The 144,179-nt window shown below is 37.6% G+C and overlaps 1 pseudogene; it reads right to left on the reverse strand.

The window, feature by feature from the left end:
- Positions 1–32,037: 32,037 nt before the first annotated feature.
- On the reverse strand, positions 32,038–108,771 carry LOC101603567 (annotated as a pseudogene).
- Positions 108,772–144,179: the final 35,408 nt, after the last annotated feature.

The following is a 144,179-nucleotide window of genomic DNA, read 5'->3' on the forward strand; positions in this document are numbered from 1 at the left end:
CAACATTAAAGTAAAATTAAAGCACACCCACCAAGGCTAAGTGAATTTTGCAGAAGAGGGGGCAGAAAGAATGTAAGAGCCACAAGGTGGAGGGAATATCCAGAGGCATTGACCCCCAACAATGAGTGACTGCTGCTCTCACAACTCGTGCCCCACATCTCCATGGTGAATACCAGAAATCCCACTAAGGAGGACTATAAGTAAAGTGGGGGCAGGGAGGAGGGAAATAATGGTGCCAACATATAATGTGTCCATACAACCTTTCCAATTATTTTTTAATCTGCTTTAAGTATAAAGATATGTAGCAATTAAAACCAACAATGTAGGACATCTCAGTAAGAATGAACAAATGAAACCATATTAAATTGAAAACCTTCTGCATAACAAAAGAAATGATTACCAGTATGAAGAGACAGCCTAGAGAATGAGGAAAAATATCAGTTATCCACCTGACATGAGATTTATATCTAGCATATATAAAGAATTGAACAAAACACCAAAAAAACAAATAATCCAATCAGACAAACAAACTGAGAGACATTTTTCTGAAGAAGTACTAATATTAATAAGTATATGAAAACCTTTTCAACATCCTTTAGAAAACATAAAACTATACTAAGATTCCATCACATCCCAATCAGCATGGCCCTCATTAAAAAACACACACACAAATGACATCAAATGTTTGAGAGGATGTAGGTTGAGATGAGTCCTTATATACTACTGATGGGAGCATAAGTTAGTGTAATGACTATGAGAATCAATATGTAATTTCTTCAAGAAAAAAAAGAAATCAAATTTTCATATATTCCCTTCATATCACTCCCAAAGGAATCTTACCTAGCACACCACAAGACATACCTACATATCCATATTTACCTAGCAGTACTCCTAAGAACCAAGTTATGGAAGCAGCCTAGGTGCTCATCAGTAGGTCAGTGGACAAATAAATCACAGTATATAAACATAATGTTATATTATTCAGCCATTAAGAAGAACAATATAATATCATTAACAGGAAAATCAATAGGATTACTGACTGCCATATTAAGGAAAATGTCAGGCCTATAAAGCTAAATACTGCATATATCTTCTTATATGTGGCATATATTCTTTTAAAAAGCAAGAGAGTAAATTATTTGAGAAGCACAGAGACCTACCACAGGAAGGAAAGGAAAATGTAACAGGGGTGATGCATGAGAATTTCATAATAACACTAATTTTGTACTATGAACATAATTTTTAAAATATGAAATGCTAGTAAAGATGCATCATAAAATAATCCCTTCTATACTCTTGGTATGAATGTATAACAGTGCAACCACTAACAAATTCAGCATGAACATTCCTCAAGAAACAAAAAAATATCACCACCATATAACCCAGATATATCATTCCTGGGTCTCATTGTAATCGGCATCCATTCCTAAGAAAAAAACATACCTACCTGAAAGAACCAAAATCAGCACACCACAGAGATACCTGCACACTATGTCTATTATAGTACTATTCAGAAAAGTCAAAAATGGAATCACCCTACATGCCCATTGATGGATAAATTGCTAAGGAAAATGCGGTATATACACTCAATGTAATTTTATTCAACCACAAAATAATGTTATTTGCAAGAAAATGGATGGAATTGGACATCATTGTGTTAAGCAGAATTAAATTCACTCAGAAAAATATGTATTGCAATTTTTTCTTGTATAAACTCTAAAAATATTGCATGAAAATAGAATGGGAATTGTTAGGGATTAGGAAGGGGATGAGCAGAAAGGGGATAAATGTCATTAATAGGTTGGTAAGTACAATCAAGTTACTTTATATACATGTATGAAAATCTCATAATGAAACCTCAGATGGGTGGAAGACAAGGACTGACAACCAAAGTTGTCCTCAGACCTCCACACCCTAACTATGGCACACATGTGTCCACATACCCCCCAAAATATAAAAATAAATTGATTAAAATGTTTATCATGTTAATAACAATCAAAAGAAAGGAGGGATGGATGCATTAATGTCTAACATAGAAGACCTTAAACAAAGTTATAAGAGTAATGCAAAATAAAACATCTATGAAAACTGCAACTAAATAGTGATTAGAATAGCCAAATTCCAGAACACTGACAACACCACATACTGGCAAAGATCTGGAGTGGTAGAAACTTTCACTCATTGTTGATGGGAATGCAAACAAAGTCCACTTCGGAGAACAGAGTGGCAGTCTTTTATAAGCATAAATGTCAAAAAAATACAATTTAGATATTGTACTTCCTGATATTAACCCAAATGGATTTCCACAGAAAAACTTGCATGAAAATTGTTGTCAGAACTTGGAATTGTTAAAGATATCATTCTCAAGAGTAGATAATGGAGTATTAATTGGTGCTTAAAGGAAAAGAACTTTCAAACCATGAAAAGACATAGAGGAAAATTTAAGTGCATATTGCTAAGTGAAAAAAAGAGCCAAGCAGAAGAGACTATACACTGTGATTCTTATACTCTGGTAAAGGAAAACTATGGAGATGACAAAAATTTATGGTTGCCAAGAGTATAGAAGATGGTACATAAATAACTTGAATGCAAAAATACATTTATGTTGACAGTGTATATATCATTATAAACTATTTTAAACACACAGGATGTACAACATTAAGTGAGAATCAAAATACAACTATTGACTTTGTGTGATCATGAGGCATAGATGTAGAGTTGTCAATTTTGATAAATGGATAACTCTAGAAGGGTATATTACTAGTGTCAGAGGGCATGATTGTGTGGAGAAATAAGGACTGTTAAAATCTTCTGTGCCTTCCTTTCAATTATTCTGTGACCCTAACAGTGCTATAAAATGTTTTTTTTTAGAAAATAATTACAGTAGCATGATACTAAAATCCTATGCATAGTAAGAGCATAATTAAGGTTATTCACAATAATTTCATACCAATAAATTAAACAATTAGATGAAACAAATCTATCCCTTGAATAATACAAATTATGGAAAATGACAGAAAAATAAATAAAATATCTGAATAACATAATGACTATTAAAGAAATTAAATTTGTAATTGAAAACTTGCATACATAAGAAATAAGTAATGTCAATGTTCTATAAACACTTTCTGAAATAGAGGAATCAACACTTTTCAAGTTATGCTATGAGAGCAACATTACACTTCTATAAAAATTACACTAAAATTCACCACTACCACTTAAGCACATAGAAAAATAAATTAATTAATACTTGTAAATTGAATCCAGTGATAGGTGAAAGAATAATCCATCATGGCTATGTGGGTCTTATCCTAAGATTATAAGGCCAGTTCAATAATTGACAATATGAACAAGCTAAAAGACTCTTCCAGAAAAACAGTATACTTTTACAATAAAATTATGAGTTCATTAGGAAAAGAAAGAAATGTCCTCTGAAGACAGCACATGCTGCCAATGCAGAACATTGAGAGATAAGGATGACTCTGGAATGAAGCCAGTTCCTAGATGGTTAGCTGGTATAGTGCTGAAAAGCACTATATGACTTGGTGAAAATGGCCAACAAGGTTGTGCGCAAGCAGGGATCCCTGCTATCTGAAAGCAACTAGCCTGATAAGGTGTGCACACCTGAGCAATAGTGGGTAGGTGGGTAACCAATGACACTCAGATTGGCTAAAAGATCCCATCAGTGAGAAGGAACCCATAGCTGGAACTAGGAATTAAATCAGAAGCCTATGGCGACCAAGATTATTGACTTCAACAAGAAGCTCCCACTAGTCATGGCCAAAAGTGAGGCTACATCCATTAAAATCTCTCTAAATTAACAATGTTTATGCCCTTTAACCTATCCTGATCTCATTCTCCATTGGAGAATCTGTTTTTCTTTATCAGAAAGTATGGAGAACCGGGGTCAACCAAAATCTATCAATGAGACAAGAATAGATAGCTGACTCCCTGGCAAGAGATGAATCACCCCTAGAACAACAGTTAGGGCCTAGGTGAAACCACAGAGAAATTGCCAAGATGAGCAAGAGTGCTGCTTACAAAGCGAGCCTGATAACCCAGGCCATGGTGATAGAGACAGACACTGAGGATACTCAAAATACATCAAAGTGTAAACAAGCTACTGAGAGCTCAACACTAAAGTAGACTTAAAGCGCACCCTAGAAGACTTAGAAAATTTTGTTGAAGAGGGGGAAGAAAGAATATAAGAGCCACAGGGCAGGAGGGGCATTGCACCCCTCCACACACACACTGACTAACTGATACTCTCACAATTCATAACCTACAACTTCATGGTGAATACCAGCAATCCCACTGAGGAGGGCTCTCAGTGGAGTAGGAAGAGGGAGGAGGGAAATGATGGTACCACCACCACATGATGTAGCCATACAAAGTTTCTACTTACTAAAAAATATAAGCATAATTTAGGAAAGAAGAAAGAATGGAACTAATGAGAATGTAGTAATGAAACGGAAATAGGAAGGAAAAAACCCACAAAAGTGCTTATGTATAAAAAAATCCTACAGTTTACCTATGCTTTAAAGTTTGAATGTGAGGATATCTACTCTTACCACTTCTACTCACTATTCAATATTATATCTGAGATCCTATCAGTTATTATAAGTCAAGAAAATAAATAAAAGTTATGTCCGAAGAGCATGGAAGAGTTTTATCTTTTGTATAATTAATTTTCACATATTGAACTTAAATAATGTGTACTTGCCCAACTCAATTATTCCAACAGCTTTTTATAGATGCTTTTGGGACTTCTCAGATGAAAATTAACTTTATTTCTTTTATTTCATATTTGATGAAGAGTATAGAATTAAACTAGATCTATACTGTTATAACTATATCCACTGATTGGCAAATACTTGGGAAGTGTCAATTTCCATTGTATTTGTAATGTTGATATTTAAGCTGAAAATACTGTCATTATTAAGCCATAGTATGCATATACCTGATAGTAATGACTTCCTGGCCTCTAGAAATATCCATCATGACTTTGAAAATGATCTGCCAGTCTTACTATTAGAGAAATGTTTCTGGGAATAAGTAATTGTGTCAACCTTAGATGATGTACATGATGAGATCATTCAATTAATTCATAAGTCTTAAATATTGTCCTCTAAGTAATTTTTACTCATTTTTTAAATAAATTCATTAATTTTCAAGAGGGGAGAGAGAGGAAAAATGGGCATACCAAGGCCTCCAGCCACTGCAAACAAACTTCAGATACATGCACCACTTTGTGAATCTGCCTTTGTAGGAGTATTGGGGAATCAAACCATGGTTTTTAGGCTTTACAGGCAAGTGCCTTAAATGCTAAGCCATCTCTACAGCCCCAATTTTACTTATTTTATTGAGACTTAATTTACATGTAGTAAAACATGTAACTGTTTACACATACAGTCTAACCAGCTTTAAAAATACATACATATTTATAACTAGCATATGTATCAAAATATAGAATTTTGGGCTGGAGTGATTGCTTAGTGGGTAAACAACTTGCTGCACAAGCATGAAGGCCTGAGGTCACAACCTCAGAACCCATGTAAAATTCTAGATATTGTGGTATAAAAGTGTAATCCCAATGCTGGGGGTGTAGAGAAAAGAGGATCCCTAGGAAATAATGGCTAGCTTGTTCTAGTTAAATCAATGACCTCCAGGTTAAGTGAGAGACCATGTCTCAAAAAATTAGGTGGAGAGCAATTGAGGAAGAAACCTGATGTCAACCTCTGACCTACAAATGCACCAACACTCATGTATTTGCCTACACACAAACGCATATACACATAAGCATACCTACTACACACATACCCCCCCCAAAATAGAACTTTATCATCACTCTACAAAATTCTCTAGTTCATATGCCAACCTGTTACCTCAAAACAACCTATTATCATGGGTTAGTTTTGACTGTTTTAGAAATTCATATAAACTAAATTAGACAGAACATTCCTTTTGATAACAGTTTTCAGTATTTTCCACTTAGCATCGTATAAATCTTTTCCTTTTAGAGTAGAAAATATAAAGAAGGTAATGTAGAATTGAGTAACCTAAGAAAACAAATGAACACACCATAAAATGACTGTCTCAGTGATCAAGGTAAATCTGCCCTTCTTCACCTCTTTCACATAAAATAAAAGAGCACAGACAGCTAAAGGATGATGTTTGAAATTAATTAACCATTGTTCCTTTCTTCTGGTAGTTCAGTACCATAAAATATGCACATGATTTAAGTAGAAAAGCAGTTCTGTGGTCAATGTTTCATGTGACAAGCATGATGAAAAGCAGAAGAAAAAGCTATCTTTAGTTAGTAGAGATCTCAGGGAAAAAAAAGAGACCACACAAGAAATAGACAGGAATTTGCAGAGAAACATCAGAGGGTTGAGAAAATTACCCTCTAAAAGCCAAAAGAAACTCCCCAATCCAGGACATGAGGTGAGACAAGGCTTTGGTAAGATTAATGACACTGTGGCTTGGATGTAGCTGTTCCCCAAAGGCTGGTGAGTTGGGGCTGGGGTTCCTAGGATAGTGGTCCTGAGATGTTTGAAGCAGTGAATCTTAGCAGGTGGTCCTTAGGCAATTAAGGGTGCGTCTGTCAGTGGGGATTAAGCTATTTCTCCAGTGACAGTTTGGTACTTATCAAGAGAAGGTTGTTATAAAATCCCAGCCTAGACTGACCCTGAGCACACTCAAAACTCATCAAAGCAGCAATACAGAAGCTGCACAGAGTGCAACACTAAAGTAGACTTACAACACACCTGCCAAGATTCAGGGATCACGTTGGAAGAGAGGTCAGAAAAAATGCAAGAGCTTCAGGATGGGAAGGAGTATCCTGAGTCATTGTCCCATTCCCCACAGAGACTGACTGATGTATTCATGGTCCCATGTTGTATACCAATAACCCTACTGAGTTGGGCCCTCAGTAAAATTAGGCTGAGGTAGAAGGGATATAAGAGGATAACCCAAGCAGAATATGACAATACAAAATTTGTTCATGGAGTAAAGTGCATAATTAATAATTAAAAAAAAATACACAGCCTATCTCTTCCCAGTTCTCTCTGTCTTCCTGTTTCAAGCTAGGATTCCTTGTTCCCACATACATTGCCTCCATTTGTCATTGGGTCTTCATCATAGCCTGCTGCATGCTATTTAAATGTTTAGCATCCAAACTTTGAAGGAAATAAGCTTCTTTTTTCTTCATAAGTAGTCTGATTCAGTTATTTCACCCTACCAACAAAATTGGGGTAATACAAAAAGAAAGGTCAGAAGAAGAGAAGGCAGAGAAGAAAGCAGAACAGGAATAAGAACTGCAGCACGAGCCTCTTGGTACTATGATGATCACTGTTAGAAAGTCTAAGGCTTCATGACAGCATTGTGCCTAGGGAGGTAAGCTTGAAGCCCTTATACTTCATACATCTTGTAAATGTTCTTGCAGGGCCAGAAAGATTGCTCAGTGATTAAACCTGCAAAATCTAAGGACACAGGTTCTATTTCCCAGTACCCACATAAAGCCAGATGCATAAAGTGGCATATGTGTCTGGAGTTCATTTGCAGTGGCAAGAGGCCCTGCTGGGCACATTCTCTCTCTCTCTCTCATAAATATTTTTTTAAAAAATTTCCTTGCAGCCACTGCCACAACTTTCAGTGAAAATTAAGTATGACATACAGCCAACAGACTACCCAATGTGAAGAACATCAGCCAAGAAGTGACATGTGTGCCTATGACCTGAGAGGAACCATGTGGCCCTTAAGCCAATACCGTAGTTAAATTCTCATACCTTCTAAACTCAAACTCCATTCCCTTGAAAATAGAGAACCATCCAGTCACCCAGAAAAAATCAATGAAAAACGTTTGAGCTTGTTTTTACCCCCCACTTTCTGGGGAAAAAGGCAACATCCTGAAATCTGATGGCATTATGGCCACATTGTGATCATGTCTTTTCAAAGTAAAAACATGCATTTTGAATAGAAGTCAGATAAGATTTATATTACTATACAGCATGAATATATAATCCCCATTTTTTTCTCAAAACTGATATTTAAAAATGACAAAGGAAATATGGTCTAAGGTAAAAATATAGAGATTGGAATAGATCCAGGGACATACACCATATCTATTACTTTCTAAATGGGTAGCATCGGACAGGTTACTTAAACACTATGAAGTTAAGTTTATTCTTCTATGAATGATGTTAATGCCACTTCCCTTGTCAGGTTGTAGACAATATTCTGATACTTGGTACTAAAATAATCTATTACATGCATAGTACATAAAAGACATTTAGTAAATGGAATTATTAATGAAAAATCTTCCTACTGAAGTGCCACCATTAAAAATTCACTCCCTTGGGTTAATGAGCTACTCACTAAAACAGTCATTTCCAGCCAAAGTTGTAAAATACATAATTTTCCTTTAGCACCTATATTTAGACTTCACCTTTTATGCCCTTATGTCCTTAAATCAATATTTGGTTAGAAAGAAATGTCAAAGAATACTTGGAGAAATTAGAACAAAGAAAAACTAACATTTGTAGTTTAGATATGTGACTTTGGCATTGGGTGATAGATATGACACATTTAAGAACATATTTTTCCAGACAGTGTAGCTGGACCAGGCAGACAATATAAATTTCCTCAGTTCTATGATAAAGTTAGTACACTATCATTTAATACTACTCATTAAATATCACTAAAAATATGTGCACACATTCCTCTTGACTTCATGCATTTCTGATTACCTTAATAATTCTTTATGTTCTCAAACATTACTATACAAAAGCCAGGGATGGCTTTTTGTTAAGAAAATTTGCAAGAGGAGGCATAATAATGTGGAACAGCTGTGGCTGTGAATTTTATGAATGCTTTGTGGAAAATAACATGAAATGGCAAAAACAGGTCACAGATAAACTCTGCAGTGTTTCACTTTACATGGAAAATTCATCATACTGATATATTATGAGATGACAATGAAATTACTTTCCTTGATTTTTTTTAAATTTTCATTGAGAACTTTAATACAAGAATGTATTACAAATCGGTCATATTCCCATTAGGTTATCCTCTAGTGTCCCCTCTCTCCACCTCCATTCCTCTGAAGGTTATCAGTAGTGATGGTGGAATCATGAATGCATCAGTCAGTTTCTGTGAGGAGAAAAATGCCTCAGACTACACCTTCATACCTTGTGCCCCTCTTCTGCAAGGTTTCCTGAGCCTTGTGTCAGCAACAGTAGCAAAATTGGTCCCTTTATCAAAGAGCATGTGTGTGGAAGGAACTGTGCAGGAGACTATGGGCACAATGATGAGATATCTAAATTTAGGGAATTTAAAAGCAAATAGGAAAGCACTGTACTGTTTATTGGTAAGCATCCTTCACCATGAGATACTTTCTGGTTCCTGAGTTCTTCATTCCTTCTGTATATGAAGTAGGCAGTTCCAACCTCTCCACTTAGTTTATGACCTTAATAAATATAAATTTAATGATTTTTCAGGCCAAAGTTTTCAAAATCTTGACCAGCAAGACAAATAGGGCTCAAGAAAAGATTTGTTACACCATACATATTTTAAGTTTATCTATGAGTTAATATTTTCCATAGTAAAGCTGACTTGTTTCATTTTATAATTCAGAGTTCCATGTGTTCTTAGAACATCAAATATCTGACAACAATAATTTCCATATTACAATTACTGTGGAAGCTCAGTTTAGATATGACATGAGAACTCAATTTCTTTCTTAGGTACTACCACTACTTTGGACATGTGTGCGTTTGTTGGACTACCTACCACTCACATAAATTTTGACCTTATTCTTCCACCACATATTTTGTCTCAGTACCCATTGTAGTACTGGCTGCATTGTGACCTCTTATCAGCACCCCATCCCAACAATACTCCTTTTTGAAAATTATACCTCAAAGTAGTGACTAGGATCCTATTTCCAGTTCCTGATGATTGGTATCATTATCAGTTGCTATCAGGCTAGGCTAATCAAGAGTGAATAGAAGACATTGTTGATTGATTTGTTAATGGAAAGTGAATCTGCTGCAACAGTTTTATAAGCCTCTGAGTTAAGCAAAAGAATTATTAAAACCATCCTTTCAAACCATCTCTTCAAAATCATTAAATGTCTGTTGAGGTAATTGATTTGAGCAAGAATCATAAAAAGTAATTGAACACTTTTTGGTACTGAAGTAATTGCACTTTTTATGGAGATTCAGAGTCGATTTTACTTAGTGTTGTTGTGTCATCCTCAAGGGTTTTCTCATACTGGTAAAGTAGGAAAAGGGTTAACTTTTCTGGCTATCATCATTGTAACCAAGCCATCACATTGACACAGTGACCTTTTTACTGAGATGAAAATCAGCCACATGCTATGTGTTTATTAGCAGGATGAACTATGCAATGCATAGCCTCATGCATGAATATCCCTATAAGAAAAGCTTAACAAGATATCATCAAGGTTCAGTTCTAATTTCAGGTTTTCAGAAACATAAGGGACAGAATAACAGATACAATAACACCACAAGGAAAACAAGCAAATCTGAAAGCTAAATTATTTTAAAGGACAATATTCACAATCTCTTCAATAGCCAAAATGACAGAAAGAAAACAGCTAGTTGTTCCATATATAAAGGTTAAGAACAAAAAATGCAACATATTATTCTGGATAAAATGTAGGTTGGAAAGACAAGTATAAAATGCATTTTTGGAGCCACTGATAAAATTCAATGTAAATTGATTATGAAATGATACTATTAAACTCTGTAACTAGGTATACAATGCTGCATTTTAATTATGAAAATAAGAAAATGTCATGGCTAAAGAACCTACATATTTAAAATTTCATAATGTCTGAAAGTTTCAAACGGCTCAGAAAAAAATATTATAGGTAGACATGTATATACATATCTATGCGCATATGCAGAAAGAATGATTTTAATCAAAAGCAGAGGACGTAATTTCAATAAAATAAATGTTCAGCACAGCATAAAATTGACCATCTACAGAAACAGAAATGGTTGTCATAAGGTTGGAATAAATAATCTTTGAATACAAATATGAATAATGACTTGGTCAGTGTTCTACCTTGTAGCCATTGCTTTGGAACAGAACCAAGCTAAATCCTCTGACATAGTGGATCCCCCTTATCAGTACCTTCCTTCACTAGTTCCCACTTATCAGGTAACAATTTAGCTATTCCTACCTCAGTTTTGCCTTAGATTCACTTACATGTTTTCCATAGTACTCCGTTCTTCTATCATAGCATTTTTATATTGAATTGTTTCTTTTTCTTTCTCTCTGAGTGGAGAGTTCCTACAGGACAAGGCTAGTGCATTCTATTTTTCACCAAGTATCTGGCACAACATAGATATTCCATAAATGTGGCATCTCTTGGCATTTAAATTGAATTCTTGCTAGTTCCTCCCCTGAGATTTGAAGCTTAACTCTTAATCCTTGCTAAAAATCAGGGCCCAGTTTTCTTACAAGATTTCACTGTCTAGCCGCCAGAAATCTTAATATCGCCTTCCAATAGAATTGCAACAAGCTGCTGTGCTCATCTATAAATACTTCCCTATTACTTAATTTTCTAAAATTTTAAACTCAATGTTAATATTCCTTCTCTGAATTTTCTATGGAAATTTTTAAACATGTGAGATGTGAGTGGGCTGAACAGAAGTTTAGTGATACCTTAACCTTCAGAGTCCATAATCTGAATAGTAGTTAAGTTTGATGGGAAAAACTGATCAAACTGAGTTGTTTCTATAGAATGTGATCTTCATGATCATTCATCCTCATTGTCATTCACCCCTAACTGTCAGCACTCCTACAAAACACCAGTGAGGCTATCAAATTTAAGTCTAGTTTAAACTTTGGCATTAACTGGTCTTGTGGACCTCTCTTGAACACAATAGGTAATTCTATAAGCTTTTTACACCCTCAAAGATAAAGCAGAAGTGTGTTTAAGTAAATCAAAGTGGAATATATATAGTAATAAGGCTACTTTTATAAATATGAATTAAAAGTACTGCTAAAATTAGGGTCCAGTTATCTTCAAATCTACTATTCTTCAGACAGCATCACAACATAAGGGTCTTTATTAGCTAGTTGTTAGTTACAATGTTGTGAAAATGCCATCAGCATGTCTTTTACATAGACTAAATGAGGATGCATTAACTTCAGCACATTCCATGTACTCTCTATGAAGCAATCTAGTGCACATTCTAAAGGCTACTAAAAGGCAATAACTATTTCACGAGGTTTAAAAATCTGAATATTTGGACCAATTTTTTTCTAGGACAGGCAAAATTTTAGGGAGTTCAGTAATCCTTAGACTTCCACAAAATACATTACCATTATTTGCCTCACTGCTCCCTTTGGTTAATTGCTGAGGGGCTTGCTGCCAAATGACTCTGCAGTTTGCCAAACCATACTCAGCAACCTCCAGACTTTTGATTGCCTACCATTCCAGGCTTTAAATGCAGTTAACAGCACAAGTGATCAATCCTGTAATCTGTCAGACTAGTCCGTCTTTGTCTCTTCATCAGCACACTTCAAGGTCATATTCCTTCAAGGTCCTTGGTGGGCACTTATCTGACCATAGTATCTACAGTTTTTTTCTTAGCAATTATCACTACATCTGTAATCTCTACTGGAATGTAAGTACCATGAGGCCAAGTTTATCTTATCTTAGTAATATCTTTCATGACTGTATTTCTAGCACTCACAACATGACTCACAACATGAAAATGGTCAATAAATATTTTGACTGAACAAAGGCCAACACATATTAAAATTTTTCCACAATACATCCTATTATGTACTTTATTCAATCCCCATGTATATTACTATAAAAGAGGCCCTATCATCATCCTCAATTTGGGGATGAAGAAATTCAGGTTCAAAAAACTGAATTGTGGGCTAAGGTGTATGTACTACAATGGTAAAGCAATTGTTAAATACACATGAGACCCTGGATTCAATCCCAGGAAAGGAAGGGAAAGGGAAAAGAAGAGAAGGGAAGGGGAAGGAAGGGAAGGGAAGGGAAAAAGAGAGAGACGAATGAAGGAAAAGTTTATGAAAATGATATCTCTTCACTTCCTGAAGAATTCAAAGAGGGGCTGTTCTTCTAAATCTCCAAAAGTGCTGATAATTTGACTTAGGCAAATAGGTAAGCTAGAAACGAAAAGAGAAACTAACAGAAAGACTAATTTATGGGAAGCCTAGACTGAGAAGAGCCAGACACAAGCATTTGACAAAACCAACAAAAGACTAAGATTTATTTCCACAATGACAGAGAGGGGTTTTGTTTCAAACATATCATTAGGAAGCATGACTTAACATCTAATTGGCATCTTTACTAGATTTGTGAATTTTGGTAAATCACTTTAATCTGAAAGCTTTAGCTTTCCTTTTTGTCATTTTTTTTAAAGAGATAGACACTCTAAGAGGTAGAAAGAGAGAGAGAGAGTACATAAGTATGGGCATGCCAGGTCCTACTGCTACTGAAAATAAACTCCAGATGCATGGCATACTTTGTGCATATGGCTTTATGTGGGTACTGTGAAATCAAACCCGGGCCATCAGGCTTTGTTAGCAAGTACCTTTAATCACTGATCCATCTCCTCAGGTCTTGAAAACTTCAGCTTTCTAATCTATCAATTGAGTATTATTATAGCGTCTTGTTCAGAATGTTGGTGGGAGGACAATCTGTTATAGAGTATATGCTTATTAAATGCTACTGGCTATTATTACTGGAAGTAAAGAAATAAGGGGCAGACAAATACTCAGTTCCTTCCTCTCTCCACCTAATTGTAGTGTGCTTACTGTTTCTCATACAGTAGTATACCCTGTAGAGAGGACAAGTGATTCCAAAATATCCTTTAGACATAATGGCTGGAATGCTTGAATATTGTGAATTTGGATGATTATTTAATTATCTTTACCATGTTTTTGAATAATGTATGACCCTATAAATTTAGCAGGTATCAGAAAGAAGGTCAAAAGTTACAGATAATCACCTGCATTCAGTACTTGACATTTGTGGGATATTTACTGGCCATTTTATACATTCTAAGTAAAAGATAGCTTCTACTATAGTTGCTATACTTATTTTTCCCAGAATATTCACAAATCAATCTAATATAATCATTCCCTCTCTTAGAAGGAATTTGACATCAATATTTCCATTTTTTGGCCAACTTTAATTGTATTTCACTCTTGTTATTAATAGAAGATAGAAATTGGGTAGACAGTCAGTATAACAGAACCTTCTTTAGGTTTTATATTCCTTGACTAAAAGCAAGAATTGTCACTAAACTTGCAGAAACCTGGATGTTACACCCTCCAGGAAAGATTTCTAAATTAAGCTTGCACCTTTCCTAGAGGACAGAAAATCTGATCCTTACCTAAGATTACCGACAAAGCTGTAAAATCTAGTCTTTGTCCATAGCAACCTACCCACCTGGTCTTGCTCATGTAGCCACCCCCCAACAAAAACAAAGCCAGATCTGAGTATGGAGGTGGACTTCTCAAACCTCTCTTGCCTCCTTAGGCAACAGCTCTGACTTCTCTCATGTGGTTTCTCAAACCCCTTCTTGCCTCCTTCTCTTATGTCCTAGGATTCAGCCCTTTTCTCTTCATCCTCCTAAAGTTTTAACTATAATAAAATATCTCTGAACCTTATCCTCTGATCTGTAGATTTCATTCTTTGAAATCATAGAATAAGGACCTGAGAACACCCTGAATTATTGGTGCATTGGTGTACAAGAATCCAAAAATTTCTGTACTAAAGACAAGAACAACAACAACAAAGAAAAAAATACAAGAACACACATGGGCTCTAAAAATGGTGGAATTGCTTTTGACTGCTTGGCTAGAATTTACACAGGTATCATCCCACCAATGCTGGCCGTAGCCCCACACAGCTAGGATCTCTTCCTCTAATCAATGGTTCTCTCAAAACTCCACAGTTTGTTTGGTTGCAAAGGAGAAACACGTAATGGAGACCATCAGACTGTAAATGAAAGTTCTCTTTTTACTCTGTTGTGCTTTAAAATAACCTACATTTCTCCTTAAGCAACTCATTACTCTTTGCAGGGTAGGGTTGAGAGGCAGATTGCATGTTCCTAAAGATTTAGTGAATATGCTCTCTTTTTGCTGAAGAAAAATGACAGTGATAGTAATTTCTGAAGACTAGCTGGCTGAGGGAAAAGAATGAGCTGGTTCATTCTAATGACTCTGCCCAGCACATTCGGCTCCAGCTGATGAGAATACACTCTCCCTTCTTGCTGTTACTTGACAAGCTCCTGTTTGATTGTGACAGGCAGAATAATAGCTCTCCAGAAAGACAACCTCATTTCTAGATCCTGCAAATATTTCCCTACATAACAAAAAGAACTTTTACATGTTAATAAGTTAAAGACATTGAGATGAGAAAAATTTCCTGAATTCCCCAAACAGTAAAATATAATTATAACAGTCCTTACAAATGCAAGGAGACAGGAGAATTGCAGAGATTTGAAGATGTAATTTACACAAGTTGGAAATATGGATAAAGGGGGCATGCACCAAGAAATACAGGCTTCCTTAGAATCTTGGAAAGGCAAGGACAAAATCTCTAAATTCCAGAAGGAATGTATGTATCCAGGTGGACAGAATTATTGTAGACTTCTATCCTTCATAAGATAATAAATTAGTATTTTTAAGGAATTAACTTCACAATATCACTACAAGGCATCCTGTAAGTATCACCTTCTCCAAGGCAGAGGCATATGAGAGGAACCCTGAGGCCTGATGACTGATTATGCCATTTGTCACCAAGAATTTGAGTTCTTTGGGAGCTTGGAAGATGACTCAGGCAGTTAAAAGCATTTTCTTGCAAAGCTGGCTGGCCTAGATTCAATTCCAAAGCCACCCATGTAAGCCAGATTCAAGAATGGTTTGCAGGAACAAAAGGCCTTTTCATAACCACCCCATAACCCCCACACACATGCAACCAAATAAATTAATTAAATTTAAATTAAATTAAAAATTTAAATTGAGTTCCAATCAATCTTGGTGCATCTTTCCTCTCTTCTGATTGTCTATTGGTAAGATGAGGGGAAGGTGGGTCCTTTCTACCCGTTGATAAAAATTGACATTTCTGGGAAACAAACTAAAATCTATGATGAGAAAATATTGACCTTTCAGAAGCTAAACATATATATATATATATTGCCTACTCATTTTTGAAGTCTTCACAAGATAGCAAGATTACGTTCCTGGGTAAGAAACATTCATTTATCCTGGTAGTCCTGACTCATTTCAGCCTTGTCTTCTCCACTTCCTTGTTACTCTTGTCAATAGCTATGACATCACAATGCCAGGTGTAAAGGAAGGATGAGCATTCAGACGTGAGGGATAGAGAGTCTGGGGCAAGAGACAGGAGGAAGAGGGGCACATTTAAGAGGAGCATTTGGGGAAGAGTAAGAACATGAAGGAGTTTAAGTTTGAGAATGTCCCTTGAGGTGGCAGTGTACTTATCCCTGGATGAGATAGGGTAAGTACTAAGGAAGGAGGGGGCCCAAGGAATAGCTCTGATTCTAGCTAAGGCAAGTGGGAGGATCTGGGGTCACGGTAGGTGAAGTTAATCAGGGACGGGCAGAGGCAGAAGGCTTGAGTTAATGTTAGAGTCTAATATTGTAAGTCAGCATCAGACAGCAGAGCCTATTAGTCTGAATCATTGTTTATATTGTAGTTGTATTTTGTAATTATATTTTTCTTACTGGGTGATTAAGACCAGGTAGGCTGCCAGATTTAACTGCATATTTTGGAGTTCAATAATGGTGCTGTAGGAGAGACTTTTAGGGACCTGTGAGTTCAATGATTCTCAGCATTGTCATCTGCTAAGATAAGTCAAGGCCATGCTGACCAAGTGACCCTCCCTCTTTTGGGAATCCTGGAGGACTGATTTTCCTCTGATGTGACTCTCCTCTTGAAGATACACTCACTTGGAATTCATCTCTGGGTCTCCATATCCTCTCTGATCAAGAAGACAGGTAACTTACCAGAAGGTATAAGTTAGTAATTTTCCATCATCTTCTGTGGACTTCTGACCCAGGAGCAGGATCCAAAATATTGGCTATCCTTTTAACTCCAATGTTTCCAATTGATTTTGGCTTCTACATATGGTTATTAATTGCTCAGAGAGACAGTACATATTGGATTAGCAAAACAGATTAGTTAAAAAAGGGTGCAGAACATATCTGGTTAGGAAAGCAGATCTGGTTAGAGAGTGACACCATAGTTTAAAATCATTTCAATTAATACTTAACTTTACTTGTCAAGTGAGAGTGTAAGCTATATCTCGGACATGGAAAGCAAACACATTCTATCTTTTAAGTCTATGTTAGTTATAAGTATAGGAAGAACATCTTAGTAGCCCTGAAAACAATATTTCATCAATAACTTTAAGGGAATTGATTTAATCTAGAAATTGTATGTCAGGAAAAAGACAAGACAGTATAAAAATTTAGCATCTGTCTTTGAAAACATCTTTGGCTAGCCTGTATACCAATGAAAGTACCAATTTCCCCCCTAACTAGAAGGAGAACAGTAATTTAAGATTATTTTCCTAGGGGAGGAAACATGTCATAAGTATCAATATCTCTATAGGCAATGAACTTAAGATACCAGAAATGAGATGATTAATTAAGTGAAATCTTAACTGAGACTGATTATACATAGCTCAAGAATATAATAAAACTTGGGGGCTGGAGAGATTGCTTAGTGGTTAAGGCATTTGCCTGAAAAGCCAAAGGATCCTGGTTCAATTCTCCATGACTCATGTAAGCCAGATGCACAAGGGGCACATGCATCTGGAGTTTGTTTGCAGTGGCTGGAGGCCCTGGCACACCCATTCTCTCCCTCACTCTCTCTTTCTCTCTCTCTTTCAAATAAATAAATAAATATTTTTTTAAAAAAAATTTGGTCATTGTTGAGTTAAGCAAGCCCAGTTTTAACATACATTAAACACAATATGACAGACACAAAGTAATTTCTAAAATAAATACCTTTTACCATTGAACAATTTTAAGGCTTAACTAAAGAAATATATATGACTGCAATATGAAGCTTATACAAAATATATTAACATTGGTTTTATACAGTGGATTTTCTTAAGACATGGGGAGCTTTTTCAGTTATCCTAAGAACAAAATCACAATAATTCACTTTTTATAAGACTTATAATATAACCTCAGTGATAATCACCCAGAAAAAGCAGCATGAACAAGACAAGAACCATCTTAAAATAACATAGTTTTATCCAGGCATATTGATGCATGCTTATTGATAGCAAAACTTCATGGACTTTGTATAAACCAAATTACAATATTCTGATATCTGGAAAAGTATGCTATTAACAAAAATAGAGTTTACATATTTAAGGCACATGAGGCTACAGAGAGTAAACTATGAACAAAAAGTCTGCTGACAAAATTTAAAATAAACAAGAAATCTATATTATGCAGTAACATTTTGGGCGTAAATATGAAGATATGAAAATGTTATAGTTTTTAAAGAGTATCAGAATTGGGCTAATATATATAAGGAAATTTAGCACTTTTAAAAGCTAAATAAGATGTCCATCCAATCTATAAGTCAGTTTCTGAAATTAATTTAGCTATATTTAACATACCCTAAAAATAGAGGAACTGGATTAAAGTGCCATGATCTAATGAACAAAGGACACAAGTCTCATGGAAAGGAGAGGGAATGGGCATGTCAGGGCCACTTGCCACTGCAAGCAATTTCCAAATGTTTGTTTCACTATGTGCATCTGGCTTTGTAAATAAGCATCTTTAACTGCTGAGCCAAAAAGAAATATTTTAATCTCTTCCAAATCAATTTTATAGAACTATATTGAATTCCAAACATACACAAAATTTCATGACACAACCTATAAATATTTAAAACTTCACCAACTCTATAATTCTGCCCGTGGTACTTTTGTATTGTAAACTTGTTCAGTAATGATGTAAATTAAATTTAAAGTATTAAGACTTATTGTTGGAGGAATTGAGGAATTACATCTTAAATCAAAACATACCTTTGTTTAGAACTTTCTATTACTGTTCACCATGAAGTAAATAGTTTTCAAGTGTGTTACAGATAAATACTGTTTAATATTTCAAATGTGGTCTATTTACCTTATAAGATAATGAAAAAAAGTAAATAATTTTTCTGTGAGATTTTTTTGAGGCAGGGTTTTAGATAAAATAACCTTAGGAGAGAAATATTAATGAGTCAATTTTAACCTTAAGATTTAGTTAAAAGATTGACAAATAGAGGAACCTAGTTAACTTGGTTCAATACTCTAAGTTCAGTTTTCATTACCATTATTATGACCAGATTATCATCAATAAATTAAAGTTAACTACCTGAATACCATAACAACTTGCTACCAGCCAGGGCCATACTTTATTAGTCTGATGTAAACCTTAGGCTAATAGTCATTTTATATTTCAAAAAGTCTTTAATCTGATTAAGTACTTTGTCTTTAATCTTCTATTTAAGCTTACTCATATCTTCACCTACATAATTTTACATTACAATCTAAGATTGTAACTACTCTGTAACAATCTTTTTTATCAAATATTTAACATCCAACATTTAAAGATTTCTGTCCAGTATATCTTCTTTTTTATTTATTTATTTTTATTTTTATTAATTAGTTTTGTATTCAGCAAATACAGTCAGTTTGGTACCATTATTAGGCTAACTCCACAATGCAGGACCCATATACCTCAACAAGGAAGGGCCAAGGAGAGGGGTAGTTCATGTGAGTCTTATTTTTTGTTTGTTTGGTTTTGGTTTTATGAGGTAGGGTCTTGTTCTAGCTCAGGCTGACATGGAATTCTCTCCAGTATATCTTCTTTAATCAGTTCCTCTCATAACTACCTACAAAAACTTTTATTGTCTTTATCATAAGACTTTTTTTTAAATTTTTTATTTATTTATTTGAGAGCAACAGACACAGAGAGAAAGACAGATAGAGGGAGAGAGAGAGAATGGGCGCGCCAGGGCTTCCAGCCTCTGCCAACGAACTCCAGACGCGTGTGCCCCCTTGTGCATCTGGCTAACGTGGGACCTGGGAAACCGAGCCTCGAACCGGGGTCCTTAGGCTTCACAGGCAAGCGCTTAACCGCTAAGCCATGTCTCCAGCCCCTATCATAAGACTTTTAATATAACCATTTAAGTTTTTTTTCCTCAAAATGCCTTTTTAAATAATATTTTTATGAAAAAATAGACCAGATTTGACCTACACTGTTTACCCAGAATAAACAAATATGTATTATCATTTATTGATTTTGGAACTTTGTTTCTTATAACTTTCCTGAAACACATTTTTTTTAAATGTGAAAGCAGATTAGAACATTATTAGAAATTTTCTTACAAACTCAGTATTGAATACTTCTAAATTTAAGCATAAATTTTGAGGCTTTTTGTTAGCAGTTTCATAGAGGCATATAAAGATAAAGTAAATGTAAAATAGTTACAAATTTCTTATAAGAAGTCCCCATCTGTTCACAGTGACTTGGCATTCACCCATCATCACACTGGGGCCAGGATCCTGAGATTCCCTGTGCTTGCAACCCCTGGCTCTGCAAGGCAGGGAAACTAAGTGCCATTTTTTTTCTTCCTAACTTCCAGGGAGAGTTTTGCTCTTCCCTCAGGGCTACAAGGCAGCTTTCTGATTCTGCCATTTTACAATTCTGTTTTTTTTTAATTTTTTTTAAATTTTTATTTATTTATTTGAGAGCGACAGACACAGAGAGAAAGACAGATAGAGGGAGAGAGAGAGAATGGGCGCGCCAGGGCTTCCAGCCTCTGCAAACGAACTCCAGACGCGTGCGCCCCCTTGTGCATCTGGCTAACGTGGGACCTGGGGAATTGAGCCTCGAACCAGGGTCCTTAGGCTTCACAGGCAAGTGCTTAACCGCTAAGCCTTCTCTCCAGCCCCATTTTACAATTCTTTAAGAGTAGGAGAATCTTACTTTTTTTCCTATGATCTTAATTACTTTTAGTGTTCCCTCTGGGGGACACTCAACAGTAAAAACTGTCTACGCCATCTAGTACAGTGGGCTTGGTGGAGAACATTCCCAATGAAATGGCAGGGCTCAGAACAGAAATCATTCTGCAGCCTTAGGGCTGTGAGCCCCATACATACTCATACACACACATTCATTTCAACTAAACTTTTCATATAGACTCTAGACAACCATTTCCCCTTCACATATTCATTCATTCATTTATTTATTCAGAAGTTATGCATTTTCATTTGAAATTTCTATTTTATTTACAACTCTGGAGAGTAAAATCAAACCTTGTTACCAAACAGGGGGTGAGGAGAGGCTGAGGGAGCTGGAGGAGCTGGACAACCTGTTGGGGCAAGATGGTTAGAAGGACCTGGTGTGAAGAGCAGGTAAAGCAGAAAGAAAGCCATGCACACAGAGTGAAAAATAGGGTATTTCAGACCACTTGCCTGTAAGTTGGCAGAAGGTGTTTTTTTTTTTAACTTATTTTTATTTTTTAATATTTATTTACCTATTTATTTGAGAGAGAGAAAGACACACACACACACACACACACACACACACACAGAGAGAGAGAGAGAGAGAGAGAGAGAGAGAGAGAGAGAGGGAATGAATGGGAATGCCAGGGCCTCCAGCCACTGCAAATGAACTCCAGATTCAGGCACCACCTTGTGCAACTGACTTATGTGGGTCCTGGTGAATTGAACTGAGGTCCTTTGGCTTTGCAGGTAAATGCCTTAACCACTAAGCCATCTCTTCAGCCAGCAGAAGTTTTTTAAATCAGTGAGAATTTGGAAATCAAAAGTACCATGTTTTGGCCATTTGGGCCCTTTGTCTAGCTTATATTGTGGCCAGGCAGAGTTGCAGAGAAAGATAAGATGTCGTACAGGAGTCCTGGAGGCTTTAAGTTCTCAAGGAGAGAGGGAAAGAGCAAAAACAAGGGTGAGAGAAAGGAACCAGGGCTTAATCTGGGTTTACACAGAACACCAATATGACCCCCTATTAGGGAGAACAGGGCCTGCACCTCCCACATGCCCAGAGGCTGCACGTGTCACAACTGTCAGCTTTTTAGCCTACTAGTGGGCAAGGTTAGTGACTGTGCTTCCAATGGCAAAAATGGTTAACAGTGAAAGATGAGACCTCAGGTGGAAGAGTGAGGGGGAGAATGCCCCAAGATGTTGCAACCGAACCAAAAAGCACCCCTTAGCACCCCTTAGGGTAGGGTAGACCAGGGAATGAGAGACCCGAGGTTTTGAGAGCCTGTCTTCCTTGAGACCTAGGGTTGGGGCCTAAAAGTGGCCAAGGGGTGTAGCCTGGTGGGCTGGCACAGCTTCCATGAGGAGGGATTAAAACCAAGAGCAGGCCAACCCGAGAAGGACACTTACTGAGAAGGGAAGAAAAGCAAGGCTGAATTGTTGTGTATGTGAAAGCCAGTACCAGGCAGAGATGGTTAAAAGCATCAGAGTCAATGGCAGCTCAGTGGTCTGGTCAGGGGAAAGGAAGTATGGCCTCCCAAGGGGGCAACCCGAAGCCTCCTATCTGAGTCATGAGCACCAGATATAAGGTTCAGGAGTGCTCAAGACCACACAAACCACTCTGAGGCAAAGACGAAAGCTTTTATTTAGGAAAAGCACGAGCTGCCAGGGCTAACTCTCAAGAGCAAAGCACAGCCAACTTGAGATTCCAGATAGTGGGCATTATAGGGCCTTTCAGTTGCAGGAAGGTGAGGAAGGAAAAAGTTGAATTACATAAAGGTTACTTTAGGAAGGTCTAAGATAGCCAGGATGTGGCACCAGAACCATAACCAGGTGACTTCCAAGATAAGGGAGCAGGAAATCTAGACGTGGGACATTGTTAGGCAAGGAAGGGATAATGGCTGGGCAGTTTCTTGAGGAATGTGGATAACCTACTTCTATATGTCTCTTTTGCCACATGGTGTCTCCATTTTGGGAGCCTGTCCCAACCTACAGATGTATCAGCCAGGAAGAAAGCACCTATATCAGGTAGCACATTAAAGAGGATTCATAGTGTGAAATAAGTTATCAAGATGTTATAAAAGTGCTAAGAGCAAATGAGAAAAAGATGAATCAACCTAGAGTTTAATAATTGTAAGCAGCTGTTCCCATCCACAAGGCCAAGGGGCAAAAGGAGAGCTGGAACCTGGAACAAACCCCTCAACAAAAGCTGTATCTCAGTAGCTTCTCAGTAAAGAGCTAAAACCACAGAAGAAATGCTACTGTTGATGCAAAAAACACAGATCTCACTTTAAAGAGTGCATAAGAGTGTTTATTCTGGAGCCAAATATAAGTAACCATGGCCAGGAACATAGGCTAAGATTACACCAATTCCATGTTTCAATGTGTTAATAATTTAAAGTTTTTTATAGTTCAAGGACAAAAGAAAGTCATAAATTAAGACACTTTTCAAATACGTTGGCTGACCATCAGGTAGGCAGGTTATATCAAAGAGGAGCCATCCTGACCACAGGCCTCAGATTCTATCTGATGACATTTTTAGTCCATGGATTGGTGGAAGCTGGGGGGACTGTTAGTACGTTCCCAAAAGATGTCACCTGATCAAGTGATAGTCAAGTGGATGTTAGTTCAGACACAGAGATGGGCAATAAATGGCTATTAAGGGGCTAAAGGTAGCCCAAGGTAATTTGGCTTTGATCTCACAACATTCCATCTCTCTGTGATCACAGGAGCTTTATCAGTCCATTTCAGTCTTCTCTTTGAAAGTACATGTAGCAAATGTAGTACTTTTCTTGGAAGTTTAGTTCATACAACCAAAGGCCACAAACCCAACAGAACCAGAGTATTATGGGTAAGAGGTGGAATAACAGAACTTCTCTGCTTTTTTCTGCTTATTACCAACCAATGTTTTCCTATTAGTCAATTCTAACCACAAACCATTCATCAAGGAAGTCTGGGAAAAAATAGATTCAAAGTCATAAACACTTGCAGAGCACAAAGATGAGGAAAAATATGGAAACAAACCTAACCTATTTCTCAAATAAATCATACCCTTTGCTCATTCCTTTACTTGAATTGTATTTTCCTTCTCTTATCTCAAAAACGTTCTCTGTGAGGCCTTCTCTGACGATTCCAGGTTTATGACCTCTAGTTTCTCCTTGGCTACACTATTTATTAGGTAATTAACCTAATACTGAGCAGCAGCACTGTAATCTCTTGTTGCTGGTATGGCAGGACTACTTAACTACCTGATAAATTATTTGCGGGGGGGGGGGAGGGCGCGTAGGGGTGAAGGAAAGACACATATATCCAAATTTCTCATGGATGTCTGGCACCCAGAAGAATTTTTCTTGGTTGCTTGAGGCTTAATTCCAACTCATGCAGTGGTTTCTAGCATCTCAAAATTTCTCTTGACATTGAGCAGGAATATTCTAGTATTTGGTTATCAATATGGCAAAGACACTAACCAATCAGAATATAGCCTGACTTGTAAAGAACAGACCTCACCTATTAGCATTATATTGGTGTTCACAGGCTAAATATCTGGCTGGGCTACTTGAGAAAGAGAACAATAACCTATAACAAAGGAAAATGCCTTAGTTTCAGTATGTGCACTGAGCGAAATTTCTGAATTAAAGTATATAAAATAGTAGAATATAAAACAGCACATTCTCTTAAAAAAGCTATATGTATGTATTTATGTTCTATTATATTCTATCTTGTATTTAATTATGTTAGATATAAATATATTATGAACTATATTTTACATGCATAAATACACATACTTATACAAACAAATTTAGGTTATAACGCAATAACTACTTCTGGGTGTGCATTCATGATCATTATTTTCCTATTAGCTCATTTGAAGTATCTGATTTTTTTGCCAAATCTCAATATCACTTATAAGATTAAAAAGTTTAAAAAAGGTAGGTGAAATTCTTCCCTTCAAATGTTTCCTTAATGTCTACCAGATGGATAATGGATGAAAGACTAGAGAGGGTTTTAATATACATTTTAACAATTATTTTTAAAATACTCCATAACATGGAGAGATTTTATGCTCTATGCATGTTCCCTAGTCCTCAAAAGATCAAAGCGAAAAATTAAATCTTATGCAAAAGGTCTGTCCCTAATCACTGTTCTAAGGAAGAAAGAAAGGTAAAAAGACCAAAAATCTAGCTTATTAAAAGATACAGCTTAAATTTTTGAATGGAGATCATAAAATGTTTCATAAAATGTTCCAGGAATTGGTTCAGAAAAATCAACCTTCTTCCTTTGCACTAAGCCTGTTTGCCACCTCAATTGACACTTCAGATAACAGCTTTTGCATTTCACTCACTGACAAAACAGTAAGCATCCTGTGGCTTGGCTGCTCAGGTCAACCATAATCTTCATCTCCTGCATGACCAGGCCAAACTGGAAGCTCATAGCCAGCATTTGGAATTCATAGCAGGAAAACACAGAAGCCAGCCAGACAGGCCAATCAAAGATGTGGTCACACAATGAATTTCTATTCTGCCCCTTCATGTGAAGAGAGCTGCTGGTTGCGACTACCCAATAATCATAAGCCAGCTTCCCAGGACTAAAACACAACGTTTCCAGTGTGACATATTTGGTGATCTCCATATAACTGTGATTGATTTTCTCTATTGAGACTCTTTATTGCTATTTTAGTTCTATAATTACTTCTCAAAAATCTCCTGTCATGGTGACGCCTCCATTCTCTCATTCTCATCTCAGGCTATTACCAAGACAGCAATAAACCCCATGTTTATTCAACCCTGGTTGCTTTCCATTAACTTTTACTTTGACTTGGACCTCTAAACTAGGTCAGCTCAAAGTCTGAGATATTTTTTTTCTTTTCTAGGAATTAACATCATATTAATAACCCTTGTATTTTTAAAAGGTTTAGCAAAATGTCAACCATATCCCTAGTCTATAAAGATAAGAGCTATATTTAGCTAGTTCTAATTAAAAATAGCTAACATGCTGCTTGCTATGGGAGTGAGAGAATCTGTTCAATTCATGTCTCATTTCAAAAACTTTGACATTTAAGTTTCCTCAGCACTGTTTATGGCCTGAATTGATATTGTTCCATTTAGTTTGAAATACAGCAAGTATCTGAATAGTATTATTGATTCTCATAAAACAAATCAAGTTCACCAGTCTCACATGCAGTAAATCTTAGTCATGTAAAAGGGGGGGATTGTGACTCTCATTGTTAGTTAGTGGAATCTTTACCAGAGAATTGGATCCCAGGAAAATTGCCCTCAGTCATGTAGAATGCTCCCTAAAGTAATGAATATCAAGCTGTCAGTCAACTTGATATGTAATCATTGCCATCTGACCAAACAATAAAGCATAAACTCAGACCCCAAAGCAACCAAAAACTGAGTTCTCTATAGGGCATAAACAGAACAGACATCTTCAGAAAACAGTGTCAACACACATGTTGTTTTTAAAACTTTTGTTACTTTTAAACATTTCTCCTTGACAAAAGAAAATATGCTATGTGAAAAGAACTTACCAGTCCTAAAGAGGTAAAGGGATTATGTTGTTTGTATCTGGATCCCCTGGAAATAAGTGTTCCAACTCCAGGGACAACTCCCCTAATGAGAATTTACATTTCAAAGTCTTTTACAAGAAAGGTACTAGCAGTGTATGAAAGAGGGGTCAGAAAGCAGATCCCTGAATGAACATCATACAATATTCTTGTCACATAACACCATGAAAGACAGAACACATCAGGAGCCAGGGGCTAGATTCCAGCAGACTTTCCAACATGTAAATGTGTGTAGGTGCACATGTATATAATAAGTGTGCTTGGCATTGTATTTATCTGTGTCTATGTGTGTCAGAGTATATGAGTATGGGGTATGAGTGTAAATAAACACGTGTTTCAAGTGAGGTCCTGTGCTCCTAGTCATATATGTGTAGGCCAATGAAAGCTTCCATGACAAGAAATGAAAATAGGCTCCACATGTCATTTTTCTTTCTTGTTTCTGCCATGTATATACCATTCATATTCTTTGAATATTAGCCATAATCTTGACATTTCAGCAGGTGGTAGAGAGAGATACTAAGACATAGCAGGTGAAAAATATGACTTTCCTGCCAAGAAGGCCAATCTGTATTTCTGTATAATAACTCATTGACCCTACCTATGTTGTGTGCCTTTGGAATTATCATAAACAAACAGACACATCAACAGAAATGCAGGAAATAGGGCTTTTAATTATGCCCACTTATATTTCTAGATGGTATCACTATTACTTCTTATTTCCCTTAACCTCACATTCATAGGAAATCTTAAAGACAGGGATTCTATTTTATCCATCTAACTTCAATACCAACATGGTACCTATCATGAAAGACATACTCAAAAGTTTAGTCAAAAGGTTAAGAAACAACAAAGAAAGCAAAGTACAAATTATTAAAAGCATGGGGGAAAAGTTTTAGAAATAAATATATCATCTTGACTTTGACCTTTGAAAAATGTTCCCTAAATCTCCATATATTTTTCTACCCCAAATCAGGTTTCCTCTGGTTTCCCAAAGCAAGATTAACCTTTTATTTCACCTGTGTTTCCTGAAGCTCATTCATGGGGAAACTTAGTACAGAAGCCTCAAGCTGATTAAATCTCTGTAGTTATTACTTTTTCATAAAATCATATATATCTCCTTAAAATGTAGATTCCTTAAATTCCATAATTAAATACAAATGATATATGTACATGTTCAGTTATTATTTTCTGATGGCTTGTTATATGTTGGGCCCTATATAGGTTCTGTGTGCATGTGTAGGGCAGGAATATAAAGATATGCGATACATTCTCTGTCTTTTGGCAATTTATCCAGTAATACAGAAAATAGTATTAGCAAATTACCTGGGTACAACAGTGAATGTGGTGAGTACCATTTGAAGATTGTCAACAATGTGATATTTCTAAGGAACATCTCTTTGTCCTATATAGTCAGTAAATGCTTGCTTGCTGAAGAGAAGAATATCAAAGCTGGGCCTTAAATTGAAATTTTGACAGTGGAATTTGTAGAGGCAAAAGGGAGAGTTTGAAGATTCAAAGTCAAAACTACAGAGTGACAATAGTCATAGAGTTAGAAATTTCTAAGTACTACACCCAGAGTTGCTTCGGCTTCATTATGTTTTTGAACTAGAGTTTGAACTCAGGCCATTGTATATGCCATATAAGTACTTTTCCACAAGCCATTTCCCAGTAATTTTTTTCCTTGGCTTTTTGAGGCAGGGTCTTACTACATTGCTCAGGTGATGACTTTGAACTCCCTCTATTGCCAAGACAGGCCTTGAACTTCCCATCTTCCTGCCTCAGACTACTGAATAGCATTTTGTACTTTTAGTCATAGTTAAAACTTCTTGTAATTATAACAGAGGAAATATGTCAATTTCTTGAGTACACCTTCAAATACTATGCTTTACTAATCAGACAGGAACAAAGGAAACTCCTTCCTAGAGTGGCATAAATTCCCTAGTAACCTGGTCACAGAATGAGTCCTTCTGGATAAGCATGTGTCTTTCCTTTTGAATCATATGTCATTGCTTCTTTAATAGCCAACTATGTTTTAAATACAACAGGATGGAATGAGAAGGAGAAAAAGTGAATTCTCAGCTGCTTCTTAACAATGGTACCTTTCTTTTAGCATTTCAACTCTATGAAAATTTTCACAAGAAAATCACGAAGAGAAAGTTTCCTTATCACAAATAGAATATTTTCCACACCCAGTCAAACATCTAGTTAAAACGTACAAAAGCACCTAGCCAAAATAATTTTTCTGTGAATGTCTGTGAGGGATTTTCTGAATTCTTACACTTGAAGTAGGAAGACTCACCCTAAGTGTGGGTGGTCCCATTCCATGAGGTGGGTTACGGCATTGTATAAATAGGAGAAAGTGAGCTCCTGTTTCCATGCTTCCTCTGCATGGTGAACTGTAAGCCTGAATAAACCCTTTTGTGGTTTGAATGTGATTTTTTTTTCTATATTTAACATTGGAATTATCCAAAACTACCTGGATAGTGATCCAAATTTTTCATTTTTTTTCCAGTGTAAAACAGAGAAATCAGCATAATATAAATACAGCTTTACTTTGTTGTTAGACAGCGATGTCATGGTACAGATTCCCCATCAGAGCACCAAGCATTTCGGCTTGAGCTTCTAATACCTTATGAGTTTTGAAGAGGAAAAGTGTACTGCAGTATGGACAGATTGGATTTTTTTTTTTTTTACAATACTGATTCACCTAATTTGCCCTCAATTTGGTATAAGTCATCCTCATGACAATTTAAAGGCATCATTCCCTCTTAACTGACCCATTTTAAAGGGATTCATGTCTTGTTGGAAAATTTGATGCCCAGTGCACAATGGTCCTAACTTTTTATTAGAATCTTTTACATAGTGTAGCTAATGGCTAAAAATATTTAAAGTAGATTAAGAATAGAACAAAGAAATGAAGTGCAACTGTGACTATGACAGGATATAAATATTAATGAGGCTTTTTCATTCCTTTTTCCATCTATTACCATCCTCTGTACTTTGTGATTCAAGATCTTACTTAACTTATACTGAAATGTTAAATGTCGGCCCATGGTGCTCTGTGATATGATACATATATAAAGATACAATTAATCTTTAGTCTAATATCTGTCTGAGGGATAAGGTGCTAAAACATGGTATTATGGCTCCCCATTGCCTAAGGCATAGAGTCCAATCTCCTTAGCCTGACATATAAGACTCAGCAACCAGCTTTTTAAAAGTCATCTCTTGCCACTTTACACAAATCCTCTACTGTGGCCACCAGAGTCCGTTGTCCCCTGAAGAAGCTGTGTTTAGTCTTCCCTTTGCATATTTACTATGATTCTCACATAAATTTTTATAGTTTCCAACTTCTATCAATTCCTCAAGACTCAGATCAATCTTACAAAGTTTGTACCAGCCACTCAAAATCATAAAAGTATCTCCCTTTCTGAATTGTAACCAGCTTTTAAAATAATATATACCTCTGAATATAATCCTCCGAGGGAAAGGGAATATATTGTGCTTACTTTGCAGTCTTCATATTGTATAATAAATTAGCATAGAGCTAGACTAACCAAGGCACCTATTATGTGAGCAGATGAATAAATAAATAGGCACATGTAGTAACAAGAAATTACCAACATGTAACAACATTATTCCTTTTTTGTTCTTTCCATTGGATAATCCTATAATTTGTGCCCTGTAAAATATAAATATTCTTTATAAAATTAATATTCAAATTTGCAGCAAGACTCAGCAAAATGCAGATGCCTATATCTTTATTCAATGATTTCTACACAGAAGATCCAATTGACTTTAATGGACATTACCTTGATCAGTACTTTGAGAACTTGAGAGAGAGATTTGCCTTTTAATAATAAAATTCTGAATCTTAGAGATTTTGTGCTATTTTTGTTACTAAAGAAAAATAAAGCAGTCAGAAAGAAAAATGTACTTATTTTAACAAAAAATTCAATAAAAAATGGTTAAACTCGGGGCTGGAGAGATGGTTTAGTGGTTAAGTGCTTGCTTGTGAAGCCTAAGGACCCCGGTTTAAGGCTCGATTCCCCAGGACCCACATTAGCCAGATGCACAAGGGGGCACACACATCTGGAGTTCATTTACAGTGCCTGGAAGCCCTGGCATGCCCATTCTCTCTCTCTCTCTCCTTCTCTCTGTTGCTCTCAAAATAAATGAATAAATAATAAACAAAAATATTTTAAAAGATAAAATAAAAAAAATGGTTAAACTAAGCAAGAGCACCAGACCCTCAGTGGACATACCTCCGAAATGTTCCACTAATATGTATTCTATAGGTAGAATATCATCTTGCACAAATTTTTGCCCCTCAGAAAAGAAGAAAATAAAAATCTCACTATGGCTTTAAAGTTAATATAGCAAATTATTAAACATTGATATTTCTCATAAGAATTATTTTCCCTCATTCTTAGAAATCAATCTTAGAGTTCACTTTCCTAGGCAAATCTGTCCTAGCTCCCAGTCTTACTTTCATCAAGCCAATTCTAAGGGAAAATGACCCTCATCATGCACAAGGATACCCCTCTACTTGTGTTCTTAGTATAACTAGTCCTTGTGGTTGTTTGCCCAATTAGTACTCTTCAAGGGCAGACATTCCTTGACCAAGAAAATCCAGAGTAAAGCCGGGCGTGGTGGCGCATGCCTTTAATCCCAGCACTTGGGAGGTAGAGGTAGGAGGATTGCCATGAGTTCGAGGCCACCCTGAGACTGCATAGTGAATTCCAGGTCAGCCTGGGCTAGAGTGAGACCCTACCTTGAAAAAGAAAAAAAAGAAAAAAAGAAAATTCAGAGTCGAAATAGATTATTGTTTTGTAACTAAATAAATGCACACAGCTCAAGTGGTGTTGCTGATCTCATCTTGCACCTTTATGAAAGGTGACATAACCAAGCCACTCTCAGTTTCCTTATCTCACCTTTCAAGAAAATTTATTACACAGCATTTACAACCTATCTTCTGCAATCCTCCTTGAAACTCCACTCTGCTTCAGCCAAGCTGGACTGTGTCCAGCAAATGCCATACCACCCCCTCTTCCTTTTGTGCCTTTCTACATGTCATTCCCCTCTCTCCTCCTCCTCTTCTTACATAAATCATACTTTGACCCATATCAATGACTGTTTCCTCTATGACACCCTCTGTAATCATAATAGTAAGTAATTTCCTTCATATACCCATTGAATTCATTATCACAAACTCTGATACTTGATTTTCTTAACATCTGGATATGCTACCATCATTCTTTATTGGTTTCTTGGTGGGAGTAGACTGAATATACCACCTGATTACATAGCATTTCCGTAGGTCAAAAAAGTTTAGGTGGTGTTGGAGAACCAATAAGCAACATCCAAAATTCTTTTTGCAACTTGATTCCATATGCCTACCTCAATAATGATTTCTCTAAAAACCATAAATGGTTCCTGAAATGGTGGAAGCAAAGGGATTGAAATGACAAAGACTGAGAAACAGATAGTTTGTGACATCACAGTTAAGTTTTCTGGGCTCTTGAAGTTGCTGGCAGCTTGGAGCTACAACTGATAAGCTATAAGATGCTTCACAAAACTGTGTAGCCTGGGTACAAACTGGTTGTCAGGTCACTTGAGCCAGTATTCGGGATGAACCATGAAGAGAATGTGAGAGAAACCAGTTCCAACTAGGCATTGTCTGTGTGATGGTACTTCATTGAGTTGGATGTGTACATATGCACTTGAAACACTAGAGTTTCACCAAGTCCTTGCCTAGATGATTCAAAACGCCAATGGGAACCATTTGCTAGTTATCACAGTACACAAAAGGATAGTAGCAAAATTCTTCCTGCTGGTACTTTCCCAACATTTGAGCAATGCCTGGGGGAGTGAAGATATTGCGGGAATAGATAAGTTCATAAAATGTCTATGAGCTGCCTGTTCAGTCAAGTTACTTTAGATGGGGTTGTCATGCAGCTTTTCTTCAGGTTCCAGTTCTAAGATCAAATCTAGAGAGCTTATAGATAATGAGGTACCTACTGATTGATTCCAGTAAAATTATGTTTGTCCTGGATATAGTCTTCATCCACCTCTCAAAAGAATTTCTTACCATGGAGACCATAGCACTAAGAAATGCAGAACATATCAGAACTGGTCATCTTCATGTCAACAGCTAGACAGGAACTGAGATTGGGATGGTGTAGAGAGGGTTCTGTTTCCACAGTATATTCACCCACAAGAAAAGTTGGGTGGAGGGAGTAGAAATTGGTGAGCCAAAGTCCACAATTCTATTAATTAATTTATTTATTTTATTTGAGAGAGAGAGAGAAAGAGAATGAGAATTAGGGTGCCAGGGCCTTCAGCCACTGCAAACAAACTGCAGATGCATGCATCACTTTGTGCATCTGGCTTTATGTGGATACTGGAGAATAGAATTTAGGTCTTTAGGCTTTGTAGGCAAACACCTGATGGTTCATCTCTCTGGCCCCAAATTAAAATGCTATTTATTTATTTGTTTATTTATTTATTTGAGACACACAGAGAGAAAGAGAGTATGTGTCTTTTTTAAAAGAAAAATTATTTGAGAGAAACAGAAAGAGGTACAGAGAGCATTTGAGTGTGAGAGAATGGGCATGCCAGGGCCTCCATCCACTACAAATGAACTCCAGATGCATGTGCTTCCTTATGTTTCTGGCTTATGTGACTCCTGGGGAATTGAACTGGGGTCCTTTGGCTTTGTAGGTGAGCACATTAACCACTAAGCCATCCCTCCCGCTCCCCCTTTTTATACAATGTATTTTCAAGCAAAGAGAATGAGAGAGGGAATGGCCAGGGCTTCTTTTCACTGAAAACGAACTGGATGCATGTACCTCTTAGTGCATCTGTCTCTATGTGGGTGCTGGGAAATCAAATCCAGGTTGTCAGGCTTTGCAAGCAAGCCCCTTTAACTTCTGAGCCATCTCTGCAGTACGAAAGCCTACAATTCATAACAACATTCAAATCCCTCCACAAAGTACTCTAGCCAGCTTGAATAGTTTCGTCTCTTTCTTAGTGTGCTCATGTTGGCATAACAAAATTCCACAGGCTGAGTAACTGAAATAGAAAGTTATTTTCTTTACAGTTCTGGAGACTAAAATTTAGTTCAAAATTATAGTTTCCAACACAGTCAGTTTCTGGTAAGATCTACTGTACTGGCCTTTTCACTTTGTCCAAACATGGTGGGGTCTCTAATCTCATTTTGAAAGTTTCACATTCAAAATATTACCAAACTATTTATCTCCAAAAGGTCTCAATGGCAAATGCCATCCTTTAGGGATTAAGGTCTCAGCATATAAATAGAAAGGGAGAAATATCCCTTGCACTATACTTTATATAACCACCCTGTTAAACAGGTAATTATGCAGACTATTTATGTGGCCTTCATATTTTTCCACATTAAGCTAGGTAGAGTTGGGCTAAATAATGCATTTTGAGTTTTCATTTCCTTATGTATAAAATGGGCATAATAATAGTACTCACTTATAGGATTAATATGGAGGATAAATGAATAAATTAAACAATTTACATAACTCAGTGCTTGACCCAGAAGTAAGTGCTCAAATATGTAGGCATTGTACTCATGCTGAGTTTTTTGCCTAGACTGCCTTTTCTCTAGGTGAATTTACCCATCACTTACTATCAATTCTTCACATCTCAACTCCAGATGTTATTCTGTCTTCCAAACCCTTTTTGGACCCCTTTAGTCAGAATTGTAGTCTATTGAGTTTATGCCTTTATTATTGTACTTACCATAGTTTGCCTGTAGTCTACTAGAATAAGAGTTTATGACCTGAAAAGTGCCTAAGGGACTTCCCTGCTCAGAGTAGGCACTAGGGCCCAGATACCATGGTTGTATTTCTAATGATCCTGTAAATGTATTAGTCATATCTCAAAAGACTTTCTCTTATAGCTTTTGCCTCAATTTCCTTACCAATACCATGACTAGCTTATAAATATTCCTTATCAATAAAATGTACATTATAGGAACTTTATAGTATCTAATTATAACTCTTTTTCTTCCAGTTACTAATTTTGTGGCCCTAGGAAACTCTCTTAATTTCTTAGCACCTCAGTTTCATTCTATGAAAAGGGAAATAAATTGTTACTTTTATGAGCTAAAAATGCATGCATAAGGCATACTAGACCTTAGTAGAATTTCAGTAAGGGTTAATTTATACCCTTGCACCCCATTCCCACCCTGGTCAAGGAGATGCTTTTTCAAACATGCTGACATATCTGTCTCCATTTTCCCTGGGGAGATTATTATTGGTAACATTACTGGCTACTTCCTTGACTCTATTTTCTTCTTTATCCTGTGTTTTATGATGAAATGTTTATGTTTCACCCTATTCCTTTTACAGTTTCTGTCTATTTTGATGAGATACTGGTAATGTTTGAAACCAAGAAAATCCCAGAACCTGGAAGTATGATAAAACATGCATTTCTTTCAACACTATTAAAGTTTCTGTAGGAAGGAGGATGTTTTTAGAATCCACAGTTGAAACATTGAATTGAAACATTGACTTTAATGGGGTGGTCTGGTATCCTAATTGCCACAAATACCATTATTTTCTATGGGGAAAATGCATACTACCTTCCAAGTGACTAACTCCTCCTCTTTTTGGAAGTAGGGTCTCACACTATCCCAGCCTGGCCTCAACTTCATGCCAGTCCCCCTAACTCAGCCTCCGAGTACTGGGATCACAAAATTTCTTATCTTAACCTTACAGCCAACCAATAAAGGATTACCATTTTATTCATGGTAGAACTCCAAAGTAATGTTTCAACCTTCTATCATCTACTAGAGTCATCCCTGAAACCATCAGGAGCCAATCCAGGCTGCAGAAGCTAAGGAAGAAATAGCATCTCTCAGAAATGGGAAGAATACCCCAAAACAAACACCTCACTTTTCCATGTAACAATAATGTTCTACTATGACAATATCTCCAAGAAGTGTCAACCACCCCCTGCAAAACAATTGTGCTTATGTTACATCTGATTCCCAAGAATTTCTGGTAAAGATATCATTTCCATTGATATTATTATATAAATATACTCACATTGATGTGCATTTTTAGAAGCATAGATTCTAAATAAAGGTCACTATATTTGGCTGCTTGAATAACATAGATGGTGACCTACCATACTGATATACAGGAATACCAGTTTGTAATGAAAAAACAGTCATCTCTTCCACTGGGTTTGTTATTTTTGTTATTGTTATAGTCTTTGTTGTTTTGTACCAAAGCAGTATTTGAAATTTATAATGGCAGTCATAACTGCCAATGAGTATTTTTCAGAGAATATTCAATGAATGTATCAGTTGCTTTACCATTCCATTATTATTATTATTATTAGCATTAGCATTAACATTATTATTTGGGGGGTAAGGTAGAGTCTTGCTGTAGCCCAGGCTGACCTGGAACTAACTATGTAGCCACAGAGTGGTCTTGAACTTACAGCAATAAAAATAGCACTAGAATAGGAGTCAAGTTATGTAGGTTCTAATTTTCAATATGGCAGTGGCCAGCTGTGCTACTCTGGGGAAATCACCCCCACTGTAGGAGCATCAGTTTCCCCATTTATAAAACAAGCAGAATTTGAAAATAGATCACTGTTCCCTGGAGACCTACTTTAATATTAATTTTATATTTAATTGTAGTCTGGGTATGATTTCATCTGTCAAAATGTTTAAGTGCTTTAAAATGTTTCAAAATTTTTAAGAAATACTTTGTAAATGTATTGCTGATAAGTTTCCAATGAAAACTCATTTTCTGTCCACACCAAACTATGATTAATGTAAGATAGGTTATGAGAAGTAGTGTCATAACAAACAGGGATGGGTGAATGTTTGTAGATATTCATGGGAAAGCCGAGATGCTCTGTTCAGAAATGGTGCTCTGATTATGTAAACAAAAACCAGTTCTCTAGAAAGAAATATTTCTGTAGTGGGTAAGAACAATCAGTCAGGTTAACATAAGTCTATATAAATAGCCACAATTAATGTCAGATTCTCTTTAAGATGTCTACATGCTTGTAAGTCAGTATTCTCAGAATTCTGATATATCATTTCATTCCCAGAATTAACTTCCATAGTGATGTATATCTTAAGCAAAAGCCACATTGCTGAATACAATTTTTATCAATCAACAAACTGAATCTGGGGAAAACCAGAGTAGTCTGAATTCTATTATAATTAGCAAACTGATCACATTTGATTTTCTATTCTGAAAAAAATTAATCCTACCCCAGGATCAGGAATAAACTCATCAATAAGGGCTATTTTCTATGCTGCCTCGCCTGAAACTGCCAGTCCCTCAGAAACTCCATTCTGTCTTGTAAAAAAATGCAATATAGGCAGATTTATCTTCAGGTCCAACAACATAGTGTATGTTTTCCAGTTCAGATTACCTAACATAATTATCATTGTTCCATTTAAAGGCCATCGTTTTAGCTAAATGTCCTGGCAAAAGATTCAAAGTCTATGAAGATTTAAATTTTTTTGTTTATTCTTGCTTATTTATTTGAGAGCGACAGAGAAAGAGGCGGAGAGAAAGAGAAAATGGGCACGCCAGGGCCTCCAGCCACTGCAAACGAACTCCAGACGCGTGTGCCCCCTTGTGCATCTGGCTAACGTGGGATCTGGGGAACCGAGCCTCGAACCGGGGTCCTTAGGCTTCACAGGCAAGCGCTTAACCACTAAGCCATCTCCCCAGCCCCAAAGTCTATGAAGATTTAATAAATGCCTTCTGTGTGAAAGGAAGCAGCTATAAGGGAAACTTATATTTGAAAGTGTTACAGGGATATTATCCCTATAAACCAACAAATGAATATTTCTGGGAATTAAATATAAAGTCCTTTCTCCATAATTTTATTCCAAACTCCCAAGAATAGCACACATGATGAAACTTACCCCTTTATACCTTTCTGACTTTTTCTAGCCTCCTGTTCAACACATAATCTCCCACTCAGTGGTAATATACTGGTGTGTGTGTGTGTATGTGTGTGTGTGTAGCATGTTCTCTTACACAGTTCTGACATGCATAGTTTTTTCCCCTCTTACATAGTTTTTTTTTCTTTATGTAGTAGCTTCCTCACTTTATATTCTTCGATACAGCCCATGCTTTCTTTATCCTCCAACTTCCATTGAGAATGAGTCAACATTCTATGTGTATTTTCATCCCTGTTTATACATGTTACTAAAACCCATTACTAGCCAGATATTTATTGCTAACACTTTTAGTTCCAAAGCTCAGGAGGCTGAGATAGGATGGCCACAGTGCATTTAAGGTCAGCCTGGGCTACAGAGTGAGATCCAAGTCATCCTTGCCTTCAGTTGAGACTCTGCCTCAAAAAAATTACTACTGTATCTAATAGAGGATATTCTTGTCTATGCTCCCACTTATAACATCAGCAACTTGAGGGAGGAAGTAAAATCTTTTCTTTTTCTATGTTTCCAGTTACCCATTCACACAGCAGACATTTATTAATACGTGTCTGATGAATAAACAACAAATGCCTGCATAGAAAACAATAGAGTAGAACTCTAGTATCTAATCACGTGATTCATGAGCTCCAGTTATAAATAATTAGTATCTCATAGCCTCACAGTAAACTGTGTTTTTTTCTGTGTCTCAAGCTTCCTTTTTAGCAGCTAGACCATAGCAAACCATCAATCAATAGAGATGTTGTTTTAATCACTGGTAACTTCCTTAATGAAACTCAAAACTAACCATTCTACTGGAAGCAGAGTAAGCTCAATAAGTAGAGCATGAGTTAAAGGAAAGAAGAGAAATTCAGCACCAAAATGATCTATAAAAACATTACAATGTCTTTCCATCCTTTTAAGAGGTCTTTGAATTGTATCCCACATTCATCTTGTCTTCTAAGTATTTGGAATGATGTCACAATAAATAAATTAAAGATGAGCTGGTTAAGAAGACAGAATTTCTTTTTTTTTAAATTTCTGAATCTATGGTTTTTTTGTTTGTTTGTTTTTTAAATTTAATTTATTAGTTTTCTTTTCAGTAAATACAGGCAGTTTGGTTCCATTGTTTAGGCTCATCTGTGATCTACCCCCTCCCATTGGACCCTCCTTGTTGAGGTATATGGGTCGTGCATTGTGGAGTTAGCCCACAGTTATTGGTACCATAACTGTCTCTGCAAATCATGACACAGCCTAAGAAATGCTATTCAACAGTACCAGCATAAATGTGGCTTTCCTGCATACATAGACTTCAGACAATGCTCCAGTTTCTGGAGAGGACAGAGTTTTTCTTTCTTTTTTTCCTCCTCCCATCAGTGATTGTATTGTACTTGTCTTTTAAAAAAAGATAAGTAAACAAGCAAGAAGAAACCAGTCCATAATAGGCACAGAGTTATTTGTCAAATGGCCACATTGGCTAACTTCTAACATGGTCTACAACAAAGTTTAATTCTTTTTGGAACATGGATCCTTTCCTTCCAAACTACTTTTCTCTCTTCTCCTTCATTCCTTTCTTTCCTCCTCTGTCTTTCACTCTCTCTTTATTATCTTTGCTGTTGTTATTTTCAATAACTTTATATGCTTTATAATTTGTATTCCTGTTGGAATTATTGAATTGAATTTTGGCACCATTTTTAATTTTTGACATGTATTGATTTCAGTTTTAGGTGCTTAATTCCAAGCTATTATAGATAAATTCTGGTATTGTACTTCATAGTCAAAGATATATGCTTTGGCTATGGTGTAGATTATTCATTATTTGCTTGATATTTCATTTTTATTAACTTAGAGAACAAACTGTATTGAGAGTAAACTCAAATGACTGATGAATGAATGTATTGGGTTTTCTCATAGCCCTATATAAAGTGGTAAGACTGTCTAACATTTTAAAATCTTTCTGACTTATAAAGCAGTGTAATACAGAATCTTGGATCAAGTAACAAAGGAGTTTCTGGAGAATAAGGCTAGGGAAACTCAGCCAAAATCAGGCCTCAGAATTGTGCCTAGGAATATGTGTCATATGAGCAGGCAGATTCTCATAAACAGAAAAAAAGAACAGTTATTTCACTCACTTATTATTTGAGAGGTAAAAGGACAACAATCTCCTTTGTGTTTTCATTCATTCAAGCAACCTTTTATCTCACTTGTAGTTTTCTGAGAGAAATTAAAATAGAAACATTTATCATTGCAAATTAATGAAACCGCCTTTAAAACATTGCTTTGGTAGAATTAATTTGACTTTTTGGATCTAAATAAACCACATATAAATGTTATCAAGGACAGTCAACAAAACTGAAATCAGAAACAGGGACAAGTATCTCCATCATTTGTGTTATAATAGAATCCATACAAGAGTATTCTGAATGCTTCCTCATTGGGCTTCTACCCAATAGTATTAACATCTGCGCTCCCTTCCACCTTCCTGACTAAACCACCTATGCTTTCTCTCATGCCCCATGTCTATATTGACATCCACTCCCATGGTACCTATTCAATCAAATATCAACTGTTCATAAAGATGTCTCATGTTTAGGCTAAAATGATATTTTCTTGATGTAGTCACAGCTGTTTTATATATATATATATATATATATATATATATATATATGTATGTATATATATATATATATTACTGCCTGCTCATAGCAAGTTTATTTGTGATGGCCCAAAACTGGAAACAACCCAAATGTCCTGAACAAGTAAGGGGTTAAACTGTGCTAAATCCTTAACTTGGATTAGTATGCAGAAATATAATGAATATATTGATATGTGCAACATTGTAGATGGAACTGAAGTGGGAAGGGCAATACTAGAAGGTTTATACATTTTTTGAGACAGAGTCTTGCTTTGAAGTCCAGGCTTATCTTACATTTGCCATATAAAAAAGAAAGACCTCAAGGTCACAGCAATCCTCTTGCCTTAGCTTCCCAAGTTCTAAGATTATAGCCATGTGCCACCATGCCTGACTATACAACTGCCTTGAAATAAGAAGTCTGTAGAGATTATGGACAGACTAGGGGTTGTCAGTGGTGTGTGACTATAAAGGAATTGCCTGAAAGAGACCCATAGAGATGGAATAGTCCTATAGCTTGATTGCTGTGATGGCTATATGACTGTACACATGTAATAAATCTATATAAAACTCTCAGGCAGGTGTGGTGGTGCATGACTTTAATCCCAGCACTTGGGAAGCAGAATTAGGAGGATCACTGTGAGTTTGAGGCCAGCCTAGGACTACAAACTGAGTTCTAGGTAAGCCTGGGCTACAGTGAGGCCCTACCTTGAAAAAAACCAACCAAACAAGCAAACAAACAAACAAACAAAAAACCCAACTACAAAAGAAAAAACAGCTCAAACACAGCAGTTGACTTATATCGTTATTACACCATATAAAGCATTATATTATAGTTATGTGTCTATCACCCTCACTTAATGTGTTTTGTTGAGGACTAAGGACCATACTTTATTTATCTTAAGTCATGATGCCCAGAAACAGATGAATCATATCTTTCTAGGCATTCCCTTTGGCGTACCTGTATTTTCATACATAGTACACAGTATCACAGCCATTCCTTACAAGTCTGATTCTTAGGCTGTGAACACTTGCAGATAAATAGATGGTTTTTATTCAGCCTTGTATCTCTAGCAATTAACAAAGCGAGAAAAGTGTCACAAAGTCAATAAGATAAAGTAGAAAAGAAAACTTAATATTATTTACACTATTTTTTTGCTACCTAAGCTGCCATTAAAATGGATAGGCTGACAGTTGACAGAGGTTTATATTTTTTAATTTTATTTCATTAGATATGGACATACTAAGTATGTAAATAACACATGTTGGTACCATCATTTCCCTCATCCCTGCCCCTTTTCTGAAGAGGCCCTCTTCATTAGGGATGTAGATCAACCCCTTGGTGATTGTGGGTCATTAATTGTGGGGGCAGCTGTCAGTTATAGAGGAAAGGTACTGTCTCTGTGCATAATGTCTCAACTTGTTACTTTAACAATCTTTCTGTCCACTCTTCAGCAAAATTCCCTGAGCCATGTTGGGGGCATATTAAGTCTACTTCAGTGATGGGCTCTTAGGAGCCTCTGGATCTCTGCTTTGGTAGGTGTTGAGTGCCTATCTCCTTCCTCCTTGTGCTGATATCTGATTCCCCCAAAAAGCAGCATTCTTACTCATTTCCCCAATTTCTCTGTGGTTTCAGCTGGGGCCAGGTTGGTATAGGCTGGGTCATTTATCTCCTCAGGTCCCGCTCCCATCTGAAAAAGAGAATCAGAAACTCTAATGCAGACAGAAGTCAGAAACGGTTAAATGGGATAACTAATATTAATTTAGAGAGAATTTAGTATGTGTAGACTCTCTTATAGCCTAAGATTAGTGGGAGCTTGACAATGTAAAGAAGAATCATTATCTGGATATGATTCTGACTTGCTTCCCAGTTCCAATATGGTTTCCTTCCCACTGAGCAGATCTGTTAGCCAATCCAAGAGCAGTTGGTTACCCACCATGACTGTGTGCCACTAATGTACTTGTGTGGGCATCACATCAAGTTGTTTGCTTCTGAGTCGCTTAGACTTTGAGTTGCTCAGCTGTTGGCCACTTTCTCCCAGTAACTCATGTAGCACCTTCCAGCACTAGATGGGCTGTCTGCAGACTGGCATACTTCCAGATTCCAGCCAGGTCTCTCCATGGTGCATGTCAACAGCATATGGTGTCTTCAGCAGTAGGGTTGAACCACTAACCTCTGGTTGGTAATCAAGTGCTCTGACAGAAGTCTGTCTTGTTTGTTTTGGAAGACTTTGTAGGCCTTCTCTGATCAACAGCTCTTTGTGGATGTTAACTACATGCTGATACAGGGAATTACAGGCTAGTAGCAAGGGAAGAGATAAAAGAAAAGGAAAAAAAAAGAGAAATAGGAGAAATTTAAGGTGAGCCTTCATCTCACCCACTCCATTGCCCTTTTATTGAAGTGCTTTCCTTAAGGTACTGTTGAGGGTTCAACCATTTAAGTCTAACTTCCAGGATATGGAATTCTGAGAAGTGCCTGTCCAGTTCTTTGTCCCATTTTGTGAGTGGGTTGTTTGACTTTTTATTGTTTAGGTTTTTGAGTTCTTTGTATATTCTAGAGATTAGGCCTCTGTCAGTCAGATATTCAGCAAAAATTTTCTCCTATTCTGTGGGTAATCTATTGGCTCTGCTTATTGTATGTTTGTCTGTGAAGAAACTTCAGCTTCATGAGATCCCAATGGTTGAGTGATTGTTTAAGTTCTTGAGTTACTGGGGTTTTGTTCATTAAGTCTTTCTCCAGTCCTATTTCATGGAAATTCCTCCTATTTTTTCTTCCAATAGCATCCAAGGTTCTGGTCTTATATTGGGGTCTTTGATTCACTTGGATTTGATTTTTGTGCATGGCAAAATGTGTGGATCAAGTTTCATTTTCCCGCATATGGCCATCCAGTTTGTACCTCATCAGTGGTTGAAGACACTGTCTTTCTTTGAGCCTACATTGTTAGGGCCTTTACCAAATATCATGTAGCTGTAATTACGTGACCCAAATCTGGGTCCTCGATTATATTTCATTGGTCCATGTGGTGGTTTGATTCATGTGTTCCCCCCAAACTTAGGTATTCTGAATGCTCAGTTCCCAGCTGAGGAAGATTTGGGAATTAACACCTCCAGGAGGCAGTGTATTGTTGGGGGTGGGTTTATGGGTGTTATAGCCAGTTTCCCCATGCCAGTGTTTGGCACACTCTCCTGTTGCTATTATCCACATGATGTTGGCCAGGGGTTGATGTCCACACTCTGCTCATGCCATCGCTTTCCCTTGCCATAGTAGAGCTTCCACTTGAACCTGGAAGTCAAAATAAACCTCTTTTTTTCCACAACCTGCTCTTAGTTGGGCGATTTATAAAAGCAATGAGAACATGACTACAACAATAATGTGGTACCTGCTAGACACCTGACTATGTGGCTTTGGCCTTTTGGAGCTGATTTTCAAGAGGAATGTGGAAGGATTTGAAACCTTGGCCTAAGAGACACCTTACAGAGCTATAAGTACCACTTAATGGACTATTCTGGTCAGAGTTGAAAGATCTGAGCACTGTAAGAATGGTGGACTGTAAGGTTTGGCTTATGAAGGTGAGAAAGAGCTTTGCCCAGACTGGGCTAGCAATTTGTGTGGAAAGCTTGCTCTTATGCCCATGCCCTGAGGAGTTGTATAGGGATGCTTTGCATTGAAATTAACTGGTGTGAGCTGAGGTAGATGGCACAAAAAGAAAAATCTTTGGGTGAACTGTTTCCCATTCAAGCTACAATTGAGAGATTACAACCTTTGAGACTGGGCTAGCTGACCTGCACTGGGAAAACAGGATGAATGTAGACTCTTTTGAAGAGGCCTGAGTGCTCAAGAAGTTCCCAGTTCTTCAAAGTCTGCTTTATTCCCCCCCTGGATTAACAAATGGGTACCTTACCTGGTACTGTGTAATATAAGAAATGCAGGAAAGAGAGGGTCATTGAGTTTGCAACACGGTCTTGTGTTTTGTAATTGGCTACAGGCAGTGTGAAGCAGGTTTGCTGGTTGCCTGCATGGAGTCCCTATGGGGCCATGAGGATGAACCATAGATTGCAGTGGAGACCCAGTGGAGATGCCAGGAACACGAGATGGCTGCTGAGGAAAGCTGCCAGCCCCAGTGAAAATTTCCAGGACTGTGAGTAACCTAGCTTGAGGAGCAGAATTGGAATGCCAAAGACTTGTTGCTGGTTAGAATTATTGGACTTGGAGATTGGTCACTGGCTAGAGTTGTTGGATTTGGAGTTACAGTTTGGTGTTTGCTCTGTTTAAATCATGTATTGCTTGAGTATTTCTTTACTATACCCAATGACATCTTTTGCAGTGTAACTGTTTATTTTGTGCCATTATGGGTTTTTTTTTGAGGTTATTTTTTGGTATTATGGCTCAGTTAAAGGTCCTTGGATTATTGGGCTGTATGAACACCATTGGAATTGATAAAATTATGGGGACTTTTAAATTTGGACTGAATGCATTGTATTTTAAATCATGTATGGTTATCAGTTTGTGGGGACCAGGGGCAAAATCTTTTGGTTTGATTCAGGTGTCCCACATAAACTAAGGTGTTCTGAATGCTAGGTTCCAAGATGATGAAGATGTGGGAATTAACACCCCCAGGAGGCATTGTATTGTTGGGGGTGGGTTTATGGGTGTTATAGCCAGTTTCCCCATGCCAGTGTTTGACACACTCTCTTGTTGCTATGATCCACCTGATGTTGGCCAGGGGGTGATGCCCACATTCTGCTCATGCCATTGCTTTCCCCTGCCATCATGGAGCTTCCCCTTGAGCGCGTAAGCCAAAATAAACCTCTTTTTCCCACATCCTGCTCTTAGTTTGGTGATTTCTACAAGCAATGAGAATCTGATTACAGCAGTTCATAATACTGTTTTATGCCAGTACCATTCTGTTATTACTATGACTTTTTAATATAGCTTTTGATCACATAAGGATACAACTCCTGAAGTATTTCTTTTCTTGAAGATATGCTTGGATATAGGAGTTTTCTGCCATTCCATATGAATTTTAAGATCATTTTGTCTATCTCTGTGAAGAACAGTGCTGGGATTTTTATTGGTATTGCATTAAATCTGTATATTGCCTTTGGTAAGATTGGTATTTTGGAAATGTTAATTATGCCTATCCAGGAGCATGGGAGGACTTTCTATTTTCTCAAGTTCTCCTCAATTTCTATTTTGACTGTTTTTATGTTTTCATTGTATAGGTCTTTCACATCCTTGGTTAATGTTATTCCAAGGAATTTTCTTTTTGTTTCTGTGGAAAATGAGACAATATCACTTATTTCTTTCTCTGTATCTTTGTCTTTTGCATATAGAAAAGCTCCTGATTTTTGTACATTGGTTTTGTATCCTGCTACTTTGATGAAGGAGGTAATAACCTTTAAGAGTTTTGAGGGCTGGAGAGATTGCTTAGCAGTTAAGTGTTTGCCTGTGAAGCCTAAGGACCCCGGTTCAAGGCTCGGTTCCCCAGGTCCCACATTAGCCAGATGCACAAGGGGGCGCATGCGTCTGGAGTTCGTTTGCAGAGGCTGGAAGCCCTGGCGCGCCCATTCTCTCTCTCTCCCTCTATCTGTCTTTCTCTCTGTGTCTGTCGCTCTCAAATAAATAAATAAAAATTAAAAAAAAAGAGTTTTGAGATGGAAGGTCTCGGGTGTCTTATGGATAGAATCATGGCATCTGCGAATAGAACTAACTTAAATTCTTCCTTTCCATTTTGTATCCCTTTTATTTCTTTCTCCTTTCTTATTGCTTGACCTAGGACTTCCAATACTATAATGAAGAACAGGTGAGAGAGGACACCTCTGTCTTGTTCCTGATCTCAGTGGGAATTCCTTGAGTCTCTCTCCATAAGTATTACTTGGGCTTTAGGGGCTTTATAAATAGCCTTTATTATGTTGAGATATAAGCTGTCCATGCCTATTCTCTCCAAATTTTTGATGATGAAGTAATTTTGCTGTTAGGAGCCGTGCAGACGCTATTACAAGTTGGCCCCGGTTTCTGGCCTCTTCTTGGTCACAGCTGGTGTAAATCAAGCACAGTGCGCATGCTCCAACCCGTCGTGGGCCGATGCTAATGAGGCATCCAGAAAGTAACCAATCACTGGTGGCCACATATCCGCAGTTGACCAATCATTTGTGGGTAAGCAGCCTAAAACCCTATATAAACAGTTGCCTTTCGTGGTTCTGGGTCTTCGCGTCTTCGCATCTAGCAGTTTGGCAGTCCCCAATAAAGTGTGTTCAGAAGAATCCTGATTGTGGCGTCCTCCTTGCTGGCGAGGCGGGCGTGACATTTTGCATTTTGTCATAGGCCTTTTCTCCATCTACTGAAATGGTCATGTGGTTTCTGTGTTTAAGCTTATTTATGTGGTATATTAAATTGAGAGATTTCTGTATGTTGAACCACCCTTGCATTCCTGGGATGAAGCCTACTTAATCAAGGTGGATAATGCTTTTGATGTGCTGTTGAATTCAGTTCATGAGGATTTTATTCAGGATCTATGCTTCTAAATTCATCAGGGAAATAGGCATATATTTTCCTTTTCTGATGGCATCGCTGCCTAGTTTTGGTATTAGGGTGATAGTAGATTTATAGAAGGAATTGAGAAGCTTTCCATGTTCTCTGATTGAGTGGCACAGTTTGAGAAATATTGGTTTCATAGAATTCATCTGGGAAGCCATCTGATCATGGACTTCTCTTTTGGGGAAGGTTTTGATTATGATTTCTTTTTTAAAATTAATTTATTTTTTATTAATTACCTTTATACTCAGTGAATACAGTTGATATGGTACAATTGTTAGGCTCATCCATATCCTACCCCCTCCACCCTCCACATGGCCCCTCCTTGTTGAGGTATATGGGTCATGCTTTGTGGAATTAGCCCAAAGTTATGAGTATGATAAATGTCTCTGCATATCATGACCCAACATGTGGCTCTAACAGTCTTTCCACCCCCTCTTCTGCAAAATTTCCCTGAGCCATGTTGGGTTCACTTTGGGTCTGCTTCAGTGATGAGGTGTTGGTTGCCTCTGTGTCTCTGGATATATGATTTGGTAGGAGTTTGTTGTTCTCTGTGTTGATCTCTTTCACCCTATTGCTAGTACCTGGTTCACCAAGAAAACAGCACCCTTGCTTGTTTAACCAATTATTCTTATTTTCAGCTGGGGCCTTTTTGAGGTATGATGGGGTGGATCTCTCCTTAGGATCTGAGTCTATCTGAAAAACAGAAACAGATTCGCCATTGGAGAATAAAGTTAGCACCAAACAAATGGGATAACCCTTATTTTTTTATATACAGAATTTAATAGGTGTAGGCTCTCTTGTAGCCCATGATTGGTGGTAGTTTGATAACGGCAAGCAGGTTCTTGTTTGGATACAGTTCTGACTTGTTTCCTAGCTCTAGCTATAGGTCCTTTTCCACTGAGCAGATCAGTTAGCCAAATCAATAGCAGTTGGTTTCCCACCATGGCTGTGCACCACTATGGCACTTCTGTGAGCATCACAACACTCTTTGCTCCTAAGTAGGTTAGACGATGAGTTTCTTGGACAGATATTGGTAATTTTCCCCCAGTTGCCCATGTAGCACCTTCTGGTATTAGAAATGCTGTCTGAGGACTGATTCTCTTCCAGCTTCAGCCATGTCACTTCGTGTTACATGTCAACCACATATGGTGTCTTCAGCAGTAGGGTCACACCACAAAACTTTGGTGTGTCATCAAGTACTCTGACAGAAATCTGACATGCCTTTAGGAAAATCTGTAGGTCTCTCTGATCAAGAGCTCATTGTGGATGATTGCCACATGCTGGTACTGGGAGTTATAGGTCAATGCCCACTAAGAGAAGGAAGAAAAATATAACTAATATAAAAGAGTTAGAGTGAAGAGAGAGAGAGAGAGAGAGAGAGAGAGAGAGAGAGAAGCTGTAAAGATAAGATCAGACTTCATCGTACACTCTCCAGTGCCTTGTGGCTCCGGTGTTCCCTCTAAGGGCCTGGTGAAGGTTCAACCATTTGGTCTGGCTTTTAGGATGTAGAAATTTATGGTACCATTGCCATTTGGGTCTAGATTTGTGTTCCTAATCCCCTCACTTTCCCTCCTCTCCCTCTCCACCCAGCTTATTGACTACTCCTCAAGATTCTGGCTGGGTATATAAGGCATCTTGGTTACATTCAGGTTAGGTACTGTAGATGAGTGAGTCTATGCAGCAATTTTCTTTGTGTGGTTGGGTAAGTTCACTGAGAATGATCTGTTCTAGGTTCAACCATTTTTCTTCAAATTTCATTGTGTCGTTTTTTATTACTGTTGTGTAGAATTCCATTGTGAAGATATCCCACATCTTAATTATCCATTCTTTTAGTGATGGACGTCTGGGTTGATTCCAGCTCTTAGGTATTATGAATCAAGCCGCTATAAACATGGTTGAGCAAATCTCTTTGGACTGAGGTTTAAAGGTTTTAGGTTACATGCCTAGTAACAGAATAACTGGGTCTGTTGGTAACTATATAATCAGCTTTTAAAGGAGTCTCAATATTACTTTCCAAAGAGGTTGTACCATCTTACATTCCCTTCAACAGTGGATGAGGGTTCCCATTTCTCCACGTCCTAGTCAGCATTTATTTTCATTTGCTATTTTGATGTTTGCTATCCTTACTGGGATAAGTGTAATCTCATAGTTGTTTTACTTTTCATTTCCCTGATGATCAAGGCTGATGAACATTTTCTTAAGCATGTGTTTGCCATTTGTATTTCTTCCTCTGTGAACTGCCTGTACAGCTCTTTGCCCCATTTTGTGAGTGGATGGTTTGACTTTTTATTACCCTGAGGAGGTGTCTATCTTTAGTGATGAGGTGGGTTTCTTGAAGACAACAGATTGAGGGGTTTAATTTTATGATTCACCCTCTTATATCTCTTGATGGGTGAATTAAGGCCATTATTATTTATGGTAATGACTGTGAGGTTTGACTATCCCTGCCATTACATGGTAGTTTATGTGTTTTGGTGTCTTCTTGGACTTTGCTGATTTTTGTTCCTTCTCTGAGTTTGGTTATTGTGATCTGCTTCTTGTAGTCACTTGGTGTTGACTATTTGACTCTTCTGTGTGGAGAATTCCCTGAAGTACTCTCTACAGGTTTGGCTTTGCATATATATAGTTGAAAAGGTTAGTTTTATCATAGAAAGTTTTTCTTTCACCATCTATTGAGGGATACTTTTGCTGGGTAAAGTAGTTTGGGTTGGAAGTCTTAGATTCTTACACTTCCATTCCAGGCCCTTCTGGATTTCAGGATTTCCATTGAGATGTCTGAAGTAATCCTGATGGGGTTACCTTTATATGTAATATGATGCTTATCCCTAGCTGTTTTTAGGAATTTCTCATTGTTATCAATGTTTAGAGCCTTAATTATAATGTCTTACAGAAATTCAACTTTGTTCTCATCTATTTGGAGTTCTGCTACATTCTTGTAACTTTATGGGACTTTCCTTTGATAGAGTGGGAACGTTTTCTTTGATAATTTTGTTGAATAAGTTCTCCATTCCTACAGTGTGAATTTCTTCCCCTTCTGGCACTCCCATGATCTGAATGTTGGGACGTTTAAGTGTATCCAACAGTTCCCTCATGTTCTGTTCACAAAAAATTTTCAACTTATTCAAGCTTTTGGATTCACAATCTGTTTCTTCTGTTTTGTCTTCCAGTTCTGAGTTTCTATCCTCCACATGGCTTACTTTATTCTTGAGAGCTTACATAGAGTTTTGGGTTTGTTCAGTTTGGTTTGTATTTTCTACTGCTTTTTTTATGTATAGTTTCCATCCCTCTGTCAAGTTCCCTTTTCACATCATTTTCTGATTTTCATAATGCTTCTTGGAATTAATCCTTGCATTTCTTTATGTCTTCATTGAGCTTTGCCAGCTTGTTATTGAATTCCTCTTTCAATTTCACTCTCCTTCAGAACATTTAACTGTCTTTGGTTCCTTTCCTGATTCTTATCTATTAGGTCAAATCTAGCAAGGACAGCATTCATAAGATTATCGGCCCTTTGTTGCTTTTCTGCAAGTTCTGCTATTTCCTTGATCAGAGTTGCATAGCTTGTATCTTCATTGTGCGGTTCTGATCCTAATGACTCTTCTTATTTTGATTAGAGACATCCATTGAGGGACTGAATGATATTATTGGATTTATTTGCATTTGACTTTTCATATTATTCCTTTTGTGCTGTGGTCTGGCAATCGCAGTGTACGAGTCTTATTTAACTTAGGAGGAAACTATAGTCTACCTTTGAAGTGCCTTTAGTGGTTATTTCCTTTTATTTTTGCTTTCAGTAGGTTTCTGATGCCAATTTGGCTTGTCTGCTCAGAGCAAAGGAGCCCATGAGCTTCTGGTCAGGGCCTGGGAACCAGATGTAGGTGTTTGTTGTTCCATGATTTTGGGTAGGGGACTGCATGGTCAGGTGGCCCAAGGGGACAGGCAATATGGGGGAATGGACAAAGAAGGCTGGTATTGCAACTGGGCTGTGGAGGGTGGGAGGATGGGAATGCATAGTGTTCCATGATGCTGAAGGGTGAAGGGATAGAACAGTAAGTTCCTTGAGAGCCTGTACCAGGGGGTGAATGGACTGCCAGGTCCTGTTACAGGGCAGGGTGAGGATATGGTACTGCTATGGGTCAGGTAACATGTGGGGGCATGGGGAGTTCCCTGTGTTGGGAGAGCCTGGGGGAAAAACCCTATCCTGCTGGCCTGAGTCAACACATTGAGGGGCAATGGCATGTGAAGGTCCCTGGTGGTGGCAAAGGGAGCACTAGCCTATTGATCTAGGTCAGAATAGGGAGGTTGGGGATGGCAGTGAGTGGGAAGGAGTTAAAGTGTGGAGGTCTCCTGGGGAAATGCAGTCCTGCTGGCCTGGGATGGCACACTGGGGTGAGGGAGGTGGCATATGAGATGGTGCTCCTATGTGGAGGTACCATAGGGGAATGCCAGCCTATTGGCCTGTGTCCACACATGGGGGTGGGGGAACAACAGAGTGCTCCTGTGGAATTCTGTGATGTCGAGAACACCTGGACGGATGCTAGCCTGCTTCCCTGGGTCTGCACACGGGGGTGAGATGGCAGTGAGTGTGACAGAATTTGAGGTCCCCTGGGGTATGCTAGCCTGCTGGCCATGTTCCACACACTGGGATGAGGTGCAGTGGCAAGAAGGATGGTGTTTGAGTGTGCGCAGGCACAGGTGGAGCTATGCTGGCCTGATGGCTTGGGTCAATGCAAGGGGATCAGGGGCTGTGGTGCATAGGACAGAATTGGAGAGCTTGGAGACCTGGGTGGAGCTATACTGGCCTGCTTGGGTCCATGTAAGTGGGTGGTGGCAGTGGTGAGTTGGACAGCATACATGACCTTGGAGGCAGAGGACACCAGCTTGCTGGCTTAGGTCTGCACAGTTGGATGTAGGGTGTGGCCAGTGGGGGTGTTCATGAGGCTAGAGGCACAGATGGAGCTATGCTAACCTGACTGGGTCTGCACATGGGGGTGGGGGGTGGCAGCAAGTGGGAAGGCATTCGCAAGCCTAGAGGTGTTGGTCCCCTTGCCTGTGGTTATTGCAGGAGGGGTACCTGTGACTGGGACTATGGCTAGGATGTATGCTTGAGGGGATTGGAGGACTGGCAGCCTACCCGAGAGCATGGGATTCAGCCAATTCCCTTCTTTGCTCCTTTGTGCCCTTCCACTGGAAGTCCATTAGAGTCTTCTCCCTCCTATAAGACCCAATGAATCCTCAATGTCTTGCCTTTCCTTCCCCAGAAAGTGAGGCTCAGTTAGGTGGGTGCCATCTTGACTGGAAGTCAATGATGGTATTGTCATTGGTATTGTATTAAATTTGTATATTGCTTTTGGTAGAACTGCCATTTTAACAATACTAATTATACCTATTCAGGAGCATGGGAGGTCTTTCCATCTTCTCAAGTCCTCCTCAATTTCTTTCTTTGTTGGACTCTGAAAGGCCCAGGTGTGAGGCCTAGTGGAACTTCCTGAGCCTAGCTAAAGTTTGGTGACCTGTCTCTGGCCAGCTAGGACTCAGCAAGACGCCTAATGGTTTCTGACCTGCCACTTCCATGTGGCAATTGTAATTACCATTTCAATAGTTAAAGTTTACTATTGGCCCTTACCTCTTCCCCCATCCTAAAATCCCGCCTTCATCCCCAACATGATATAGGCAACTGCTCAGAGTAATAAAGCGAGTTGTTTCTGTGAGTTCCTGCATCGAAAAGACTCCCGAGTCAGTGTGGTTTTTCTTCGGTGACCAGGAGAGGTCTGGGTCTTCTGACGCTCATCATCATTCTCAACCCCTAGGGAGGAACCAAGAGGACTGGTCCTTCCCTTGGTACTACCTACCTGACCAGGAAGGAGCCCTGCATTTCTTGAGTTTTTTTTTTTTTTTTTTTATGTTTTCATTATATAGGTCTATGACATCCTTGGTTAGTGTTACACCAAGATATTTAATTTTTTGTTGCTATTGAAAATGGGACAGCTTCACTGATTTCTTTCTCTGTATATTTGTCCTTTGCATATAAAAAGCTACTGATTTTTGTGCATTGATTTTGTTGAAGAAGTCTACTATGCCTTTGGAGTGGAATTCTTCTCCTTCTACTATGCCCTGAATTCTTTTTTAATGTTTTCTTTTTTAATTAATTATTTATTTATTTGAGAGCGACAGACACAGAGAGAAAGACAGAGGGAGAGAGAGAGAATGGGCACGCCAGGGTTTCCAGCCTCTGCAAATGAACTTCAGATGTGTGCGCCCCCTTGTGCATCGGGCTAACGTGGGATCTGGGGAACCGAGCCTCGAACTGGGGTCCTTAGGCTTCACAGGCAAGCGCTTAAGCACTAAGCCATCTCTCCAGCCCCTATGCCCTGAATTCTTATATTTGATCTTTTCATAGTGTCCCGAATATCTTGAAATTCCCACTCATACTTTTCTATAAGTTTGTCTTTCTCTTTGTTGGACTGTATTAGATCTGCCACCTGGTCTTCTAGCTTAGATATTCTGTCCTCTCCCTCATCCATCCTACTAGTGAGATTTTCTACAGAGTTTTTAATTTCATTAACTGTGTTCTTCATTGCTAGTAAATCTGACTGGTTTTTCTTTATTATTTCTATTTCCTTATTTATGTCTTGTATTACCTTCTTTATTTAATTAAATTGGTGTCCTGCATCTTCTTTGATTCCTTTGATTTCCTCTTTGGTTTCTTCTTTGATTCTTTTGATTTGTTCTTTGACCTCTTTGAACATATTTACAATCATTCTTTTGAAATCCTTTTCAGGCATTTCCTCTAACTTGTTCTCACTGGAGGACATTTCTGATGCATTAATACTTTTAGGTGGATTTATATCGTCTTGCTTTTTAGTGTTTCTTGTGTTATATTGTATATATTTTTGCATCTTGGATTAAGTTAATGCTTGGATTTTCTAGCTAGCTGGGTATTCTTAGCTGTATCAATTGATTTGATGTTATATATTTTCAGGGTAGGAGCTTAAGGTGTTAGGTGTGGCTCTTAGGACTCTCAGAGTATCTACAAAGGTGTTCCTAGGGGTTGAGTTTCCCTGCTATGGGAGTATTCAAGTGGGCTGAGTGGAATAAAATACGGGTAGATTTTAAAATTTAACTAAACACTGTACACATTCAATCAAAAACAGCCCCAAGTATGTATGCAAGAGTAGTTATTATAACGACCAGATCCTCTATCAACAAAGAGGTTAAGATTTCTGGTCTGTTGAGGGATCCAAGTCAGCTTGTGACCAAGTGAGACCCTTCCCTGGTTCAATCCCAGTTACCTTGTATGATTTTGGTCTCAGTCAAGCTGCTGCCTCGGTCATCGGGATGCAAGAGCCACATAAGTCCACACTGAGTCACTAGCGCCAGCGCAGGTGCCATCCCCTACCTGTACATCGCCACCCATCCCCCACTCCCCTGAGGCGGAAGAGCACAGACTGTTTACAGACCCCAGTGTACCCAGCCAGAATCTAGACACCTTCAAGGCTTGCTACCTCAGTCCCTTTTCAAGCTCAAAGGCAGGCAGCTTTGGTGCATTACTGGGTGAGAATTCAGGCAACTTTGGTGCCCCTGTCAGGCTATAGGTAGGCGGATTTGGCAAGAGTGAGCAAAAACCCAGGCTGCTTACAACTGCCCCAGGCTGCCTTGGATTTGCATTAAGCTAGATCCCAGGCTGCTCCACCCACCTACCTGCCCATACACTGACATGGGTAGACCACATCGCAAAAGAAATAACACGAAAAATAAAATGGAAGAAAATCCAGACAGATCACCCAGTCCAACAAGGATCACAACAAACCAAAACATAGAAGAGTGTTTAGGATCAGAACATCAAGTGGAAGCAATGAACAATGCAACCCTGACCAAACTACTGCTAGATCTGACAGGAAAGCTACAAAGGATAGATAATCGTATGGATGCTACCATCACTAAGCTAGAACAATATGATAAGACACTGGAAGGAATTCAAAGAGAGCTAAGAGAGTTGAGGGAGAATGAAAAAAAAGAGGACCTTAAAAATCAGCTGGCCACACTAAATGAAAACATAAAGAAATGCAAGGATGATTTCCAAGAATCATCAAGAAAATCAGAAAATGAGACAGAAAGGGAGCTGGACAAAGCGATGGAAGTGATACATAGGAAAGTAGTAGAAAATGCAAACTTAATTGAACAAGTCCAAAACTCACTAGAGGCTCTCAAGAATAGAGTCAGCGAAGTGGAAGATAGAAATTCTGATCTGGAAGACAGGATGGAAGAAACAGTTCGAGAGTCCAAAAATTTCAGTAAGTTCAAAAGTTCCTGTGAACAGAACATGAGAGAATTGTGGGATACACTTAAACGTCCTAATATCAGAATCATTGGAATACCAGAAGGAGAAGAATTTCAGACCAAAGGCATGGAGAACTTATTTAACACAATAATTGAAGAAAACTTCCCCCGTCTCTTAAAAGAAAGGCCCATCAAGATTCAAGAAGCAAACAGAACTCCTAACCGACTAGACCAAAGGAGAAACTCCCCAAGGCATATTATCATTAAGACTCTAAACATTGACACCAAGGAAAAAATCCTAAAAGCAGCTAGGGAAAAACAGCACACCACTTTCAAAGGAAACCCCATCAGAATTACTTCAGACTTCTCAATGGAAACCCTGAAAGCTAGAAGGGCCTGGAATGATACTCTCAAAACTCTAAGAAACTATGGCTTTCAACCCAAACTACTCTACCCAGCAAAAGTCTCCCTTATAATAGATGGTGAAAGGAAAACTTTCCATGATAAAACTCAGCTTTACAATTATATGAACACAAAACCAAACCTACAGAAAGTACTCCAGGAAATTCTCCACAGAGAAGAAACAAATAACCAAACACAAATGCCTACAAGAAGAAGATCACAGCAATCAAACCCAGAGTAGATACAAAAAAAAAAAAAAATTCCATGGAAATGCCAACACACCTCTACCACCACAAAATAACAGGGATCAAATCAAATCTCACAGTCATCACCCTAAACATTAATGGCCTTAATTCACCCATCAAGAGACACAGGCTAACAGGGTGGATCAAAAAGTAGACTCCTCAATCTGCTGCCTTCAAGAAACCCACCTTACCACTAAAGACAGAAAACCTCCTCAGGGTGAAAGGGTGGAAAACAATATTCCAAGCAAATGGGAATAAGAAACAAGCAGGTGTAGTTATATTAATATGAGATAAAGTTGACTTCAAACCAAAAACAATCAAAAAAGACAAAGAAGGCTACTTCCTACTTGTAAAGGGAACAATCCATCAAGAGGATATTACACTCATAAATCTGTATGCACCAAACAGAGGGGCACTGCAGTTCATAAAACAAAACCTACTTGACAATAAAACAGAAATAACCACCAACACCATCATAGCTGGGGACTTTAACACACCATTATCAGTAATAGACAGATCATCCAAACAGAAGCTCAACAGGGAAGTAAGAGAGCTCAACAAAACCATAGAGCACTTAGACCTAACAGACATCTATAGAACTTTCCACCCCAAATCCACAGACTGTACATTCTTCTCAGCAGCCCATGGAACATTCTCTAAAATAGACCATATACTGGGTCACAAAGATAGCCTCCACATATTTAGGAAAATCGACATAATTCCCTGCATGATATCAGATCATAATGCTATATTCCTAGAAATCAACAACAAAAAAACCAACAAGAGCCCCAACGGCAACTGGAAACTGAATAGCACACTCTTAAACAATAAATGGATAGTGGATGAAATAAAAAATGAAATTGCAAAATTCCTGGAACTGAATGACAATGAGAACACATCATACCAAAACTTGTGGGACACAATGAAGGCAGTCCTCAGGGGAAAATTCATAGCACTCAATGCCTTCATAAAAAAGACAGAAAAATCCCAAATCAATAGCTTAACCATCCACCTAAAGGCATTGGAAAAACAAGAAAAATCCAACCCAAAGAGCTCCAGAAGGAAGGAAATAATTAAAATCAGAGCAGAAATTAATGAATTGGAAACCAAGGAAACAATTAAGGCAATTGACAAAACAAAGAGCTGGTTCTTTGAAAAAATAAACAAGATTGACAAACCTCTGGCCAATTTGATCAAGCAAAAAAAGGAGAGACTCCAAATTAACAAAATTCAAAATGAAAAAGGAGAGATTACAACAGACATCAGTGAAATCGGCAGAATCATCAGGACTTATTTCAAAAACCTCTACTCCACAAAACTGGAAAATGTGGAGGAGATGGATAAATTCCTGGATGCATATCATCTACCAAAGCTAAACTCAGAGCAGATCAACCACCTCAATGAACCCATCACGCTCATGGAGATTGAAAAAGTAATAAAAAACCTCCCAAAAAAGAAGAGTCAAGGACCAGATGGATTCCCAGCCGAATTTTATCAAACCTTCATGGAAGAACTCAAACCAATCTTCCTAAAACTGTGCCACACAATTGAAGAACAGGGAAAACTACCCAACTCCTTCTATGAAGCTAGTATCACCCTAATCCCAAAACCAGGCAGAGACGCCACAAGAAAAGAAAACTATCGGCCTATTTCCCTAATGAACATAGACGCAAAGACCCTCAACAAAATTCTCGCAAACCGAATCCAACAACACATCAAAAGCATTATCCACCTTGACCAAGTGGGATTTATCCCAGGAACACAAGGGTGGTTCAACATACGAAAATCTGTCAATGTAATACACCACATAAACAAGCTTAAACATAAAAATCACATGATCATTTCGATAGATGCAGAAAAGGCCTTTGACAAGATACAACATCACTTCATGATCAAAACATTGGAGAGAATTGGCATGGCCGGTTCACATCTTAATATAATAAAGGCAACATACAAAGCTCCAAAGGCCCAAATAATTCTTAATGGAGAGAGACTGGAGGAATTCCCATTGAGATCAGGAACAAGACAGGGATGTCCTCTCTCACCTCTGCTTTTCAATATAGTTCTGGAAGTCCTAGCCCAAGCAATAAGGCAGGAGAAGGAAATAAAAGGGATACAATTTGGAAAGGAAGAAGTTAAGTTAGCTCTATTCGCTGATGACATGATTGTATATGTAAGAGACCCGAGAGACTCCATCCCAAGACTCCTGAAGGTGATTAACTCCTATAGCAAAGTAGCAGGATTCAAAATCAATGCACAAAAATCGGAAGCATTTCTGTATGCAAATGACAAAGACACAGAAAAAGAAATAAAGGACATAGTCCCATTTTCAATAGCAAAAAATAAAATAAAATACCTTGGAATAACGTTAACCAAGGAAGTAAAAGATCTATACAACGAAAATATAAAAACTCTCAAAAAAGAAATTGAGGAGGACTTGAAACGATGGAAAGACCTCCCATGCTCCTGGATAGGCAGAATTAACATTGTGAAGATGACAATCCTACCAAAGGCAATATATAGATTTAACGCAATTCCAATTAAAATCCCTACAGTGTTCTTCACAGACATAGAAAAAATGATCTCAAATTTCATATGGAAAAGCAGAAGGCCTCGCATATCCAAACATATCCTCAGCAAAAGAAATACCTCTGGTGGCATCACCATACCCGATATAAAGTTATACTACAAAGCCATAGTAATAAAAACAGCATGGTACTGGCATAAAAACAGGAGTATAGACCAATGGAATAGACTTGAGGACCCGGATTTTGGGCCAAGCAACTATAGCTACTTGATATTCGACAAAGGCCCAAACAATATAGAATGGAAAAAAGATAGCATCTTCAACAAATGGTGCTGGACAAACTGGATAACCACATGCAGGAAACTAAAACTTGATCCACACATTTCACCATGCACAACACTCAAATCCAAATGGATCAAAGACCTCAACATAAGACCAGAAACTCGAAAACTACTGGAAGAAAATTTAGGAAGTACTTTCCATGATATAGGAATGTAAAAAGACTTCCTGAATAAAACCCCAGTGGCTCAAGTTCTTAAACAGTCACTCAACCATTGGGATCATATGAAGCTGAAGAGTTTCTTTACAGATAAGCATATAATAAACAAAGCAATAGAATACCCACAGAGTGGGAGAAAATATTTGCAGGTTATCCAACTGATAGAGGCCTTATCTCCAGAATTTACAAAGAACTCAAAAGTCTAAACAATAAGAAGACAAATACCCCACTCACAAAATGGGGCACAGAGTTAAACAGGCAATTCACAGAGGAAGAGATACAAATGGCAAACACACACCTAAGAAAATGTTCATCATCCCTAATCATCAGAGAAATGCAAATTAAAACAACTATGAGATTCTACCTTACCCCAATAAGGATAGTCAACATCAAAAGGTCAAATGAAAATAAATGCTGGCGAGGATGTGGAGAAGCAGGGACACTCATTCACTGTTGGTGGGAATGCAGGATGGTACAACCACTTTGGAAAGCAATATGGAGACTCCTGAAAAAGCTGACTATAGAAATACCAACAGAGCCAGTTATACCATTACTGGGCATGCACCCTAAAACCTTCAAACCAAAAGCCAGAGAGATTTGCTCAACCATGTTTGTAGCAGCTCAATTCGTAATAGCTAAAAGCTGGAATCAACCCAGATGTCCATCATTAGAAGAATGGATAACAAAGATGTGGTATATCTACACAATGGAATTCTATACAGCAGTAAGAAAAAACAACATAAAGAAATTTGAGGAAAAATGGTTGAACCTGGAACAGATCATTCTCAGCGAACTTACCCAATCACAGAAAAAAAATTGACACATAGTCTCACTCATCTGCAACACCTCCCACATGAGTAACACTGTTGCTGATGGTTTCTAGAGATGTTTTTATAATTTCTATTTTTTTTCTTTTTTGTTCTATTATTTTGGATTGTGTCTATCTCTTTTTTGAGGTACAATTTCAGTTTGAGTTCTGATTTTCTTTATGCTTCCTGGAATTTTCTTGCATTTGATCAAGTCTTCATTAAGCTTAATCAACCAATTGTCAAGATCTTCCACTTCTTGACTCACCTTTAATTCATTCATGTCTCTTTGGAGGGTTCTTAAATTTTCTTCAATCAAGTGAAGCCTACTGTCAAACGTTGAATGCTCTAAAATATTATTCTGCTCATTTTTATTGATACAATTGTTGGTTCTTTGATGGTTTGCTTCCAGTTCAGTGATTCATTTGATCAGTGTCTCATTGGTTGTTGTGTTTTCATTTTGGGGATGAATTTCTGTTTATTTCTCTGATTTCATTGGAGGCTTCCATTGTAGGATGAGGCATCTTTAGTGGAGATCTCTCAGTTTTCTGACTTTCATTGTTTTGCGTGTGTGTGTGTGTGTGTGTGTGTGTGTGTTGTGTACACATTTTAGGGAGACTATTTTATTGAGGTGGAAATAAGTTTTTATCCTTTGACCCATGAAACCTCTGACTTAGGTGAACAGGGATGTTGGTAGACAGTGGCCAGGTTGGATATCAGAGCAACAGACATGATTCTACAGCCCACACAGGGACCAGATCGACCCAAGCAAGGCACAATGGGACATACCAGGACCATTTACCTGGGAGGATCCAGGGAACATTGATATGGCCTAATCATTCTTCGCTGTGCCTGCCCACACATGCTCCTGTTCATGGTACCTGGACCAGGGGCTGAGAGGAGCCAGAAACAGGGATCTGGCCTACTGACTCCATGCAGCTGTGCTTGTCCATACATAGTCCAACACTTGGAAACTGGGCCAGGGAACTGGGAGGAACCAGGGAATAGAGTCTTGCCTGCTTGCACACCCTCTTACACTGAGAACCAGGACCAAGGATCTAAGAGTAGCAAGGAAACAGATGTCTTGCCTATTCAGTCTGTGCCCATGCATCGTATGGTGCAGGAAAACTGGACCAGGGAGCAGGTGTCAGGCCTTCTCACTCCAGGAAGTGCCTGCCTCCACACCGTTGAGTACAGGGAACCAGGATCAGGAAACAAGGAGGAGCAGGGAAAAAGGAGTCTGGCTTACTTACTCCATGCCATGCCCTAAATTTATATTTTGAAAGTGATCACCATATGCCTTTACTGGTAAACTTTTAAAAGAATGGTCCAAGTCCTAAGGAGATAGTGCAGTGGGTAAATTGCTTGCCATGTAAGCAAGAGGACCTTTGTTGGATTTCCAGTATCCATGGAAAATGTCATATGTGGTAGTTCCCACCTATAGTCCTATTATAGTTACTGTCTCATTATTAGGATAAAACACCCAAACAAAAGCAGCTTATGGGAGGAGAGGGTTTATTTCAGGCTTACAGTTTCAAGGGGAGGAGAAGTTTCAACATGGCAGAGGAAGCTGACTCACTTCATCACACATCCACAGCAGAGAGAGAACAGCAATCCCAAGAGGGTTCTGAACTCATAGTAGGGCTGGACTCCTCAACCCCAAAGTCTCCTCCAGCAATATAGCTCCTAGAGTAAGGTTTCACCTTTCAAATGCTCCACCAGCTATTGACCAAGCAGGAAACCATTGAGGCTATGGAGGCACTTACACTCCAAATATGGGTTCCAATTCTGGGGAGGTAGAAACAAGAAATCACTGAGGCCCTCTGACTAGCTAGTGTACCAAAGTGATGCATTTCATGATCAGCAAGAGTGCCTATGTCAAAGAATGATGAAGAGAGAAATAGAGGAAGACATCTGATGATGGCCTATGGCATCCACATGCAAATGTGCACACAAATATCCACCCACACATACACAAATGCATGCACACCATACACACATATACAAAAAATGGGGGGGCTCAATCACAAACATAAATATAATATTACTATTATCCATTAAATATGGAAAATCAAAATGATTCAATAGACAGCCGGGTGTGGTGGTGGACACCTTTAATCCCAGCACTTGGGAGGCAGAGGTAGGAGGATCACAGAGAGTTCAAGGCCACCATGAGACTACATAGTGAATTCCAGGTCATCCTGAGCTAGAGTGAGACCCTACCTTGGAAAACCAAAAAAAAAAAAAAAAAAAAAAAAAAAAGATTCAATAGATATTTATTGAACATTATTGTGCTTTAGGAACTTTCCAAGTGCTGGAAAACCAACAGAGGACTAGGTATATCTCTTGGGCTTGTGGAGCTTACATTTTGGTTGGAAGAAAAATACAAGAAGTCATTTTTGAAGGATGTAGTAAATACCATGAAAATCATAAATCAGGAAACTTATTTTATTAATTTCAATAATTAAAAGAGGAAAAATATTTGTCTTCATTATGTGACTATATCAAGTCTCACATGTTTGTAGTCCAATTTATAGCCTTTTGATTCTGGAGGTTATCTAGTATGGATGAAAATAAAAACCTACTTTCCTAGCATTATCAATGATTGAATGCAACCCATGCAGTTATTACTACTGGTAGCAGCATTATTAAATCTTACTGGGGGTGGGGGGGCTGAGAAAGGGAACATTGGAAGGAAACAAAGGGAAGAAAAGCTTGAAATGCTTTAAATTTGTATTTTTGTCAAATACAATTTTTGCTTTTGAAATACCCAACACAGAACTACTGTATAATAGAGATACACTTTCAATAATATCTACTCGGCACTGTAACCCCTAAATGCAGATGGACCTAGATCATACTGGCACCTACACAAGGGGAAAATATTTCAGCATGATTCCATTTGTACCATTCTTCTGTACCTTCATATCTTATCACTATAGGTGTCTTCCATTTTCTCCCTTATCACAGACTATCTCCTCTCTGGCAGTAGAGATTATGTTTCTTTGAAACACTCACTTCTTAAGAACTAATGCAAATAAATCTTTCCTTAAAGCAGATTCCAAAATGCTAAAACATTGTCATTCTGTAGTCTTTCTGGAAAATGAAATAGTGTACTTCTATCTTTTAATGAAGAAATGTGGCACTGTTATTACTGGCTTAGCCCTAGTCCTTTAATCTCTACAAAGACATCCATGGACTAAATCATTCAGAAGATACAGAATATATATATATATTCTTTGAGTAGGCCATGTTCACATTGTTATGCTGATTGTTCCTACATAAGTATTCTGATATTAAAACCATATTCTCAAGTCTTCAGGGAAAAAAAAGAAGAAAGTGGCATTTACTGCAGAAAAAAGACAATCTGGTTACCTGGGAATATTTTTCTTTTAAAAACTGCTATATATTTTCAAAACTAGAAGAAAATATTTTTAAATTACTTCATGATATATGTACCCAAATTTTGCCAAGATTCCCTGTTATTCTTGTAAAGTTTTATTTATTCAAAATGAAAAACAAGGTTCTATTTCCACATCAGTCTCTTTAAAATGAAAAGCCCAGGATGACCTCTGTCACCCTCTTTAAAATTCATATTCTCATTTGCACTTCAGCGGCTTGGGGCTGAGCCCTCAGGGACAGAATCATCATGAAATTGTTAATAAGTGTTTTGTAATTATTCATTTGTTCAACCATTTCTCTACCTTCCCTGTATTCATTTAGAAACAAATTTAACACAAGTACTGCACATTTGTTTCAGAAATCTTAAGGATAGGAAATAGCAGGACAAAAAAAAAAGAAAGAAAAAACTGCAACACTAGAGACATGCTCTTAGAATTGTACTCTACAGATATTCACCACTCTTTATTATAGAGAGGTATAAATAGATATATAACAATATATGGGCTCACAATAAAAATGGAATTGTACTATTTTGTAAATTATTTCCTTTCTTAAGTCTATAGAGAATACCCTTTTATCTTAATAAATATGGCTCTACATTATTGGTTTTTAATAGTGGCACAATATATCACATTGTGTGGCTATTGCATAGTTTAACTACTCCCTTATCTAATATTTAAGTTGCATAGAGTTTTTTTCTACTGAAATAACCCACAGTAGTTGCATTCTCATAGCTAAATTGTTATTTTTCCAAAGGAAAGATGGTCGAAAGAAACTGTCAAAAAGCATAAAAATATTCATACATGTTGACAGGATGTATTATAGGAAAATGGCTCAATTTACACTCTGCTAACATTAAAAATAATAAGAATAACAATAAGCCCACAGCCATCCTGTTTTCCTGAAGTCTCACCAATACATAGCTTCATCATCTGAATGCCTGTTCATTAAACGGACAAAAACACATAATGCTATCTCATTTTATTTCTCAAATCAATGAGTCAAAAACTATTTCTTTTAAATCTCTAGTACTTATCAAGTACTATTTAATCTCCTAAGTTCACTAAATAGACTTTTACCTCCACATTTAACAATCTAGTGGAGAATTCAGACATGTACACAAATTATTAGTACCTTTGTTATATTAAAAAAAAAAACAAACTACCACTCATTTTCATCCCCTCCTAACACCCATGCCCATGGCCATATAATCCATATCTAGTGCTTTGAAAATTGACTAAGCCCTACCTGTGGGCCCAATTCCCCCAAAGGAGTTCAAAGTTCAATAGGCAGGAGTCATTTTGAGTTATGGGTGGTCAACACTCACTCCAAATCAACACATCCCAGTATAGTAGTTCTCTTCTCTCCTCCCTGAAAACCCTTACAATTCCCTTCTTCCCCTTACTCAGGGTTATGAAGTTTCTTTCCCTTTTCCTTCAGATTTCATCAGTCTCTCTTGGCATCAAATCTTAGGCTCAAGAACCTGCCTGTTGGTCGTCTTTTGTGAACCCTGAATCTAACAGACCTGAGGTATGCAACTATAAGAACTGTAACCAAAGCATGAATTAATTCTTAGGGGAATTCTGTACTGAAGAGGCTGTTTTCCTCAGCCCACATCAGCATACACAGGCATTTGCACTTTTCATAATCCGACAGATTCTGTATTTTTAAAATGCTAGTTAAGAATCCCTATTTTTAAAAAGCCAAATCTTTAAATACAAGTGAACTGAAAAGTGCAGAGACTTGAGAGGAAAGCAAATAAACTTCACCAAATTAGATGCAGTAACACAAAAGAAGGATTAATAAAGGCCAGTTAAACTTGGAGATGCACCTGCATGCCATACAGAGAATATCAAATAAACATTCAAACTGCAAGCTCTAAAATGGAGGAGAATGTAAATGACACAATTTATAGGAAAGCTGCATTGTTTCTAAGTGCTTATCTAGATTTACTTACACTTATATCATTTTAGACCTGAAAGACAAGAAAGCATATAGGGCTAACAATAATAGTGTTCCAAACCTTTCTAATTTATTATTTTATTTTAGTATTTGAGAGAAGAGGCAGGTAGAGAGAGTGAGAATAGTTGCACCAGGGCCTTCAGTGGCTGCAAACAAACTCCAGATGCATTAACCACCTTTGTGCATCTGTCTTATGTGGGTCCTGGGGAATCAAACCTGGGTCATTTGGCTTTGCAGGCAAGTGTCTTAACTACTAATCAATCTCTCCAGTACCAAGGACTCTTAAATTCTCTATATTCCTTCTCCCTACCTACATTAGTGATTTATGAGTAGTATCATTGGTAAGAGGGATTTTCCTACATTTTGTCATGTAATCCTCTATATTCTCTATAACACTATGCCTATGTATAGAGAATAAGAATATTAAACTCAGAGAAATTAAGACACCTTATTGCATCAAGTAGGACTTGAGTGCTTTTTTTTTTCCCCAAAGACAGATATCATTTGAGGTGCATCTTCATTATTCTTCTAGAACAATTTCTAGTACCTTGGAAGCAGCTTAAAGACCATTTCTAACTGAAGATACCTAGTCCTTTCAATTGTCTTATTTTCAACAAATAAAATTAGAACAAGATATACCATTGTATCTTTTCATCTTTTGACTTAGAATTTTGATTGCATAATGATGCAAATCCGATGTTTTATATAAAATGTACAAATGTATATTCTAAGTCCACTAATAGTGCTAGATATGCATTTTGCATGACTCTATGGCTCAGGTTGTTGTATCCAAACATGGTGAAAAGGATAAATGAAATGTTAATATCACTCTAATAAAAACTCTTTTGCTTCAAGTTTTGCAGAGTACGAATGACCCACTTTGGGCAAAAATAACCAGGCATTTTCTCAATGTTTGAAGTGTAGGGAAATACGATGACTATAGATCATTAATTACACACTTAAAAAGATATAGGTTAATGGAAAATTAATGACTTTGCTGTTTATGTGGCAGCGGAAACCACATATGGTCTATAATTGTGTTACAAATACTTTCAAATAAAACTAGGTCATCTTTAGAGCCATTTTTTGCCTTTGCTTATAGTAAGATGATTTTTTTTCTATGTTCTACTTCTTTCTTAAAAAAAATGTCAGTGATTCATTTTATTTACAGTGAAATCCTCTTACATGAGATTTTTCCCTCTATCTGAACTGCACTGTGAGCAAAGTCATTAGGACTATATTTTCCATCTGTATCTTGAGAGGCAGTCAAACTTCAGGACTCTGGTTCCCTGTATAAACAAGAGGATTCCAGGCCATTGTAAGTAGATATTGGTACCACTCTGCATTTTATACTTCTCATACTTAGAAAGCTTTTCAAATCCCATGCTGCCTTGCAGAGTCTTACATTTGCATTTTTAAAATTCAAATGCAAGTGACCACCCCCTTGGCTATTAGGTCCTGTGAATCAGAGCCAACTTGTGTAAATGGCAAGGTTGTTTGTCAAATGCAAGAATTAATTGACCTGACAACCTGGGCAAATGTTACAGGTTACCCCATCAGCTGAGGTGGAGGAGCTAATTGTCTATACCATTGAATAAATCCTATATAATATAATTACCTTAATATTTTCAAAAGGCACTGAATAAGGAAGAGAGAAAATTAAGATTTGGGGTTTAAAAACAAAGGCTCTGTGTGTCCAATGACAATATATTATGTAAAGACAAGTAGTATTTTTAGCATTGCATTAATTATAAATATTAAAAACACAAAGTTAAATGAAGTGGAGATTTTTAAAAAGTCTTCCCTACAGCCACTCATTGTGTTCTTTCAACATTTCTTTGTATGTATTAGGAGAAAGACTCTAGAGATTCATGATTATACTGAAAAACACATTTCATTGCTACTTTTGTTGACAAGAACAGATGAACTAACTTGATCTGCTTGACAATGTAAACACTGAACAGAGAAAGAGAAATGATCAGAAAAGCTTCAAAGCTCACAAAGGAACTTCCAAATAAATACAGGCAAAAAAAGAAGTGTGATTTTCAAAGCAGGGCAGATGATACAGGGTGTATGACCAACTGAGGCAGTGAGGTTCGCAGAGGGGATAGCAAGCACAAAGAGTAAACAGAAAGGCAAGTAATCCTATTCACTGTAGAACACACACCCTCTTTGCAGCCTTGCAGGAGTCAGTGACAAAGAAAAGGCATTCTAGAACAGCAGACCAAAGGCTATTGCCATACAAGCAAAAACTGCATAGGGAGTTTTATAAGGAGGACAATTGGGTGGGAAGAGGGTTAAAAAGCAAAGAGGTTATGCATAAGTCATATGGAAACATACTTCTTTGTTAACTAATCCAAAATATGTGTTAGTTTAAAAAAGCAAGAGCATTTGGGTGGAAGTAACCTGCAGGGGTGTTTATGCTGCTGTGTCCAGAGCTATAGGTTGTCAAAGAAGAATTTTAGTGTCAGGTTTAAGACACCTCCTGGTAAGGGTGTTGGTCATTGAGGGTCACGAGGTCCCCAAAGTAATACAGGCTATTGCCAAAGCTCTTTGTTGCTCATTAGAACTAGATGGTAAAACTCTATTGCTAAAGACACCATATGCTTCAATTTCATGTCATAAAGAAATAAAGCTAGAACTGAGCCAGAATATTCCTTCCTATTGATTTGCAGTCATAGTTCTGAAAAGTGTTATGCAGCCTACTAGAGGAGAGAAGTCATCAGGGTCCTAACTCACAGTGGACCCTGCCAGTTACATAACTGGCAAGATGCGCCCATTAGTGCAAAAATGACATGCCTGTTATTGGAGTAACTAACTGCTCTCTAATTTGATTTGAGGCCTACTCTAAGGAAGGGAATTCATGCTTGATACTGAAAACAAAGTCAAAATCCTGTGGTTGTAAAGGTCATAACCTCTAGAATGGGGTGTTACTACTGAAATTTGCCTACATGGATATATTATGCCCATAAAATTGCCCTCCAAATACTTATGCTTATGCACATTATATTAGTTCTGCTCTCACTTTTTATTGGAAAGGTCTCTTCATATAGTGGTGAGTGTTGGGAAGACTCAAAACTCATTGAAGTGTTGATAAGAGCTGACAGCTGAATGTCTAGCACTTGATGGGACATCTATATCATACCCTTAAATGGCTCAAGGAAAACAGCTGAAGAAGTGGTGAAATAATGTAAGAGCTAAATATTGGGGAGGAGTGCTTTGGAATGCTATCTGCCAGACACAAAGTGGTCATATTCATGGATTTATAGTAGCTATTATTATCTGTACAAATTCCATATAATACTGAGCCTACCAATAGCTCATCATGGATGATGGAGGAAAGCAAAAGGAAGACATCAGTATAGAAGAGGTAACCATAGGGGAAAAGTGAATGTTCGTTGGGAGGAGGGTGAGGACAAAAGAGGTTGGTAGTAGGGTGTTGCAATCTGGTTTGCATTGCTGGCAGGAAACACATGACCAAGAACAGCTTATTGGAAAAGGGGTTTATTTTGTCTTATTTAATTTTTTTTTTCATAAAGGCTTTTCAAAATAATTTTCAGAGCCGGGCGTGGTGGCGCACACCTTTAATCCCAGCACTCAGGAGGCAGAGGTAGGAGGATCGCCATGAGTTCAAGGCCACCCTGAGACTACAGAGTTAATTCCAGGCCAGCCTGAACCAGAGTGAGACCCTACCTCGGAAAAAAAAAAAAAAAAAAACATTTCAGCTACTCAATTGTATAGAGGAGGAAGTAGTGAACACAGAGTCAAGAAATAGTCTGCTGTGGATCCTAGTACAACCAAGCCATTTTTGAGTATGCATTACATGAAAGTTATTTTGATCAACAGTAAAGGATATTGGGATAAATGAAAGCAGAACTCCTTTTAGTTCTGTCTACTACAAATGTTTGCTTCTCTGTAGAATTCTTTGCTCTGAAATTTACTTTGATATAACATTGCTGCTCAGTGATCTATCAATTTGTATGTTATTTTTTTTCAACACGGTACTATTTTGCCTCTTATTTACAACTTATTTATGCTTATATATTTAAATTGTATTCCCTTATTTGTTGGGGCTTTTGTTGTTGTTGAGACAGGGCCTCATTATGTAGCTAAAATGAGGCTGAACTCCTGATCTTCCTGCCTCTACCTACTAAGTGCTTACATCACAGATATATGCCACCATTCCCAGCTGAAGGGTATTTCTTGTATAAAGCATGTAGCTGGGGGTATTTGGGATTTATAATGGTTATCAGGTGGTTATGTCCTAATTTAAATTCTGTTTCTACAATAAAATGTTCAGAACATCTTCACTAAATGTGATTATGCAATATAATTATTTTGAGTCTATCATCTTGCTGTTTGTTCTTTATTCATTCATCTATTCTTTACTCTTTTCCTCTCTCTTTTCGTTTGGGATTCTTTGAATATGTATTTTTAAATATTTTATTTATTTATTAGAGAGAAAGAGAAAGGGGAAGAGAGAGAGAGAGAGAGAGAGAGAGAGAGAGAGAGAGAGAGAGAGAATGTGTATGTCAAGGCCTCTGAGGGTACTGAGGAATTGAACCTGGGTCCTGAGCTTTGCAGTCAAGCACCTTAACCGCTAAGCCATCTTTCCACCTCTCCTTTGTATCTTAGACATATTTTTCTCCTCTCTTCTGGTTCTAGTGGCTACTGGTAATAAATATGATTCAACCTTTATAATTTTCTTGTGTATAGAATATGATTTTCTCTAAGCTGTTTTCAATATGCTCTTTTAAACCCTTTTTATAAAGCATGACAGTTTTCCATAGTTATAGACAATAAAGTATAGTTCCCTCACCTCCCCTACTCTCTCCTTCACAAATCCACTCTCCATCATATCCTCTTCCCCTCTCAATTAGTTTCTTTTATTCTGATGTCATTATCTTTTCCTCCTATTATGTGGGTCTTGTATAGATAAGCAATTTGAAGTCATGGACACAGGATATTGAGAGATCATGTTAGAACTTAGAAGAAAAGCCGGTTATTGGCTGGCTGGTCCTCATAGTCCTGAAAAGTGATATGTGAACTTCTGAGGGATAATGGCCACAAATAGTGTTAACAAACAGGGGATCCTGCAAAGTACAAAAACAAACAGCCCTGTAAGATGTACACACCTGTGCAATAGTGGCAAATAGCTTATACGGGTAGTAAATGTCTCTCTGACTAGATAGGAGTCCTGTTCAGTGGGAGAGAACTCATACCTGATACTAAAAATCAAGTCAGAATTTTATCAATAGGAAGGTCATTGACTCTACAGAGAAGATCCCACAGGACTTTGGCTATAAAGGTTGGATATACACATCAAAAAGTGTCTTAAATAACCGTGCTTGACACTGGAGAGCTTGCTTAGACGTTAAGGTGCTTGCCTGCAAAGCTGAAAGACCTCAGTTCAATTCCCCAGGACCTATGTAAGCCAGATGCACAAGGTGGTGCATGTGTCTTAAGAAGTTCATTTGCAGTGGCTGATGCTCTGGCATGCCCATTCTCTCCTTCTCTGTCTATGTCTCTATCTTTCTCTCAAGTGCATAAATAAAATTTTAAAAATAACAATGCTTATCCCCTTACTCTTTGTTGGAAAATCTGTCATATATATATATGTGTGTGTGTGTGTGTGTGTGTGTGTGTGTGTGTGTGTGTGTGTGTGTATCTAGTTTACGTAGGTCCTAGAGAGTTGAACCAGGATCCTCTGGCTTTGCACCACCTTAACTGATAAGCCATCTCTCTAGCCCTGTTTTAAAAAAAAAATAATTGCATATGGCTGCAAAAACTTGGAAGAACCAAGGTCCATCAATCCCACAAGAAAAGAATAGCCTAGCATAGGATGAGCCACCTCTATAATATCTTCCAGAGCCCAGGAGACACTCTAGAGAAGGTGGCTTTTTAAACATGAGTGCTGTACTTACTGCTAGCCTGACAAACAACTTCCAGAAGATGGTGATAGACACTAAGGACACTCAAAGCTCATCAAAGTAAAGCTCCAGAGGTTGTAGAGACCTCAACATTTTAGTAAACTTACAACACACCCACCAAAGCTGGGGCAACATTGTGGAAGATGAAGCAGAAATGTTATAACAGCCACAGGATGAGAAGGAGTATCCTGAGGCATCCCCCCCAGACTAACTGATGAAGGGGGGAATCCTAGTAACTTCACTAAGGACCACCCTCCGTATTTTACTCCTATTTTAGGAGTAAGGGCAATTAGATATAGGAGTATAAGCTGATGGAAATATGAGCAATATACAATTTGTTCATACAGAAAAAAATCATAATATATATATAGAAATAACAAAAACAATCACTGGTTCCGTTACAAAAAGAGAACAATATTCATTATATATGATTCATTTTCTTCATGATTCTTGTGGTTAAGATTAAGTTTTTTCTAATTCCTTTAGTATTTTATTTTTATTTATTTGGTGGAGAGAGAGCGAGAAGGAGGGAGGAAAGGAGAGAGAGAGGGAGTACACCAGGGCCTCTAGCCACTGCAAACAATCTCCAGACACATGCACCACCATGTTCATCTGGCTTATGTGGGCTTGGGGAGTCAAACCTGGATCCTTAGGCTTCGTAGGCAAGTACCTTATCCACTAAGCCATCTCTCTATCCTAGGATTTGTTAAGTTTTTGTAACCCAAAGACATTTATTTCTCATCAAATTTAAAATATTTTGGCTACTATGTCTTCAAATGTTTTGTCTATCTCCTCTCAAAAAAGTATAAGATTTTACACACACAGACACATACACACACATACATATGAAGCTACCTGATATGGCCTAAGAACTCTCTGATTGCATTAGTTAATTTTGTGTAGCTATGATGAAATTATAAGCCAGCAACAATTTATGACAAAAACTTATTTATTTTGGGTCATGGTTTTTGAGATTTCAGTCTATAGTTCCAGGCGTGTGGTAAGACAGAATATGATAATGGGTGTGTGTGGAGTAAGACTGTTCACCTCATGGCAGACAGAAGGCGGAGCTGAAAAGGAACTAAGCATAACTTTTAAAGAACATCCCGGTGATCTAGTTTTTCCAAGTAGCCCCCTTTTCCTAAAGTTTCCTCTCCCACAAAATAGTAATACCAGTTGAGGACAAAATATTTAACATATGAGGGACATTTTCCATTTAAGCCATAACTTTGATATCCTATTTTTTATACCTTATACTCTATTCTTTATGGATAATTGATATTTCCATGTCAATTTAGACAGTTTTTTTTATCTGCAATGTCTAATCTTCATCAGTACTATCCAGTGCACTTTAAATCTCAGGTGTAGGTTTGATCTCTAGAAATTAAATTTGGGCATTCCTTTTCACTTTCCATGTCACTATATTTTTGAATATTTGAAATATAATTGCTTAGGGCTTCTGTCTCCTAATTCTAATAGCTGTGTCAATTCTGGTTCTGTTATGATTGACTAGCTAATTGGTTGATTGATTATTTCCCATCTTTTGTATGGTTGATAAGTTTTGAATGAATACCAGACAATGTGATTTTTCTTTGGTGATTGAAACTTGGTTTTCTATAAATCTTATTAAAGTATGTTTTGTGATGTAGTTAAGCTACTTGAAATAACTTGCTTCTTTTAGGTCTTTCTTTCAATATTGGTTAAATAGGATCAGAACATTGCCCCATTAAGAAATAATTATGGGCTGGAGAGATGATGGCTTAGCAGTTAAGGTGCTTGCCTGCGAAGCCTAAGGTCCCAGGTTCGATTATTCAGGTCCCACATTAGCCAGATGCACATTGTGGCACATGCATTTGGAGCTCATTTGCAGTAGATGGAGGGCCCGGCATGCCCATTCTCTCTCTCTCTCCATCTGTATCTAATAAATAAATAAATAAAATGATAAAAAAGAAATAATTATTTCCTACCATATGCCAATACCTCATGTTTAACCACTGACTTATAAATATTGAGGTTTTCCAGTGTTGCTACTTTTAACAGGCACTACTCTGAACACTATGTGCCAAGAACTATTAATAGTAGACCCTTCATATTTTCCCCAGTTTAGGATAATTTCTTTATATACAAGAATAAATCAGTATTCATCTGAAAATTCACAGGGGGCCCTCTGAAAATTTCTCTCCAATATTTCTCTATAAACAGTTTTGTTCTCTAGTTCTCTGTCTGCCTGGGTCCTCAGCTCTATCACCAGAACTTACCTGAGTTGCCTCTCCCTTATCTCAAAATTCATATCTTGCAAAGAAGTATTCCAGTCAATTTATCCATTGTTTGTTTCATATGGGAGGGTCAGTGTGGAACTTGTTCTCTATTATCCAGAATCATAAATCCATTCCTGCTTTTTAATATTTTAACACCACAACATTCCTGGGGTAGTGGCATTCATTGAGAAAAGCGACAATCACTCAGTTATCTTTTTTTTTTCTTTTTTTGTTTTGGTTTTACAAGGAAGAGTCTCACTCTGGTCCAGGCTGACCTGGAATTCACTCTGCAGTCTCAGGGTGGCCTCAAACTCATGGTGATCCTCCTACCTCTGCCTCCCGAGTGCTGGGATTAAAGGCATGCGCCACCACGCCTGGCTCAGTTATCTTTTAAAAAGTAAGATTTTGTGCCAGGGTCCAGCCCTGGCTTGAAGGAGGGCCCCCGAAGAGAGGTGTGAAAGGGAGTGGCAAAATAACACTCGAAGTCAAGTTCTGGTACAAGCTGACAGGCTAATGCCGAAGGCAGCTGACTTTTTCCATCTTTCTCTCTGCCTCCTTCTCTGTTTCTATTTTTTTTAATTTTTCTATTTTTTTTCTTTTTTTTCTTTTTTTGGTCTTTTTTTCTCTGTTCTCTGTTTTTCCCTGTTTCTATGCTTCCATGCTTCTATGCTTCTCTGCTTCTCTGCTGCCACAGCTCTTAGCCTCAGTCTTATATTTTCTGATCATGTCATGCAAGAACAAACTTCAAGAAAGGTACAATTTCACAGAATTTATAGAAACATTTTGTTATTCCTTTTTATCAAACAATCCCATACTTATTCACCACAAGTAAAGTCGTCAGGCCCCTATAATGATTAACTGTTTTCACATTTTCCCCATGTATGTGCGGTCAAGCACTTGTGATTTCCTGAACTTCTACTTCCAATTACTGTATTAAAGGTGAGAGGCAAAACAACCACAAAGGGGGCTTTCCATCATTAATCAATGATCCAGTAGATCTATTAATCCTTTAATTATTTATTTTGAATTTTCCTTTTCACGTCCCTCCAATACTTAAACTTTGGTTCCCCCGATTGAACTCTTTCTGACTTCAGTTGTTTTTCTGTAAGGTTTCTTAGTAGTCAATTGCAATTGCCACCATTTAGAAAAATTAGTCATAGAACAATTTTTACATTGTTCCAGGAGGTTCATTGTTTCCTCCTAAGTGTACTGTACTCCATGCCTGACTTTCTTTAAGGCTTTTAAGGAAAAAAAAATATATCTCTGACCCATTTTCTTGTTTTTCCAATTCTATGCCAGATCCTCTTTCAGAAACATTGACCAACACTTCACCAACACCAATTTTTACTTGAAAAGTAAACTTAGAGATTGGGACACCAAGTGAAAGACAGAGAAAGACAAACATTATACAGAAAACCACATATTTCTGTAGCATATAGAGCCAAAGATTTTTCTATAGAGAGGCCACACTGGACTTCAAGGAAGAGACAGCTGGGCTGGAACTGTGTCAAGCAGCTCTTCAGCACTGGATTCCTCGTGATCCTGAAATGGCATGCTTGCCATCTCCAGCAATTTTGATTCTATTTGCATGAGACACCAGAAAACTTGTGAAAGAACAAAGCAATGGAAGTGGGTAGCCACTGTCACTTTGCAAGGTGGAAATTTACAAGTGCTGACAATGTTGTCCTACCTCTGTGCTTCTGTATAGAGTCCATTTATCCACAATATTGCCCACTAATTTGGGATGCCCCCTTTGTCTTGGGACTGAGGTAGACCTGGTTCACATAGGGAGGCCTTGTCAGTAATACCCCTCACACTCTTATGTACTTTAAAAGAGCTTTTACAGCTGTTCACATTTTTTGACCCTTTATGGTTCTGTAAGGCACTAGATTAGATATCTTCAAACCCAGTCACAGAGATTAAATGTTCTGCCTGATCACATCAGTAGCTAGTGTCAGAACAATGGCTCTCAAGCTGCTGAATTCCCAGTCTGGGGCTCAGACCCAATATTTTAAGGCTCACTAATGGCCTGGAAGGATAGAATTGATATATCTGAGATAAATGAGGGAGGGCTCTGCCTATTTAACAGGAAGTTGAACAAAGCAGAGACTAGAAAGCCACTGCCACAGCAATCCCATGGCAGCATAGAGGAGGCATCCTCTCCTAATATATTTTAATATAATGCAAAATTAGGCCCCAGCTGGTTGTGAAATCTTGTTTTCCTCCTTCTAGACATCATGCATTATTCATGTGAAGTGACCTCACTTACATGTCATAGGCACATTGTGATGGCAGAAGTTCCTCCCATGCTGGCACATAGAAGGCCTGCTTTCCTGTTCTTCTAATTTGCTCTGCATTTCCCGCTTTACATGCTGCCACTGGGATTGTCACTTCCCTGTAGTAATGAGCTACAATGAGTGTTTAATCACAGCAGTTATCCCTCATTTCCAGCAAAGCCTTTATATAGCCAGATTTGTCTTTTGCCTTCACAGAAATCTTGTTTAATTTGCTGAATCCAAATGGTCCTATAGTCACTGTGCCTTAAGGTCTGAAAGATGTCACATTAAGAAACTAGAAGTGGTCACAGGCTAACTTGGCTAATTGCTCATACTTGAAGGATCCAAGTCTTGTGCCCTTGGTTTAGTAAGATCCTATTGGATCACCTCAGAATTTTCCTTGACATTTATTTTCACACTTCCTTACCTATTTCTTTATATCTCTTTCATTTAAAAGGAAGCTATGGAATAAAATTTCCTGATTTTTTTTTCCTGTAGTGACATCCAGTTTTATTTTATTCAGAAGAATTTAATACTAATAATCATCCAAAGTTAGAGGATGATGAACTTACTCATATTTATTATATTTTGTAGTAAAATATTATAAAGCAAGACAATGTAATTTATTTTATGCAAAAAATTCAGGGAAAGCTTTTTATATTGTTACTTCCTATGAAAATATTTCTGTAGCTTTAAGTTTATGGTTTAATAGGCATAGCAGGTAGATAACTTGGCTCAAGGAATTCTCTTGAAAATGTCCAAAAAATTAATTGTATGCAATTCCTGCATAAGCAATGAGGGTCTGAGAGTGCCCGAACTGTCCACATTCAAATCTCTACAACCCACATCAGTAGCTAGGTGTGGCCACACATATATGTAACCCTAATATTCTAAGGAACAGAGACCAGAGATCTGCAGTGGATTGCAAATGGCAAACTTATGAATCAGTAAGAGACAATACAAGAAAAAATAAGAGGGTGAGTGATGGAGGAGAACATAAAACATTCTCTGCCTGCCACATGGAAGCCCATAGGGTGACATAGGCAAGTGCAGGAGGCACTGCATCAGCACATACTATAAACAACACACACACACACACGCGCGCGCGCGCGCGTGTGTGTGTGTGTGTGTGTGTGTGTATTCCATACTACGCCCATGCAAAACATGCAGAAAGAAAAAAAGAAAGAAAAAATATACCCCAAACACTAAAATACTAGATAAGAACTTCACTGCCTACCTTTTGCACTCATACTTTACTTCTGTCTCCACAGCTATAGCTGGTTGTCTATTTTTGGACTATTTGTTCTCATCTTGGCAGACATTTAGGACATGATGACAGTTATTTTCAAAAGAAAGAACACATTGACACCAACTTTAAGAAATAATATAGCAGGGGCCTACCTTAAGTCTGTAATATCCAAACTTCTGGGAATAAAGCTCAAAGATTTTTAGAGAAAGCAATTAAGATGCTTATCTCTGTGAAGAAACTGAAATTAAGAAATGTTTGAGGAGCTGTGGAGATGGTTCACTTGTTACAGGCACTTGCTTGAAAAGCCTGCTGACCTGGGTTCAATTCCATAGCCATACATGTAATGCAGGTCATGAGTTTATTGTCAGTGGCAAGAGAACATAGTGTGTGTGTGCATGTGTGTGTGTGCGTGTGTGTGTGTGTGTGTGTGTGTGTGTGTGTGTGTACACATAAAATAGATAGATAGATGTCAGAGAGATAGTGAAATAAATGTATGAAAAGGTTAAGGAATTAAGTTCATACTGGTTTTCTATTACTGCTGCAACAAAATACAACAAGCTTAGCAACTTTAGTAACAATACAATTGTGGCATATCACAGTTCTGAGGATCTGTTATAAAGAGGGTCTTGCTGGGCTAAAATTCAAGTATTGCTAGGGCTGTTTTCCTTTCTGGATACTCTAGTGAATAATCCAATCCTTACTTTCCTCAAAATGTCAAGACTGCCAGCATGCCTTTCCTTGTGGTCTTTTCTATACTCAAAGTCAACAATAAATATTAAAATCTTACCCAGTAATACATTTACCTGCTTCTGCTTCTAATTCCATTTTTTACTCAATTAAAAACTCTGGGGCTAACATTAGAACCATCCAGATGATCCAAGAAAATCTCTTTATGATCATCTAATTAGCAATCCGAAGTTCATCTGCACTTAAATCTTGCCTTGCTATATAATGTATGTAACATGCTTATATGTTCTGGAATTTAAGACAGGAGCATCTATGATAATCTATTGCCCTCCCACCACTGAACTGATCTATTTCAACTATTTCATTTGATAGGTGAGAGACACAAAAAGGACAAAAATTGAAGACTTACGTCAAAGGGACCTTCTCCTTTGTATCACCTGTAAAATCCAATAATAAAATTCTCTCTATTTGGCTCCTCTGAATCTCAATTAACATTCTCCTCAGCTCAGACCCAACTTTTCAAATGTCAACCTGAGCCTGTATCTGATGTCTCATAGCTATATGATGATGTAAAAATGTTAAACTGCTCTTTCTAATGCCAGTTAAAGGCAACTAAAAATGTAGCCACCAATGAAGTCAAGCCACCCTCTCAAGATTCCCACTGAGATTTGAAATGAGCATTATGGGTGCCATACTAAAGGCATAATCTTATAGGTGCCCTATGCTCTCTGAGGGTACAGAACCTGAAAGGAAATTTTGAACATAATATTCAAATCGTTGCCTTGGCTCCTGCTCCATGCATTTCTCTAGAAGATGATATTAATATCCTATCATAAAAATCTTTACTCCCGATCTTGAATTCCAAACTTTCAACATGGTTCAAGACAGAAATATGGAATTTACCCATAGTTTATAGTTTTGTAATATCAGAACTGCATCCCTGTTCTTGAGAGTTCTACCTCTGGTTTTCTCAGCATCCCACTCACATGTTTAGCTTACTCTGCTCACAACTATCTTTCTCCTCTCAGTCACAGAATTGTCTTGCCTGAATCAATGTTCATTTAATGCTTGTTCAATTAGTCAATATGTGAGTGAATTGAAGAGCCACTGATATAGCATTGTATTTTCTCCACCTGACTTTATTATCTCTTCTAAAGTTTATTTATTTGCAAGGATGGAGAAAGAGAGAGAGAGAGAGAGAGAGGGAGGGAGGGAGGGAGGGAGGGAGGGAGGGAACAGGCATGCTAGGGTCTCTTGACACTGCAGACAAGCTCTTGTACACAAATTCCAGATGCATGTACCACATTGGTATCTGGCATTACATGGGTGCTGGGGAATTGAACCTGGACAGGCAGGCTTTGCAAGCAAGTGCCTTTAACCCCTGAGCCATCTACTTAGTCCTCTATTATGTCTTCAAGCATCCTTCATACCCAGGTTAGAATGATCCTTTTAAACCAAGGATCTAGTTGACATTTTGTCTAGCTACCAGTCATCTGCTAAATAAGGGCCACACTTCTTAATTTGGCATTTGAGGCCACCCAAAATGAAATACCTGCTTAACTTTCTATAGTTGTCTCCTACTAGACTAGCTCCCCTCTAGTATTCTCTTCTCCTGTCTCCACATTCTGTAGGTACAATTCTTGAATCCTTGGGTGAAATCTGCTCTGTATTGCTCACCTTGGAACACATCTCCATTCCTTCCATTGTCTGCAACCTATGCATCAAGCATTCTTCAAGTGCCAGCACTCCATCACTTCCTTCATGAATTGCTCCAAGAACACCCAATATGGTTTTGTGCATCTGCACATTTTACTCATTTTGTAACTTCTATAGGGTTTTATGCTAATATCTGATTACTAAATAAATGCCAGTTTTATAATAGACTTGTCTTTCCACTCTCTTATAATTGAGAGGTCTTTATGATTTCTAAATCCTGGTGAGATTCATTTTTCCATTATATTGCATTAGAAAAATAGTATATTCTGCATTTTAGGGATACTATTCTCCAAAGTAAAAGCTTTTCAGTCAACTACTGGTTAATAAGAAAAGTCAATTAACCAGAAGATCCATTCCTTGCTCTCAATTATACACACCAATGGAGGGAGCAGTGAGCCAGATGATCAAAAATCCTGCCCATTGGCTTACAGGCTCTGCTTCACACTCATTCTCCTTTTTATGCCTACTACACTTCCCTTCCTGGCTTCTAGCAGGCTCATTATCCTGATTCAGCTTGGCTTGGCTTATATAAAAAAATCAATTTGGATTCTGTGCACACACATTTCTTCACCTGAACTATACTGGAAATATCCTATTTGTGAGATACTCAGGACATGGAAAGAAGGAAGTAATAGAGAGAGGGAGGAAGGGGGGTGGAAATGAGGGGATGAGGGAAGGAGGGTACATGACTGAAATACTTCTTAACTTTTGAATAATTTTTCTGTTCAATCTAGTCCAACCCTGATTTTTTCAGTCCCAACACCTTAAGGGATTAAATACATCCTCATCAATTTAATTGTCGTGCAGAACCACTGAGACAGGAAATGGCATGATATATTAACCAAGTCATAATTAATTACAAAGTCAAGCTTGATCTGTATTCTGGATAGTTTACCTAGGGGAACTTGGAGATGGAACACATGGTGTAAAAATGAGTTTAAGGGTAGAAAAAAAGAAACTGAAAGGGTGGTTGAATGCAGGTTTGTCGAAGAGCTTAAAGCCAAACCAAAGCATTTGGACTTGATTTTTAAACAACAGTGAACTGGCAAAAAGAATGACATTACTTCATGGTAGATGTGGCTTCAGTCTTGGGAAGGATCTATCTAGTAGTTTAGATTAACCATTTAAACCACAAAATAAATAATCCACAATAAGAAAGCTTTATTTGAATACTTAAAGATGTAGTTCCATAATCAAGAAAAAAAAATTGACATGCTTTCTTCCTAAGGATTTACACTCAAAATCTCTACTAAACAAACAAAAGAGTACCTAGCTCAGTAGCTTTATAAGCTATGGAAGATATTCAACAAATGACTATGGATTTAAGTAGAATGGGAAATGAGACTTGATATTAATAATAAAAAGAATAAGAAGCCATCTATCATGGCTGATAAAATGCTCACTGAGGGACTGTGTCTCCCAGGTGCTCATCATAAGTAAAATCCTGTATTTAGGGAGGTGAAAAAAAAAATACAAGTTTAAAAGCCTTCTTTCAAACCCTCAGGTGGCTGTCTGTTGCAATATGGATTAAATCCCAGCTCACTAATTAAGGCTAAAAGGCTTCCCATGATTTTGCCAAATCCTACTTTGCCACCCTGCTAAAAATCTCTGATATGAACCATGTACTATTGCTATATGATCACCCAAATATCACTGGAATAATATTAGCCCTACTGTAATCTTAGATTCCTTCTATAATCTTTTTTTTTCTGGGATTGCTATGTGGTTTCCTATGATAATCACTTATTACATTAGTCTTTTAAATTTTCAGCTCTACGAATCCTAGTATCTAATATGGTAATAGTTAACTTGCATGACTAAGCCAATGCTTGGAACCATCCTTATACAAACAACCTGGTTTGCCCAATCTTAAAGAATATGAGTAATGTCTCAATGCCAAAGACAAATCTCCTATCACTCATTAAGTACAGAATTACAAATCAGTAGAGCCTTGGTGCACCTGCTACATCATGCATATATGACCACAGTCAATTTCCCTGATTTTGCATGCATGCTTTTATTCTTTGAATCAAACTAATACAAAAATATGCTTGCACTGGAAGTAGTCTGCAGTTATTTTGATGACATGAAATTTATCTATTAATTTGAAATGTTCCATGTAATAGTTATATGTATAGCCTTTCAAAGTAATCCATAATAACAAGTCAACTTAATTAACTATCCACTCTTTAAGTCAAAATGAAGAGAGATATTACACTTTATAATTGAACAAGTAGTATGTTCCAAGCACTTCTATATAGGTTCTTTGTTTAAACATAATCACCTCTAGTTTTTTATTAGCAGCTAAACATTTTGTATACCTAGTTGCTTAAGTAATGTTTCCTCACATCTGAGCACTAGTATTGATTTGAGCATTAGAAATAGAATTTTATCAAGTCAAGGAGCCAAATTGAAATAGCTCTGTCTATTTACTTCTACATATACCTACTATTACTATATTATTAGTCATGAATCACCATCATGTTTTCTCTACCATATTGTAAAAATTTGCTTTATGCTCTCTTATCTTCTACTATTGTCCTCTTCCATCTAGCATATACAAAATTTTGAAAATCAGTACATTTAAGTGTAAATTAGATTACTTCTGCTTTAAACCTTCTAGTGTCTTCCAATGACATTTAAAATTAAAAACAAACTACTTACCTTGCTTTTGAGGCCTTACATGATCTTCTTCAAGTTCTAAGAATACTGTATTCAAAGCCTGGAGAGTTGGTTGCAAGTGACTGCAAAATGGGCTATGACATGGACCTCAGACAAGAAAGCACACTGTTTGCTCATCTGTGAAAGTGCCAAGAAGTGTGGAAAGGGGCATTCATGAGTATTTCTCCACACAATGAGGATTACTAAGAAGTATCAAAACTCAAGCTGATCAGAAATGAAAAAAAAAATACTATTTTGCCTTGACTCCATTTTTGGAAGTGAGACATATAGGTGAAACCTCTAACATGTGCTTTTGATCTCATTTCATGTTTCATTCTCACGTTTGATCCTGTAATTATGCTGTTTTATGTAACCTCTGTTTTTCCATCTCTACTCCATTATTCTCATTTATATGGAAAGAGCATATTACTCCTATCTTTAAAAAAAGCTCCTTAGCAGATGATTGAAATCTCAGCTAGTAGCAAAATCATAAATTGTTTTCCTTCGTCATCTTAAGTAAATACTTACACATTATGACCATAAGTTTTGCAGTTTACAATGTAACAACAGAACTACCATGAATTTCTTTTTTCCTTTACAATTTCATTGACAGGAGAGTCATTCTTACCATAGATCTTAATAGCTTTGCTATATTCTTTTTTCTATTAAGTTGCGAACTTTTACCTTTTGACTTAAAGGAAACATTTCAAAGATTCTCTTTGGCACATCCAAAATTATTATATAATTATTTTGTGTTTATTTATGAAGTCAATTTATCATGTAATCTTTTTTTGTGTTTGTGTGTGAAGTAATTTATCACATAATTATTTTACATATGTTCATGAAGTAACACAATGTTGTTTGAATTCAGGTACTGCACTGGAGTTGTGATGATAACTGAGATAGTCACTATAAGTGGCTTACAGGCAGGTAAACTATACAATGTGGACACACTGAACGAAGAGGTGATTTAGAGCTAGTGATCTCCCCACTCCTCAGAATGACAATCGTTTTTTTAAAATATGAATTTATTATTTCTAGAACTTTCAAGTTAATATTTTATGACCATTTTCGACCTCAAGTGTCTGAAACTATGGACATTAAAATCATGGTTAGGAGTGGCTACTAAATGATTTATTTAATGATTCCTTTCCCAGTAACATTTCCAAAGAGTTTTTGTCTTCCTACCTCTGTCCTTCCATATCTCCTTCTTTCTTTACCCATTTCAGTCTGGCTTCTTTCCACACAATGCCACTGAAAACACCACAGTCTGTTACCAACAACATTCATGTAGTGAACTACAATGACTGTGTTTGCTCTTGTTTTACTTGATATCTCAGTAGTATGTGACATAGTTGGCCACATGGTCCTGTTTAAACACTTTCTTGATACCATGCTCCCTTTCCTCTTACTGATTAGGCAGTCCTCTCATCCTTGGTCCCTGAGTTCTCCTCTGCTAGACTTCCCAATGTAACAATGTCTCAAGGATCAGAAAGGAGATTACTTTCTATACTCTTGACACTACCAGTAAACAATCCAATATAATCTAATGTTTTTACATATAATGAATGTATTGAGAATTCTAAAATCTGTATATCTAGTTTTAAATCCATCCCTGACTTCTACATTTCTACATGTAATTCACATCTCAAATTTAACATGCCCATAAAGAGCACTATTACACACACATATACCTTCCAAGATCTCCACTAGTCTACCCAATTCAAAAGGAACTATGACCACACATACACAGGTATCAAAACTAAATCAAAGCCAGGCATGGTAGTGCACACCTTCAATCCCAGCATGTGGGAGGCAGAGGTAGGAGGATCATCAATGTCAGTTTGATGCCACCCTGAGACTACATAGTGAATTTAATGTCAGGCTGGGCACTATAGAGCATGACCCTACCTCAAAAAAATAAAATAAAATAAAAATAAAAACTAAATCTAGTCATCTCTGATCGACTCTTTCTTCTCCATAAGAATCCAGAACACAATGAAGTTACCTGATCTTACTCATAGCATTCCGTACCCATTCTTCCAGTATACTTCAACCAAGCTGCCCTTTTTTCTATACTAAGACATACTGACTTGTCATTGGCTTGCAGCCTTTGTACCACTTGCTCACTTCCTCCTGATTTTTATAATCTTACTCATTTATTTCATTGAAATTCAAATTTAAAAGGCACTTCTAACAAATGCTGTCTTTGAATGTCCTATTAAAAACAGGCTTCCAGTTACTCTAATTAATTTTAATTCATTGCATATCACTATTTGCTGATATTTTCTCATATATGCACTTATTTATATGACTATTGCTCAACTTCCTGAGTAGAGCTTAACAATCCAGGAAAAGAGTAGCAGAGTTTTTCTTATTCAACACCATATCCCCGGTGTCTATAATATGCATGGCACGTAATAGGCACTCAAAAATTGGTGATTGCATGAATTAACATCAGAGATTCAGGACTTACTTGTCTGGTACCTATTAGTAGGGAGTAACATGGTGGGCTAATGTCACAGAGCTCCAATTTCTAAGAGGGATAGCGGGAAAAAAAGAATAAGGTTAAGACCAAAAATGTACTCCAAGCAGCAACCCAGACATAAAAAAATGAGGACACAAGAAAAAGAAAAAAATAAATAAATAAATTGTTCAAATGCATTTCTTGACATGTTTAAGTCCAATGTCTAAGATGCCAACCTAATGCCCTATGGCACCACAAATTCATTATCTCAGACAGTACTGGCTCCAAAGTCTAGAGACAGTCTTAACTTGTTGATGATTAAAAATGTTCTCAGTTCTGCGAGTAATGGAAAGTTCTGGGAACAGAAAGTGAGTCTAACAGGCTATTTTTGAATAAACTGAAAATGATATAAGACACATCTTTGTGGCCAGTGCTTTCTAGGATGATATAAATTGCCCTACACAAATGTGAGATTCATTAATGGTTGAAGGCACATAATTATGTTGGTGAGAGGCACTAGGAATCAAACTTTAATTACTCCTAACCACCTGCTCTCCCATAATTCCAGCCAAAATTCAAGATTCTCCTTGGATTTTCTTGATTGTCCTACTGCTTTTCAGAACTCAGTAGCCAATTTTTGACATCAACAGATGAACTGCCTCCAGAGTACGTAGAGTGTTAATCTCCAAAGATTTGGGAGTGTATGATAAGGTCCCCTGCCCTTATAACTGAGCTCCAAAATTTTGCCTTCTTAGCAAGCCTTCTAAATATGTATTTGTTATAGGTTGAACACTTTCTCTACACATTATTAACATACACAGTATATTGAAATGTGTACAGCTAAGAAGTAAGTGAAGAAATTAATAATGTTCCAATCTTCGAGCTTGGAAGTGGCATGTGGTATCTTCCTAAGCCAATTTAATTTACCTTATTTTATATAGTCAATAGTTACATTTATTCTTAGGCAAAGAAGTAATAATGATTACTTAGCACTAGAAATATTTGAGAAGGGTAATGTAGTTTAGCAAGGCTAAAGGAGTGTTAGATGTTGCATAGAACATAGTCAATCTGCTACGTTGTTTTTGTACTTCATAGATGTCAAACAGATATCAGGTGAAACTGATACCTAATCCAAAAGTTCATGTTTAGCCAAGAAATGCCCGTTTTCTCAAATTTTGAATATACAAAACCTCTTTTTGGCAACTGAGCAATAATTTCCTACATGAAAAGCAGTATCAATCCTAAGAGTTGTCCCAAAAGACAATAATATACAGACCCACAGGAAAGCAGATTCCTACCACTACTTTGGAGCTCCTAAGTTATCAATATTTAGGTGGATCTGAAATCTCACATGTAGTTGTGGTACATTTCCAATGAATCTGGTGTGACTGATATGATATGCTTCCTTCAAATGTCTCAAACCTGATTTCCTCTGCAAATTCTTTTCAGCCTCCATACTGATAACTTGTGAACAGCTTTCCTGTATCATCACAGGATCTCCATGACACACCTCTGTCATAGTGATTATCACAAAGTCCTGTATTTATTGACTGACTTTTGTGTTGTCTAGCCTCATTATGAGGCTCTTCAGAATAGTGAGGCAAAGATTATTCATTTATGAATCCCCAGAATCTAACATATAGATGTGTCTCATAAATAGACATTGGACACTGAGCAAAATATTTTTTTAGAAAAACAAATGTATAACCTAGTTTGTTTAATTCAAGAATCTCCCACACATTTTTTTCTTCTCACAAAATGACATCAAAACGATGGTGCTCTGGGCTGGAGAGATTGCTTAGTGGTTAAGCACTTGCCTGTGAAGCCTAAGGACCCCAGTTTGAGGCTAGATTCCCCAGGACCCACATAAGTCAGATACAAAAGTGGGCGCATGCATCTGGAGTTCATTTGCAGTGGCTGGAAGCCCTGACATGACCATTCTCTCTCTCTCTGCCTCTGTATGCCACTCTCAAATAAATAAAAATAAACAAATATAAATTTATATTAAAAAATTTAAATGATGTTGCTCCAAATTGGTAACATTTTCAATTGATATGCTTTTTTCCTTCACAGAATAGGGGATAAAAGACACAGAATCAGCCATCATAGGTGTGGTAGTTTGAATGAATGCTCTCCAATAGATTTAAGAGTTTTAATAAAGTTTGTATCTTGGTGTCACTGTGGGCATATCCTTGGGTGCAGCCCTAAAGTGAGGGGTAGACTTAGAATTCCAGTGTAAAGCTATGCAAAGTGCCTGAGTTCTGCATAGGGTTCCTGGAGTGTGTTTGGTTATGTTGGTGGTGTTTTCTTTTCTCTGTCTGTCTGGACCTGTGAAAGGAGACCAGCTTCTTCTGCCATTATGGAACTTCCCCTGGACCTTTAAGCTTCAAATAAATTCGCATCCTCCCATAACTGAGCCTGGACTGGAGTTTCATCCCGCCAACATGAAGCAAACTAAAATAGGGCTTTCAGTATTATTGGAGACAGAACACCAACAACTCTCAATCCTAAAACATATGATCTGCATTTAGTCATAAATTGAATTCATAGATGGATGAGAGTGGAGGGTCAGAGAATCATTGAGGAAGTGGGACTAGAGCTGAACTTTGAAAACTCAGTTTTGCAAGAATTAACAAAAGGCATGCTGAAGGCATAGCACAAGCATAGTAAGGCCACACATGGAGTTGGTGATGTCAGACAATGAAGAGCTAATTTTGATAGGCAATAGGACATTGAATGCCTGAATGAGGCATGGAAATAATAAAGGATACAAAAGAAAAAGGACAAATGAAAATGAAAATGAAAAAGGAAAATGAAAATGGTGTGGGCTTTTTGTGGGAGGAAAATGTGAGTTTGGATGTACTGTAGGAATGCATTCTATATCACTATGTATGATCATAGTTCATAAGACAGTGACTTTTCTTTTGCAGAGGTCAATATAAATGTGTTCATCACTGCCCTTTCATTAGGTAGTCTACTTTCAAGACCTAACAGTGAAGTCTGTGTTCAGGTGGAGAGTAATTTAAAGGTTCTACTTTTCTAGTGAGACAGAAAGAAGAGTATCACCATTGCTCCTTACAAAACTCACTGTTGTGAGAATGCTAGACTGAAATAATCCTAATAACAGGACACTGTCCATCTTGTCCTTTATTCTACCAAGAGCCGTTAGCAGAGTGTTTAATTCACAATAAATGTCACCAGTTGAAAAAAAATAATACTAGAGAACTTAGCAGTCAGTCATGCAAAATCAATCTTGAAAATGCCTATTTAACTGGTATTACTGTATACAGTGCATTGATTCAGTGACCATACAGCTGCACATGGGTGCTATGCATAGGAGATGGAGACAGAATATATACAATATATATAATATATAATATTAATAATATAATATAAATAATATATATTATTTATAAACAATCTATAATAATATATATAATAAATAAATAATATAAATTATATATATATAAAATTATATTATATATATATATTATATATATATATAATATATATATTATATATATATAATATATATAATATATTATATTATATATATATAAATAATATATATAATATAATATAAATAAATTATAAATTATAAATTATAAATTATATAATAATATAATATAAATAAATATATATATAAAATCATAGAAAGACTGACAAAGAAACTCAAAAGGAGGCTAGGTAGAGGAAACAGAAGTAGAGGTAAAGAAATTATAATCTATGGATGGTTGAGATTTCAAAAACATGGCAGTGTCACTTCTCTCCCAAGGAACAGATGAAGAGAAACATTGCCTCAGGCTCAACATTCAGAGAGCTCTTGCCTAACGACCACTTTGGTAGGCAGTTTAAGGCTAATCTAAGAAAGAGATGCAAGGAAACCTTTGGCAGTGACGGAAATGTCTTTCTTTCAATGAGAAGAGACATATATATTCACTTAGAAAATGTTTATTATGTATATATTTTATATCAGGCTAGGTCTAGGTTTAATACACAAAAAGCATAAGACTTATTTATGACAGGCTAGACTCTGCCATGTTCTAAGAATATATAAACATAACCCAGTTCTTAAGGAGCTTGTGAGCTAGTGAAAAAGACAAACAAGGAAATGAATAATATTCATTCTGGGAATGAATTATCAGTCCTATTGGAATACTATATATTGATATCTCTGATAATTCAAAATTTCCTATGCTCACACTATGACATTTGTACAGTGATAACTTCATAATAATTCTAAAAAAATCATGAAATAACTTAATGTATTTCAATACTGAAATATATACATAAATCTGTAGTAAGGCTATACCATGTAATAGTGACCATCAATTTAAAAAAATAAGGCAGGGCTGGAGGAATGGATTAGTGGCTAAGGAGTTTGCCTGCAAAGCCAAGGACCCAGGTTCGATTCCCCAGCACCTACATTACCAGATACACAAGGGGGCACACACTTCTGGAGTTCATTTTCAGTGGCTGGAGGCTCTGGTGTGCCCATTCTCTCTCTCTTTCTCTCTCTCTCTCTCTTTCTCTCTCTGTCTCCCTCTGTCCCTCTCTCTTTCTACCTCTCTTTCTCTGTCAAATAGATAAACAAACAAAAATAAAATATCAAAAAAATAATAAAGCAATGGTCTGTCTTCACGTATAGTTTGGGTGACGTGTGGAAGACATAATAATATACTCCATGGATAGTCACATACTAAGTCCTGGGATTGTGAATCTGTTAGATTACATGTCAAAGGTAAGTATGAAAATATGATAAAATTTAGGATGAAGAGAATTTCATGGATTTTATGAGTATGCTCAATATAATCACATGAGGCCTCATAAGTGAGGAATTTTTCTGGCTCTAGTTGGAGGGAGGCATGACTACAGAATATAGAAAAAGAGACAAACAACCAGCATAGCAGGCTTAGAAAATGGAGGAAAAGGGATGGCTATGAACCAAAGACTGTAGGAAGTCTCTAGAATCAAGGAAACTGATTTCTCCCCTATAACATACAGAAGGGAATACCTGCTCCCACAAAATTTTAGGTGGTGAGGTAAAATTAGACATCAAAGGACTGGAGAGATGGCATAGCAGTTAGGCACTTGCCTGCAAAGCCTAAGGATCCAGGTTCAATTCTCCACTACCCATTTAAAGCCAGATGTACAAGGTGGCACATGCATCTGGAGTTCATTTACAGCAACTGGAGTCCCAGGTATATGCATTCTCCCCTCCACTGCTCCCATGTCTTTCTGCTTGCAAATAAATAAATACATAATTTAAAATAAGCATTTAAACTGTGGAAGTATATGGTGATAAATAAGCACTTCCTAAAGTCACTGCATTTATGGTAACTTGTTATAGCACCTATAAGAATCTTATATGGGGAAGTTCAGGTAGAAATCAGATCACTGTGGAATAAATGGTGACTGGGAGGTAAGAAAAAAGTAATATTAAGGGAAATCAATTTACTCAATTTTTTCATTGACATTGAAAAAAATTCATAATAACACAGAGATCTGAAGAAGTTTGTCATGGTTTATATGATTGATAATGTATGAGCATATTGAAATGCTGACAGAATAAAGGAAAGGTAGAAGACATACATATACAATAGAGATTATAATGATGGAAAGAGGGTCTTTGGAAGGCAGCAGAGAGAGAACAGGATAAACAGAAACATAAGAACAGTAAGTAATTCCAGATAGTAGTCTAAGAAGGTAATATAGAAGGGAACTTGGGGACTTATTGTCCTGATGGCAGAAACTCATTATTATTATAAATACTCCAAGATTATCCTTTTCTGACAGGCTCGAACTTTCTTCAAAACCTGGAAAAAAGAGGAGTCAATTGAGGGTAAGAAAAGTGAAGCAACTTACTGATAAACACAGAAATTTCCTTAAGTTTCCATTTCCTCAGCTGTATATAGTAAATTGGATACTGAATGAAGTATCATATAGCAAATGTCCAATATAAAGTGACAACTATCATTATTGAATAAGGTAAGATATCTTTCAGAGTCTATCTAGCTAGAATTTAGAAGCACAGGTACACAGTCAGACAAACTTAGTTTGCTTCTGTGGTGGTTTAAATGTGAATGTATGTCCCCCATAACCTGAGGTACTTTTGGTTAAGCTTGAAATTTAAGTCTCCAGCAGCTGATGAAGGAAGGATCACTGGGGGTAGATCTTAAATCCAAACATACGGTGTGTTCAGAGAAGTTTGATCTCTGGATGTTGTGTTTTCTGGCTGTTGGTGGTGTCTCTCTGTTTGGAACTATGGAAGTGCCACAGCTTCTTCCACCATTGATCATGTTTCCCCTGGATTTTATAAGTCTGAAATAAATGTCTTCCTCCAATAAGCTACTTCTGGTTGGGTGCTTGTCTTAGTAATTAAAAGCAACTGCAACAACAACAACAACAACAAAAATGGTATAAGAAGTGGGACCATTCCTTCAATAAATGTGGCCATATGGGCTTATATCTTTTGGAACTTGTTTGTAGGAAGAATATGGAAGGGTTTGTTATGTTGGACTGCAGAAGTCTAGCTTGATGGGCTATTCTGGTGAATAACAAATGCAAAAAGAATTTTGGACTACTTGGCTCATGAACTATTCATGGAGAAAGGAAAAACTTTGCTGGAACTGTGCTCATTCTCTAAGAGTTCATTCAAAGTTGAATTTAAAAGTAATGGACTGGCTTGGCTGAAGGTATAGAACAGAAAGGTATAAAAAATGTAGCGTAGGGCTGGAGAGATGGCTTAGCGGTTAAGCGCTTGCCTGTGAAGCCTAAGGACCCCGGTTCGAGGCTCGGTTCCCCAGGTCCCACGTTAGCCAGATGCACAAGGGGGCGCAGGCGTCTAGAGTTCGTTTGCAGTGGCTGGAAGCCCTGGCGTGCCCATTCTCTCTCTCTCGCTCTATCTTTCTTTCTCTCTGTGTCTGTTGCTCTCAAATAAATAAATAAATAAATAAATAAATAAATAAATAAATAAACCTTTAAAAAATGTAGCGTATATCAAATGAAAAATTCAAACAGGTTTAAAGTTACTGGCATGGAGATTGGTTTTAGGTTATTGAAGCTGTTAAGTTGATTACTCCCATTAAGGGTCAGCCAACTGTTCTGCATTGGAACAACGGAAATGATGCACTAAGGGTAAGCCATGGAGAGCTCAAGCTGGCAAGAATACAAATCATTTTGCAAGGAGGAACCTTAAAGGAATAATCCTAAAGAAGTAACCTGCTCTTCAAGTTCAATGTTTATTCTCCACCTGGGTCTACAAACTTGGCTATGCTACTACTTATCTGGCATTGGTTTTAGAAGCAGGAAAAAAATGCAAGGAAGCAGATCATGAAGTGTAACAGATTTGTGCTCTGGAAATGACCCTTTTGCCATGTGAAGCAGGGTTGAAATCCCTGTGTGGAGTTCTAGTAAGGCCATTGCATGAGGTGAACCAGAACCGCTGACATATGACATGAGAAATAGGGTTGAACTCCCTGTAATGGAGTCCAAGAAAGGCCATGGTATGGAAATATAAAGATGAACCATGGTTTTTAGTGCAGACTAGAATATGTTTTAGAGATACCAGGACTGGGGAAAAACTTCCATGAGAACTGGCTCGGGATGGAATTTTCACTGGTCTGCTCAGGCCAGTTAGAGGAACAGAATTGGAATCCAGAGACTTTCATCACTACTTATGGATATTGAATTGACCTACAGATATGTGGTGTTTGCCTATTGGATATTGATTTTGCATTGGTCTACTCTCTCCTTATGAATTTTTGCAATGGAATGTTTATACTCATAGTTACTCTGGGCTCATAGTTATGGCACAGTTTAAAATCTCAGATGAGACTTGAAAGTTTGGAACAGTGTTAAGGTTGATAAAGGCTACAGAGGCTAGGGGAACAATGTGGGTTTTTGAATGTGAATATATGCCCTCTTATAACTGAGGTATTTTTGATTAAGCATGCAACTTAAATCTCCAGCAGTATGCTGGATGAGGTGTCACTAGAGGTGGCTCTTTAAGTCCAGACCTACTAAGTGTGTCAAGGGAAGTACGTTGGAGCTCTGGTTGTTCATGTTTGCTGGCTGTTTGGTGGTTTCTTTCTGCTATGCATCTATGAAAATAAGCCAGCTTCTTCCACCATTGATAGTGTTTTCCCTGGATTCTGTAAGCTTGAAATAAACCCCTTTCTTCAATAAGCTGCTTCTGTTTGGATGTTTGTCTCAGCAATGAAAACTAACTGCAAAAGTATCTCAATTTTACCACTTCCTAGCAATAGGTGTATATTAATTAATTTAATTAATATATAATATATAGGCATTCTGAATTCAACTATTTTATCTTACTATTATTTCACAAAACTGCCTTTATGTAATATCTATTCTCGAGCTAAGAATTTAACTACATGTTTATCCAAGTCATGGTACTGTTAGAAGCTTAGGGTTGGAAGATTTCACAGAACTTACAGTATTTGTGCTATATATCATGAAAAAAAATCATTCTCTTTGCCTGTAGCCACATTGTGTGTGCAAGTTGGAAAGAACAGAACAGTCAACAGCTCTGCTTCAGTGATCAAATGACTCATAAAATCCAACAGAAAAATCTGGAAAGCTTCTTTTTACCTTGATGACTATGTAAATATTCATGATAACATTTGATGATGGTACTGTATTTGAATAGAAAACATTAAATATTTTAATCAAGTCAACCATCATGTGCAACAGAAGTAATCTTTCCTTTCAGCAGTCCCTGAGTGGATGATGGGATGTTGTCTGATGTATCAGTGATTGGCTATTTACTAGTATAGTTAAAATTCATCTCCTCTTTTCATCATGTTGAAGGGACATTGATTTCAATAAAAACCCCTAAATGAGAAGAACAAGACATTTAAATCTAAAAAGTGAAAATGAATGTAAGAAGGCATATAAAGTTCAAGGGGAAGTCAAGAGGGGAAATGTGAAAGAGTTTAGTTGTAATAATTGCCTGCAGACACAGTATGGCTTGTAGAGATTTTTGCCTAATTCTGAGAGCCCACATGAGTACATGGTTTATGGGTGACAGTAGGGCTAACTGACATTGTTCAAAGAAGCCTAGTAATAGAACCTCACAAGGTTATCTACCAACTTTCCCTCCAACAACCCCCAATTTCCAGCCCATTTCCCAATAAACACACTGTGACACAGGAAGTGACAGAGAGACAACAGGCTTCTTCCAAATCACACCATTCGGTCTGTGCAGAATCCCATAACCCTTCCTTAATGCTTTTTCTGCCTGGTCTGTGGGGATAGCAAAAGATTGTCTGAGAGTATGTAGTCCTTTTAGGCTTCATTTTACCTTCCAATGTCATGTTCAGACACATGGGCTAGTTAATTACTTTTTACTGTTTTTTAAAAATTCAATAGAGACTAGTTTTGAATGCCACTCTATGGAAAATTTAAAATGAGAAAGGAAGGAAGGAAGAAAGAAGAAAGAAGGAAGGAAAGAAGAAAGAAAGAGGTATGGTTGTCTTGTCAGATTATCAAGACTCTACTTTCCATGTGATATCTTTTAAAACTCATTTGTGACTTGCAATCACAGTTTGTGTGCTCTCCCCCCAATTCCATGACTCTCTTAAGATTACATTGTAAAGTAATATGCACCAATAATAAATTCTTTTAATGATTCTGCTTATAGACTGATCCCATATTTTACTAAAAATAATATAATCATATTCCTAACACATTCCTAATAGAATTGAAGAGATCCATCATAGCCCCCCAAAATCTATACAAACACTAAAAATCACCGTGTGTAAACTTCAACTGAGATGATTATATATTCTTAAGAGTCATCCTTTCTCAGTATTAGTGCCTTGAAATAATGAACTGCTGCTACCTTAAGGGCCCAAAGAATCCCACAGCAGAAAACATTCATCTTCCTTCTTCCTACTGGCAAGAAAAGTACAAGAATAATTAGCCCCATTTCACAGTTGGAAAAATGAGGAACTAGGATATAAGTGATATGCTACATAGAAGGATGGGGATATAAGTGTAAGACTTAAAATAGTAGGCTGAAGAAAAACATCAGAAAACTAATGATCTTGGGCTGGAGAGATGGCTTAGCAGTTAAGCGCTTGCCTGTGAAGCCTAAGGACCCCGGTTCGAGGCTCAGTTCCCCAGGTCCCACGTTAGCCAGATGCACAAGGGGGCGCACGTGTCTGGAGTTCGTTTGCAGTGGCTGGAAGCCCTGGCCCGCCCATTCTCTCTCTCTCTCCCTCTATCTGTCTTTCTCCCTGTGTCTGTCACTCTCAAATAAATAAATAAATAAAAATTCCTTAAAAAAAAAAAAAAAAACTAATGATCTTGACATAACTGTACTCTGGGGTTCATTTTGCATCACTATTAGATAAAAGCAGTCATGAATCTTGTGTTTGTAACTATGGAGTCTATTGTCATAAAATGTTAACTATAAGAACTGAAAATGTTTGTAGACATGGGCACAAAGGAAATAACAAGTATCTTATTCTTTCTTACATTAATGAGTTTTGTACTGAGTGAATACAGTCAAGTTGGTACCATTGATAGCCTCCTCCTTGTCCTCCCTCCTCCCCTGCCCCCTTGTTGTTGGGATATATGGGTCATGCATTGTGGGGTTAGCCCTCAGTTATAGGTAGGAGGTAATGTCTCTGTGTATCATGACCCAACGTGTGGCTCTGACATCCTTTCCTCCCATTCTTCCACAAATTTGCCTGAGCCATGTTGAGTTCCTTTTAGGTCTGCTTCAGTGATGAGGTCTTGGAAGCCTTTGTATCTCTGAATATCTGATGGTAGGACTTGATTGTTCTCTGTGTCGATCTCCTTTACCCTTGTGTTGGTACCAGGTAAACCAAGAAAACAGCATCCTTGCTTATTTCACCAATAATTCTTAGTTTCAGCTGGGTCCCTTTTGAGGTATGATGGGGTGGTTCTCTCATTAGGATCTGCATCTATCTGAAAAAGAGAGGCAGATACTCCAATAGAGAGTAAAGTTCACACCAGATAAATGGGATAACCATTATTTTTAGAGAGATTTTAATAGGAGTAGGCCCTCTTTCAGCCCATGATTGGTGGTAGCTTGATAATGAAGAGTGAGTTCATGTTTGGATATGGTTCTGACTTGTTTCCCAGCTCCAGCTATGGGTTCCATTCCACTGAGTGGATCAGTTAGCCAAATCAAGAGCAGTTGGTTTCCCACCATGGCTGTGTACCACTATTGTACTTGTGTGAGCATCTTGACAGGCTATTTGCTGCTAAGTAGGTTAGACCATGAGTTGCTTGAAAAGATATTGGTCATTTTCCACCAGTTGCCCATGTAGCACCTTCTGGCACTAGATCCACTATCTGGGGACTGACACTTTTCCAGTTTCCAGCCATGTCACTCCATGTTACATGTCAGCCACATATGGTGTCTTCAGCAGTAGGGTCTTACCATTAACCTTTGGTGGGTCATCAAGTACTCTGACAGAAATCTGTCATTCTTTTAGGAAACCATGTTGGTATCTCTGATCAAAAGCTCATTGTGGATGATAGCCACCTGCTGGTACTGGGAGTTGCAGGTCAGTGCCCACAAAGAGAAAGAAGAAAAACAAAACTAATATAAAAGAGTTAGAGAGAAGAGGAGGAGAGAGAGAATGAGAAAGAAGCAGTAGAAGATTAAGGTCAGACTTCATCGTACCCTCTCCAGGGCCTTATGACTCAGGTGTTCCCTCTAAGGGCCTGGTGAAGGTTAAAACATTTGGTCTTTTAGGATGTAGAATTATATGGTACCATTGCTGTTTGGGTCCAAATTTGTGTTCCCCACCCCTTCCCTTGCCCTCCCTGACCACCCCACCCACTCTATTGTGCAGTTCTCAAGGTGCTTATTGGGTATGTTGGCATCTTGGGTAGATTCAGGTTACATGCTTATTCATGGTTACATGGGAGTGAGACTATGCAGCAATTATCTTTCTGTGATTGGGTGAGTTCACTGAGAATGATCTGTTCTAGGTTTGACCATTTTTCTTCAAATTTCATTGTGTCATCTTTTCTTACTGCTGAGTAGTATTCCATCATATAGATATACCACTTCTTAGTTATCCATTCATCTAGTGATGGACATCTTTATTGATTCCAGACCTTAGCTATTATGAATTGAGCAGCTATAAACATGGTTGAGCAAATATCTCTGAGCTGAGGCCTGGAGGTTTTAGGGTACATACCCAATAAGAGGATAACTGGGTCTGATGGAATCTCTATAGTCAGCTTTTGTAGGAGTCTCCATATTGCTTTCCAAAGTGGTTGCACCATCTTACATTCCCACCCACAGTGGATGAGTGCTCCTATTTCTCCACATCCTTGCCAGCATTCATTTTCATTTGATTCTTTAATGTTTGCTATCCTCACTGGGCTAAGGTGGAATATCATAGTTGTTTTCATTTGCATTTTCCTGATGATTAGGGATGACGAATATTTTCTTTAGTGTATGTTTGCCAGTTGTATTTCTTCCTCTGAGAATTGCCTGTCCAGTTCCTTGCCCCATTTTGTGAGTGGGAAGTTTGACTTTTTATTGTTTAGGTTTTTGAGTTCTTTGTAGATTCTAGAGATTAGGCCTCTGTCAGTTGGATATTCAGCAAATTTTTTCTCTCATTCTGTGGGTAATCTATTGGCTTTGCTTATTGTATGCTTGTCTGTAATGAAGCTCTTTAGCTTCATTTGATCCCATTGGTTGAATGATTTTTTTTTAAGATCCTGTGCTACTGGGGTTTTGTTCAGGAAGTCATTTTCCATTCCTATATGATGGAAAGTTCTTCCTGTATTTTTTCATGGAGTGGCCAAGTTTCCAGTCTTATATTAAGGTCTTTAATGCACTTGGACTTGAGTGTTGTGCATGGACAGATGTGTGGAACAAGTTTCAATTTCCTGTATATGGTTATCCAGTTTGTCCAGCACTATTTGTGGAAGATGCTGTCTTTTTTTCCAGCCTATATTGTTAAGGCCTTTGTCAAATATCAAGTAGCTGTAGTTGCTTGACCCAAATTCCACATCCCAATTCTATTCCATTGGTCTATACTCCTGTTTTTATGCCAGTACCATGCCATTTTTTATTACTATGACTTTGTAATATAGCTTTATATAAGGTATGGTGATGCCCCCAGAGGTATTTCTTTTGCTGAGGATATTCTTGGATATCCGATGCCTTCTGCCTTTCCATGTGAAATTTGAGATCATTTTTCCTATCTTTGTGAAGAACAGTGATGGGATTTTAATTGGATTTGCATTAAATCTGTATATTGCCTTTGGTAGTATTGCCATCTTCACAATGTTAATTCTGCCTATCCAGGAGCATGGGAGGTCTTTCCATTTTCTCAAGTCCTCTTCAATTGCTTTTTTGAGTGTCTTTGTTTTCATTGTATAGATCTTTCACTTCCTTGGTTAATGTTCCTCCAAGGTATTTTGTTATAGTTGTTGCTATTGAAAATGGGACAATGTCCCTTATTTAATTCTAAGTATCTTTGTCATTTGCATACAGAAAAGCTACTGAGTTCAGTGTACTGATTTTGTATCCTGCTATTTGCTAAAAGAGCTAATCACCTTCAAGAGTAGAGCAGGCCTGAGTTTGTGTGGGGGCAGGTGGAACGAGTCTGAGCTCTTGTGTGCATGGACAGCCTGAGCAGTGCCGGGCAGATGTGCAGGCAGCTTGCAAGGCCTGAGCTCACACATGTGCCTGTCAGACAGGGTTTGGACCTGAGCTGCCATGGGCAGACAAGCAGAGCATGCCTGAGCTCATGTGTGGGAGGTGGAATGAGCCTGAGCTTGTGCGTGGATGGGTGGCCTGAGCAGCAAGTGGGCACATGGGTGGAGGTAGCTGGGTGATTGCCCCTGCACAGTGATGCAAGTGGAACTATGATGTCCTAGGTCCCCTTTCCTGCAATAAGTGTGGGAATATCCTGAGGCTGGGACTATGGCTAGGGCAGCTGGTTGGGGGGATTGGGGAACTGATGGGCTACCCGAGAGTGAGGGAATCACTTGATTCCCTTTTTCCCCCTCTGGGCACTCCCAATGGTGATCTATTAGAGATTTCTCTCCCCTAAAAGACCCAGTGAACCCTTAATGCCTTGCATTTCCTTCCCAAGGAGGTGTGGCATGGTTAGGAAACACCATCTTGGCCAGAAGTCCTCTCCAAGTATCTTATTGTTGAGTTGAAATAGAATGTCTTAGTTATCTTCTCATTGATGAGACAAAATGCCTGACAGAAATCAGTGTAAAAGAAGAAGGATTCATTTCAGCATACAGGTCTAAGTAACAGTCCATCATGGCATGAAAGCAGGAGCTTGAAGCAGCTGCTCACATTTAGTCCACAGTGAGGAAACGGAGAGCAAGTAATCCTGCTGCTCATCTTTCTCTCTCCTTTTTACTAATTCTAAGAGCCAACCCATGGAATGGTGCCACCCACAGTTATGATAGGTCTTTTCAAGTTAATTACTGTAAACATGATAATCCCTCACACACAGCTCTAGGTCCTGCCAAATTGACAATATAAATCATAACATAGAAGTTACTTTATTTTTATTTATTTTTTTAATTTAATTTATTAGTTTTCTTTTCAGCAAATACAGGCAGTTTGGTACCATTGTTTAGGCTCATCTATGATCTACCCCCTCCCATTGGACCCTCCTTGTTGATGTAAATGGGTCGTGCATTGTGGAGTTAGCCCACAGTTATTGGTATGATAAATGTCTCTGCAAATCATGACCCAACATGTGACTCTGACATTCTTTCGGCCCCCTCTTCTGCAAGATTTCCCTGAGCCATGTTGGGTTCATTTTTGGTCTGCTTCAGTGCTGAGGTGTTGGGGGCCTCTGAGGCTCTGGCTCTCTGATTTGGTAGGAGTTGATTTTTCTCTGCGTTGGTCTCCTTCCCCTTTGTGCTGGTATCTGGTGCACAAGAAAACATCACCCTTGCTTGTTTCGCCAATCGTCCTTAGTTTCAGTTGGGCCCCTTTTGAGGTATGTTGGAGCAGCTCTCTTCTTGGGATCTGCATCTATCTGAAAAAGAGAAGCAGATTCTCCAATGGAGAGTAAGTTAGCACCCAGAAAATTGAGATAACACTTACTTTTTTGATAGACAGTTTGATAGGTGTAGGCCCTCTTGTACCCCATGATTGATGGTAGCTTGATATTGTAGAGTGGGCTTGTGTTTGGGTATGATTCTGACTTGTTTCCCAGCTCCAGCTATGGGTCTAGTACCACTGAGTGGATCACTTAGCCAAATCAAGAGCAGTTGGTTCCTCACCATGGCTGTGTGCCACTATTGCACTTGTGTGGGCATCACATCAGGTTATTTGTTGCTAATTAGGTTAGACAATGAGTTGCTTGGACAGATATTGGTCATTTCCCCCAGTCGCCCATGTAATACCTTCTGGCACTAGACACGCTGACTGTACTTTAGAAAACAAGTTAGGGTTAAGTGTTCCTGTAAACCTAAAGAATTAGGCAGCAAGCCTTCAGGATTCCTGAAAAGCAGCATCTGGACAAAGAGGGCTTATCTGAAACAAGGACATTAACCTTTCTTCCTAGAATAGTGAACCTTTAGAAGGCAACACCACTAGAGTATTGTTCTTAATTATGCCTCCAATTAGCCAAGTACAGAATTAAAAAAAGAATAGCTCAATAAGGGATGAATTAATTATATTAGTCAAACAGGTCACAGAGTTAAGCATAATCTATAAAGTTAAATATTAGTATGCTTATCTGTCTTCTTCTTAATAAAAACATGTGGGAAGGATAACTCTGATGACCCAATGTGATACTGAACAGAAAGTAAGGCCACAGAAAATTCCTGCCAAGTTAAGCAATAGTCAATTGAGAGTATGTCTGTAGACAACTATCAAGACAAATAACAAGAGGGACAGCATAATTAGCTAGTTTGGTCATGTTACTATGTTAACTATTCTCCTTTCTCTCCATGGAGGTCTGCACCTCCTTTGTGGGCAGTTAGTTCTATGAAGGTGACATTAATCTATCTAGTTTAGTGAAAAAACATTGTGATATTTCTTAAGGCAAAGAAGGAATCTTTTATTCAAGAACAACACAAGCTGCCAGGACTGACTCTCAAGAGCAAGCATAGCCAAGTTGAGATTCCAGAGAATGCGCTTTTTAGGGCTCTTCAGCTGTGGGATGGTGAGGAAGGGAAAAACTGAAAGAAAAAAAAAAAGTAAGATTTCTTTAGGGAGATCTAAGATAGCCAGGGTGTAACACTAGAACAGTGACCAGGCAACTTACAGGAAATCATGACCTGGAGCAGGGCCTGGGGGAGGGGGGCATTGTTAGGCAAGGAGGGGATAATGGCTGGGTGGTTTCTTGAGGAATGTGGATGATCCACTTCCTTATGTCTCTGTTGCCACATGGTGACTCCCTTTTGGGAGCCTCTCCCAACCGAGCATTCCAACCTTTTCTTAATGATAAGTAATGAAGGTTAGTTTCTTCATGCTGACCATAAGGGTGATAAGTTCTTATGGGAGAGGCTGGATAATGAGGTTGATGGGTCTCCCTTCAGGGAAAGTGATAAGGAAGCAGTTTCATGGTGGCTAGAGGTGGCAGAGTGGTGAGATGGATAGCACCAGTGTAGCATGTTGTTACAACTTGGTCCTCAGCAAAACAGAGACTTCTCTGATACTACCCCTGTACTGAGCTGGCTTCAGGGCAGTCACTGGCTAGACATATGTTATAGAGAAGGTGAGGGATTTGGACTCTGTGCACCCATTGAGAAGACAGAAGGGAGAATAAAGGAGCTTGTTACTCTTGTCAACAGCTATGACATCACAATGCCAGGTGTAAAGGGAGGATGAGCATTCAGAGGTGAGAGACAGAGGGTTTGGGGCAAGAGAGAGGAGGCAGGAGAGCATATTTAAGAGGAGCATTTGGGGAAGAGTAGGAACAAGAGAGTTTAAGTTTGAGAATGTCCCTTGGGGTGGCAGTGTACTTATCCCTGGATGAGATAGGGTAAGGGCTAAGGAAGGAGGGAGCCCGAGGAATAGCTCTGATTCTAGCTAAGGCAAGTGGGAGGATCTGGGTTCATGGTAGGTGAAGTTAATCAGGGACAGACATAGGCTTGAGTTAATGTTAGAGTTTAGTATTGTAAATCAGCATCAGACAGCAGAGCCTATTAGTCTGAATCATTGTTTATATTGTTTACATTATATTTTGTAGTTATACTTTTCTTACTGGGTGATTAAGACCAGGTAGGCTGTCAGAATTAACTGTATATTTTAGAGGTCAATAATGGTGCTGTAGGAGAGACTTTTATTGACCTGTGAGTTCAATGACTCTCAGCATTGTCATCTGCTAGGTAAGTCAAGGCCTTGCTGATCAAGTGACCCTCCCTCTTTTGGGAAGCCTGGAGGACTGATTTTCCTCTGATGTGACTCAATTTTTGAAGATACATACCATAAAGTTTATCAATAAGAGGTAGGATAGAGAGACAGGGAATATTAAGGGGTCATGGGAAGGGCAAGAAACCCTCACTCTGGAATCTGGCTGGGAATCAGAAATGTCAACACAACTGATCAAATCAAAATTGCCTGCAGACATCTAAGTCAATGATGTTAAAAACAATAAATAAACCATGCTTACTTAGGACAAGTATGTTTTTGAATTTGAATTTAGTGAAATTGTAAGAACTCTTCTCTCATGCCTATATCTTATAAAGCCACCTGTGGTCATTTAAATGGATGTCCCCCAATAGATACAGGAGTTTAATTAAAGTTTGCAACTTAGATCTCCAGTCTCCTGACAGGAGGAGGTGTCACTCTGGGCAGATCCTTGGGTTCATCCCTAAAGTGTTACTGGGGGAAGATTTGGAATTCCAGCCTAACATAAGCAGAGAGGAGAGTGAGGAGTTCTGCCCAGGTTCTTTGCTGTTTAGCTGCTGGTTTTTGTTCTTGCTTTTGGTGGTGGTTTTTCCTCTTTTTTGCCATTATGGAACTTCTCCTGGATCTGTAGGCTAGAAATAAATCCTGCTCCTCCCATCAACTGTATATGGCTTGGAGGTTCATCCCAGTAGCATAAATATGACTATAACACCACTTGATAAATTCATTTATAAAAATTTATAAAAGGAAATAGCTTAAGAAGAGAAATAAGTAAACAAGCTCAGATAATTTTACTTAATTTTTAAATGCAAATTTTTGACCTTTCTTAAACTTTAAACCCTATAAATTACCTTTTTTAATTATTTAATAAAATAGAATTTTTATTTTATATTTTTACATTTTCCACATCCTCATGTTAACAAAATGCTACATTTCCTAATAACACATCATATTTTTTATAATATAACATGGAATTTTGTCTTAGGTGATGCTTCAAGCTTTCTAATTGGCAGTTGTTAGAATTGGAAAGATGACAGAAGATTCTAAATGCTGAAGCTACTTTTTGAACAAGGTAACTTCAAAACCTGCAGAATCAAATATATAATCATTGCAGAGATACCTAAGGAGGTTGGTCTCTCTCTCTCTCTCTCTCTCTCTCTCTCTCTCTCTCATTCTTCCTGCCTTCTCTCAGCCACTATCTCTCTTTCTTTCTCTGTTCCTCTGCCTCTCCCTATCTCTCTGTGCATCACAGTATTACTCTCTCCCCCACCAAGCTAAATCAGAAGTGTATACTATCCTTTTTCTCTACTAAATAAACTCACTAATTTCACTTCATTTTGACCTATCTTGAAATTATTTCCTGTGGTCTAGTAAAGGACTTGGCTTTCAGTGGAGGTCACTAAGGGAGAAACTCCTCAGGCTAGTGGCAGTAGTGTTAGGCTCTGTCTCCCCATTACTGCTGGCAAATATTTATTAAGATGTGGTATATTTATACAATGGAGTTCTACTCAGCCATAAAGAAAAATGATATTAGGAAATTTGCAAGAACATGGATGGATCTGGAAAGGATTATACTTAGTGTGGTATCTGAGGCCCAGAATGCCAAACATGACATGATCTCTCACATATGTGGTTCCTAGCTCCAAATTATTGGACTTCTATGTGATTTGGAATAAAACTCAGTAGCAGAGGCCAGTAATCTAGAAATGGGATATAAAGGGAATAGAAAGGGAGGGAAGGGGGACTTAAGAGGTGGGTTTGTATACATGTAAGTAGAGAATAAGATTAATGGGGGTTTAAAGGCCAAAATGAGGTCCAGGGAAAAGGTTGCATAAAAGAAAGGTGAGGTGAGGGCTAATCAAAATCTAAGAGGGTATGAATAAGTCATATAGGAAACCTATTTTTTGGACAATGGCACACCCTGAAGCCATTGATTGTTACTAGATGGTTCAGAAGGCACCATAGTGCTGAGATAAAGTGACAGAGGAGTGCTCAACACTGAAATATTTCTATGACACCATCCAAGGCTCAGGGTCCTTTACAGAAGAGACGGAAGACAGAATATAAAAGCCAAATGAAGGGTAGGATTACTTACAATGTATTCTTCAAGACACAAAATGGCCTGGATATCCGTGACCATGCACTGCCTGACACTACTTACACAGGGCCATCATAATAGGAGGAAAAGATGATGACATAAAAATAAAATGAGACTGATTGGGAGGGGGAGGGGATATGATGGAGAGTGGATTTGCAAAGGCAAAATGGGGGGGAGGAATTTCCATAGTTTATTGTCTATAATTATGGAAGCTATTAATGATATAAAAATAAATGTAATTTTATTATTATAGAATATGAACTATATTTTACACATATCATTCTACTTTCCCAATTTTATATGTCTCCACACTACCAAAGAGAAGACATAAGTGAGAAAACTCAAACAGGGAACAGAGAACTATGTTCCCTATAATATGCAGGTGAATCTATTCCCAAGCTGCTATCCTGAGAAGCCGGCTGACAATGAGTACCCAGGTAATTCTAGGATAGGTTTTAAGATGTATCAGAAAATAAACTGCAGTAATACTATTCAAACTATCTGTAGTGTTTTATTTGCCTTAATACCCAAGAATTCAAGATTTATTACCTGGAGTTTTCCTCTCATAAAAGCCATGATAAGCCATATGCGGTGGCTCACATCTATAATCTCAGAACTTGGGAAGTTAAGGTAGGAGGATCCAACCTCTCATAGACCTAAGGTAAGATGATACACTTGAGGGCAGCCAGGGCTAGTGAGACCCTGATTCAAAAAACTAAAGTAGGTTAAATTTAATCATAATTATAATTACTTGTTCAATGATGATTTCTCCTACCAGACTGCAAACACCATGAGAGAAACCACTCCTTTCAAGCCAAAATCTACTGAATTGCACTGGCTTAAGACACAATTAAAAATAAAATTCTCAATAGATGACTCATCCTAACTTTTTGCCAATTATTCTCACCACAATGTGATCATATTTCTACTGAAAGTAAGTTGTGATCTGAAGGCAGGGATTGTATGGAGCAAGATGTAACAGAATGATGCTAGGTAGGTAAAGCAATCAACTGACGCTATAAAAGGGAAGTAAAAGGACATGAAAGAAAACCATAAGTTTTCTGAGATAACTATGACTTCAACAGAATTTATTTTGGGAGCATAAAATATGGCCTCCCTGACAGTCTGCTTTACCTCAGTGAATACTTCAGTGTTCTTGTAAAGAGAGCTCTCTTCCCACTCCATTGCCAAATACTGTCCTTGCTGTCATACTTGCTTCATTTTCTGGAAGCTTTACAATGGCAGCCAGATCAAAATTCACATTTTCATGAAAGTAATTAGTCATCTAATATTCCCTTCAATCTAGGTTGAGGATTTGTTCCATGCTTCTTCCCTTAATGGTCTCCCTACAGATTAACTGTCTCCCAATGAATTGACTTATATTTATCAGAAATGCATTAAAAATCACAGCATCCCAGAGAAGAAAGCTGGAGTGAAATGAAGTTTGCTTCATCTGTAACTAGGGGCTGTTTTATTCAAGTCCTATATAAACTCTCTGTGTGAGTGTGAATTCATTTACCACGTGTGTGTCTGTGTGTGTGTGTTTTCTCTCACCAATGCAGAAAATATGCCAGTGGTTCTGAAATGATTGGAGGAGGAATGCCCACAGCACAATTCTCAGGGGTCTTTTTCAAACTATTCATATTCCCTGAGTGATTCTATAACTTTCCTCATTCTGCTCTTCCCCTACAAGTTTAAAAATCACTGCAGGATAATGAGTGATATTAGTGAAGTATGTCAGTTTCACAGTGTGGAGGCAGAAAACAAGTTTAGAATCAGTATATTAAGCTCAAGATTAATAACTGTATGCTTCCCACTCCAGTCCCACCAGTTTTACATATCTATTCCATTAGAAATCCTAGTAGAAACCATATTATCTGACATATTAAAGCACTGACTATGAAAGACAATTAGTAAAAATCCATATCTTTTATAAATTGTGCATGGTTTAGATTTTTCTAAATCGTTCCCAAAATGACACCACTCTCTTTCCCTGCCCAAATTCAGGGCCTCAACACTTTACAGCCACCGGCTTCACTGACCTAGGAGGATTACCTGACTAAACTTGAGGTTAATGAGTTGTTTGTTTGTTTGTTTGTTTGTTTGTTTATGAGGTAGGGTCTCACTCTAGCCCAGTCTGACCTGGAACTTACTCTGTAGTACCAGGCTGGAACTCTTAGCAGTCATCCTATCTCTGCTTCCTGAATACTGTGATTAAAGGTGTGAGCCACCATGAGTTTCTTTCTGTTTAAAAATTGTTCAGTAGGTTTCAAGCTCAAAGATACTGGAGAATTTCCAAAGGTCCTCTCTAAGCTAGCCATTACTTGCTACTTCAGCCTCATCTCCTATTATTTCTCTTGACAGCTTCCGATTGCTATTAACACTCTTGGGGCTCAAAAAACACACCACTGTTTTCGAGACTTCTGTGCCTTTATAAAATTGTTAACATTCCCAAAACATTCTTCACCTCTTTTTAACTGGGCAAATATGTGCCTATCTGGCCTCTCATGTATTGCCCTCTGTGATACCCTACTACCCTCCTTGAACCACTCTTTTACTCCTTTTGTATCTTGTGCATACTTTCATTGTTGCACTTGACATAGTGAAAGATGACATTTGTCTCACAAGTCTGTCTGTCTTCCCACTAGAATTTGACGTTGGAGTCCATGCATGTCTTTATATCTTCAGCTCCACACATGGGGAATACCATATAGCAGCTCATGGTAAATATTTGCTGAATTGAACTAAGGAAGACATAAAATGCCCTTATCTTTCAAATCAAAGGACAACATCCACTTCATTTATTGGAATTACATTCAAGTTCAGAATAACCAGTAACTTTATTGTAACATATACAGGCCACAAGATCTTCTCAAAGGTTCCTCAGCAATGAGACTTCTGCCAGCATGGTTAACTATTGCAATCACTTCCTAATTAATCTTCCAGATTTTGATCTTATTCTCTTTCAGGAGCTACTCTCCCATATTGCCAAACCCATCTTCTTGAAAATCTTTTCACTCCTCATCTCCAGTTGGTGATCTTCACTGTGAGCATGATGCAGCCAAATGCCTTAGAAAAGTTTTTTATTCAAACATCTGTGATATTCCAACTCACATTTCCTTCATATGAACAGTCTATTCAAAGTCATGCCCAAAAGGTAGGAATAGTTATTAAAATATAAGATTCAAAGACTGGATACATACAAATTTATTACTTCTAAATTAATGAAAAGTCAACAAGGTAAAAGACAAGAAACAAATAGGAAGACATATCTTGCACATATATAGCAGAAAACAGAAGTTCATTAATGTACAAAGAACTCAAAAAAACAAGTTTCAATAGGAAAATGCATAGTAGAAGGAAAAAATATCCTGATAAAAGGACAAATGGCTCATAAACATATAAGACACTGACTAATTCAAAATAAATACAAATTAAAACACTGAAATATTTTGTGTAGCAGAATGGTAGCAAGAAAAATTTGTTTTTCAGGTTTGGTAACAGATGTGGATGAAAAGCAATCTTTTATAAAAACTGAAATTTCACATTATTTTAAACCTATAAATTTCACTTCTATAAGAAAACCAATAATAATGTAGAAAAATAAGTATATAAATATGTTTAAGCAGGATTTTTAGTAATAATGGTGAACTCTCCAAAATATCTAATTATCCATTCATGAAATGTTTGTTCAATAAATCATCATATAGCCAAACATATAATGGGATTCTATCAAGCTTGTAATATGGAATATGTATATATATTTTTTTACATGATATATGTTCAACATATACAAAAATGGAAGTTGCAAACATTGCCTATCATATAAATTAACATCTATAAAATTTTGTACTTACTACACAGTTAATATATATAAAGTGTGCAATGTTGTTCATTTTTATTTTTTATTTTTATTTATTATTTTTTTTTGGTATTTCAATGTAGGCCCTCTATCTAGTCCAGGCTGACCTTGAATTCACTATGTAGTCTCAGGGTGGCCTCAAACTCACAGCGATCCACCTACCTCTGCCTCCCAAGTGCTGGGATTAAAGGTGTGTGCCACCACACCTGACTTGTGCAATTTATTTTTAACATTTATTATTTTATGACTAAAATAACAAAATTCATTTATCAAAGCTTGCTTTCTGAAAACTAGTTTTACAATGCTTTTGTTATCACTTCAACAGCAAATCATCTCATCCTTTGCATGCTTTCTAATAGTATTTATAATCTACATTGCTTATATAATACTTAAAATACTTTTTCTAATGAAGTGGTTTTATTCATATAAACTTGCACTAGAGTGCAAGTTTGAAAGCACAGTCGTTGTACACATCCAAGGAAATAGCTTCATGTTGCTCAATGAGCTTAATTTTTCACATTCTTAGCAACATTGGTGTTTTTTTATATACCATCTGCTTTAATCTTTGAGAAGGTCAGAGAAAGGTCATCTCCTCCCATATCCTAATATTATCATCATGCTTTCCAATTGATTTGTACCTTTCTACTCCTAATTCAATAGTGAACAGGTTTTTTGTTTGTTTTCTCAGCTCTTTTTGTTACTAAAGAAAATTCTGTCCTTTGGATTCAGTCTTCAGTTTCAGCTTCTATAAAGCCTATACATCTTGGTTCTAAGCATCATTTTTAAAATAAAAGTATGTGGATTATTAGGCGGTGCATTATCTGGTGCTTTAGGGAGATTTCTCATCTGACATTGTAGGCAAAAGTTTGTGAGATGATATACATATTATTGCCATAGGATAAGTATCTTTAGCTTTCAAAAGTTAACCATAGGAATGTAGGAAAAAATAAAAAAGAGATTGGAAATCCCAGTCATAAACTGTACTCTGAACATTACCCTACCCTTCCTCTGTTGTGAAAACTTTTAGTATTTCTTATGTGAGCCACTTCAATCACTCTTGACAATTGTTGCTTTGATGGTTTTCTAAAAGACTAACTACACTGGTCAATTTATCTGCATCAACTCATGATGGATTCTTCTTAAATTATTCTTTTATTTTGTATCCACATTTCATAACATTTAATAAGGCCTATTCCTTGCTTTCCTATTGGTCTGTCAACTTCTCCTATATTGATTTGCCAACTTACCATTCCATTTAACATATCGGAATTGTGGCTCCCTGGTTCCTCAGGGGGCCATTGTGCAGCGGCTCCCGGGAGCCATCCTGGGAACTGTGGAGCAGAGTCGTGAGTGACCATGAATGTGGGAAGAAACACCCAGGAGACAGCTTCAGAGAACAGCTTGTAAATTTGACAGGGTCTGAGATTTTATAAGCAGTTGAGAGAGAGAGAGCAGGAAGAGGGTCCTAAAGGGATTGGTGGGTTCAAAGGTTGCTAGCTGATGCCTAGTTGGCATATAGGGAAGTTCATTCTAGCATGTAGGGAGAGAGTCAGGTTATCTACTTAGTGTTGGGAAGAGGTATAGGGTACATGTCACAGGGCTATTTGAACGCTGCTGGCTGATACCATATAAAGAGTTTCAAAGCAACTGGCCAAGGGTCATAGGGCTATGAGTGAAGCCTAAGTCTTATCAGGACATCCAGACACCCTGGGCTGAGAGGGGGGAAGTGGCCCTCTTCCTGCTGGTCTTGCCAGAGATTGCCAGGGGTCAAGGCTCACTGCAACCCGGAGAGTGGGGAGGAGTCTTACTCCTGCCAGTCCCAGATATAGATTTGTCTGGGTTTCAGGCTACTGCAACCTCTCCATAGCCTGAGGCCCTAGTCATGTCTGATAGCTTAGGCCTGCTTTAACCCCAGGCCCTGCTTATGTCCAGCAAGAATCAAAGTCATGAATTAAAATTTTTGTAAGACAATATTGTTACATTTATAATTCAATAATAATATCAGCAATAAAAAACACTAACATTTTCCATGTAGCATATCCTATGGAAGTTGTTTTATTTGCATTATATTTATTTCTCAAAATATTTCCATGAAATAACTATTATTATATCTATTGTATAGATAAGGAATTTGAAACAAAGACATCTAATAGCTATTCCAAAGCCACATAGCTATTAAGTGGCAGAGTCAGTATTTGTATACAAGTCCATTGATCTCCTAGAGCCAGGGTCTAACTATGATACTGAACTCATAAGCCTCCTACCTCAGTCTCCCTACTGTTTAATTAAAGGTATGCATCACCATGCTCACTTGGATCTAAGCCCATATTCTTAATCACTGTTACATATTTCCTATTTCTATAAAATTTTCCAGATTTTCATCTTTGGACAGGAAAGTAATATTTTCATCACCTAAATCATTTAGAGACAGAGTATGACACAGGAATTCTACTCCTACACATACATTAAAAAAATAAGTGGATGACATATAGATTAATTTATATATAAACACAAATACTCAAGTAAAATAAGTTTCTATGACCACAAAGACTTTTACATAAATGTTCAGAGATGTTCCATATATAGTAATAAAACCCATAGATATCTGATGTCCACCAACACATGAATGAAAAATATTATTATATTATATATTAGAACTTAGCAATAAAAAGAATTACTGATTTATGAAACAACACTAATGGATCTCAGAAACATGCTGAAAGAAAGAAGGCACACAAAAATGCTTACACACTATTGTATTGTCACATAAAATTCTAGAAATGACAAAACTCATCTGTAGTGACTCATGACAGATGAGTGGTTAGCTCTGCAAAAAGGCACAAGGGAACTAAATGATGTAAGAGCCACATTATCAATCTTAATGTTGGTGATTACATAAAAATATGTGTTTGGTATAATTCACTTAGCTACATGCTTAAAGTGATACCCCAGTAACATATTAAACAAGATCAAATAGATAAGTAGACTTAGTCACCCCAACTTTATGCACAGTATATGAATTAAAAGCCAACTAAGTTGATCACTAAAAATTTCAAAATACACATCTTCAAAATATGTAAAGACATTATGTCTTCCCACTAACAATCTGCAGCAGCAGAAATGATCAAAATAGCATAATTCCTTTAGTATAAATACTTGCTCTCAATGGTGGTTATTGGGATAACCATGTCACTTTTAGCAATGTGTGAAGACCTTTTGGGTATCACATTAGGGAATTTGCCAGTAGCACCTAGTGGTAGAGACAAGGATGTTGTCAAGTACCCTACACTGTATAACACAACCCCCATAACAAAGAAGCCATCATCTGCTCTAAAGTATCAATAGTGCTAAGGTTAAGAAATTCAAAGATAGAGTTTTGTAATGACAAAATAAAGTCATATATAAGGATTCAGCTAAGAAGAAAATCAATATCTAGGAAAGCCAATGACTTCAGCCAGCTACTCTTTTATAAAACAATGAACTATGACTGAAAGGATGAGCATAGGATAATGAAATCATGAATGGGTGGGGTGTGTGGGTGGTATTGAGGTGCACAGTTAAAGGGGATGTTGGTAGGATATTATAGAGAGTGGCCTTAAGGCAGCCAAAGGCACTGAGATGGGAGTCTAAAACAACAACTAGGACAGAGGCTTAAGAAGCCAATACTTGGCTGCTTTACCATTTTGTTTAATACTATATTAAAAAGTTTCTCTTCATAAACTGAGCTTTCTCTTCATAAACTGAGCTTTATTCAACAAAAATTAGTTGGAATGAGTGGGCTTATTCTTTACATAAACTTGGAATTTTGTTTATTTAAAAATAATAAATATCTGCTTTCAAGAAGTCAAGCCACAGAGGGAGAAGTCACATTAAATAGAGACAAAAGAAGATGTTGCCTTAGCAACCAAAGTACTTACAAGATTTCATCAAAATCATTGTACACTGTTTCATTTTTTATTCCATCACTTTAAAAAAAAAAACATGGAAAGGCTTGAAATAGACTGATAAAAATAATGGCATGAGTAAGCCTAACACCTAATATCCCATTGTCAAATTTCTTTCAGCACCACCAAGGACATAATTCTGAATTATAACTGCAAAATAGCATAATAGCTTCTTTCCCATTCCTTCCATTAGAAAGGTCTACAGTGTAAAGAAACAAAGAAGCTCTCATACAGTACAAAAGAGGTTTCTCTCACACACCAGAGGTGTACACTCTATTAAGCTTGTAAAAAGAATTTCCCAAATCATTCCTTTTGAAAAGTAGCACGGCTAACTTAAGAACCAAGCATGCTACACACTAAACCCCTTAGCTGTTACAGCTGAGGTGCAACCAAGGAGGTTGAAAGAATATTAATTATTTTTAAAAAGTAACTTCTTGCTTAATTGTAGTAGTTTGACTATGTTAAAATATTTAGAGTAAAAGCATACAGAAAATAAAAACAAAGAAAAATAGCACTGGCCTACAAGGTACCCAAATGGCCCAGGCTCTATTAGTAGTTCCATGTAAATCATACCCAAGCCCCAGTCACAATTTTGGTTGCAGTTACTTCATGTATAAATTGAGACGGAAGACCTCTCTCTTTCTAAGTACTTCTCATAAGTTAGTCCCTCATGTTAGTATAACAGCAGAAAGAAAAGATTCTACTTTCTAGTCTTTTGGATTTATTATTATTATTAACAATATATTTTGTATGGATACATCATGTGTTGGTACTCTCTTTTCCCTGGTCCCTGACCCCATTCGCTGGGGGCCCTCCTCAGTGGGGTTGCAGGTATTCCCTGTGCAGTTGTGAGCTATTCGTTGTGGAAACAGCAGTCAGTTATTGGGGATAGGCAATGCCTCTGGGCATGATGTCCCAACTTGTGGCTCTTACAATCTTTCTACCCCCTTTTCTACAAAATTCCCAGATCTATGATTGGTGTGTTTTAAATCTACTTCAGTGATGAACTCTTGGGATCCTCTGGATCTCTGCTTTGGTAGGTGGTGAGTATTCTCAGGGTCTGTCTCCTTCACCCTAGTACTGATTATCAGGTTCAGCATGGAAAGAGTATTCATGTTCATCTCCCTAGTTCCTGTGTGGTTTCAGTTGTAGCACAGCTGAGGTGTGAGCGGTAGTTTATATCCTTGGGCCTCACTATATTCTGAAACAGAAAAACAGATTCTCTGATAGAGTGAACTCAGCATAGTTTAGATTGGATAAGCATTATTATTTTAGGGATAATTTGATATATGTAACACTCTTTTAGCCTAGGCTATGTGGCTCTTTTTCTCTTTGGGGGACAGTGCTCAATCTGCATCTGAGCCTTATTTACATTCATTTTCTAATCAGTATTCTCAATCCACAGTACTAGTGAGCAGTCCTTGAGTTTCAAAGAAGTGCTGTTCGCCAGGCTATGTATAATCGCCCCCACCCATGTCAACAGGACATTTCCGACCTATGGATGAATTGTCACTTGGGGAATTTAGTACAGGCAGACTGTGAGCTGTTAGAAGCTGAAAAAGTATCTGGGCTCACCAAAGACCCCGGAGCAGTTAACTGTGGAAGCTTCTTGTACATATATACAAAGAAAGAATTACTCCTCAGGAAGGAAAACATTCTAAAATAAGAATGTCTTTGGGAATTAACAGACCAAGAGAAAGCCCATCATTCATTCCTGAAATATGAATAATTGAGTTATCTATAGAACCCAATACCTGAAATTTAATTTGTATGTAATAAAACTACATCTTATAACAGAGATATATAAACCACACTCTCTAACATGTAAAAGAAGTTACAGCTATATATTTGTTACGAAGTCCATGTTCAGACTACATAAACATTTTATACAAGTAAAATAAACAAGTTAAATGCATTCAACTTGGGGCTATGACATTTTTATCACACTGTATTAAGGGACATTCAGGATCTCAAATAACTAGAGTTAATATACTTAGTTAGTGGGAGTAAAATTCTCCCCAGTTTCTCATCTACAGCCTTCAGTTTGTCTCCTGGTTTCTATCAATACTATACTGTCCATTTGAAGGTGAAGATTTATTTCTAAACTGCAAAGAAGCTAATGGAGTCAGCTCTTCCCTAAGCTATCTTCAATTAGTTTTAGGTATAAAATAAATGCAAAGACATAATTGTGACATGATAAAGAAAATTAGAGCAAAAAAAAATAGTTACTGAAACAAATGGATTAGTATGCATAAAAAGCAGAAGCAACAAAACCAAGGAGAATAAAAATCAAATTCTTATTGATTGTTTCCACAGAAGGTAGTCAGTTTCTGTGTTACTGTATGCAATTTAATTTACCAGATTGTAGAATGGTTATCAATTTAAATTTTTAAAATATTTTGTATTTGTTTATTTGAGAGAGAAAGAAGCAGAGAGAAAGAGAGAGAATGGGTGGAACAGGGCCTCCAGCCACTGCAAACGAATTCCAGATGCATGTGTCACCTTGTGCATCTGGTGCATGTGGGTCCTGGGGAATTGGACCTGGGTCCTTTGGCTTTGCAGACAAGTGCCTTACCCAATAGGCCATCTGTCCAACCCTTTTTGTTTGTTTTGTTTGCTTATATGTATGCGTGTGTGTAATGTGGTGGGTGTATGTTTGTGTATTTGGTGTAGTGTGTATGGTGTATGCATGTATGTGTGCCCTTCCACACACAGTATACTCACCTGTGGCAGGGTGCACTTTCTTGCAGTGGCCACAGAAGAACTTGGGGTATCCCACTGTATCACTCTACCATCTCTTTGTATTTAGAGCTGGACTCTCTTACTGATATCAAAACTTTCTCTTTTTCACAAGCCAGTGAAGTTCCCTGATCTCTGTTCCCCTGTGCAGGACTTGGATTATAAGCCCATGTGGCTATACTTCCTTGTGTAAGTGGAATCTAGAGATTTGAACTTGTGTGTTTCAGGTCCACCTCAGGACCTAATACTGGTGCATAAAATACACTTAAGCACTGATACATCTCTCCAGCCCTAGTTAAATTTTTATTTATTTATTATGAAGACAAAGGAATATAACAGAAGCATATGTCAGGCATTTTTTACATGCTTGCTATCTTTCATAAATGTATTGACCAATCTAGGAATAGATAAACAGGATGAATGTAATCTTCATGAAAGCAGCTTCCACATTATTAAGAATCTCAGTAGCTTTTCCTCATAACTATAACCAGATCATTAGCTGAACTCAGTCTTGATGGCTTGTTCAACAGATTTATAATTTCAAATAAGTTTGCTTTTATCATCTGATCTAGCATAAATTCAATTATTCAAGCACATACTGAGTGCCTACTATATGCCAACATCCAATTACAAGTTAAGAGAAACAGAAGCAAAAGAATAGTTAAGTCCCCTTGAACCAAGGGCTCACAATCATAAACTCAATATGATTCAAAGAGAGGTAAGGAATTTTCTGTGCAAAGATGGATAGCAAGGCTGGGGAGATGGCTCAATGGATAAAGCAATTACCTCACACTGTGTATACTTGAGTTTAGATACCCAGAGCCCACATAAAGCCAGATGCTATAGCAAACAGCTGTATTCCAAATACTATGGCAAGAAAGGATACAGAGACAGAAGATTCTCCAAGAAGCTCAAGAGTCAGTTAGTCAGATAAATACAGCAATGAACAGCTTGACAGCCTGCCTCAAATAAGGTGTAAGATGAGGACTGACACCCAATGTTGTCCTCTGACCACTGAACATATATGTTCACACTCACACATGTGAATGCATGCACAAACATACACACACTAAAAATAAAAAAATATAATAATTTTAAAAGGAAAGGATAGATAACATGGCTGAGCCAAAGAAATGGATCAGAGATATCTTCACAGGGTGATTTTCACCTTGAAGGATGAATAGAAGACAAAATATAAAAATGGGTAGGTATAACGTAAAAATAAATTAGCTGCAGATGCATAAAACTGGGAAGCATTAAAAACTATGGTATATGGCTAGAGAGATGGCTTAGCAGTTAATGCACTGGCCTGTGAAGCTTCAGGACCCAGGTTTGATTCTTCAAGTCACATGTAAGTCAGATGCACAAGGTAGTGCCTGCATCTGGTGTTTGTTTGCAGTGGCTAGAGGCCCTGGTGCACCCATTCTCCCCCCCCCCCCCTCTCTCTCTCTCTCTCACGCGCGCTCTAGCTCTCTCTTTTTCTTTCTCCCTCTCTCTGTCTCAAATAAAAAATATATTTAAAACTTTTTAAGCTATAGTATAAATAACAATCAATAGTTTGAGCTGGGCGGGGGTTCTGTAGAGGTACAGTGAGAGATAACATTTGATAAATGATCCAAAGTCACCCAAGATCATCCCTATATGACAAAGTGCCAATAATTTGTTCTGAAATAAATAGGTAACTATCCCATGATTTCAAATGCAGACTAACATGATCAGAGTTGCAGTTTAGAAAAAAAAAAAAAACATCCTCTCACAGTATCGAAAGAGTTGGGCTGAAGGGTATTGGTTCAGTGATGGAGAACGACTGCAATATTCCAAGCAAAAAGTGACAAAGTGAGTAAGTTGTAATTTATACATTTGCATGAGCTTTCTGATTTTGTCAGCACTCTAAGGTTAAGAATAAATATTAAATGACTAGGATGAGTCAGTTGAATAAGAATGGTATAAGAAAATTTAAAACAACTGCAAAACATGTTTGAAACGATGAACATCTATGCTGGTGATGAAGCAAAGTTCAGCAATATGAATAGAAGATGTGGTAGGCAAGATTTTGATTCCTATTATCATCCCCTACTCCCATTATTACACTACTTTACAAGGTAAAAGGTAGATCCTCTGTGTGACATGAATCATGTAAGCCCTTTCAAAGCAGAGAGCTATGTCACACTGGTGGCAGAACTGGGAGGAAGCAGTATAATTACAAGTACAAAGGAGATTTGTTTCTGGCTTTAAAGATGGAAGAGGTCACATGGTAAGAAACTACAGGCAGTCTTTAGGAGTTGACAGAAGGCCTGGATGATATCAAGACAATTTGATTTGATCCTGATGGCTGCCAAAAAAGAAAAAAAATGATTGAGTTCTATGAATGATACAGAATGAGCCTGAAAGCCATCCTTTCTCAGAATCTTCTACAGGGGCCCATCCAATACAACACATAGATTGTAGCCTTGTGAAGCCCAGATAAGAGAACCTACTCAAGTCTTCTGATGTACAAAACTATGAGTAATAGTTTATATGAGTATTAGTAATAGTATTATAGTAATAGTAATAGTATTCAGTATTCCCAGTAACTACTAGATGTTTGGCTAAATTCACTGAATAACAACAGGCAATTAATATACAAGATCAGAAGTATGGCACAGACAACAAAAGACTAGCTGTACTTGGACTAATATAAACACTGATAAGCATAGGAGATGACAGTCCAGGAAATTTTGGAATTGAACATTTTGGAGGTGTAGAAATTTGGGGTGTCTGAATTAGAAAAACTGGTAAAATTATGCACCACCATACACAATTGTGATGCACAGTTCAAAATGACATCATCATTATGGCAGACATCATATGCTCATATGTTTATTACAACAATTTTCAAGCAGAGGGAAATGAGAAAGTAGTATGCTCTCTAAATCACACACAAAATGTACCTTATTAGCTATCTAACAATATGAAGCCAAAAAGACACTAGAAATTGTTGGCATGAGTCACAATTACAAGTTAATAAGGATATCAGAGTAATGTTCTGAAACTTGTTCCATAAAACCAAAAGGATTACAAAAAGGAAATAGATATCCTAAGAACAGCATCACATGGGAGGGTATGAAGCGATAGGTTCTTTATTCTGCTCCCACAAGATTATATATCATCAACATCTGATCATTCCCATGTACAATGAAAAGGAAGTTAAAAGTAACTCAAGGCAATGAGATAACACTGATACAGTTATAATTTATTGAATAATTCCAATAAACATATATATGCAACTTTCTTTTACAATAACCTGAAGCTTTACACAATAGTTACTTATTTCCTTTATTTACTTATTTCATTTTTTTTCAAAGTAGGGTCTCTAGTTCAGGCTGACCTGGAATTCACTATGTAGTCTTCAGGGTGGCCTTGAACTCTCTGCAATCCTCCAATTTCTGCCTCCAATTTCTGCCTCCCAATTGCTGGGATTAAAGACATGCACCACCATGCCTGGCCCTACTAATTTCCTTTATTTTATGTTAGAGAAAGCTGAGGCTTAAATAACTTAAGCTTGCAAAGTTAATATGTGATAAGGCTAGCATTTAAAGCCAGGCCTCTTTCTAAGTCTTTTTACTCTGCTAACATTGCTTCCAAGTACACAAAGTACATGCTGGTGCTTGATAACTCACTCTGTGTTCTAATTATCCAGTGCCTTCAATCAGAAAGCCTAGAGCCAACCTTGTGTTTTCCCAGTATAGCATATCAGTTTCAATGCTCCCATCCTAGTTCCTTTTCTGTGTCTGAACCTATGAAGCCTTGGCTCCAGACAGGCAGTATCTCAGTACATGATTCTCTTTGCCAAAGAAAAAGAATGACCCTGTTCAAGTGCCTCCTCGGGAGCAACACTAAGTTGAGTAGATTTCTAATAAGCAATTGGAGGCATCTTTTGATTTACACAATGAAGATGGGTGTGTGCATGTGTGGGTGTATGTATGTATCTTTGGATACTGGATACCCTGGCTTGGAGACAGCTCCAGAAAACAATCTGGGAGCTGCTGAACAAGACACCACAGTTAACTCCAGGCTTCTGGCATAAAAAGACTAAGGAAGGATGGAAGCAAAGCATTCTCAATTTTGGCATTAGAGATTTCTGCTCCTACATGCAACACATGTGGATAGACATAGTAGAGAATAGCACCAGCCTTCCTAAAGTGCCAAGTTCTAAGTAGCCAGCTCACCTTAAGAAAGTTTGAATTGGGGTATTGTTGTAGAATCTAGGCTATACATACACACTTTGTTAATATAAATTATAGCCTATGGGTCTGGAGTTGTGGGTTAGCAGTTAAAGACACTTGTCTGCAAAGCCTGATATCCCAGATGTGATTCCCTAGTACCCACATAAAGTCAGATGCACAAAGATGAAACATGCATCTGGAGTTTGTTTTCAATGACAAAAAGCTCTGTTGTGCCCATTTCTCTCTCTCTCTCTCTCTCTCTCTCTCTCTCTCTCTTTCCCCTCTCTCTTTCCCTCCTCTCTCCTAGCAAAGAAATATAAAGTAATAATAAACTTTGTATTCTATATTATCTCATTTATTTCTTCCTTATAAAACTTGGAATTCCCCATTTATAGTTGATTGCATTACATCTAGGCAGGATAGTTTAATTAAATACAATGAATATAGTAGGGTAGTACCCTCACTACAGATATCTATTTATACTTATTGAGGAAAAGAAGGACACTTAACACAATGTCTCTGACATGGTCCTATCCATTTCCAAGGCTCTTGTCAATTTAAGGGGTCAAGGAAAGCAGATCAAGACTAGAGGATTAAAATAATGGTTATCAGGAGAGCCACTGTTTTTTTTTTTTTTTTTCACACTTAGGAGAACCTAAGAAAATTATTGTTATCTAGAAAATCTGCTCTCCGGCACATGGACCTAGTCAGCTATGCTTAGAAGTGCTGTTTATACAAGGATAAAGCGAACCAAGTAAGTGATGTTATTGATGATATAGGGTTGCCTTTAAAACCTCTTTTTGTAGTAACTGAACTGGTGAAATAATGAAACATCATGCACAGAGTAAGTTCCAGCTGCCATGGGACCTTGGCTGTACTGTGGAGATGTATGTGAGAGAGAAGTGCTACTGCCTAAGTTATTCTGATGAAACACTGTGTGAGAGAGAGGTGCTGTTGCTACTGGATTTTTTTTTTTTTCTGTTAGTAAATACCTCTCTTCTTTCCCTATTTGCTTTCCTGTTAATAAGCTTAGCACTGCTGTTAGCTCCTCTGTTAGTAACTTTGCATACCACTTTCAGGTGGGTTTCTAACAGGGTTTATGAGGTTCAGGGAAAATCCTTATACTCCAAATCCCAGGGTTTTTTTTTTTTATCTGTTTTTAACAAAGAATTGGAATAAATAGACTGAGAAAGATAGTTTATAAATGGTTATATTTATTCTTAGACTTCAAGGGTGTGCAGGGGGTCCAAGAACCAAGGAAAGGGACTGGATACATCCATGTGGTCTGAAGGCCTATGTGGGAGATGAGCATGGCCCTGGGGAACGAACAAGAAAGAGGATTTCTTGGGGAGATTTAAATAAGGTTCAAGCTTTAAAAAAAAAAACTAAAAGACCATTAAAAATAGAGAATATCCTTTCCCATTCCAGCAACCAGAGTGGCTTGGTCTTATTAGTGCTAACAACACCAAGATTTGGGCATGGAGAAATGAACAGCCAAGAAGCAGGAAATAGAGAAGGGTGGTAAATCTGGTTTTTTTTTTTTTTTTTTTTTTGGATGGGTGGGCTCAAGGGACTTTCTCAGGACTGGGTAGCACACCTGAGTAGAGAGAAACAGCAGATTGGTCTGGGCTCATTAAGGGGCATTAAGGGGTCCACACACTTGGGCAGGATGAGAGAGAACTGAGTGGATGAGACTGGGATCAGAAACTGAATTCTAGTTCTTCTACGGCAGGCCATGTGACATGTGACATCTTTTGAATTTCCTTAGGTTGTTCGTTTATTTGTTTTTAAGCCTTTCCCCAACTGGCTACTTAATAGTTTCCTCTTAGGTTTTGTTTTCTTCCTTTTCTCTTCTCTTCTCTTCTCTTCTCTTCTCTTCTCTTCTCTTCTCTTCTCTTCTCTTCTCTTCTCACCTTCCTTCCTTCCTTCCTTCCTTCCTTCCTTCCTTCCTTCCTTCCTTCCTTCCTTCTTCCTTCCTTTCTTTCTCCCTTTCTTTCTTTCTTTGTCTCCCAGTACCCTGGTGGATCTCAGTTGTGGATACTGTTCTAGTTTTGAAAAAAAAATCCTTATCAACTATGACAGACGCTTGAAGAGATTAAAATTTCACAAATATCAGCTACTAATACCACCATATTTTAGATCTTTGTTTTTGTTCTATTTCTATAGATGCTTACTTTTCTCCACCTACTTTAGAAAGTCTGAATATTATAATTGTTAATAAAGTGCTTCAATGTTATATGTAATTACACATTGGTGATCAGTAAGTATCCATGTGGCTTCCAGGATAAAGATATTTGGGTATTTCACTGGATTTTTACCCAAATAGTTTTAATCCACATAACCACCAGCTTTCAATTTCTAGATATACTGAAAAAATCAGCATCCATGGTAACAAACCTTTTTCTAAGTGCTACAACCCATCATTTTAGTTTTGGTTAAAAGACAGGGTCAGGCTGGAGAGATGACATAGCCGGTAAGGTGCCTACAAAGCCTAAAGACCCATATTCAACTTTCCAGGTCCCATGTAAGCCAGGTGCACATGGTGGCACAAGCACACAAGGTCACACATGTGTCTGAAGTTTGATGGTAGAGGCTGAATGCCTGGCACACCAATTCTCTCTCTTTCTCTCTCTTTCTCTCTTACATACACACATTAAAAAAATACAAAAAGTTAGTTTTTTAAAAAGCGTCATTTTATTCCTTTTTACTCAATCAAGGAATCAAAAATGTGTCTCGACCAGATAATTACATCTATCTATCAGAAAGGTGATTTTATCCATAAAACCAATGGCTGAATTAGGGACATGTATATGAGCCTATTCCCATTTTATTTCTTCAAAGAAAAGGCTCTCTCAACCAGTGGATAAGCATTATTCTTACCTGATAAATTCAGTAATCATAAAAGCTGGATTTATCTGTATATAAATATGGTTCTATATGAAAGAATCCCTGGGAACCTTAATGATGTTGAATAGAAAATAAAAAGTCTATAAGCAAACAATGAATCACATTTTGTGTCAGTTGTATATCTGTTCAAAGTTCCAGGTACATTACTTCTCAACCCATCACCACCTGTTCCCATCAAGCTATATGTGCAGACACAGTAGGGGGTATAGAGAAGTAGACAATTATAAAGAGGCTATGTTACTGACAACTACCCACATACATCATGTTATATTCATTTCATGTCTTTTTCTGGCACCAGCATCATGCTTCTCCTCAACCCAATGAGTACCAGCAAGTAAAGACTTGTAAGGATAGACCATCAACCATTTTGCTACATACTACTGATGATTCTAGTTGCATTTAAGCCTCAGTCATTTCTTTGTTAAGAATTGAAGGAAATGAGTATGTATATATTAACCATTCTTGGTCATAAAGAAACTTATATTAATAAATGAACCAATTTATAGTTTAACAAAAATGACTTCTCCTTAGCAAAAGGGATATATCTTACCCAACAAAGAGGTTGATTCAAGAAAGCTCCACTCCCAACTACAACCTGGTTTAGAAGTCAAATAAGAAACATACTCCTGGATTGAGAGAAAAAAGATAGAATGAATGATGCTTAATGTCTTTGCTACTTATTTTTCTTCTCCCCTTCTCTCTCATTAATCATAAAACTCACTCATCCTTGCTCACTTGCAAACACCAGATGCTCACATTCAAATATATGCACAGATAACTCACTTACACTTGCACATACACATTTACGCACAAAAATACAAACTATCCCACATGATAAAGGAAAATCCAGTTACTCATACTCATTTTTCATTTTGGTTTTTCAAGGTAGGGTCTCACTGTAGCCCAGGCTGACCTGGAACTCACTATGTAGTCTCAGGGTGGCCTCAAACTCACGGCGATCCTCCTACCTCTGCCTCCAAAGTACTGGGATTAAAGGCATGTGCCACCATGCCTGGCACTCACACTCATTTTTGTCCATACACACTAATACACAAAAGTCACTAACATGTACATTTACATACACAGTTCATATATTAAGTTCTTTGCAAGTTTTGCAACTGTTTTTTACTCTCTGATTGATACTTTCTCTGCATCTTCTTTGATTTGCTTATGAACTGCAGATGATCCTCATCATCCCTGCCTCTGGTGCCAACTTATGAAGCCACAGGCTGAAAGCCAGGGAGGGCTTCAGTGGGACAAGAAAGAGGAATACAGAAGAAATCCAGAAGCTACAGAGAACTCAACACTAAATAAGACTGCTAACAGGGCTGCTAAAGCTCAGATATCATTGTGGAACAGGGGGCAAAAAGACTGTAAGAGTCACAGGGTGGGAAGTAATATACTGAGACACACACTCCACCACACACACACACACACACACACACACACACACACACACAGAGAGAGAGAGAGAGAGAGAGAGAGAGAGAGAGAGAGAGAGAGAGAGAGAGAGACTGAGGTCCTAATTATTCCACATTAAATTCCAACAACCCCACTGATGAGTGCTCCCAGGGAAATTGGAATTGGGGGAGAAGATATAAAAATATAACAATTATAAAAATATATAAATGAAATTTTAAAAAGTAGTGGCAATGAATTTTGGTCACATCACTTTTAAATAAAAACTATTTTTTAAAACTGGATAGATGGCTTAGCAGTTAAGGTGCTTGCCTGTGAAGCCTAAGAACACGTTTGAATCTCCAGGTCTCACCTAGCCAGAGACAGTGACATAAGTGTGCAGTGTCACACATGTGCACAAGGGGTCACAAGCATCTGGAGTTCATTCACAGCGGTCTAAAGGCCCTGGTGTGCCCATTCTCTCCCTCTCTATCTTACTCTCCCTCTTTCTCTCTCTGTCTCTCAAAAATAAAAAACTAATAATAACTTTTTAAATATGTGTTGCACTGAACATGTGCTTTCCCTAGTTTCCAGAGAGGAATGAAACCCTAAAATCATTCCAAAGAAGATGATTTGGTCAAGTGCTTCCATAGTTTTAAACTTTAATCCTTGCTATCAAAGAAGACTACTTTGGTGACAGACAATATAAATGGGTGTACATGGTTTATCAGAATTCATGCCCACAGTATTTATTTGACACAGGTACTGCAAGTGACCTTTTCATACAGTAAGGAAACTGAGTAGATTAAGTAACATAAGGGAAAGTATGCTTTAGCTTTTCTTTTAGTTCTGTCAAAACCTTTCTTGCTCATCAGCCTTTCAAAACAGTCGCTATTATGATTGGTTAGTATCCACAATATGAGAGCAAACTTCCTTATAGGTAGAGTATCTTGTACGAAAAGGTCACATGTATGCTATGACATACAGACCTTGTCAATGCTACTATCCAAAAGCCTCTCAAAACCTGACCAAGTTGTTCTCCTCTGCCTTCCTCATGTGCATCATCAACCCAAGTGGTCATGACTTGTCACAGGTTTAGGATCTCCAGAATTAGATAGGATTTTTCTGAGACATCTAGATATTCTTAACCTTCATCACGAATTTCAAGGTTGTCAACTTTGGTGCAAGTTACACATTACCACAACTTCATATAACCTTATACACTGTTTCTTACGGGGGGGGGGATAACTAGGTTAAGACAACTTTCAGGCATGGCTATCTCCCTAGAGTCAATACCAACATAACATTGTCTTAATTGCTTCATACCCACTGAGCTCTAACCACATTGGCCCTCCTCTGGTCGCAAAGCCTTTGCTTGCTTCAGGACCACTGCATACTACACTTTTTCAGCCTACCATGCTCCTTATCATGCCCATTTTTACTTTAGAAACTATTTCTTCTCCTTGGAATAAATTAAATTGGCTATGTACATATTTATTTCCTATACCACCTGTGTCAATTGTTTTCTTTCTCTTTCCCTTATTTTTTGTTTTTATAGTGTCTTTAATCCAAGTCTTAAATCTGTATTGACATTTTTACTTAGTTTTCTTTGTGTGACCCCTCCATTGGAATGTGTGCCCCATGAGAACATAAACTTTTGTCTTTGTCACTGCATCCTAAGCACTTGACAAAGTCAAGACTTAATAAATATCAAAGGTCACTGATGGATGAATTCAGTGAAAGAATGGACATGTAACTTGCTAGGGTTACAGACACAAAGTTGTAGAGATAAAATTTAAAACATAAAATTTATGAGCAGGATAGAAAATCAGATACTTCTGACTGTGAAGCATTTGGAAAGGGTAATACTGTAGTAATTGATAGATGCTGAACACATATCACTTCCCAAGTCTCCTGAAAAGTCCCTGATACAATGATATAATAAAAACAACAGCACTGCCATTAAAAAGCTTCAGTTTTAAGAAAGGAAAATGAATAAGTCATTCACATTTCAAGAAAGAAATATTTATTCATTACTTACACACCATCAGGCACAATAGACTACAACAAAAAAGTGAAAGAAAGAAGGAAGAAAGAAATGAAGGAAGAAAGGATGGATGGATTCTAGTCCATAGCTAGGTCATTTTATATTATGACTGCTCTTTTTGGAACTGCACAAAAAATTATTTAGGGAATTGTTTCAAATGTATATGCTTAAGTTGTATGAACCCACCCCCCCGAAGGTTATGATTCCATAAGTCTTGGCTAGCTATCTCTATATATTTAAAGGTGGATTAAAATTCATAGCCAGGTTTGCAAATCACTGATCCATTTGAATGCAATGTGATACACTATTCCAGATGGATAAATAGAATCTTGTAGAAATCAAGAAAAAAAAGTGTTGGCAAAGTAAATACATTTGAGCTAGTTATATTGAAATGGAGAGAGAAGTAACATTGAAAACCTAAGTCATTTCAAGTAATTATTTTAAAAAGAATAATAAGAGTAAGCATATTTAAAAGTTTAATTAGAATCCTAAATATTAGACATAATTTGGCTTTAGATCACCATTTGTCAAATTTTAGCATGCTTAGGAACCACTTGAGGATGTTGATAAAATGCAAATTCTGATTCAGTACATATTGGTAGAACTCAAGTTTCTTTCTTTCTGACAAGCACTCAAAAGATTCTTATGCCCATATGGAGACCACACATGAAGTTGTAAGATTTTAGTGCACATGGAAGAGTATTTTCCTACCAATGGAATGACCTAAAATGAGTTTATTAACTACTTGACTACACTGTGACCACAACACTTGACAGAAACAACTTAGGTAAGATTTATTTTGGTCACAATTTCAGAGGATTCAATCCATCATGGTTGGGAAGGCATGGAAGTGGAAGCATGTAGCAAGAGTCTATTTACATTACAAGAGATAGGAAGCTGAGAAAGTTCAGGAACCAGGGGCTAGGCAATAACCTTACAAGGGAAAGCTCTACTTATCTACATCTATCATCTAGGTGCCACATCCTATAAGTTCCATGACCTTCAAAAATATTTGAGGAACAAGCACTCAAAGTGTGAGCCTGTGGAGGCATTTCAGATCAAAAGGATTACAGAAAGATGTGCCAACAGACAATTAGAGCCCCAAGGTTGATTAAAGAATACACCCATCCAGAGACCAAGACCCAAGTTATTTCTCCAGAGATGATAGGCTCACAGGAACAATTTTTAACCGTCCCTCTTTCTTTCTCCTCAAAGAGTCAAACAGACCAATAAAATTAAGACTTGCCCTTCAGATACTCAATGATAGAAACTTTGTTTTACTTAAGAATTATTCCAACTTGAAGATACCTAAGCCTAAGAAAAAGAATTTTAGAAACTAGCACAAAGGGGCACCATGTAGGACAACTAATAAATACCAACACTTAAGGAATTAAAGCATGAGTGAAGCCACGTGATTCCACTTATGCCTTCTAATACTGCTTAAGCACTGTTTTCCTCAATAATGTAGCATTTGCCAAATATCAAGTGTGGCAAATCAGACATGTAGGTTTAATCCAGATCACTGACTTTAATGTTCTCTGTAATTCTATTATAAATATATACTATTAAATCTATTTTAGAGGTCAAGAGTCAGAAGCTTGGAAATGTTAAGTAGTTTACAAAACTATGCATCTAATAGAAAACAGAGCCAGGACTGAAATACACATGGTCTGACTCCAAAGCCTTGTATACTTTTATAAATCTGTTTATCTCCTTATTTCTAGTCCTTACATATAAATTGGCAGAACATGTGACAATTCTATCAAAGCACCTACTAACATCTCCCTTAAACTGGCTAAAGATATAGTTGCTGGTTTCACTTAATTGATTTTGAAATGGAGATTGTGGGAAATCATCCAAGGCATGACTTGACAGCATGCTAGGAATGTAATTTATCAGAACCCGGGCCAGACCTACTGAAGCAAAAAATTCAGAGGGTAGGTAAGGACTACTGATTTTTTAAACAAAAATTGAGGTGATTCTGATATGTGTTCAAATTTGAGAACTACTGTTCTCTGGACTACCTCCAACTTAAAGCCTAGCTGTAAACTAACTAATTATGCTACCAAGAGGGATAGTTCAGCATAATCTTATTCACTTGTTTCTCTTGATTAAAATCCAATAATAGAACACAATTAGAGATCTATTTTCTCAAAAATAAGATGAGCTTTTGGGAGATCTCCAGTCAAGTGGTGGCAATTTGTTTTACAAAATCATAGCAAAATTATCTAACCCTATCCCACCCCTCAAAAAATATCCCTAAAAGGCCATGTATCAACTTCCTAAGCAGTTAATTAGGTAGAAAAACTCAATGTTTCATGCCATTTCTCTGGCTAATAAAGACTTGTAATTTTCTTCACAGTGTCCTAGGCCACTTTGATGTCCACTATGGCTTCTCTCCACTATGGCTTCTCTCATCAAATTTAAACTTTAAAGTTGAATTTCTAAGCCCTATTTTTCAACCTTTTGTTCCTATATGTAACCCTGATTCTCAATAAAAACTATAAACTATTTGCTCTTATGACTAGTCAGCAGAGATATTTTCATTCCCACATCTGCTTTCTTCCTTAATTTCCTTTTTAAAATATTTTCACACACACACACACACACACACACACACACACACACACACACACACGTACATGAGAGAGAGACAGACGGAAAGAATGGACGCACCAGGGCCTTCAGCCACTGCAAATAAACTCCAGATGCAGGTGCCACTTTGTGCACCTGGTTTTACATGGGTACTGGGGAATTGAATTCAGGTCATTAGATTTTGGATGCAAGCGCCTAAACTGCTGAGCCATCTATCCAGCCCTATCTTGTGTATTTTATTCCCCTTCTTCCTCTTACTATTAAAGCCACATCTGTGTATTAATATCCATCACAAACTGTAGTGCTCCCTTTCAGGGAAATAGCTTCCCATGGTCAAAAATAGGCTCTGGCTTTGCAAAAATAATATTTACCATCTTTGTGACCAATGCCAAGTTTATTAAACCTGATGAGTCTCACTTTCCTCTTCTGTAACATGGAATTATACATATCTCCTTGACAAGGTTTCTCTGTACTTTCAATAAGAAAATGTAACTGGATCATCAATAAACTTATTAAAAACACTCAGGCCACATGGATCTCTCACATTGTCAAACCTCCTTGGCAGCAGTAGACTGTATCACAAAGTTTAACACTTAATAAAACTGCAGGATACAAGTTGAGCAACTCTCTTGCCAAAATCTTAAATCATTCAGCATTAAAATTCAAAAGTTTTGAGGCATTGTGGGGATAGCATAATAGAAAGACCCACATATGGTTTGATATAAGTCACAGTCAAAATGTGGCTGCATTAAATATACTGTACAATATGTATGAGGTGTATATGTATGAGGCTTCAGGCTCATATGTATGAGGTGTATATGAAAGATAAGTGAGCTTTATGTTGATACTTAGGTCCTGTCCTCAAGATTTCTAATTGCATATATGAAAATATTCCCAAGTTTGAATCATTCAAATTCTGCAACCCTTCTGGCCCCAAGTATTTCTGATAAGAGATGTCTGGCTTGTATTTTGTAACATAGCAATTGTGCAAACTAAAGCATGTAACAGTTATACTTATAGCCTTCTCCAAAGAAAGGCTGAGGGAAGATCATGATTAGATTTGAATATTGAAGAAAAAGAAATTTAACACAAAAACATAGGAGCTAGGATCTGTAAAAAAAAGAAGTCTAGTTAGATGTTTAGAGCAAATAAGGTATTATATCAAAAAGTATATTAGTGCCGGGCATAGTGGTGCACATCTTTAATCCTAGCACTAGGGAGGCAGAGGTAGGAGGATCACTATGAGTTCAAGGCCACTCTGAGACTACATAGTGAATTCCAGGGCAGCCTGAGCTAGAGTGAGACCCTACCTCAAGAAATTAAAAAAAAAAGTGCATTAGCATAAGGTGACAAATATGTTATTAAGAAATACTGACATGTGGAAATTTTTGTTTTAATACAAATATAAGAGAATTCTTGATGCTATCACAGCAAGACTTTCATTAAATGTATACTTTTGATTGAGAAAGTGTAAAGATCTAGTATGTCCTCAGGTTACACATGACCTCCACCTGTCAAAATGTGAGAAACACTGACATGAGTTCCTCATATAAGAGTAGTGTTTGAGATAAGTAGGTTTAAGATGACACAATCCACTGTTACTTGTATACTACCCCCATTAACCTAGGGGACAAAGAATTAGAATCAGAAATGAAGACCTCTAATAGCTACTAAGCTGGTTCTTCCCAAACACGCCCTCACAGAGAACTTGGACTGTATTTTGCATAAAGCCTAGTTTGCACAAATGTATTCTATAGAGGAAAGAGGGTCTGAGAATGCTAGGGTGATGCTAACATTCTTTACAATTGATACTCTGAGCAAACCACTAAAATTAGACTCCTGTCTCTTACCAAGGAAGAGATAGAATGGAGTTTCTTTTAAAAGGAGTCCATCTAGTTCTTCAAATTAAATATAAAAAATCCCTCTAGAATACTAATACAGACTTTAGAAGTCATGGTTAGAGTGATAGATAAGGTCTAGGCATTTGCAAACAGAAGTTTGGAGTTGGGACCAACAAAATAAACTCCTCGAAGGGTAATGGACTGATTGAGAATACAAATACTTCATAAACAGTTGTGTAGTCTTATTCTATTAGTGTGGTTTGAACTTCCCCCACTTTCATCCATAAGAGTCTGCTTCCTGGTTTGAGACCTGGTGCATATTAGTTGCAAAAATATGGTCTATGTTTTTTCTTCAACTGGAGATCTGATAGGTAATAATAAGTGATAAGAGCCACATTAAAAGCCGGGTATGATGGCACATGCCTTTAATCTCAGCACTCGGGAGGCAGAGGTAGGAGGATTGCCGTGAGTTCAAGGCCACCCTGAGACTCCATAGTGAATTCCAGGTCGGCCTGGGCTAGAGTGAGACCCTACCTCAAAAAACCAAAAGAAAAAAAAAAAAGAGCCACATTAGTTGCCAGTTAGAAACTGGCTTTGTATTGGCTTCTCTGTCTCAGTCTCCATTCATTTCTCACCCAATAATATCAAGCTTTCCTGTCTAAATATCTTCCAGACCCTTCCCCACTTCAGTAGTCTATGGCTATTGGAAGTGGTCTGGATTGTACACTATGATCTCCTTCCTAAAGTTTTGCAAGAGCTCCCCAAATGTTTACATTCTAGACCACCAGTCTCACTCATACAGATAAAGACAAAATCACCTTGGAATTGTTTTAAACCTTAAAACACCTATTACATGGTGTTTTAGCTTTTATTTTCAAGTTTTTGTCACAACAATCTTCAAGTGATCTCAGGGATGGAAAGGCTATTCGGAAATTGCAAAGTGCTGTACAAAATTATATATCTTTTTTTTTTAAGTTTGCAGGTTAAACTGTGCTGAGCAGGTAATGATAGAGCAACCATTTAATCCACAAATAATCTGCTTTCATAAGTATTATTTCAGATTAGTCTATTACATTTGTGTAAGAACTGAAAAGTTCTGTACAGTTTGCCTAAAACACCAATAGAATTTATACACAAATTGGGAGGCTCTTTTGCATGAACTTTTCCTGCGGAGACATAAGCAAATAATTACTCACACTAAATACAGCACCACCACCAATGAACCAATGTAACAATTCCACCCAAATTTATCTTAGTTAATCAATGGATTTACTGAGCTTACATACAGGAATATGTTTGAAAGATTACTTAGAGAAGCACAAGTGACCTCAAAGCGATCATGTCACCAAAAAAATCTCACCCTGTTATCAATGATGACTTCCTCATAGCTGTAGAGATGGAGTTGCCACTTTAGTTAATTTTCCACACTTTAGTTAATCTTCCACACTCTGTCTACGCTGGCACCAAGATGAGACTGTGTGCAATTGGGTCAGAATTATATACACCTGGGAGAAAGGTGCAGGAAAGAGTGTCTGAAATCTTAGGTGACAGTCTAATGAGCTTCCCTATCTGTCCTTTCATAAGAAAATGTCAGCAGGCTTGAATCCTGACTTTTTATTTCAATTTTCAAGGTTATCAAATTTACCAACTGTGACCCATTAATGCAACATTTAAATTTTGATATTGGCAAGATACCTCCCCTACAACAAACGTGCATCTGCATTTGCATAGCTGAAAAGAAACAAGTCAGAACCATACCCAAAATTAAGCCCACTCTCCAATATCAGGCTACCATCAATCATGGGGGACAAGAGGGCCTAGACCTATCAAACTCTCTATTAAAAATGTAATTGTTATCCCAATTTTCCGGGTGCTAACTTACTCTCCGTTGGAGAATCTGCTTCTCTTTTTCAGATAGATGCAGATCCTAAGGAGAGAGCTGCCCCAACATACCTCAAAAGGGGCCCCACTGAAACTAAGGACAATTGGCGAAACAAGCAAGGGTGATGTTTTCCTGATGAACCAGATACCAGGGCAAAGGGGAAGGAGACCAACACAGAGAAAAATCAACTCCTACCAAATCAGAGAGCCAGAGCCAAAGAGGCCCCCAACACCTCAGCACTGAAGCAGACCAAAAATGAATCCAAAATGGCTCAGGGAAATTTTGCAGAAGAGGGGGCGGAAAGAATGTCAGAGTCACATGTTGGGTCATGATATGCAGAGACATTTTATGGTATCAATAACTGTGGGCTAACTCCACAATACACGACCCATTTACATCAAAAAGGAGGGTCCAATGGGAGGGGGTAGATCATAGATGAGCCTACACAATGGTACCAAACTGCCGGTATTTGCTGAAAAGAAAGCTAATAAATTAAATTTAAAAAAAAGAAAATCACTACATATAAATTCTCATAAAATATGCAATATTCTAAAACAAAATAACACAACTGTGTAACAAGTAATGGAAAATGAAACACCTGAATCCTAGAAAAGCAGTCATTTGAAAGTTAATGAAAAAGACAGCATCTACTACCTTCCCTATTCCATACTGTTCTGTATCCTGTTAATGATTTTCTACTATATAAATATATTTAAACTCTTTATTGAGGTTTATTGTTATTAAATATTTAAATAAAATAGAAGTTATATTGAGTATTAGTACTAGAATTGGCAACATTTTAAGACGCTAGTTTACTGATCACAGTTGACATACATCGTTTTACTTTTTATTCTCAGTAAATAAAATTCATTGACTTTAACACTGGTGAGGACAAAAGGAGACAACTGAGTGAAATAGTAACAGCACTAGTATTGAAAGCAGTGGCCAAGTCCTTACCTCTAAAATGAAAGAATTCAATATTACTACTGGTCCTTAAATTTTATGATCTTGCAAATAAAAAAAGAACAGATTCCAAAATTAAAACTACATACTTAACACATCACAAAAACACACTTGTTGGGCTGGAGAGATGGCTTAGCAGTTAAGCGATTGCCTGTGAAGCCTAAGGACCCCGGTTCGACGCTCGGTTCCCCAGGTCCCACGTTAGCCAGATGCACAAGGGGGCGCACGCGTTTGGAGTTCGTTTGCAGAGGCTGGAAGCCCTGGCATGCCCATTCTCTCTCTCTCCCTCTATCTGTCTTTCTCTCTGGGTCTGTCGCTCTCAAATAAATAAAATAAATAAAAAATTTAAAAAAAAACACACTTGTTGAAGTAAATTTCATCTTCTCAAATAAATATTGAGCCCCCACTAAAGTAATAGAAGTCTTTTCAATAGGAGAGCTTGATTCACCATATAAGAGCAGCAATTTTGCCCCATTACAGTTTCTAATGACATTTCAATCACAATACTTCAGCTTTACATTCAGAAAAATTGTGCAAGTAACTAAGGTGCCACCCATTGCACTCCTGAGAAGTTCATTATCAATTTCACTCAGGTTGAGTTGAAACCCATTTCCTCACAACATCTTTCCTTCTGTCATTTTCTATGTTACTCTCTTTGATGACTGGATCACAGCTACATCGCCCAATCAATCTTTCATTAGAGCAAATATTCATAATTCTTCAACCATTCTTCATGTCACATGTTTCTCAGATGATTTAAACTCAAGTTACCCCTCTGGGAAAAACCTACAGCGTGACTATCACATTTTGAACATGAGATTAGTGAGAACTGAACACAAGCTATGTTAGATATAGATAGATATGTCAAGGTCTTTTTGAATCTTAAAGACTTTAAGTGATGCAATGAAAGATATGTACATTGTTTGGAAAGAGATATAGGTATATAAATGAATTGAAGTTGTGTACCTGATCAATAATTTTATCAATCTTATTAAGGGGATGGGGAAAATGTTAAGGACCCCTATTCTAGATATAACTAGAACACAATAGGGCTAATACTTTTAATAATCTCTGTATTTACTCAATTTAAATACATAGTAACATTTGCATTGATTTATAGGAAAAATGGGATATAAATAATCAGTTTTGTGATAAAATATCAATATGATCACTACCAATATTTCAGGCATTTTAGTGAGATATTTGTGGGAGTTCAATTATGAAATGATCTAAGCTACTTGTCTATATAACTAAATTTAGTTTACAGATATGTTAGCAAACATTATGACTCCCCTCAATTTATTAATGCACATACCAGGTCCAGGAAATATCTCAAAGAATAATGATTCATCCTTACCATTTTTAAATTTATTTATTTATTTATTTATTTATTTATTTATTTGAGAGCAACAGACAGAGAGAGAAAGAGGCAGAGAGAGAGACAGAATGGGTACGCCAGGGCTTCCAGCCACTGCAAACCAACTCCAGACACATGCGCCCCCTTGTGCATCTGGCTAACGTGGGTCCTGGGGAATCGAGCCTCAAACCAGTGTCCTTAGGCTTCACAGGCAAGTGTTCAACCGCTATGCCATCTTTCCAGCCCATCCTTATCATTTTTAATTATCAAAAAGAACAGATAGAATCATGCAACCTCACTGTTCCACCTATCAAGAATAGATTTCAACTATCCTGGTTTCCAATATTGAACATTAAAGTTAAGTTGGACCCCATCAAAGGCTGAATAGTCATTTATTTAATATTATTGATTTTCTTAAGACACAACACAATTTTTACTAGAAAAATGGGCAGAAGAATGAGTGTGGCTATAGATGCATTATTCTTAGTTATATAATGCTATTCAATAAGAACCCTGTCAAAAAAAAATTAGAAGACTATAAAAGTGAGAGTAAAATTGTGAATGTAACATAAGTAGTTCACTTTTGGGAAACTTCCCTGCATTGCAGTGAAAATTGGTTGAATACAACAACAACAAGATCTCATTTCTATCCCACAAAGGTGATACCTGACTCAAGCCTTTTTTAATCTATCTAAATGTGTTAGGTTAAATTATTAAAACTATTTATTAATTTTTCCTATTATATCTCCTCCCATAGATGTAAGAGTATACTTCTTTGCCCTGTAGATTGCAGAGAAAGCCTAATCCTAAAACCATGGGCTCTGGCTTATAAATACAAAGGCTATAATTGGGTTAACCCCCACAGTGGCAAGATGTACTAACACCTATGTAATAATGGCACACCTATGTAATAATGGCACAGAGTCTATGCAGGTAACTAACTGTTCTTGGGTTGGCCATTAGGCCTGACAATGGGAGAGAACTCATACTGGTACTGGAAACCATGTCATATTCCCATGTGTGAGAAACACATGCACTCCAGAGAAAAGCTTCCATTGATCTTTGGCTAAGAAGAGTGTGTGTACATATCAGAAACACTGCCACACAAGTATGTTTACCCCCTTTAATCCAAACTTATGGTTGGAAAATCTATTTTATTTTACAGATGGAAGAGAAGACTGAAGAGACACACTAACAATAAATATGACAATAAAAGATAGCTGAACACCTACCACTAGATATGTCATCTTCATCCCATCTGCTGGGGACCAGGAGACATTGCAGAAGAAGTGATGACATGAGTACTGTGAGTACTGCTCTTATTGCTATCCTGAAAATAAGCTCCAGAGAGATGATTAGAGACACAGTGGTCAAAGAAAACTCATCAAATCAGAAATCCAGAGGCAATAAAGAGCTCAACACTAAATTTGCCTGCAAACAGACCCACCAAGGCACAGGGAACATGGTGGAAGAGGGGGAGGAAAGATTAAGAACCACAGGGTGGATAGAAATATCCTGAGGCACATCCCCACAAATACTGACTGAGATCATCATGACCCTATAGTAAATACAAATAACCCCAGTGAGAACCAATAAACTCAGTGGAAAAGAGGCAAGCGAGAGGGTATATTTTATTTTTAAAAAATGAAATACATTAAAAAGAGTGGACTTTAAACCTTTCTACATTGGGCTTTACCATGTGACTTAATTTTTAAATTTTTTTTATTAGTTTTCTATTCTGTAAGTACAGGCAGTTTGGTACCATTATTAGGCTCATCCGTGACCTACCCCCTCCCCATTGGCCACTCCTATTGAGGTATATGAGTCGTGCATTGCGGAGTTAGCCCACAGTTATTGGTACAATAAATGTCTCTGCATATCATGACCAAACATGTGGCTCTGACATTCTTTCCGCCCCCTCTTCCACAAAATTTCCCTGAGCCATGTTGGGTTCATTTTTAGTCTGCTTCAGTGATGAGGTGTTGGGGGCCTCTGAGGCTCTGGCTCTCTGATTTGGTAGGAGTTAGTTGATTTTTCTCTGTGTTGGTCTCCTTCCCCCTTGTGCTGGTATCTGGTTCATCAGGAAAACAGCACCTTTGCTTCTTTTGCCAATTGTCCTTAGTTTCAGCAGGGCCCTTTTGAGGTATGATGGGGTAGCTCTCTCCTTAGGATCTGCATCTATCTGAAAAAGAGAAGCACATTCTCCAACCAAGAGTAAGTTAGCACCAGGAAAATGAGAAAGCCCTTACTTTTTTATAGAGAGTTTAATAGGTGTAGGTCCTCTTGTAGCCCATGATTGATGGTAGCTTGATATTGGAGAGTGGGCTTATGTTTGGGTATGATTCTGACTTGTTTCCCAGCTCCAGCTATGGGTCCCATACCACTGAGGGGATCAGTTAGCGGAATCAAGAGCAGTTCGTTCCCCACCATGGCTGTGTGCCACATTTGCACTTGTGTGGGCATCACAACAGGTTATGTGTTGCTAAGTAGGTTGGACCATGAGTTTCTTGGACAGATATTGGTCGTTTCCCCCAGTCACCCATGTAGCACCTTCTGGCAATAGACACTCTGACTGTCTGGGGACTGACTCTCTCCTGGCTTCCAGCCATGCCATTCCATTTTATGTGTCAGCTGCATATGGTGTCTTCAGCAATAGGGTCTTACCACTAACCTTTGGGGGGTCATAAAGTACCCTGACATAAATCTGTCATTCTTTTAGAAAACCTTGTAGGTTTCTCTGATCAAAAGCTCATTGTGGGTGATAGCCCTATGCTGGTACTGGGAGTTACAGGTCAGTACCCCCTTAAAAAATGAGGAAAAAGGTAACTAATATATAGGAGTAAGAGAGGAGAGAGAGAGAGAGGGAGAGGGAGAGGGAGGAAGGGAAGATGTAGAGGATTTAAGTTAGACTTGATCCTACCCTCTCCAGTGTCTTGTGGCTCAGGCCTGGTGAAGGTTCAGCCATTTGGTCTGCCATTTAGGAAGTAGAATTTATGGTACCATTGCCATTTGAGTCTTGATTAGTGTTTCCCACCCCTTTGATGCCCTCCCCTCCCTCCCCATCCCTCCTAGTGTCTAGTCCCTGAGATGCTTGCTGGGATGTAAGGTATCTTGGGTAGATTCAGGTTAGGTGCTGTAGATGAGTGAGAATATGTGGCAATTATTTATCGGTGATTGGGTAAGTTCACTGAGAATAATCTGTTCCAGGTTCACCCATTTTTCCTCAAATTTCTTTGTGTCATTTTTTTTTTTACTGCTGTATAGAATTGCATTGTGTAGATATACCACATCTTAGTTATCCATTCTTCTAGTGATGGACATCTGGGTTGATTCCAGCTCTTAGCTATTACAAATGGAGCCACTACAAACATGGTTGAGCAAATCTCTCTGGCCTGTGGTTTGAAGGTTTTAGGGTAGATGCCCAATAAGGGAATTACTGGGTCTGTTGGTATTTCTATAGTCAGCTTTTTCAGGAGTCTCCATATTTCTTTCCAAAGTGGTTGTACCATCCTACATTACCACCAACAGTGGATGAGTGTTCCTGGTTCTCCACATCCTCGCCAGCATTTATTTGCATTTGATTTTTTGATGTTTGCTATCCTTATTGGGGTAAGGTGGAATCTCATAGTTGTTTTAATTTGCATTTCTCTGATGATTAGGGATGATGAACATTTTCTTAAGTGTGTGTTTGCCATTTGTATTTCTTCCTCTGTGAACTGCCTGTTCATCTTTTTGCCCCATTTTATGAGTGGGGTGTTTGACTTCTTACTGTTTAGATTTTTTATTTCTTTGTAGATTCTTGAGATTAAGCCTCTATCAGTTGGATAACCCGCAAGTATTTTTTCCCATTCTGTGGGTAATCTATTGGCTTTGCTTATTGTATGCTTGTGTGTAAAGAAACTCTTCAGCTTCATATGTTCCCATTGGTTGAATGACTGTTTAAGATTGTGAGCTACTGGGGTTTTGTTCAGGAAGTCTTTCTCCATTCCTATATCATGGAAAGTACTTCCTAAATTTTCTTCCAGTAGTATTTGACTTTCTGGTATTATACTGAGGTCATTGAGCCATTTGGATTTCAGTGTAGTGCATGGTGAAATGTGTGGATCAAGTTTCAGTTTCCTGCATGTGGTTATCCAGTTTGTCCAGCACCATTTGTTGTAGATGCTGTGTTTTTTCAGCCTATATTGTCCAGGCCTTTGTCAAATATCAAGTAGCTATAGTTGCTTGACCCAAAGTCTGGGTCCTCACATCTATTCCATTGGTGTATACTCCTGTTTTTATGCCAGTACCATGCTGTTTTTATTATTATGGCTTTGTAATATAGCTTTAGATCAGGTATGGTGATGCCTCCCGAAGTATTTCTTTTGCTGAGGATATGTTTGGATATGCGAGGCCTTCTGCCTTTCCATATGAAATTTGAGATCATTTTTTCTATCTCTGTGAAGAACATGGTAGGTATTTTAATTGAAATTTCTTTAAATCTACATATTGCCTTTGGTAGGATTGTTATCTTCACAATGTTAATTCTGCCTATCCAGGAGCTTGGGAGGTCATTTCATTTTCTCAAGTCCTCCTCAATTTCTGTTTTGAATGTTTTTATGTTTTCATTGTACAGATCTTTCACTTCCTTGGTTAACGTTATTCCAAGGTTTTTTTTGTTGTTGCTATTGAAAATGGGACTATGTCCCTTATTGCTTTCTCTGTATCTTTGTCATTTGCATATAGAAAGGCTACTGATTTTTGTGCATTGATTTTGTATCCTGCTACTTTGCTATAGGAGTTAGTCACATCCAGGAGTTTTGGGATGGAGTCTCTTGGGTCTCTTACATATACAATTATGTCATCAGCAAATAAAGCTAACTTAATTTCTTCCTTCCAAATTGTAGCCCTTTTATTTCCTTCTCCTCTCTTATTGCTTGAGCTAGAACTTCCCAGTACTATATTGAAAAGCAGAGGTGAGAGAGGACAGCCCTGTCTTGTTCCTGATATTAATGGGAATTCCTCCAGTCTCTCTCCATTAACTATTATTTGGGCCCTCAGAACTTTGTATATTGCCTTTATTATGTTAAGATATGTACCAACTATGCCAATTCTCTCCAATGTTTTGATCATGAAATCATGTTGTATCTTGTCAAAGGCCTTTTCTGCATCTATTGAAATGATCATGTGGGTTTTATCTTTAAGCTTGTTTATGTGGTATATTACATTGACAGATTTCCGTATGTTGAACCACCCTTGTGTTCCTGGGATGAATCCCACTTGGTCAAGGTGGATGATGCTTTTGATGTGTTGTTGGATTCGGTTTGTGAGGATTTTGTTCAGGATCTTTACTTCCAAGTTCATCAGGGAAATAGGCCGGTAGTTTTTTGTTGTTGTTGTTTTTGTTTTTGGTTTTGGTTTTGTTTTTTTTGTGGCATCTCTGGTTTTGATATTAGGGTGATACTAGCTTTTCAATTCCTTCATATGAACTCCAAGTTTCAGGGATAAGAATTATATAGCACTGAGGCAGTTGAATGAATGTTTAAAGTTGCAGAGACTTTAACATACCTCACATTCATGGTTTATGGATTTTTAAAGTGATTTTCTTTGTAAATAATCTTTCTTAATTGTTGCCATGCTATGCAAATATCCATAGAAAGAATCTTGGACCTAACTGGAGTCCTAATATAGCATACAAGCAGAAAGCTGGCACTTCTCTCCACTTAGCAAAATTACAGAAAGAAAGTAGTAGAACGCTTAAAACCAAAATCTCCATGCAACTATAAGCAGCTTCTTTAAAAATTGAGATTATGCTCACCAGTGTGAAGCTCTCATTAGTCTTTGGTTAAAAGAGGGGTTACATACATCAAATTCTCCATAAATCAATAATGCTTATCCCATTTAAACTATGCTGATTTCACTCTCTATTGAAGAATCTGTTCTTTTTCAGAAAATGGTGAGATCTGAGGAAATAAACTACCCCTCACACTTCAGCCAAGCCACAGCTGAAAACACAGAGGAATTGGGGAGACAAGCATCAGTGCTACTTCCATGCTTAACCTGATAATCAGTTTCAGGGTGAAGGAGACAGACCCTGAGAATACTCAACACCTACCAAAGCAGAGATCCATAGGTTCCTAAGAGATCATCACTTAAGTAGTCTTAAAACTCACCTACCATGGCTCAGGGAATTTTGCAGAAGAGGGGGCAGAAAAGATTATAAGAGCCACAGATTGAGACATCATGCCCAGAGTCATTCCTTCCCCCAAAAAATAACTGAATGCTGCTGCCACAACACATAACCCACAACCCCGTAGGGAATATCTGCAACCCCACTAATGAGGGTCCCCAATGGAATGAGGGCAGGCACAAGGGAAAAGAGGGTACTAACTCATGATACATCCACACAAAATATGATAATAATAATAATAATAATAATAATAATAATAATAATAATAATAATAAATACAGGGCTGGAAAGACGGCTTAGTGGATAAGGCATTTGCCTACATGGACCTAAGTTCGATTCTCCAGTACCCATGTACTCCAGATACACAAGGTGGTACATGTATCTGGAGTTTGTTTGCAGTGGGTGAAGGCCCTGGCATGCCCATTCTCATTCATTCTCTCTCTCTCTCTCTCTCTTTCTTTCTCCTTATTTCTCAAGTAAATAAAATAAAATTTAAAACATAAGTATCTGAGATGAGATATGGATAGGCATGTAACTATTTCAGCTAATGAGTGAAGTAGAATGGGAAAAAATTTATTCCCATAAATTATTGCAGTTCTTGCCCTCAATCAGAGAAGCTTCCTTTTGCAGAAGGCCATGATTCATGTCAAGATGCATGTTCTACTAAAGAACTGAGAATGTAACTATTGTATGTTCAGCCCTAAAAAGAACATCTATATAAGTCATTCCATTTTTCAGGAAAGATCATAGAAGAGAGATGGAAAGAGTGAATGTAAGAGTCTAAATGATGGAGAGGTTCCCCTGGGAATTCTGTCTTCTGGACACAACACGGTCATTAGGTTCACAAATTCACAACACCTGTTATGTGATGTACAAGATTTTGCCAATCAGCATTCCATAATGGATGTGGGAGGGGCTCACACATCCCAAAGTGGCTATTGGCAGTTAATGGTTGGTAGGAGAAAAGGAGTTATGTTCTTCAATGTTGTAGCCACTGAGCCACTGGTAAGTTGTCCATGTTCCAGTCAATAATATCCTGACTATGTTCTTGCATATAACACTAATTTAACTCTGTGAGTCACAAAATCAGGACATGAAAGTAGGAAGAAGATTATTTGGAAAGAAGAGATCTAGCAATAGTGGTAAGGGATTAAGAAAGGGAAATTCGAGTCAATATGATCAAAATGTTTCATATACATGTATGAAAATGTCAAAAAGATAATATAAATAAAATATTACAAATATCTTGAGTTAAAAAGTTGCTTAATGAAAACTTCCTATTTGTTATCACTAAATCAGTTCTACAGAATTTTATTCAAATAAGCAAGTCTGACCAAACCATCCTACACTTTGCTTTAGTTTTTAAAAGCAATAACTTCCTTAATTTCTCTCTCTCCAAATTGAATTGTTTATTTAAGAAGCTAAATTAATGTGAGATATTTTTCAATGCTGAAGATGATTTAATTTCTGAGTGTGCAGCAGACACTCTTATGCTGAAAGCTCCATCAGATTTTTCTGTCACATCTAACACAGTGACTAGAACATAATAAACATTCAATAAATGTCTGATAAGTCAATAAATTTGTAAACTCATCAATTTTTTTTCATTATTTGCCTTGTTTCTTCTAGTTATAGCTAGTTAAGAATCAAAAATACAACTGGATTTAAATAAACCACTAACCTGTCATTTATCAAGTGATTTGTATTAACCATGGCTTCCATTACTAATTGTCCTCTGTGTAGAAAATGTCCAACATTGGCATGGAGAAGAAAGCAGAATCAATGAGAGAAAGTAAGTGGAAAAAGTAGCAGTTACTCAGAGTAGAACTAATTGTTCCAAATCTATTGCCTTCGGCTTCAGTTCACATAATAACCATTTCTGTGCTCTCTGTGACTACACGATGCATGTCAGTTCCACTGCCAGAATGCAAAGGAAACTGATTCCTTTTTCTTTCTGCCATATCCAGCCTATGCACATAGCCAGCAAATGGTTCAAATGCCCTAAAAGAAGCTATTCCAGCTAAGAATTCCATTTGCCATATGTGGGGCTATGTAATTTTCTCTGACAATATTTGTATATGTATAACATAAAAAACATGAAGAAATTTGGTGTTTGTTATTTTTTTCCATTTTGAGTCTCCACTGAGTAGTTTAATTGCAACAGGTAAACATTTGCATTTATTATACAGATATCAACTGAGAAACCCTATAGTCAGAGTCTGTCATGATCTGTCTAAACATCAGTCATGGTAAATTCAGGTATCTCCTAAATTATCTAATATCTCCTCTTTTTAGTTGATTTAGATATTGTAATGTCAGAAAGAACATGGCAAAAACCTGAAAAAAATATTTTTATTGTCAAAGAAATGCATACCAGTGCAAAACATAAACAACAACAATAATAATAACTGGTCTCCAATTTAATTTTTCCCATCGTATTCTCAAACTTTCATCAAAAATGTGACTATTTGGCTAGAGATATAGCTAAGTCATAGAGTGCTTGCCTAGTATGCACATGGCCGTAGATTCAACAGCAGAGCCGCTAAAAATACTATTACCTTCATAAAGCATTACAATTACTATTTTTTATTTATTTTTATTTTTTATTAGTTTTGTATTCCACAAATACAAGCAGTTTGGTACCATTATTAGGCTCATCCATGTCCGACCTCCTCCCCATTGGCCCCTCCTTGTTGAGGTATATGGGTCATGCATTGTGGAGTTAGCCCACAGTTATTGGTACCATAAATGTCTCTGCATATCATGACCCAACATGTGGCTCTGACACTCTTTCCACCCCCTCTTCCACAAAATTTCCCTGAGCCATGTTGGGTTCATTTTTGGTCTGCTTCAGTGATGAGGTGTTGGGGGCCTCTGAAGCTCTGGCTCTCTGATTATGTAGGCGTTGATTTTTCTCTGTGTTGGTCTCCTTCCCCCTTGTGCTGGTATCTGGTTCATCAGGAAAACAGCACCCTTGCTTGTTTCGCCAATTTTCCTTAGTTTCACCCGGGGCCCTTTTGAGGTATGATGGGGTGGCTCTCTCCTTAGGATCTGCTACAAGAGGGCCTAGGAACTGCTACAAGAGGGCCTACACCTGTTAAAACTCTCTATAACAAAAAAAAAGTAAGGGTTATCTCATTTGTCCTGGTGCTAACTTACTCTCCATTGGAGAATCTGCTTCTCTTTTTCAGATACATGCAGACCTAAGGAGAGAGCCACCCCATCATACCTTATAATTACTATTTTTTTTTTTTTGCCAGGTATGGTGGCACATGACTTTAATCCCAGGACTCAGGAGGCAGAGGTAGAAGGACCCCCATGAGTTCAAGGCCATCCTGTGACTACATAGTGAATTCCAGGTCAGCCTGAGCTAGAGAAAGACCCTACCTTGAATCCCCCCACAAAAATACTATTTTTATCTTTTTTCTTGGAAAAAAAAATGTGTTCATTTTGGGTTACAGACTTGAGGGGAGCCCCATGATGTCAGGGGGAAAACGATGGTATGAGAAGAGGGTGGACAAATAGTTTTATTCATTTATTTGTGATCAGAGAGAAAGAAAGAGTATGAGCATGGCAGGACCTCTTGCTAATGCAAACTTCAGACTCATGCACCATTTTGTGCAACTGGTTTCACGTGGGTAGTTGGGAATTGAACCACTTCCAGCAGGCTTTGCAAGCAAATGTCTTTAACCACTGAGCAATCACTCAGCCCTACATTTACAATTAATCTTATGAGATGTCTACACAGCAAAGAATATATCTTAAAGCAATGGAGAAAATATATCATATATTTAGCAAGAGTTTAATCTCTGACACATATAAGGGACTTAAAATCCATGGTAATAATGATGATGATAATTAATAATATATAAGTAATAAATGGACAAAGACCTCAATAGACATAAAAATATCCAAAAAATTATATCTGATAATGCTTAATAGAATTCAATGTCAGGGAAATACAAATTAAAACCACAATGATATATTATCTAATACCTGTTAGAATGCCCATTATCAAAATGTGAAAAAGAAGTTTTGAGGGGGATACAAAAAAAGGGAACTCTTGTACTCTGTTGGTAGGAACATAAACAAATATACTCATAAACAAACATCCACACGGAGGGAAAAAAAGCACTGATGAGCCATATGTAGATTCCTCAAAACTAGATCTAGGAACCCCATTGCTGAATATTTTACAAAGGATATGAAATAAGTTTTTTGAACAATCTACTTTTCTATGTTTATTGCAGCATTGCTTATAATTGCTGAGGTATGACATCAACCTAAGTGCCCATCAGTGTGTGAATGGAAAAAAATGTGGTATATATACACATGAAGTACTATTCAATCATACAAAAGAAGAGTCTATACTTGCAAAAATATGGATGAAAGGTGATCTGGGAGAGTATTGTGTTATGTGAAAGAATCCAAGCACAGAAGAGTAAATACTGGGTGATCTAACATCTATGTGGAATCTAGTAGATCAGAACTCACGGAAGTAACATTAAAATTGTAGTTACTAGCAGTTGGGGTAGGGGGTTGGGGATTAAAGAGATGTTGGCCAAAGGACGTGAAATTTCAATTATATAGAATACATTTGAGGGATTTTATGTACATTGTGGTAGTAAATAATATATGCTGAGTAGCTTTTAAAATGTTCTCACCACAAATAAATTAGAAGTATGTGATATAATATATTCATTAATTACTTAGGTTTAG

This window comes from Jaculus jaculus, chromosome X (genome assembly GCF_020740685.1).
Source record: "Jaculus jaculus isolate mJacJac1 chromosome X, mJacJac1.mat.Y.cur, whole genome shotgun sequence".
In the NCBI taxonomy this organism is placed as follows: Eukaryota; Metazoa; Chordata; class Mammalia; order Rodentia; family Dipodidae; genus Jaculus; species Jaculus jaculus.